Raw genomic sequence first — 144,179 nt, 5'->3', positions numbered from 1 at the left:
ATGGAGTTTTTTTTTTTTTTTTTAATTTATCCTTTATCCATATATTTTTTATTCATCTGTCTAAATCCTGAATAAAAGGAACAATGGAAACAAGTTTTCCACAATCCCATAGTCACATTGTAAAATTATATCTTTATACAATTGTCTTCAAGAATCAAGGCTACTGGAACACAGCAGAACAGGTTCAGGTACTTCCCTCTGGCCACTCCAGTACAGCATGAAACTAAGAAGGAATATCTATATGATGCATAAGAATAACCTCCAGGATAACATCTCGACTCGGTTTGAAATCTCTCAGCCACTGAAACTTTATTTTGTCTCATTTCTCTCTTCTCCCTTTTGGTCAAGAATGTTTTCTCAATCCCTTGATGCTGGGTCCCAGCTCATCCTGGGATTTCTGTCCCATGTTGCCAGGGAGATTTACAACCCTGGGAGTCGTGATCCAACAGAGGGGGGAGAGCAGTGAGTTGCTGTGTTGGCTGAGAGAGACCACATCTGAGAGGGTGACTCTTAGGCCTAATTTTAAGTAGGCTTAGCCTGTCCTTTGCAGGAATGAGTTTCATAAGGATGAACCCCAAGAGCAAAGGCTCAGTCTATTGAATTGGTTGTCTCCACTGATTGCAAGAATGTCAGAAATTCTCAAAATGGGGAAGTTGAATATTTCCTCCTTTCTCCCCAATGCCCCAAGGTGACCTTGCAAATGCTTCTTTATTCACTGTCCAAATCACTCTGGGATATATCTGGGCATCATACTAACCTGGATAAACCAACAAAATTTTGCGCCCTATTCAAGATTCCATGTACTTATGGACAACACACATTCTTGACAACAAAGAAGCCCAATACAATATATTCTAAGTATTTATAACAGAACTAAGCACATATTAAGTTTTATAACAACCTTTGGAGGCCATGAAAAGGAGCCTCTGAGGTCTCTGACTTTGGAGAGGATAATTGAGTAATACACTCTGAAGTTTCTCCTCTTCTGTGGTGATTTGAAGCTGTGTATGCGCCAGAAAAAAAAATGTTCTTAAACTTAAACCATTCCTGTGTGATGAGGTTGCTTCAGTGAAGGTGTGGACAAACCCTGTCAGGGTGGATCTTAATCATGGAGTCATTCGTAAACAGGATGAAATTTAGATGGATGGAGAGAAAGCCAAAGGAAGCAAGAAGCTGAACATCAACAAAACCTGGAAGAGAAGGGAGAGATCAGGAGATGCCACCATATGCTCTGCTATGTGAGAAGCTCAAATCCAAGGATCACCAAGAGCAAGCCTTAGAATGCAGTCTTTGGAAAGAAAGCATTGCCTTGATGATGCCTTGATTTGGATTTTCTCTGGCCTCAAAACCATGCACTAATAAACTCCCATTGTTTAACCTAATCCATTGCATGGTATTTGCTTGAGCATCCAAGGAAACGAACACCCTCCAATGACTTATGTGTGGTAGGAAAACTAAGGCGGTTCTGTTCCTGGGAGATGTGAGAATTCTTTGACAGTGGCTTTGGCTTGGTGACATCCAAATGGCTTTGCCAGAACTTTTCTTTCATCTCTCCAACACAAGGGTCAGACCGTATAATAGTCTGAAAGTTCTCCCGGGCTCCCTTGCACCTTTCCCATTTTCCACACAGGTATTTTCCCTAATGCATCTCTTGCATGTCTTATCCCTTCTTGTCTTGGTGTTTGCTTTTCTGAGAAACTAAAGTAGCAGAACCCTTACATTAGGTACTAATGTTGTGCTAATAGATGAGAAAACCAAGGCATGGAGAGATTAAATGATTTGCTTCAAGTTTTGCCACCAGTTGTGGCAGAACTGGGATTTGTATCCTGCTGCTTAACTGCCATGTTGCTGTTACCTTTTCACAATGGGAAAACTCAGTCTGGATCAATTCAGAAGTGAATCCACTGTTATTTGGCTACTGTAACCCAGATGCCCCAGGGTATGAATAAGGCACAATGAACATCAACCTTCAGTTGCCTTAGGTCTCTCTGAGTAGAGAGACTTACTGGACTCAAAGGGGTAGCTTATAGGTACTCAGGAACCAGTCCATGCTCGCTGATGGCATCTTCCATGTGTGTCAGATATCATCCATATCCTATCTGGCATCTGCATATCCTCCTGCTTCCTCAGGACAACTGCCTCTATTGCACTCTGGAGTCTACAGAGTTCCCGAGGCTCTGAAACACAGCTACAGTCTTGTTGACTTCTTTGTGAATCTGGGAAGAAGACTGTGCTCCTAAGAGAACTGAACAAGTTTTCAGGAGAGGGCTGGGACCAGATGCCTCCTACATCTCCTTTTCTTTCAGATCACTGGATCCAGATGCCTTTGCACAGATGCTGGGTCCCTTTGCTACATGCTAATCATACCCAAGAAGACAATGTCCCTCTGGCCAGAGGATAGCCAATACCGAAGTTTGAAAAGGGCTCAGATGAAACATCTTGCCTCAGCTGGGACATGTCGGGGCTGAAATTCAACCCTGGATCTGTCTTGGTATATGAAACCCTGGTCTTCCTTGTACCAGAGATAGTCAGAAAGGAGGAAAGGAGAGAAACAACTGAAGATAGGGCACACATTTAAGAGTGGTTTTGGGGACAGTGACGCTCTGGGACAAGGAGGGATAATGCATCTCCAGAGCTGTCAGCTCCTGATGGGAGCCGCTCTTCGTGTTGGCAATATACCAGGAGGCTTGTCTGCGCTATGAGGGCTTCTTGGGCAAGGGCCCACCTGACAGCTTGTGGCCTTTGCCCACTTGTCAGGACTCTTTGTCATCCCCAGCATCACTGCTCTTCTAAGCAGTCACCAACCTTCTCTGCCTGGTCCTACTTGACCCAGCACTTTCCCATCTGATAGTGTGTGGCTCCTCCCAAAAGGCCCCCTGTCTTTTCCTTCTTACTTTTCTGTTGACAGAAAAGCCATACCTCTAGGTCATTATACCAGCCCTCCCCACAGCTTGCTCATCTTCTTGCCTCTAGGAGCTTGTAGGTATGGATGTGTACATGTTAAAACACTAATTTAACATAAGCATTTAGACTATACTTTTTGTAAACCTGCTTTGCATTAGCTTTATGTGTTACTATAGCATGAGCCTAGGAGTAATGGAAGTGGCCCAGGTCTCTTTTGGCTTCTTATTTTTTTAATGCAATTTTATTGAAATATATTCACATGCTCTATAATCACTCAAAGTGTACAGGCAATAGCTCACAGTATCATTACATGGTTGTGTTTAATCATCACACAATCAATTTCTGAACATTTTTATTACTACAAAAATACATATAAGAATAAAATAAAAATGAAAAAGAATACCCAAGACATTCCATACCCCTTATACTCCTCTATTATTTATTTATTTTTTTGCCTTTAGTTTTTTACTGATCTGTCCATGCCCTGGTTACAAGGAGTGTTGGTCACAAGGCCCCTTGGTTTCTAAGTGGTCTTCTTCTCATAATGTATGTGAAAAAGAGGTTTAGTATTAGAAAAACTGAAAGAAGTGTCCAGGTGATACATATGGAGGAGAATACGAAAAGAAAATTGAGGGGAAAAGATCAAATATCTAGATGCTATTGCAACAAAAGTCAGATCACAGAAGGGCACAGCAGTTGTGTACAAGAAGGTTGCAAAGAGACTGAGAACAGAACTGTATATGTGAATGGAAATGTCAGACTGGTAGAAATCACTTTGTGATGTCCAGGATGGAACTACAGCAACTGTAAAAGGACAGGGTCATGGAGCTAAAATAAAAAATGGAGATACAGTTTGCAAGAGAGACAATAGGTGAAGGAAGACTTCAATTATGTAAGGCAAAATTGTTGAACCAGGCAATTATTACTACTTCTGTTAGAGGTAAAGATTCCTTGAAAATGCCCATGTTCTGATGACTTTAAAATTATTTCAGTTTCTAAATTGCATGTGCCTAGGAACTCTTTCTTTGTTCCCCAAGGACTCCTGGCTGAATAACCCCAAGGACAAGGAAGAGTGACATTGCAATTGTGATGGTGGGTAAAGAACACCAGCCAGTTCTGCTGGGCCTGTGAAGGGATGACAGAGAGGGGAAGGAGCTCCAGAGGAGGTAATCTTCATTTCCTCTCATGGTCTGTCATCTTGGAATGTGAAGGCCTGGGAAGGAGTGATCATGAAGTCCAGGATGAGAAATTGGGCCATAAGAAGCTGGGGCAAAAGATTCGGGTTTACAGGATACCTCCAGGTAGATTTTGAGAGGTTGGGGTCTGCCTTGGTGTCTTTTTCAGAGTTAGTGGAGATGGAAGATGAATGCCATATGGAATGAGAGCAGGGAGAGGCTGATTGTCAGAGGGTCCAGCGGCCACAGGGAGAGGTAACTCTGGGGTTATGTGAAGTAGAGGGGATGGAGATGGCTTCTGACCCAGGCTTCGTGTACCTCTAGGATTGCTTTTCCCTTATTTTGTCCACAATTAGCGTCCCTCCCTGCTGCTCATCAGGCAAATGTGGTGGTGTTCTCACAGCCTTGCTTGCTTTCTGGGGTTCCAACCACAGCACCTACCTTACATAACTCTTCAACCTGAAACCTTCTTCCTTTGATCTGGGATGAGGCTCTGCCATGCCCCAAAGTACACTGTCCCTCTGCTCTCTCTTCTGCCCCTATCCTTGCACAGTGATCCAACACATTTTCTGATTGTTGGGCAGGAAGAGTCTTGGAGAATATTAATCAAGTTTTTCTTGTGGCTAAACTTTCAAACACTTAAATTCTTTCTTTCTTTCTTTCTTTCTTTATTTTTTATTTTATTTTTTTACATGGGCAGGCACTGGGAATCGAACTCATGTCCTCTGGCATGGCAGGCAAGCATTCTTGCCTGCTGAGCCACTGTGGCCCGCCCTCAAACACTTAAATTCTTTAAAGAAGAGTAAGGAGGGGATTTGAAGAAGGCAGAATTTTCCCTTTTCTTTCCTTCTTTTTTTCGGCATGGGTAAGTACTGGGAATTGAACCCAGGTCTCTGGCATGGCAGGTGAAAACTCTGCCTGCTGAGCCACTGTGGCCCACCCCCTTTCCTTTCCTTCTGATTCTAAAAAGATTTCTTGGAAAGGAGGAAGGAGAGAAAGGGGACAGAGGGTGTGGGTTGGGGTTGCTGAATGTATAGACTTTGCTGGGTCTCAGAGAGTGAGGACCTAGCCCTACCTCCTGGGCAGAGACTTGGAGAGGCTTTAGCACTCATGATAATGTGTAAGATTCAGTAGCAAAGGGGATTAGTGTCTTGCTTGCTAGGTGGAGTTTAAGGAAGGAGCAAGACTCCAGAGTGGGAATGGATCCAAGAAAACAGGGCCATAACCAGCGCTGTAGTGGAGTGGAATAGTGGAGTGTCATAGAAGCAGCAGAGTAAATTCTGGACCCAAGGTGTGGCATGGAAGAAGTTAGGACAGCAGCTGGACCTGAGGGGCAAATCAGGTAGGAATGGGGTGAGGCCACCCATGTGGGTTAGTGGCTGAGGTACAGATGAGAAGGTGGCTGTCTGGTCGGTACTTGCATAGAGGGCAGTGAAGAGTAATGGCCAGTTAAAATTGCACAGAGTTGTAGGCATCAGAATGCCAGGAGATGAAGCATAAACAAAACGGGAGGCTTTGAGACTCCTGCTTTAAGGAGCCCTGGTGTGGGCAGCCCAAAGTGGATGCAGCAGAAAGTGGATGCAGCGCCATCCAGAATGCAGGCACCTTATGCCTTCCTTCTTTACCATTCTCTCATTAGGAAAAAAAATATACAACAAATTGTGGTTTTGATTAAGAAATAAATTTAATCTAGGCAAGTGATCCATCCTCTAAGACTGAGTCAGAAATAAAGAGGAAGTTCATTCTTTAGAGATATTTAGAAATTTAAATACATTTAAAAATAGTCCAGTTTATCAATGCTCCAATTACTGTAGTTGCTCCTACAACTTCAAGTTGTCTCCTATTCAACCAAATGTCAATATTTTATCAGTGGAAATAATCATTTTTTCTTGCTGCATTAATTTTACCCTAGCAATTTCGTTAGTATTTTATTTGTATTTTGAGCCTTCTGAATAGCTGTGGCGGAACTTACCCAGTACATGTTATTTAACCCCAAAATCATTTATTTCCAATGGCCCCCTTGTGCTAACCACAGAATAGAATAACACCTCTTGTATTCTCACGCTCTCCATCCTTCATATGCTGGTAGGCAAAACTGTGTTTGTTATGTGAACATATAACTTAAGGTCCTAATTAGGCACTATGTCAGTTTTCTAGGGCAGCTTACAAAGCACAACAAAGTGCGTGGCTTAAGACAACAGAAATGTTCCCTCTCACTGTTCTGGAGGCTACAAGTCCGAGATCATGGTGTCGTCAGGGACATGCTCCTACTGAAGGCTCTAGGGGAGGCTTTCTTGCTTTTTCTAGCTTCTGGTGACTTCTGGCAATCTTGGCTTGTAGCTGCATCACTCTAATCTTGGACTCCATTGTCATATGAATCTCCTCCCCTGTATTTAACTGTTTGTCTTCTTCTTACAAGGGCACCAGTGATTGGATTTAGGGCTTGTTCTAATCCTGTAGGATCTCATCTTAATCTAACTAATTCCATTGCGAAGATCCAGTTTCCAAAGAAGATGGCACTCTGAGGTTCTGGGTGGACAAATTTTGGGGAGACACTATTCAACCCAGTACAGGTCCCCTGGGAGGTCCAAATCTGTGTATCTAGCTCAGGCACCCTGGCTATTACCACAGGTTACACCGGACCCTGTGTTACACGAGGTCTCAGGCTACTCATCTTTTTTTTTTTTGGGTGCATAAGTAGTTTTAATTTTGTTATGGCAGAGGATTATTTCCATTCTGCATTTGGCAATTCACAAAGTATTTAGTTTGGTTAAGGAAGAGAAGTATTTTTAAACTAGCAACAAATCTATGTTTTAAAGTTACCTAACTGAAAATATTCAGTTAGAAAAAATCTGCCAATGATGTTTTTAAGTCCTCCCCCCACGTCCCTGCCCAATGAATTTTTTTCTATTTATTTTATTTATTAAATGTACCAACATGCAAACACATTTAAAAAAAATTATTAATAAAATCAATCAACATACAATATGAACATTCTTTTTTTATTATCACATAGTTGTATATTCATCATCATGATCATTGCTTAGAACATTTGCATCAATTCATCATCATGATCATTTCTTAGAACATTTGCATCAATTCAGAAAAAGAAATAAAAAGAAAACAGAAAAAAATTCATACATACCATACCCCTTAACCCTCCCTTTCATTGATCACTAGCATTTCAATCTACTAAATTTATTTTAACATTTGTTCCCCCTATTATTTATTTATTTTTAATCGATATGTTTTACGCATCTGTCCATAAGGTGGATAAAAGAAGCATCAGACACAAGGTTTTCACAATCACACAGTCACATTGCGAAAGCTATATTATTACACAATTATCTTCAAGAAACATGGCTACTGGAACACAGTTCTACATTTCAGGTAGTTCCCTCCAGCCTCTCTTTTACACCTTAACTAAAAAGGTGATGTCTATTTAATGCGTAAGAATAACCTCCAGGATAACCTCTCGACTCTGTTTGGAATCTCTGTTAAGACACTTTATTTTGTCTCATTTCTCTCTTCCCACTTTCGGTTGAGAAGGTTTTCTCAATCCCTTGGTGCTGTCATTCTAGGGTTTCTGTCCCACGTTGCCAGGAAGGTCCACACCCCTGGGAGTCATGTCCCACACAGAGAGGGAGAGGACAGTGAGTTTGCTTGCCGTGTTGGCTGAGAAAGAGAGGCCACATCTGAGCATCAAAAGAGGTTCTCTTGGGGGTGACTCTTAGGCCTAATTTTAAGTAGGCTTAGCCTATTCTTTGCAGGGTTAAGTTTCCTATGAACAAACCCCAAGATTGGGGGCTCAGTCAGGCTACACATCTTGACTCAATTTCACTCCTCAAGATGGGAGAGAACTGAGGGGCACATGGGCAATTTATAGGACATTGAAATCAAGGCCACTACTCTTTTTCCATCTAGAAAGAAGAAGAGATAAAGGCATTGGGGTTGGCGTGAGCTCACCTTGAGGTGGGGAGAAGCATGGGACATAGACTGAAGGGGACTTTAGGAGGCTAATAATGTAGCACAGAGAGCTTCCTGGAAAATTATAAAGAGCAAGACTAACATTGTGGGGAGGCTGGAACCCTCAAATCTCACAGAGATAATGGTAGGACCTGGGGGAAGGGCTCCTTAACTTTAGGGAAACTGGACTGTCCCCTCTGGGGCAACAAATAGAGAAAAAGGGTAGTGAGGCTGCATTAAGCCCTTCCTTGGACTAGACCCTTTGCTAGATATTTTCACTTGTAATGTCTCATTTTCTCCTCAGCCCTGATCATAGATATCACCAACCCATTTTATTAATGAGGCAATATGGTCTGAGTTAGTTAAGTAATTTTTAAAGACCAACGCTCTCAGAGCAGGAATTTCCAGCCCTAGTGCAGGCTCAATAGCATGAATGACAGGTGGGGAGAGGCAGGGGAAGACCACATGGACAAGAAAGTGGTGAGATGACCTTGGCGTCCTTCAGGTCTCATGGAAGAGTCTGGAAAGCCAAATTTTGGACCCAATGACTGGCTCCTCAATAATACTTGGAGAGAAGGAGGAGTCTATAGAGCAGGTGTTCCCTTAGCTCAGAGTAGCCAAAGGTAACCAAAGCTAATTGAATGGGACTTCCAGAAAGACTAGGGTTGATGACCTGGGCTCCTTATATCTCAAAAGACTTCTCAACATCATATTTAGGGTCTGTACCTAGTGCTTTCAATTCTCCTCATTAGCCAATAAAGGCTTAAGAGGTATCAGAGAGTTTCAAGTTTTAACTGCTGCAATTGCACCCTCTCTGAATTTGAGCATCCTTAGAAATTCTTCCTCCTATAAGGTTTTAGGTTCTGCCTCACTGGTTCATGCCTCTTCAGGTAAAACACCTGAATGACTTTAGGAAGTAGCTAAATCGAGTGTGATAAATACTCCAAATAATCGGCACCAATGTCAAGTACTCATTATTTTCCCCAGCCTACACCTCTGTCTGCCTGTGCTTTGAGTAACGGTGATACGGTGTCATTCTGCTGCCTCTGATCAACTTGCAGAACTGAGCTTGATAAATATATTGTTGCTAAAAGACATTTTAAATAGAATTTGGCTAGCCACCTTTGGACAGCTCCTGCCAATATTTGATTAAAATGCCAATGAATACATAGGGAAAGATTAAAATGTTCAATAAGGTCACAGACCTTGTCAGAATTGGGGACGGAGGGAAGATTTGCATTTACTACAAGCTAGAGTCATTTCAGAGAAAAACCACTGTGGATTTTGCTTAATGAAACAGAAAAATAGTAAATGACAAAGCAGGAAAAAATATTTGTGGTACATATGACAGATAAAAAGGTTACTATATTCCCTCTATAATGAATTCTTTGTTTATAGTCATCAAATTTATTATTGTCATTATGCTGCAATTTTATGAAGAATTCTTGAGGCTAATCTTTCTTGACATGTAAGAGTTAGCATCAATAACTTAAGTTACTATAAATACTGCTGCTTGGAAGCAGTACAACTGTTTTAGAGTTTTAAGACTAGAGACTTGGACTACATGAGTCTAATTTAGTGTTTCTTAAAATCAGAAGGTTCTTGAGAACATTATGCTGAGTGAGACTAGCCAAAAACTAAAGGACAAATACTGTATGGTCTCACTGATATGAACTGACATTAGTGAATAAACTTAGAATATTTCGTTGGTAACAGAGACTATCAGGAGATAGAAATAGGATAAGATACTGGGTAATTGGAGCTGAAGGGATACAGACTGCGCAACAGGACTGGATACAAAAACTCAGAAATAGACAGCACAATACTACCTAACTGTAATATAATTATGTTAAAACACTGAATGAAGCTGCCTGTGAGAATGATAGAGGGAGGAGGGCTGGGGACATAAATGAAATCAGAAAGAAAGATGTTAAAGATTGAGATGGTATAATCTAGGAATGCCTAGAGTGTATAATAATAGTGAAATGTACAATGTACAAATTTTAAAAATGTTTTGGCATGAGGAAGAACAAAGGAATGTCATTATTGCAGGGTGCTAAAAATAGATGGTAATTAATATTTTAAAATGTCACCTTGTGTGTGAGACTAAAGCAAAAATGTTTATTTGTTACAAAATTTGTATTTTGACTAGTGCATTTTCTATGTAACTTATATAGATAGTTTGATTGAATGCCATAAGTACTTGGAATCTCAGGCAGGACATGAGATTTTGTTGGTTTGTCCAGAGTGATGCCCCGATGAATCCCAGAGTGATTCGATCAGTGAGTGGAAAAGTATTTGCAGAGCCCCATTTGGGAAATGGTGAGAACGGGGAGAAATTCAACTTCCCCAAGTTGAATTCTTGATATTCTCTCAAGCGGTGTGGACAGCCAAAGCTATAGGCTGAGCCCCCAGTCTTGGAGTTTGTTCATATGAAACTTAACCCCACAAAGGATAGGTCAAGTCTACTTAAAATTAGTCCTAAGAGTCACCCCCAAGAGAGCCTCTTTTGCTGCTCAGATGTTGCCTCTTTCTTCAGTCAACATGACGAGCAGTCTCACCACCCTCTCCCTCTCTGCATGGGACATGACTCCCAGGGGTGTTGACCTTCCTGGCAACGTGGGACAGAAATCCTGGAATCAGTTGAGACTCAGCATCAAGGGATTGAGAAAAACCCTAGAATGAGCTGAGAATTAACATCAAGGGATTGAGAGAAACTTCTTGACCAAAAGGGGGAAGAGTGAAATGAGACTTAAGTGTCAATGGCTGAGAGATTCCAAACAGAGTCGAGAGGTTATCCTGGAGGTTATTCTTAGGCATTAAGTAGATATCACCTTGTTGTTCAAGATGTAGTGGAGAGGCTGGAGGGAACTGCCTGAAAATGTAGAGCTGTGTTCCAGTAGCCATGTTTCTCGATGATGATTGAACAATGATATAACTTTCACAATATGACTGTGTGATTGTGAAAGCCTTGTGTCCGATGCTCCTTTTATCTACTGTATCAACAGACGAGTAGAACATATGGAATAAAAATAAATAATAGGGGGAACAAATGTTAAAATAAATTTAGTTTGAAATGCTAGTGATAAATGAAAGCGAGGGGTAAGGGGTATGGTATTTGTAATCTTTTTTTGCGTGTGTTATTGTTTTATTTCTTTTTCTGTTGTGTTTTTATTTCTTTTTCTAAATCAATGCAAATGTTCTAAAACATGATGAATATGCATTAATATGTGATGATATTAAGAATTATTGATTATGTATGTAGAATGGAATATGTTAATGTTTTTGTTAGTTTGTTGTTAATTTTTTAAATTAATACATAATAAAATGCCCAACCTCAATAGAAATTAAGATAGTGAAAAATTTATAGCAATAATGAAATACCATTTCATACTTATCGAATTGACAAAAATGTAAAAACCCAACAATACCAAACATTGGGAAACAAGTGGAGAAATGGAAACCTCATATCCTGCTAATGGGAGCACAAACCACTTTGGGGAGCGATTTGACATTATGTATTAAGATTTGAAATGTTCCTATTCTATGACCCAGGAAATCTACTCTAAGATATATATCTTAGAGAAACGCTATCTGCTTGCACAAGGAGATGTGTATGTTTGTGGCAGCATTGTTTTTGACAGCGAAAAACCAAATCAATCTGAAGCATTTAAATGTCATTAATAGGAGAACAGACTCATGTATCATTGCATACTCGTACAAGGAACACTATGCAGCAGTTACAATGATGAGTAACAGCTTCGTGTCTGCACAGTGACAAACAGTACAGAAAAACTAGTTATGGGCCTTCTAGGTACCAGGTGCTGAGCTAGAGAATTCAACAATGAACAAGACATAACCGCTGCCCTTAAGTCAGTGGCTCTCAAGCTTTATTGTACATCAGCATCACCTGGAGCTATTGTTCGAGCAGACTGCTGAGCCCTCCCCAATAGTTTCTGACTTAGTGCTGGGGTGACGCCTGAGAATTCGAATTTCTAACATGTTCTCGGGTTCTGCTGGTGCTGCTGGTACCCAGGTCATACTTTGCTTTAAGTCATTTAACTCGATTGTGGAAGGACAGCTTTCTTCTATACGAATTTGAAGAACTAAGCATTTTCTTGCCATGGTGGCTGGCCACATCTCTAAAAGCACACATATGCTGTCCACCCCAGGCCCCAGCACATTTCATCTGGATAGGTTCTTCCTTCTGGGCTCTTCAAGAAACGTAATTCCATCATCTTGTGTCTTACCTTGTGGTTTTGTACATTTCCACTCGTTCCATTAAAATTTTAGCTCCCTCGGGGCAAATATACAACCTGTTTGGCGTATACCCTATATAGCCAAATGGGAACAGTAGTTATTTGTGGATGATGGGATTAGAGGAGATGACATTCTTTTTGTTTGACCATATTATCTAACATTTCCATAAGGGACATTCATAATATGAATGAGTGCTGATTATATAAGGACAAATTATATTTCAAAGTAAAATAAATATATACAGCAAGTCATGCCGGAGTCTTTGATAGGAAGGGGATGCTAAGAAGTAGAATACTACTTCTTGCCTTTAAGAGGTATACAATCTTATTTGGAAAAGAGAACATATGTTTGGAAAATGTTAAGACTGGTATTCATGAAACAGTATGCATTGAGAACTAAATGTACAATTGGCAAGGACTTTGGAAGGAAAAAAGTGACAAGGCTGGATTATTTATGATTGCCAAGAGATGGAAACAGTCCAAATGTTCATTAATGGATGAGAGGCTAAACAAGCTGTGGTATATACATACAATGGAATATTATGCAGCTGTAAGACAGAATAAGGTCATGAGCATGTAACAACTTGGATGAAACTTGAGGACATTATGCTGAGTGAAATTAGCCAGAAACAAAAGGACAAATACTGTATGGTCTCACTAATATGAACTAACATTAATGAGTGAACTTTGAGAATTGAAATTAAGAACACAGCTTATCAAGAGATAGAAATAAGGTAGACATTGCACAATTGGTGTGAAGGAATACAGATTTTGCAACAGGACTGATTGTAAAGATTCAGAAATTGATAGCATGAAAATGTAGGTACACTGAAAGATGCTGACTGTGAGTATGATAGAGGGAGAAGGGCTGGGGGCACGTATGAAACTAGAAGGAAAGATAGAGGATAAAGATTGAGATGGTATAATTTAGAGTGGACAATGATAGTGAGTAAATGTACAAATAAAAAAACGTTCTTGCAAGAGGGAGAACAAATGAATGTTTACATTGCAGGGTGTTGAAAATAAATGGTGTGGGGAGGAAGTGCAATCAACGCAAACAAGGGTCTGTAGTCAACAGTAACATTGTAATATGCTTCCAATGAATGTAACAAAGGCATTATGCCAAAACTAAAATGTCAACAGGTGGGGGACATGGGGAAGGGGTATGGACTCTTTGTGGAAGAAAAGGAATTGTCTTCATATAGATTATGGTGGTGAAGGCATGTCTATACAGTTAGGTTGGATTGTATGATGTGTGAATAAAACTGTTTAAAAATGAAAAAAAAAAATCAGAAGGTTCTGAATAGCTGGTTAGGAAGGGAGCCAAGATGCAGGAAAGATATCTGGGCCTCCTTTTCAAGGGCAGCCAATTCTTCAACCATAGGTGCCGAAATATCCACATGGTCTTTATAGTTTCAACCACCAGAAGCCTTTTTTTTTTTTTTAAATTGTTTTTAACATAACAGCTTACAAACACGAACATTCTTACCATATGATCATTCCATTCTTGGTATATAATCAATAAGTCACAATAACATCACATAGTTGTATATTCATCACCATGATCATATCTTAGAATATTTTCATCAATTCAGAAAAAGAAATAAAAAGAAAAAAACTCATACATAGCATACATCTCTCATTGATTGCTAGTATTTCCGTCTACCCAATGTATTTTAGCCTTTGTTTCCCCTATTTTTTTTCTATACCCCTTATCACTCCCTTTCACTGATCACTAGCATTTCAATCTACTAAATTTATTTTAACATTTGGACCCCCTATTCTTTATTTACTTTTAATCCATGTGTTTTACTCATCTGTCCATACTGTAGATAAAAGGAGCATCAGACAGAGGTTTTCACAATCACACAGTCACATTGTGAAAGCTGTATCAATATGCAATCATCTTCAAGAAACATGGCTATTGGAACACAGCTCCACATTTTCACACACTTCCCTCCAGCCTCTCCAAAACACCCTAACTAAAAAGGTGACATCTATATAATGCGTAAGAATAACCTCCAGGATAACCTCTTGACTCTGTTTGAAATCTCTCAGCCATTGACACTTTATTTTGTCTCATTTCTCTCTTCCCCCTTTTGATCTAGGTTTTCTCATTTCCTTGATGCTGAGTCCCAGCTCATTCTAGGATTTCTGTCTCACATTGCCAGGAAGGTTTGCACCCCTTGGAGTCATGTCCCATGCAGAAAGGGGGAGGGCAGTGAGTTTGCTTGTCGTGTTGGCTGAGAGAGAGAGAGAGAGGCCACATCTGAGCAACATAAGAGGTGGGTGGGGGTGGCCCTTAGGTCTAATTTTAAGTAGGCCAGAAGCCCTTTTTTGACTATAGGTAACTTTCCTATCAAATTTATCTGCTGGTACCTTTACATGTAACTCAGTCTGAGAAATGGTACAGTTCAGGTGTTCTTCTATCTCAGATAGCAACTGCGTCTCATTGTACCATATTGGTACAGCCACCATCTTCCTTGAGTCTTGCATTATAACACCCCCTTTCATGGCTGTTACACACATGATACCAACCTTCTCTTTTTCTTTTGCCACTAGGGAAATGGCCAGACCTATTCTTTCAGTTCTTCCTACTCTGCCAATCCGATGAACATAGTTTTGCTTTTCATCAGGCAGAGCGATATTTATAACATAAGGAACATCATGGACATCAATTCCTCTAGCAGCCACATCTGTGCAAATCAAGAATCTTACATCTCCTTTCTTAAATCTTTCTAAGTTTTGCTTCCTCTCATGAGGTTTTCTGACATCATGAAGACAGATACATGAATACTGGTGCCCTTTTTTATCCTCCATCCTGTTGCATAAAATACTGCCCCAAATTATCACGGTCAATTTTAGTTCTACAGAAGATGAGTGCTTAATCCATCTTCTGTTCCTTGATTGCCTGGACAATGTACTCCCCTTTCAGGATTTTAACAGCTTTGGACCACATCTCTGGACTGTTAGCACTGAGTTTTGTGTTATCTTTTGCATGTACTTTATCAGTTCTAATGTGTTTTTTTCCAAGCCTTTCCCAGAGCCTGTCTGTTTTGGGATTCACTGGGATAACAACATGATGTACAGTATCTGGAACAGAATCAAATCAACCCATGTGGGAAAATGCATTATCTTCTCAGACTGTTTCTTTACATCAAAAGAATTCAAGGTAGTAGAGCAAACAAAAACCTGATGTCTTTCCCCATCAGATGTAATCTGAGTAATCTAATGGTGGGTCCTCTTTGTAAAATCAGAATAGCCTTGAGAATAAAGCCCATCAGCTTCATCCAGGGCTAAGTTCAGCTTTCTAGTTGACACCAAACCATCTAGTGTGCCTACAACTGTATCTACTTACACAAAAGAGAAAGCTGATCCTGTGCTGCAACAACTCCAATTATCAGAAGTTCCCTTAATTTAGAATTATTAATACATTTCTTAAACTGCTTGATGTTATTCAAAGCTCGTTTGGATAACTCTTGAGAGGGTTCAACAAAAGAGCTTTTGGAGCATTGGGGAGAAATTTTGTTTGTGCCACCTGTGCTTTACCTGTGTGCTGCAATTTGACAATGTAAGCTTTGGGTGCCTTGGAAAGTGCAACAAACCCATCTTTTGATGGAAACTTAGATTGTTTTTCACCAAAGTTAAATTTTAGTTCAGCATTCTTCAAAACACAGGCAGGAAAGAGAGTTTGGTTCTTCATATGCTAGGGAACTTTAAATGCCAGGCCAAGGTCTTTTCCATTTTGGGAGAACTTGACATGCCCGTTCATCTATTTCTAGGTAACATCCAATGGTATCATGCATGGTGAATTCCTCTCCATAATTATCAAACTGTTTATTATGGGATTTCTTTCCTGTTCCCCCAAGCCAAATTCAAACTTGTCAGTGCCTAGGTCTAAGGAAGTCTCCATGGTAGACCACCCAACTCGGCATAAACCTTGATCATGACAGGATATTTCATAGTAATGTTTCCCTTTCATTAGTCCTTTGGTAGCTTTACACCCATGCCATTCCTTTACTTCTCTGTTTTGATAACAAAGACCATTAGACCCAATTGTGAAAGTAATTGGGTTCATTTGCCATTTGTTGAGCACCAGTTTTGATAGCTGTTTTTCCCTTTTTGCCTTCCTGTTGGTCTTTCAGAGTTTTGTAAACTGTCTGGATAACAGGAATACTGAAAGCACCAATTTTTCTGCTTTCTGTTTCTGAAGCCTCATATGACACATCAGCTCCTCCTAGGATCAAAGGTATAAGTTCGGCCTGGATATCAGTTGGGAGAAGCCAATCCATTTCTTCCTCAGGTTGTGCAATCTCAAGCATAACACCCATCTTAGAGAAGGCCACCATCTTCATCCTTTCTCCATGCTGCTGCTTGCTCCCAGCTGCATGTTCTGGCGGTGCAGTGCGCTTCTGGCCTGCCTATAATGAGTTCTTAAAAATCAATTTTAAAACAGCAAGAGGACCCACTTGGGGGTACAGTGAATGTACTGTGGAAGAGCAAGAGTGGAAGCAAGAAGATGAATGTGGAGTTGTCCAGAAAGAGTCATTATGATGGCGTGGACCAGGGAACAGTGGCAGAAACGGCAAGAGGTGATCTCATTCAGGATATATTGCTAAAAAAGTGCTGGCTGGTACTGGCTGGTGAGTTGGAAATGGAGTGCCAGGGAAAGAGGGGCATCCAAGGTGACTCCAAGGATTTTGGTCAGAGCAGTTGGGAGAATGTACCTGTCTTTTGCTGACACAGCAAAGACTGCAGGGGAGCAGGTTTTGTGATGAGTACTGGGAGATGCATAGTGTATATCCAAGGGGAGTTGTCAGGGAGGGAATTGATATATTCATCTGTATTTCACAGAATTCTGGGCTGGAGAAAACATTTGGAATTTGTCAGAGTAGAGATGATATTTAAAGCTTTGTGACTGAGATATCCGGGGAAGTGGGTTCTGAAAGAATGGAGAAGTGGTCTGAGACCTGACTTTTGGGGCTGTTGATGTTCAGAGGTCTGAGAGGTGTAAGGAGTCAGCAAAGAAGACTGCAGAAGAGCAGCCATTGAAGGTATAGGAGAAGAGAGAGAGAGAGAGAGAGAGAGAGAGAGAGAGAGAGAGAGAGAGAGAGAGAGAGAGAGAGAGGGAGAGAGAGAGGGAGAGGGAGAGAGTATCTTCAATGCAGAGTGGAAAAGATACTTTGAAAAGGAGGGAATGGTCAACTTTGTCAAATTCTGCTGGTTTGTCAAGCAAGGTGAGTCCACTATGGACTATTGGATTTGGCAATGTGGAGTACATTGGTGAAATTGACAAGAGTGAGTCTGTGATGAGAAAAAAGCCTGATGGGAGTGGAATCAAGAGAGAATGGGAGGTGAGGAACTGGAGATAACTTTTTTGAGTATCTAAATGAGATAGATATATGGGACAATAGCTAAAGGAGATGTGGAGTCAAGAGGAGGTTTCTAAAAATAAGAAATATTCTGGCCTGCTTGCATGGGATAGTAGTTAAGTGCAGTTGTCAAATTGTCTAGGTAAGGGTGCCCAGTTGTTCTGTTGCTGTGGACCTAAATCATCAGCATGTGAATTTTATCTATGGCTGATTACATCTGTAGTCCACTAAGGGGAGTGAATTCTCCAATGAGTGACATTTTAATTTGATCAGTTGGAGGCTTAAAAAGGAAGAGTCAGAAGAGAGAAAAAGAACTTAGCACAGTTCAGAGACAACAGACCCAGATATTTGGAGATGCAGAAAGGAATTGCCCAAGGAAAGCCATTTGGACCCTGAAACTGGGAGGGAAGGCCAGCAGATGTCAACATGTGCCTTCCCATGTGACAGGGAAAACCAGAGGGATGCCAGCTATCTTTCCTCTGAAGAACTGTAAATTTATAACTAAATAAATGCCCTTTATAAAAGCCAGTCCATTTCTGGTGTATTGTAGTCTAGCAACATTAGCAAACTAAAATAGATTTTGGTACTAGAAGTGGGGTATTTCTGAGTTTGCAAATACCAAACATGCTAGAATGGTTTTTTAAATGGTAAGGGGAGGATTCTGGAAAAATTGTGAAGAACTTGAAAGAGAAAGCCTAGGTTACTGGTGGAAATATAGATGTGCAGTTTATAATAAAATGCGACAAGAAAGAGATAACCTAAGAACTGAACTTTTGGATACAGAGAGACCAGAGATTGATGGTCTGGACAATTCTGGGATTCTAGAAAGTGAGACCCCAGAGAATAGTGTCACACATGAGGATTTAACCAAATGTGGAACCAGCCAGTCATTACAGGACAAACAAGATTTGGAAATGGAGTTATCCAGAAAGGATTTGTGAAAGCTCCTATTGCCTAATGGCTTAAATACCTGTATGCTGCATGCCAAGTCAAAGTTTTTTTTTTTGAGACCTGAATAAATGGAACCACTGACAGTTTGGACTGGAAAGAACAGAAAATGCATTGATTGAAGGAAGAGTAACCTCAGAGGAAGAATCATGGAAGTTAAGGGTTGAAGTCAAACAAACTTGGGCTGGGAAAGGAGATTCACCTGTGTGTGTGTGTGTGGAGGGGGTGAGTTTGCCCTGGAGGTAGAGGGTGGGCCTTCCATCTTGATGTTCAGGAAGAGTTTCAATGCCCCAGGACTCAGAGAGGGTGGAGCACATTCACTGGGGATTGGGGTGGGGGTGGGGAGCCTGGCTGCCATCCCATTGTTCTGAAGGGGTTGAGTATGTGCCCTGGAAATGGCAGAGAACCCAGGTGCCACATAGATGCTTGGGGAGGGTGAGGCTGAACAAAGGTGGTCTCCCCAATGTTTGCCAATGTTCAAACCCTCATACCAGGGCTTGGAGAGAACAGGGCCACTGAAAAGTCCTTGAAAAGGGTGGGACTGCTGCTTTCTAAAGTCCTGAGGATGAATGACTCTCAGACTTTGAAACATAATGGAGTTTGCCCTGCAGGTTTTTGAAATTGTTTAGGTCTAGTGACCCCTGTTTTCCTTCTAGTTTATCCCTATGGCAATGGGATAATTTATCCTATGACTGTTCCTTCTTTGTATATTGGAAACAGATAACTTAATCTAAGTTCATATAGGTCCACAGTCAGAGGAGAAGTTTGCTTTGGGATAGACCATACCTGTAACTGACTTTGATGAGATTGTGTACTATGTTTGAGTTGCTTGTATTTGTATTGTTAATGAAATATTTTAAAACTTTTTTGATATTGTGATGAAATTAATGTATTTTGTATGTGGAATGATTTAGTGCATTGTATGCTGGAAAGATGAGCATTGTTAGGCAAAAAAATGTCCGATACTGTTTTCTATTTAGAAATTAAGTATGATTTAAGGTAATGTATATGGTTGCAAACTGAGAAGGGGTGGACACTGTAGTAGTTAGGTTCAGGTGTCAACTTGGGCAGGTAATGGTGCCCAGGTGTTCTGTTACTGTGGACTTAAATCATCAGCTTGTGAATTTCAATATCTACAGTTGGCTAAGGGGAGTGCCTTCCGCAATGAGAGAGGCTTGAAAGGAGAAACCAGACGAAAGAGAAACTGTTCAACACAGCCCAGAACAAATCAACTCAGAGTTCAGAGCCAACACAGACCCAGGTGTTTGGAAATGCAGAAAGCAGTTTGAACCCTAAAGCCAGGAGGGAAGGTGAGAGAATGTTGCCATTTGCCTTCCCATATGACAGAGAAAGCCAGAGAGAATCCTCTGCCTTTCCTCTAAAGATCTGTAAATTTGTAGCTAAATAAATCCCCTTTATAAAAGCCAGTTCATTTCTGGTGTATTGCTTTCCAACAGCATTAGCAAACTAAAACACGGAGTGATAGAATTATCAAGCACAAAAAGGAAATTGATTTTGCAGGAGAGCAGGGACAAATGCAAGAGTACAGTCTTGGGAAGGTAAGAGGGAATGAGATCTAGCGCATGAATGGAGAGTTTGACTTTAGATGTGAGCAGGGAAAATCCTTCCCTTATACCAGGAGAAAGCCTTAGTACAAGGCACAGCTGTAGGTAGATGGGAATATGTGGGAATGATAGCCTGGGGGAACTTCTTTCTGGTTCCTTCTGTATTTTCAGTTAAATAGTACTCTTTGAAATGACACTCATACATTTCTGATGGAAGTGTAAATAAGCCTTTTTAAATTAGGCTTCCCAACTTCTCAGCCAGGCATCCCTTGCCCCATAACAGGGCCAACCAGTTATATCAGAGGATTCTTAGAGTTGGCTCTGATGGGATTTCCATCTAACTGGAGCATCACCTCTGCTAGCAAAGCCCATGTTATAGGGTGTTCATAAAGTCACTGCAGTTTGGATTTTTAATATCTTTACTTCCATATAAGGTATAAACAATTTGTGAGATGGAAACCAGAATGAATTTACTCAAGATTTAAGTAAAGTTGCTAATGTTTGGTTTATTCTAATGTTTTTCTTTTATTTTACAAATAATGAGCTCTGCACTAAATTGAGATGGTTATATCCAAGTATATCTAGAATGATGGCAGATATATTGAAAATTGGCACTCCTGTAATCAGCTGTGCTAAGTCTTGAATAAATTTTCTTTTGTTGCATTTTGTAGATTGTTTATACTTTTCTAGAAAAGAATTTCTTTAACATTTAAACTGAAAGGATTTTTTAAAGTGTTACCACATTTGTTCTTATTTTTATCATGATCAACTTTCATTTTCTATTCTGTGAAACATAACATATACACAAAAAATAAGTAAATTTCAAAGCATATCACAACAATTAGTTGTGGAACATATTTCAGAGTTTGGTATGGGTTACAATTTTAGGTTTTTACTTCTAGCTGCTTTAAGATATTGAAGACTAATAGAAATATCATTATAATGATTTAGCAATCATATTCATTTGTTAAACCTACCTTCTCTGCATACCTCCACCGTCACCTTTGATCTTTCTCCCACTTCTTTAATGGTATTTGGGCTATGCCCATTCTAACTTTTTCATGTTGGAAGAGGGGTTGTCGATAATATGGGATAGGAGGTTGGGACTAGTTGATGTTCTGGAGAGGCTGGCCCCTCTGCATTCAGGACTTACCTGGTCCAGGGACCCATCTGGAGGTTGTAGGTTTCTGGAAAGTTACTCTTATGCATGGAATCTTTGTAGAATCTTATATAACACCCTGGATGTTCTTTAGGATTGGCAGGAATGGTTTTGGTTGGGGTTTGGCAAGTTATGGTAGGTAGTAGTGTCTAAATGAAGTTTGCATAAGAGTGACCTCCAGAGTAGCCTCTCAACTCTATTTGAACTCTCTCAGCCACTGACACCTTATTTGTTACAGTTCTTTTCCCCGTTTTGGTCAGGATGGCATTGTTGGTCCCACAGTGCGAGGGCCAGGCTCATCCCTGGGAAACATCTCCCATGCCATCAGGGAGACTTTCACCCCTAGATGTAATGTCCTACGTAGGGGAGAGGGCAATGATTTCACTTGCAGAGTTGGGCTTAGAGAGAGAGAGAGAGAGACCACATCTGAGCAACAAGAGTCCTCCAGAAGTAACTCTTTGGCATACCTAAGCTTCTCCACTATATACATAAGCTTCACAAGAGAAAGCCTTAAGCTCATGGATTTGACCTATTGATTTGGGTGTCCCTAATGTTTGACACAGAATCAGGGGTTCCCCGGCGGTAAAGTTTAATAGTTCCATATTTTTTCTCCCACCCCTCAAGGGAGTTTGCTAATAGCTTTTTTTTTTTTCCCCATGGGCAGGCCCGCCCATAGTTTTTGATTATCTGCTTAATATACTCTGAGATGTATCCAGACATTACATTAAGCTATGCAGAATTAAAGGCCCTCATTCTTATGCTGGGCTCCCTGTGTATGGATTGTTTAAATGATCTATTCAGACAGGTTGGGTGAGTTTATGTGCACAGAAAATTTAGGTTCTGCACAAAGTAAACCTTTCTTCATTTAAACTGCAAAGGATTTTGTGGTTGTCCTGTTCCTCTCTACTTCCTCCCCCTCTAAACCACATTGCCTTCCCTAGAATAAGCATTGCCATCTCCACCTCTTCCCTAATTTGGTATGGGTTTGATGACTTTTTCCTGTGTTTCTTTAACCCAGGTGTTAAGAAACTTCTGTTCCCTTAAAATAACTTATTCTGTGATGCCACTGAACAATTTTTTAATCCCCTTATTGTTCTTATCTTTTCTATCTGCTAACAGGCAACCCTACCACCTCCTCCTAAGAACAGAAGTCTTCTTTCTATTTGCCTCTTGAAGTCAGTAGCTGTACTTTCTGTAATAGCAAAAGCCCACAAGATCCTGCCCCATAAGGCTGGGAAAGTTCAGGTGCTGAGATCAGGGATTGGAATTCCTGGAGTGCCAGCCACATAGTGCCATTTTTCTGAAAAAATAATTTTGTAGTAGCTAGCAAGAGACACCCAAATGCTCAAGTCTAGTGATCCAATAATTTCGCTTATACAATCAGAGATGTGTACAAAGACTTACATTTATCACAGCATTGTTCATAATAGTAAGCAAAATGAAACAAAACTGGGAACAGCCTCCATGTCCATCAGTTGGGGCTTGCCTAAATGAAGCCTATTATGGGCTTTTGCGCAACCATTAAAAACCATGTTTGAGTTTAATACATGGGAAAATATTCATGCTATAGTGCTAAAAATAGATATAAAATTGCATACATTTTATGACTTTAAATCTTAAAAAATATTATCTGCAGAGAATGACACAGTAGAAAACCATCTCTGTGGTAAGCAATGACCTTCTCTGGGAAGTGGAATATTGTGTAATTTTCATTTGTGTACATTTATTTATTTTCCATAGTTTCTATAATGACTGTGCATCTCTATTAATATAAGGATACAAAGAATACAAAGCAAACACAATGAAAACTGAGCAGTCTTAGCTAGTTTCTGAAGAAATGCAAATTAAAATTTGGGTTTTGTTTCTACCTAAATAAATGAATAAATATGGGGTAAAAGTAATTTTCCCACTGGGCATGCAGTGTGGCTGTTTACACTGTCTAAGGTGTGTCAGTGCCTAGCAACATGTCCTCATACAACAGAAATGGAAACAAAATGCCAACATACCCTTTAGGAAACCACTTAGCCCTCCCATGGATAGTGTATGCCTTGAAATCTGGATATCTCTAGATTTGCTAAAGGGCTACTTCTCACACCTGCTTGCAGGTCATACTATTCTTGGGTCACTCCAGATGTGGTTACCAAGTCAATGTTGAAAGTCAGGTTGAAACCAAAATAGTCCCAATGAGCCAGGAGAGTGGAGGGCAGGTAGAGAAGAAAAGAATGCTCCAATTTTGTTATGGTTTTGACAGCACTAATGGGACATATCTAGGGCCAGGTGATAACCAAGGTGGACCTCTTAGAGCCAGGTTGCTGTGCTCTCAGTTGTAGTTGTCAGCCTTGCAGGCTTTGGGGTGAACTCGCTCCTTGGGCTTTCAGGGACAGCATCTCAGAGAGATGAATAAAAAGACCACTAGATCCTGTATACACTCAAAGATACAGTTGTTTATAAATGGTATTAGTTCTTCCCATTACTCAAAAACATATCTTCTCCATCTTTCTTTTTAGGAAGTTTCCTGGGAAGCAGTGTTCTTCCCCAGAAGGTCACATAATAAGCATGGCATAAATCCAGTGAGTAGAGTTATTTGGAAGGAAGTTGACATTTCTCCAAGTCCTGGGGCATCCCCAGAATGCAGCCATCCCTCAACTGTGGCTCCCTCCCATGGAAGCCTCTGTTTACCCACCCAGATCCTGCTGGAGGCTGATGATAGCAACTGCCCTATGGAAATTCTCGAATTCTCTGCTGAAGACTCTGTCCATGCTGTCATATCTTTATTGGAGATACTGGTGTTATAGAATTGCTATCTCCAAAGGCTGCACCTGATACTCTGCACAGTGTGATTTTTCTTAAACTCTGGCTCAGTTATCTCCATGGCAGGAAATGTAGCCAGAAGAAACAGTTGACCAGAAGAAAGGAAATGACACAAATGAAGGTGCTGTAAAAATATTTCTTTGCTAAAACTGGAAACAAGTTAAACGTTGATCAACAGAGTAATGGTGGGTAAATGATGGTACAGGATCTTGCTGGAACATCGTTCATTCATTCTCTTTCATTAAACAAACATAGTGACTGTGAAGGCAGTATCAGAAATACAGCAACAAATCTGATATTACTTCTGCCTTCAGTGAGTGCACAATCTGGCAAAGCCTTTTAAAATGATAATGGCAGAACTACATAGAAAAAGAGCTATTTGGAGTCTAATGTTGAGGATAAAAAGGGCTCTCTGTACATTATGGTTGCAATTCCAAACATGTCTGAGTGTGAACAAGGTCTGGATGGACAAACGCATGAATGAAAATATGGCAGGCTTAGATTATTATGGACACTTTCTTAAGTTTTCTTTTAATTGTTTGTCAAACTCTAAAGTTTTAAACCATCCCAAATGCTTACTGAAAAACAGAAAGTTGCTCCTTTGGCCATGGCTTTCCATATTGGTGGTAGGGTAGATGTTGGGAGCTCTCTCTAAATGGGCAGGGGCTTAGCATGAAGAGATTGGGAGGAGAAGGCAGTCTGGAAAGGTTTGACCAAAGGAGGCTTTCAATCTGTAGATCTAGTTCATTGAATGCCACGGTAGAAATCAATCTCTTCTGAGTCTGGGCTATGTCATATAGCAGAGCCTACTAGCTGCCACCAGTTCCATCATCACCACTGCCTGGGCATGGCGTAACCATGCCAGGCAGGGGAAGAGCTTAAGTCTGGGAACCAGACAAGAGGGTTGAGAACTCTAAGAGATGGTGGATAGATCCTCATGCTTCAAAGGATGCTCCCTATGTGAGCGGTACCATTACCACCATTCTATAGATGAAACTGAAACTCAGTTGGCTTCAAGCTAGTCAGTGGGAAAGTGATGGAGTTAGGACTGGAATCCAGCCCTTTTCATTTTGGGTTCTTTCTATTACTCTCCCTAGGCCTGGAAGTAGGTGGAGATGGATGAGGCTGTCTGAAAGGGACCTGGCTGACTAGGCAAGTGGAGTCTTTTGGGAAAAGAGGAGGCAATAGGGAATCTGTTGGTGGGACCACATGGTGGAAGGTCTCAGGAACCAAGCATTTGAGTTTAGGTATGATGCAGTGGGCACTGGCGAACTCTTGTAGGTTTAGGGTCTGATTAAAAGGAGTTTGATGAAAAGGAAGCTGGTAGTTTGTGCAGGATGGTGTGGTCAGGAGAGACTAGGACCAGGCAAATGATAAAGGTTTGTGAACAACTTCTGTTCTAAGAACAGCACCCACCCCTCCAACTCTTTCTTGGAAATATGTCTTTATCCGCTTCTAATCATGAGATTGGAATGACAGCTGCCTCCTTATATATCCATCCCTGATGATACAATCACCTTGTCCAGGGGTGGGCACCTGATAAAAACTTGGTCAATCAGAGCCAAAAGGGGAATTTTGACCTTAGGATCAGAGAGGGATGGATCTCAGTCCCTTTCTGGTAACAAAGCTGTGATATGTGGGTTGGAGATCTAACACCAGGCAGAAATGTAAAAGTCAGAGAACGGAAATTCTAGCAGGTTTCATCATTCTGAGGGCTCAGCCACTCCCTTGCCCATTCCATAAGATGAAAAACACTCACCACTCCTCTGCAACTAAATTAGTCTGGGCTTAACTTTTGTCATTTGTAAACAAAAAATTCCTGACACTTAAAATAAGAGACAGGTTTATCCCTTATCATTCAAATTTTGAGCACAATGCTCAAAAACATTCTATGGTTGTGTTTGGGGGTATTAGTTTCATCATTTCTTGCATGCAAAAAACCAAACCAAACAAAACAAAACTACCCTTTTTTCGTGTCAGACTCAGGAACTCTGGGCTCTCCGTGGAACCATGGCTTTCAGTATCTCTTCAGAGAAGGATGGAACCATCTCCATCACTTGTGTAGTGAGTGAAATTGCTGCTTAGAATACTCTCCCGCCTGCTCCTTTGTGTTTCAGATGGGGAGAAACTGACATGGACTGGACGACCACACAGCACAGCCAGACATTTTCCATACAGATGGTAAAGGTAATTTCTGAACTTCTCTCCAGCGAATGCATAGATGAGGGGATTGAGGCAACAGTGGCTGAATGCAACTGTCTCAGTCACACTGAGGGCCAACCTCAGATCCCTCTTCATGTCACAACTGGGAAAGAAGTCGTAGAGTTTGAGTGTCTCCAGGAAGATCATAACATTGTAGGGTGTCCAGAAAAGGAAAAACACAATGACCACCAGAAAGATCAGTTTAATGGCTTTAGCTTTCTTGTGGTTCTTGCAGGAAATCAGTGTCCAGATGATTCTGAAATAGCAGTAGCTCATAATGAGCAGGGGTATCAGGAAGCCAAGAAAATTTACTTCCATGTTGCGGAGCACGGGCCATATTTCCTGGAGGACCTCTGGGTAGTCACCAAGACATTCGTTTTCTTTTTGCTTTGTGAACATAAACTGGGGTGCTGCAACCAAAATGGCTGCTGCCCAGACACCGAGGCTGATGGTGACGCCATGCTGCACGGTTCGGTTGTTCATGGAGTTGGCAGCCAAGACAATGGCCAGGTACCTATCAATGCTGATGATGGTGATGAAGAATATACCGCCAAAGAAGCCGATAAAGAAGAAGGCAGTAGTGAGTTTGCATGTGGCATTGTGTAGGCCTTGTTCACTTATCACATAGTGAATCCAGAAGGGTAAGGTGGCTACAAAGAGCAGATCAGATAAGGCCAGGTTCAGGAGGTAAATGTCGGTGATACTCTTGGGCTTCCGGCTGTTAGTGAGGGCAAACACTACCAGCAAATTTCCCACAAGGCCAAAGGCAAAGACAAAGGAGTAGAATATGGGCAGGAAAACCATCCCAAAGTCCACAATGTCCGCCATATCACAGGCTTCAGCAGACTCATCATATTCAAAGTCTTCTAGAATTGATTCAGGAGAGAGGGTGGACATGGTGAGGACCTGGGTCCAAAGGAAAAATGAATAACAGCATTAGTTCTAAGAGGGATACATTTGGAATTCTTTCTAGCTATAGGCAAGCAGACAGAACCAAATATTAATTGGGTATCGACTACATCTCCCAACTTCATGGGTGCCATCTTGTTTAATCCTCACAGCGGTCCTGCGATGATGGCTGTACCAGACTCATTTGATGGAAGATGAAACCAGGTCTCTGAGAGTTTCAGTGACTTGCCCAAAGCCACACAGTCAATGGCTCAACTACATTTGAACCTAGGCCTTTTGAAGCTTAAACCAGATCTTTTCTTCTCCCCCAAAGGAAGCCAGCTTGACCAGCATATGGACGGGGTAGAGAGAACCATGGGTACGGAGTGTTCTAGTCCAAATTTGCCCAAAGCAATTCTCCAATTTCCCCCTCTTCCTTTTTTCCCACCTCCTCCACCCTCTGGCCCTTAATTTCTCCTTCCTGAAGGCAGGACTGGAGAGAAAGGTCTCAGAAACTCCCCAAGCCCTGAGCAGACAATACCCTCATCTTTGCTTTTTGAGAGCCATTTCTCTTCCTTTTCCTTTTGGAATCAATAATCCCTTCTCTTCTCTAACAAGGATCAGACATAGAGTCTTGTATTTGAGGGTGACTAATTCATCATGTTCTGCCCAGGATGTTCCTGGTTTTAGCATGGACACCCTTCAAGTCTCAGGTAAACCAGGATGGTTGTTCATCATCCCAAGGGAAGAGGAGGTTTTCCATTGTCAAGAGCTTTGTAATTATAAAAAGGCTGATTGAGCTAAGATATTGTGCCCAGTTAATCTGTGGCCTGGGTCCTGAGTGGCTAATTAGTCCCATAATTACCAGCTTTGCACTACACATTGGCCTGGTCTTTCCTGCCGTTCTTTTCTCCTGTTTCCTCTTGAGCAGGAATTGAAAGAAAAGACATGTTTGTACTGGTTGGGGAATAAAAAATGTCCTCTTCTCTTTCCAACCAGGACTCACTGATTATGTACCCCAGAGACTTCAAGGGCAGCCCTTTCACAGTGGTGCTGTGGGTGCCTCTTCCACTTCCTTGTGATACCACAGATAGGTCCCTCAGAACCCCCCAGAGCATGCCTCCTGGCTGCCACTGCCTTCCCCCACCCCACCACAACTGAAACCAAGGCTCATGCTTGTTTAATCAAGGGAGTTTTCACACCCCACTGCACCCTTTACATGTTGCTTTTACTGAGACGGTGTGTCAGTTAGGGCCTCTGCAAAGATGGCTGAGTATCCCTCCCATGATGGCAGGGTGAGGTACCCTTCAACCCCCCAAGTAGGGATTTGCTTCTCCTTTCCCAGATACTACTCTGTGCACCAGCCCACTTCTGCATCTCGCCCAGACTCTTCGAGGACCAAGTGGTTCCAGGCTTTCCAACCTGGGCAGTCTCAGGTTGTCATGGAGTTTTCAACCCAGAAAATTGTGGGGAGCTTTCTTTGCTTTAGCCTGGAATTCCCTTTTTTCAGAAAGCAACCTCTCACTGTGACCTTAATCAATAATATTCAAGCTGAAACATATTAAATTGCTGATAATCAACCAGTTTTGAGTAACAAATATGCCAATTTCATTTAGCTCAAGCTGCTACAAAGGGAGACTGAGAATCATTACTTAGTTCATGTAGCTTGTGGTAGAGGCACAGCCTTCCCAGACATGCTGCTGTGTAGGAGGGAAAATAGTAAAGTCCTTGGTGGCTCTAATTTAGGGACCCAGAGATTAGCCACCCTCTCTCTCCCCTCTTCCCTAGTGAAAAGAGTTGGCAAATAGTGACCTCAAGGCCAATAAAAACTACTCTGCACCTATTTGGGCCAATCCTTCAGCCTAGGAACTTCACAATCTAAGATTGTCTTGGGTTTGATTTCCATACTTGGCACTGTGCTTTACACCTGGGAACAGCCTACAAATCTTCAGGCATTTGAGGTCATTGATGAGGGAGAGCAGTGAGATGGGCAGAAAGGGTGTGGGCAGTGGACTTGGGTTCTCCTGCGTTTGAATCCCCCATCTACCTTCTCTGGCCCAGTGACCTTGTGTGAGTGTTGGAACTTCTGAGCCTGACTATCCTCATCTGCATAATGGGGATTCTCAGGCTTGCTCACAGCACTGAATGAGGGGAGTGCTTGAAACAGTGCATCACACTCAGCAGGTGCTTAATAAATGTTGATTTCTTTTCCTGTATTAGGTGAAGAAGCAGAAGCACTTTGGAACTTTGGAATATTCCAAGCTGCCTCACCTCCACCCTGGGTATCATGTTTGGCCTTTAAAGATTTTCATTATTTTTCCCTGAAATAAAAAATGTTTTCTTTTCAGATAATTTTTTTTTTTGGAGGAGGAAGGAAGAATAAATCACTAGTTACTAGACTCTTACTAAGCTGCCAGGGTCATTACTAAACACTTCACAAGCATTGTTATCTATTTACCCCTTTCAGCTGTTCTGAAGGAAAGTCCTACATTTAATTCACTACTCTGCAGAATGGCTTTGACAATATTCATGATGAGAGGAAGGGGAAGGCTGGGGAAAAAGTGCAGAGGTAAGGAGAGCTAGAGATAACGTAGATGGGCAAAAGGGTCCCAGATCCAGCCACTTGCTTAGCTGGGTTCCCTGGCTCAGAAATGCTGCCAGGCATGGGGATGCCCTTCTCTAATTTGCATCAAGTCTCCAAATAAACCAAAGATGACCCTGGATAGGAAGGGTAGGGTGTCCAACAGCAAACCTGGATCCAGCACCCATGGGCGCTGGACTCCATGTGGCAGGAGGCCCACAGGAAGGTCAGTCAGGCACAGCCTCAGCCATGGCAGGATTTGTCACCTTCCCAGGGAAAAGTCCATGTGGACAAAGACTTTGAAAAAGACAGAATGGAAGAAGTGGGTCAATTTATCCTCTGCTGATGAGATGTAATTTTACACAATGTGATGGGAGGGCTGTTTTTGCCAGAATGCAGGCCACATTACTTATTGAAGGCAAGAATGGCTGGTCATGAGGGCATTGGAGTGGTTTGGGACTACACCCTGCCATTCAGAGCTTGCAGACATAGGCTCACTCAGGTGGGGGCTGAGCAGCACTCAGCAGCCCACGTCCAGGGGCTTATGGCTCTGTGTTCCCAGCAAAGACCCTAGAGCTGTCCCAGTCCTCCAAAGAGTCCCTCTGCCTGAGCAATTGCACAGCACTAGGTGTGGTCACTGCTCACCCAGCATGATTTGATCCCCCTGCTGTGAGCAATATCATAGGGTACAGGGCAGGAAGGGAAGATGGGAGAAAGACAGCTCTCAAGCTCCTACATGATTCTGAGGAATTACACTAGTGCTTTAGGGAAGTTTTCGCTCTTAATTGTCACACCACTTCCTACTTTCTAGAAGGGGAAACGGAGGCACAATGAGGTTAAGAGCCCAGTTCCTCACACAGCTACAAGTAGGGGAAGCAGGACTGATGCTAAAAGTCTCCCCCCCCCCCCCCGCCGCTTCCTGCTCCTTTCTCAAAGATGAACCCAAATCCTGGTCTTGAGGGTTGAAGCTGTAGCAGGGGAGAAGAGACAAAGCAGCAGAGTCCCAAGGGTGGTGGATTGCAGTTAAAACCACAGTCTCAGTTTCCAGCTCTACAAAACAACCTCATAGGTTTGTTGAGAGGATGAGCATGGAATAAAATTTAAGTTGGTTATTTGAGGATTTATCTCAGAGACATACTCATAGACATGCTCATGGAAGCATACAGACTGGGAGTCATTCCAGCAAGACTGAAATATAAAAGAATGGGAGAAATGCGAATGCCCATCAAGAGGGGACTGGTCAAATTAATCTGGTTAAGTCTGAAAAAAAGGAATACGAATCATCTGTTTTTAAAAAACAGTAGGTGTGAAGTGATATCTCATTGTCATCTTGATTTGCATTTCCTTATAGCTAATGAAAATGAGCATCTCTTCATGTGTTTTCTTTTTCTTCTTCTTCCTCGTGTGCTTTTTGGCCATCTGTATTTGCTCTTCAGAAAAGTATCTCTATCTCCACAAGAAACAGTCAAAATGGACATTGCCCAAAGATCCCTACCAGTTGGAGAAGGATCAAAAGAGAAGGAGGAGGTATAACAAAAAAGTAGGACTTAGCAATCAAGTATGACTAGTGAATCACTGCATTAATATTCCTTTTAGCTTCCAAAGTTTTGATGCAGTTAGAAGGAAAAATCTGAGATAGTGAATGGTAGCCCATGACAAACTTTGGGTTCTGTTCTATAACTCCTTGTTGAAAAGTGCTTTGAAAATTATTGCTTTTTTTTCTTTGGTTTGCATAATGTTATAGTTTACAATAAAAAAAGTAAAAAAAAAAACAACAACAAGGAAGATCAGGTAAGTGAGAAAAGCTAGGTGAGGCACGGCATATAGAGTATGCAGTCATTGGTGGAAAAGAGTACTGAGAAAGTACTGAGAAGGTGCATGCTTCGTACAGTGTTGAATATCATTTTTTTTTTTTTTGGGTGCGTGGTCCGGGAATCGAACCCGGGTCTCCCGCATGAAAGGCAGGAATTCTAACCACTGAACTACCCATGCACCCAAGTGTTGCATATCTTTGAGGGGACACACTAATTAATGGTGGTGACAGTGATTGTCACTGGAGAACGATTCTGAAGAACGGGGAGAGGGACTTACGTTTCATTTTAAGACTTTGAAATTTTTGACTGTATACATATATTACCTATTTTGAAATTAGAATTTGCTTGATTAATTTGGGATTTCAACAATAAAATTAAAAAAATCATATGAATTAAATGACAAAAGTTAAAATACACAAGTAAATAACCTTGTAAAGTAACCAGCATGTTGTACATGCTTAATAAATGGTAGCTGGCACATAAAGGGATTATCATTTTTACTTTCTGGTCAAGAAGATGCATCTCAGAGAAGGTGAGAAACTTGCTCAAGTCCAGACAGCTGGTGTGGCAGGGCTGCCATGTGGATGCACTTTTTTTCAACTGTGCACTACAGCCCTTCTTCTGGTCCCCTCCTCCAAGGCTGCGAGTTCCTAAAATGAGAGCCATGAACTCCTCATCTCTACAGGCCAGTGTAGGAGCCAAGAGTTAAAACGAGACCTGCAGAATTTGTTGGAAGCAGCTGGCCTCAGGATGGCGGCAGTAAACTGTGGAGATTGTTATGTAGAGCAGTCTGGGAGGAAGAGAATGTTTACCCCAAATGGTTATGTTAAGTATGAAGAACACTGAAAGATAAGAACTTTGCTCCCTCGGGAAATGCCTGCATATCTATTGACATCCTGTGGTATATAACCAGGATCTGATTAAGAATAAAATTGTCTGAAGTCTGTCTGAAGTAAACTCAAGCTTCAGACCCCCTGAGCCCATCTGTGTCTTTCTTTCTTCCTTTCTTTTTTTTCTCATCATTCCTTAATATCCTTTGAGCTCCATTTCAATAGGAAGCAACATTTGGCACCCAATGTGGGGCTCGAAGAAGAAGACTCCATATCAATATTAAGGAACAAAGGAAAAGTCTCATTAGAGGCACATGTGTCCAGCCAATAGAAGAGGACTTGAGTCATATTGGTAAAGTAAACATTTTCCGTGGATCATCAGGGTAACGGGTAATCATAATAGGTGGCTGGAGGAGTATGTGTGTGTGTTAAAGCTACTGGGGTGCCTGTTAAAACATCTGAATTATTAAGCTTATTTGATCTCATTCAAAAGCATTGTTTTTGGTTTCAGCCTTATGACCATAATGTTTTAAATCTTAAGTAATGGAAACTGGTTATGAAGGCTTTGCAGTGAACATAACAAAATGGGGAAAATATTCCTGCTTCTATTTGGTTATTGTGTTCAGTCAGGCAATGAACTACCTGGCTCATGCTTTGTCATAAACTCTAAGTTGTGTTTCTTCTCAATCTCCCACTACCCCTTCTTACCCTGTTTGGACAGTTGCTTGAGCTGGACTCAGCAATTGGTGCCCAAACAGGGATCTAATAAGGGAACTCTTAAAGCATAAAGTGAGGAGACGCTCCAGGGACATCCACTACAAATACTACAGATGGCCCTTTGTGGGTAGAGCAGTGGCCCTTATCTATAGAGAGGTTTGAGGCTCTGCCTCGGTTGATTTGGGAACAGTTTGGAGCAGGATGTTTAGAGGAGTCTCGTGGTTCTTGGAATTCTCCAATATTTATTGCAGGAGGGAGGTCAGGAAAATGGAGAATGTTGACTAATTTGATAAAAGTTGATACTGTGGTTCAGCCTATGGAGTCATTGCAGCCTGGCTTGCCCACACCAGTTGTAATTTCTAAGAACTGCTTTATTATGATAGATTTTAAAAATTGCTTCTTTGCCGTGCTTTTGGCAGAGCAGGATAAAGAAAGATTGGTTTCTGGGCTTGTTCTTGATGGGCTGCCTTTATGTAGGGATTCATGTACACCTGAGTCAGAAAGGATTCAGTGAGAAAGGTGCCATACCAAATGGGGGTCAGTGCTCATTGATGGTTCCTGTGGCAGGTTGGTCCCCAAGGGGGTATGCAGTTTGGGATTGTAGTTCTGACTCAAGGTATTCTGTTAGGTTACCTTTGTTTAGTCTGAATGATTATTCTGTGAGATTTATACCAATGCTACAGGTAAAGTCTTGTGACGGAGAGTGGGAATGGTAGCCCCATCTTCTTTTGTTGGCTCAAATTCTCGACAGGCAGTGGTTTGGAAACTGGCCATGAGTTTAGCTCCTATTCATATTTTAAAAAGAAACATATTTTAAGAACTTTAAAACTAAAAATTCTTGTTAAAAACTATATATTGATAGTTAATGCGTATTTGAAACATTAATTAAAGTATTTTAAGTATTTAACATTATTCTAACAAATTTAATTTTGATGGTAATTATATGTGGTAAAATATTTGTTCAAAGTAATGATTTAAGTATGAAAAATATGAAAGATGTATTTTTATTAATAGGAAAACAGAATAGTTTTATCCTAAAATGAATAACTGTTACTAAATGAGAAAAATATGGGACAAAGCCTAAACTAATATAATAAGTGCTGAGGGTTTGTAAAAATGGAAATTATGGTTAAAATCAAGAAAGATTTAATGAGTCTAAAATGACAATGTTTTCTTGGACTCTTAGGCTGTTTTAATGAAAACATATTAAAAAAATTTGTTTTCTAAATAATTAGTTAAAAAGCAAAAAGTCTGTGTTTTATCAAAATAACATATTAACTTTTATCATGTTGTTATCTGTATAAAAAATACTAATTTTCTCCTGGTATCATTATACTGGCAAAAACTGCTTCTTTCCCTAAACCAGGTGGCTTAATCTATTAATCTAAATACTATTACTATAAATGAATCTATTACTGACTGACTAAATAATATTCAAATCATATAAATACCTAAATTCCTTTAAGCCAAAGTACTTTAATGCTTTGTCCAGTGTTTATATAAACTATACATGTATAAACTAAATTTATCCCAAGATAACCATGGCTTATATTGGAAGCAGATCAGATTTGCGGGTTGAATGCAAGGAAAAAATATACTTGTGGAGTCTTTTTTTGTTCACCTGATGTTGCCATTACATGCAACTGATGTTGCTATCACATGACCTTGGTAAGAAATAGTTAAAATGTACACTCTAGCTGGGAGGACTGGCTATCCCCCCAGAAAGAGGTGTACTTTAATAAAAATATCTAGGTCCCAGGAAGCTCCTCTTGGTCCCTAGCCAGTTCCCAGAGGACCCAACTGGGCCTGGTCATGTAAGCAAATCGGAATTTGGCCACTATTGTGAGAAAATATCATAAAAACTGCATGCAATAAATTTAAAATTAGCAAAAATGCACAACCAATTATAAAGAATCCACATTCCTGCATTCCTTTTCAATCAATCCAATGAATTCAATTTAAAAAATCTGGTCATTTACTATGGGTACACGCCACTATTGGCACTCTGCGTTCATTTTTGCTACCTGCCACTTTAGGGATTCCTAATTATATGTTACAAAACTTGTTTGATATTTTACAAGGAGATTCTGATTTATTAAGCAAAAGGCAATTAACAGCTGCAGCTGAATGAGAGTTACAATTAATTGAACAATGCATTAAAAAAAAGACAGCTTGTTCAAATAAATCTAAAAAAGCCTATTAATTTTATTATTTTCTTTACCTTGCAATCTCCCACAAGCCTATTTTAGCAAGATGGTGTTTTAAAATGGATTTTTTAACCAAACAATTAACAAAAATGTTTAAATACATATTTGCAAAAGATTATTTCTTTACTAGCCAAAGATCACCAAAGATATTGTCAATTAAAAGGTCATGATCCTAACCGCATAGTGTGTGATCTCACAAAGGAAGAGGTTCAAAGTCTATATATTTTCAATAACTCTTGGCTCCTACAGGCCAGTGCTTGACATAGGGCAGAGGTCTGACTCAGAGCAAATGCCATATGTAAAAAGATAAATATTGTATCTGAGGACTTCATTCCATAGCGGTAATGGAGGCCGCACCCTTCTAATTATCCCATTCCCCGAGGAGCTAGCAGAGCACAGAGGTGTCCTCTCTGAATTTGGGCCAGGGGCCCTTGAACTGTTGGAGAGCTTAGTAGGTACCTAGTGTCCTGAATGAGTGAGTGCCTGAAAGGAGTGAGGAGAAAAGAGATGCCTCCACCTTACAATGTGGCGCTCCAGGAGACAAGCATAGGCCCACGTGCCCAGCATCTTAGACAACTGCTTTTCATCTCAACAAACTCTTTCAATATGTGTCTGTTGGATTTATTCAGTAAAGAAACAGACATTGGCATGAGTGATTTCAGCGCTCTCTTCCACACAAATGTCAGGACACAGCTGTTGCCACCACTGCCTGCATCATGGGTGATGCGAGGGTCTTCCTGGCTGGGAAAGGAATTGGTGGTCTGCTTGAGAGCCGGTTCAAACTCTTATGAAAGCCCCCGAGTGTGCGACACTGTTTACATCAGAAATATGACATCATTTAAGCATGATGTCTCCTTCACTGAATGACTTTGTTGAGCTTGATAGCTTCATCAACATATCTTTTTAGGAATGGTATGCCCTGAGCAGACTGGACCTTTTATTTCTGAATCCTCTGTGATGTCCAAAGACTGGTAGATGAGCCTACAGATAGGGCCTCCTGGCTGTAGATTGGGTGTGGTCAGTCCTTGTGGGTGGGCCTCAAGGAAGATCAAAGGCCTGCCAGGGGTTGAATTAACTTTCCCTTTAGACAGGACACTTGTCCCCTAGGACAATAGAAATCGAATAACTTGATGAGATCAGCCTTTGCAGCGTCTACTCTACTTAGCTAAGTTTCTGGATGTAACCCTGAGAAAGGCACTAGTAACTGAGGTTGTATTTTAGACCTTAGGGCAGTAGCCAGCAGAAGAAAAAATCCCCTCTAGGCTATTCTCAGGCCTTCATACCCTCTATTCATTTAAATCAAGGTTTTAGTAAATGGTGTGGAGCTGGGAGAATTTGAACTGAACCTAAAAGTAGAGCTGTGAGTCTGTGTTTGTTTCACACCCAGGTAGAAATTAATTTTGCATGCCCTGCTTTATAAAACTTCACAGCGCTCCTCCACTACGGATCCTGCTCTACTTCCTCCCGCCACTTCCTTTTCTCGTGCTTGCTCTATTTTTTAACATTTTTTTTTGGTCACCATTACCCCTTGTTTCCAATCAGCTTCCCTTTTCTGTACTTCCCTTCTCATTTAGGGGGGCCAAATCCATTTCTTCTTGTATCCTTATTTTCTTGCTTTCCCTTTCTCTTTTGGCCTACATGTTGCTTACTCTTTTTCTTCTTTTTTCTTTTTTTTTTTTTTTTATGCCTTTCACAGGATTCCTGCTGGAACTTTCAAGAGAAACATGCTTATTTTCTGGTATTGTGGGCAGAAAAGGCAGTGCTAGCCTAGCACAGTCAACTGACAATGAGCCTAAGACTGACTGAGCCTGGAGAGAAAAAGCAAATCTGAAAGACAGAGAGAAACTTGGAATCCCAATAATATATTTCAATATATTAACTCACCTTTGGACCCTCCAAATTATATATGCCAGTAAATTCCCTCTCTTAAGTTTCTTTGTTTCTTTTCAAATTGAGTTTCAGTGACTTGCAACTGAAAGAAATCTAACTAAACATTTTCTAAAATTATTTCACTTTTTAAATTCTATCATCCAATGTACTTTTCAGGAGATCCTAATTTCTTTTCATTAAAAAAAATCAGCAAGATAAATATGTCCGTTATATGCAGACGGAAAAGATCTCTTCCGCTTCCCAGTATAGACATCACTTCAATTTAAGATCAATTGAATTCTACATAATTTAAGAATAGTCACTGCACTGGTGGCAAATTCCTCTCTCCCTATTGCTCACAGTAATACCATAATAAATATTTTCAAAATTGTTGCTAAAAAGTACTTAGATGTGTCCTTTTAGTAATAGTATAAAGAAAATTACCTAACCAATGCACAAATTATTTTTCTAAGTGCTTATGAACAATTATCTTTTTTTCTCTCTCTATTATCATTTTATTTCTTTTTCTGTTGCCTTTTTATTTCTTTTTCTAAATCGATGCAAATGCACTATGAACAATTATCTTAATAATCCATTTTGAAAGCTTACATTTGGTCACCTGTCTATAGTTTACAGAGTTCATCTTTTCTCACTTCTTTCAGCGTCCACAGTTGTGCAAAGGTTACAATAGTTTGTAACCAGAGATTTCCTTTGTGATTAATTTAGTCAGAATGATATGCTTACTCTTTTTAAAATTGAGTCTGACTTCTTTTAGTTTTTTACCCTTCTTCATCTCTGTTTATGGTTTTCTAGGCCCTTGGGTGAAGGCTAGGTTGAGATCCAGTGTAATGCCAAAAAAGCTGTGAGGGCTTCATTTATTTTTCCTTTGGACCAAATGAAATTAGAGAGTTGATTGAGCAATACAACGTTTCTCTGTGAGGATGTCATTTCCTGTTCCAGAATATGAAGTTACCCTCAGAAAGCCCCCTGTAAAGAAGAAGAGACCTGCCTTTCCAGGGTACCTGCTAAGGGTGATGTTTCATATGAAAGATTTCATTGAATTCTCTCTACAACCCCGCACAAGAGAAATTATTATCCCCAGTGTACAAATAACAAACAAGTGGCTCCAAGAGATTTGGGTAACTTGTCCAAGGGAGCAATGGAGCCAGGATTTCAATCCACTTGGATCTTCCTCCATAGTACAGTTCATGCTCCTTGAACTGTACTATGCTTTACTTCTTGGAAAGGACACCTGCAGGTTAATGCAGGTTCTCTAGAACTAGAACGGAAAAACAGTCGACACAGGCCCCCTTTAAACAAGCTGGTCCATGATGCTACTCTGAACATTCTTTTCAGGTTCCTCTCCTCTAAACTCAGAACCTAGCTGGCTGATCCTCGATGCCCATTCCCTGGGGGATGAAGGAGGGGAATTATTCACCTCTCTATTCCACTACTGCGCGGTCTTCACAGTCAGACCCTAGAATCTAGAGCTCATCAGTGAAGGTGAAGAGGTTTGGAACAATTTTCTCTGAACAAAAAAGGGCTGAAGGATGGACCTATACCCTGCCGTCAGAAATACGACTGTGACCCAAGGAAGTTCAAGTAGAGTTGAGAAGTCATTCTGGAAGTTACTCTTATACAAGCTTTATCCAGATATTGCAAACTACCACAGAATGCCAAGCCCCAACCAACATTATTCCTGCAAACCCTAGGGAGGTCCCTGGGTTATATCTAAGTCTCTATTATAGTTTTTCTTCATAAGTTTTTTTCAGAAATTTAAGGCCTCCGGGTTGCCCATAGGCCAGATAAGCTCTAAAACCCAGAGGTACCAGTCTGTCCGAGAACATTAACCTGTTTCATTCCTCTACCCCATAAGTTCAACATCCCTTTCTATGATGAGGAACTTAAAATAGTCATTGCCCAAATATCCCTGAAAACTGAGAGAAAGATCAAATGAGAGGGAGGAGGTGTAACTGAGAAATCAGGATTTTACAAACGATTGTGAATACTGACTCATTATAAAGATATTTCTTTTTAGTGTCTAGTGTTTTAGAAATACCTGAAGTTGTTGAACTGTAATCCAGTAGCCTTGATCTTTGATAGTGATTGTATAACTATATTTCAAAAAAAGAAAAAAGAAAGAGTAGTAAATTGATCACAAACCTTAATGCGAGGAAAAATGATCCTTGTCAAAGGCAAAAACTTTCACAAAGAAAACTCAAGGCATTTTATTTTGTTTTCACTTATAGTCTATTAGTAATCATTTGTTGTATACTTATAGTAATTAATTTATGCAAAACTTAAACATAAAAGCATAAATATTTAATAATAGCAAAAAAGAAATACGATTGTGGTTATAAGAACCACATACTTCACCGGAGTCCATGCTATTCCCCATCTCTGCCTCAGTTTCCTAATGTGTGAAATGAATGCATTGGACCAGATCATTTCTAACATGCTATGGTTTCTCAGTGAGAACCAAGCAGAAGAAAGCAATCTTGAGTTCCAGGTCAGTGAAAGAGTGGTATAGGGTAAGCAAAAATGGCTGCCCAGTGGCCTGTCCAAGGGGACACAAAGCCCACCAGGCCCCTGAACCTGAATGCATTCAGATGTAGTTTTATTCTGAGACAGAGAGCTGGATTAATGGATTTCCTGAAGCCTGACAAGTCTTTAGTTTTACCTTGTACTAGATAGGAAGTTTCTTAGATTAGCTGCCAAATTTGCAATCCCAGCTGTTTGGGCTATTAAGTCCTGATGGTTTCCTCATTTACACGGACAACTATTTTTACAGCTGAGAAGTTGCCATTTAAAGTGAGCCTTAAGGTCTGGGAAGAGTCTTCTGGGGTGGACAAAGGTAGATCGGGGAAGGGGCTGAGGGAGGGCTTTGAGGTTAATGGCATGGTGGGTCTGAGCATAGGGAGGTTTCCTGGGGCCAAAGCCAGCAAGAGAAGGAGTTAGGGGATACTCTAGAAACAAAAGGGAGGAGGATGGTGGAGTAGGGAGGAACTGACACACCCCCAGAGCCTTCAGGAAAGCCCAGCTCACTTAGTTTGAGTGGAAGGCTCAAGTAGGAATACAGAGAAAGCCAAAACTGAGAAGGCAGAAGAAGGCTCATAGAAGCGCCTTGAATTCCATGCTAAGGAGGTATAAGGAAAAATTGTGAAAGACTTTGAAATAGACAGGAGAAGAAGAAGGAGGAGGAGGAGGAGGAGAAGAAGGGGAGGAGGAAGAAAATGATACTAGATGGGTCCTGATAGCAAAGCAAATAATTCTTGTTCCTAGAACTGCAGATTGTGTCTGGTGGAGAGACTGCTGATAATTGCCCTATGGATATGGACCAATTTGGAGTTATCTGTAAACTCATCCCAGCTTTCCTGGAAGTATCCTATCCCATGTGGTTGCTTAAGGATTTGGTTTGCTCATCTTCTCCATTGGATAGGATTCCACCGTGTGAATGAATATTCCACAGGATTTTATCAATTCTACTATTAATGGACATGTGCATGGTTGTTAATTTAGGGCTAGTCTGAACATTGTTGCCAAGATCACTTTTGTGCATGTACATCTGCAACACAATGTTGAGCAAAAGAAGCCAGATCAAAAAAGGGACCGATAGTCTGAATCCATGTGTATGAAGGTCAACACCAGGCAAAGATAAAGCATAATGCATAGTGAGGTAGAAAACTACAAGGAAAGGCAAAGAAGCAAGTAAATTACCATAAAGTTCAGGACTGTGATTACCTCTTGGGGATATTTAGGAAGGGACAGGCAGGGAGGCATCTGGGGTGCTGCCAAGGTTCTCTTCCCAGGTCTGGATGATGGGTTTGTGGGAGATCAATTTATAATAAATTGTTAACCTAGACACTGTTCTCTGAATTTATTATATTTCATAATAAAATTACATTTAAGGAAAAGAAGAAAGGACCTGGAAGGATATTTATAGAGATACAATATAAGTTTTGCTCCCCACCAAGGTTTTCAAGTCCTAAATAATTGTACTTTGGCCAAACAAGAAGATGGAGTGGCTGAGATGCCCACCATGGCCAGAGAGCTGGGGGAATCTCACCCGGGTGGCAGTCAGCACATTCTGAGCCCCCAGAGAGGGAGGCAGGATCAAGGTTCAGCAGGACGCCTCAACCTTCCCTTGACCCTTCCAGGCAAAGTGAGTGAAGCAAGAGAGCAACCCCTCAGAATCCCTGGCTGTTGCTGGGAATCACAAATCCCTAGAAAAGTCATCAAGTTGCCTCATTTGACTATGTCCTGTTATGGAAGAGCAGGACTTCCTCTTCCTGGAGAGCTCTTTGGTTATAGGTACTGGCTCTGAACATCTTTGGGGGAAAAGGTTAACCTGCTTAAGATAGGGGTTGCTGAGGATTCTGTTATGGGTCAGAAGTTGGGGCTGGGGAGGGAGCAGCTGGATGTTCTGGATCTCAGGAAGGAAGTTCTTTGAAGCCACAGCTCTGATTTTGGAGGACCATACCTGGATATTGCTGCCTTTACAACCAAAGTGGGGATGGCGCATCTCCTGAGCTGGAACAATGTGGCAAAGGGAATGGAAGTTGGTCCTGAACTGGGTGGGCTCTAACACATCCCTTCCTCTCTTGCTACCACAAACCTGAGACACTCACAACTTCATTCAAAGACAGTTAGTATTCTTAAGGTACCTTAAAGTACTGATTACCAAATATGGGCCTTGCCTTCATTCTTCATGGAAGCTCAACCTGTACCCATTCCCCGGGCTTCAACAATTATCCACTCAGGGCCAATTTCCATTTTAAAAACAGGAAACTGAGGCTTAGCAAGGTACAGTGATGTGCTCAGTTACTAAATGCAGAGCCAAGACTTCATTCCAAAGCCAAGTTGTCTCAGTTGCCACATCTTTGAGCCGGGGAGAGTGATAGTACTGAGAAGACTTGGGATGTGGATTTTATGGAGACTAGCATGTGGCTGGCACATAGTAGGTGCTCCCTTCCCCAGGGGTTAGGAAAGAGCCAGGTCTGTTGGAAAGCAGAAATCAAACTGAATTTGGGCTGAAACTCTTCCCACCCTAAATCCTATTTGAAAATAAAGCCAACCAAAGAAGAAGACAAAGGACGTTTATCTGCCCTGGCCTTCCTGAGCTTATTTCTCTTTTCTAGTGGTCCTGAGCCTAAGTCACTGGCCCGCCCCCAGCCCCAACCTATTTAGTGGTCCTAAAGGCTCAGCTGCTCAGGGACCCTCCCACCTTGCCCTCTCAGGAAACCCAGGTTTCTCCCAAGCAGTCCCCAGGCATGCCTGGAAGTCCTGACTCACTTGGGAAGTTTCCTTCTATGCTTTTCATGCAATTCAATCTTTCTCTTTCCTTTTGGCTAAGTTTTTTCTACCTCAGCAGGTATTCAGGAAACAAAACAAAACAAAACAAAAGAACAGTTTTTTGGGGGGGTGGGTGGATGTAGCTAAAATTTCCTAACCTTTCTCTGGACTCTAGCTGCCTCCGAGAGCAGGCACTATAGAGCCATAAAAGCCTGTGATTGCTGGATACAAGTCTAAACAGTGAGAAATAAAAAGCCCTAGTTAGTCCTCAACTTGGGTCTGCTAATGTATTTCTTACTGTCTTGCACCTGCAATCTGTATTCACTCAGTCTCTTTCTGAAGACATGTTTTCCCATCACAAACCTTCTTAGCCTGTTTATAGCATCACATTTTAAAAGTGAACATCAAACTTGTGAAAGTAATTTATTAAATAAAATAGTTTCCATTATAAATGCAACATGTGTTTTATATGTTGCTTATTATAATGTTATTTTTATAATACGCTTATTATTATAAATGTAGATGGCACAAAAGGAGCATAGAAGAAAAGGAAAAAAAAATACCATCTACAATCCTACCAACTGGAATGAACCACAGCTACCTTTTAGCTTTTTTGGTTCCAGTCTTTATGCATATTTTATATAAATTATAAAAAGTTTTTACAGCTACCTTTTAGCTTTTTTGGTTCCAGTCTTTATGCATATTTTATATAAATTATAAAAAGTAGTGTGGACATCATCTTAAAAACTTTTTACTATTAAATTTTCAGACATGAAAAAGCAAAGGGAACCCCCATGCCCTTCTCACACAGCTTTGGCAACTCATAACTCATGGCCGTTGCATCGATTCCCTACTGGATTTTTTTTTTTTTAATCTGAGATACATAATTTTACCCAATGACACGTAAATATGGGTCTCTAAGAGATGAGAACTCTTATTTATAAAAAGTACAACTTCAATACTATTTTTCACCTTGAATAATTAACAATCATTCCTCAAAATCATCCAGATGTGATTGCATATCATGTTTTTTCAATTAATGTCAAATCACAAGCATTTCTCCATGTCCCCAAAATGTAATTACTGATGCCTCTAATCACATCCTACCACACTGGGTGTATCATAACTGATTTGATCACCCACTGCTTTTTACTCCCCACCACAGGACATTTAGGCTGCAACAACTTCAGGAAAATGTTGTAATGGTGTCTACTTTTGGCAGGTAAGGCAAACCTACATATGACCTACTCTGACCACTGACCGCTGTGCTTCTCCATTCTGTCCCGCCCACAGGTGCTTAAGGGAGACCTTGATCCTACCTCGGGTGGATTGGGGAAGCAAACCTCCAGATGCACCGATCAGCTGTCCTCTCCTTCGCACGCAGACTCTGCCACAGGCAAGTATTTCCCTTTCCCTCTCTCTGAGAGCATCTTTATTTGCATGGTTAGCCAATAGTATCTGGTTTCCTGTGAGGCAGACTATCTTTACATGCTGCTGAGCCCAGACCGTCCAGGCTGGAGGCCAGCTGATGACAAGGGTCTGAATTAATCGGGGGGACCAGAGCCTGGGGACAGAACAAGAGGAGGTTAAGGGGGTCGTGATTTGGGACTGTGTTATTGAAATCCACTTGGGTAGCAGACAGGGGAACAGGTCCTGTGGTCAGAAAAAGCGCACTTCAGATATCATGAGTGGGGTACGTTCAGGCCAGGTCCTCCTTGGACCTTAGCTTTCCTGCCCATAAAAGGGAGCCCATCCTGCACCCCTGACAGCTGATTAAATGAACTGCAGCCCATCTTCTCAAGGTGCGGTCTGGCGAGCTTGGTGCAGGTTATAAATGCAGCACTCAGGCCTGGGCTCAGACAGGGGAAATCTGAATCTGCGTGTTAGTGAAATTAATAGGAATTGTCAGGGGGTTTCAGAAGCAGAAACAAAGTCTCTCCTTTTCAGCTCTGAAAAGAAGGTGAAAATTGGAGTAGCAGAGTAGAAACTTGGAGACCATATAAGAGTAAGTCTAGAAAAATGCCATATATAGCATTTGCTTTAATGTTTACATTTCAACATCATTTGTAGCAATTTCCCAGGTTTTTTTTCCCTAGATTCTTCTCAATAATGGTAAAAAAAAAAAAAAAAAAAAAAATCCCCTTGATACAATAGATAACGACACCTGCCAAAGAACTCCAGGAATATTTTGGATAAAACGTTTTTAGGCATCACTCAACTATTTTCTTTGCAGTAGTAAAAAAATCTGCCCCCCACCCCCCATAGGGCATGTGCTTCCAATAAAGTTGAATTTGCTAATTGAGAATAATGGAAAAGGAATGAATTAATTACAGACTTGAGAGTTATAAAAATATTTCCATTTCAGCCCTTTGAAATAAATAGTTAATTCAAATTAATTGTTCAAATGCCTTTATATTGCTCTCTGGTGTTCTGGAGGGTCTGTTTTAAGAAAGAAATAAGTAATTTATTATTAATACTCATTCCTTACAAACAATGTGTATGATGTCCTTAAAAGAGTTTTTTCCTGTTGTTACTACACAGATGACTCCCTGCTTAATACCAAGGGATAATAAAATATCGGAACACTTGTCCTGGTCATTGATCATCCAGTGCAGACAGGGTAAGTGCGCTTACAGGATAACCTCACATGTGGCGTCAGTGACTGTCAGAGTGACAGATAAATTTCCTGAACTATTGATTCAAGGGGATTTTATTCACTCCAGCAACAACAACAGCAAAAGCTTGTAATTAGTGCAAAGGTGGAGAAATGAATTCAGCACCAGCTGTGCCCTGGTTTGCCCAAATGCTGCAGGCTCTCTTAACCCTAAGGAAACTAACAAAACATAATATTATGAGGGCATATTGTACTTTCTGTGCTATAGTGGATAGTGTTCAAGATAAGACTATAATTGGACCAAAAAAAAAAAAGGTATGATATCCTGGGTTTAGTACAGACAAATTAATTCCTGATAAACTTCCTCAGTTGGATGAACTTGAATCATGTATTTTAGAAACCACAGGCATGCTTTTAAATCCTTTGGAGCCAATGATTTCACCTGACTGACACCTATTTCAAAAGCGTGTTACAAGGTGCAAAGATAGCATTTGACTGTCTAATATCTTCGCATTCAGGATATCTGAAATTCAAGGCTGCTTGGTAACTTTTATTGTTGAAAACTTTGACAGTACGCATTTGTAGCTGTGGCTACAGATGAATGCAGGTGAAGTCAGATTGGAAGGTTTTGCAGGATAATCATTTGTTGAGATAGCAAGAAGCCCTTCTCCTGGTACTTTTATAGATTTCTACTTTTTTATGGTAAGAAAAAAAATCTTGTCAAAATGCACTTAAAATTTCCTTTTCAAAAATGTTAGATGAATGGTCAATTGACTTTATACCTGCACAATATCAGGTCAATTTAACCTATTTTTTCAAGGAGGCTAATAGGTATTTCCTTAAAGACAGTAGTACATCTACAGCCCAAGTTTTTTGGGGGTTCCACGAAGAGGCCAACAATTGTTGAAGTCACACATCCAGCACCATGGCCATGATTCCTGGATTGTGACATCTCAATTTAGGATATGAATTACCAATATGTTGGCATATTCAAAAGCTCATGTTTATGTGTGTATGTGTGTGTAAAGATTATTGTGTTTTTTAAAGTAAAAGACATCTATTATCTGATTCATATGTGAAAATGTACTATTCTTTCCTGGGTTGAATTATTTCTAACCCTCAATACATAGAGGCAGAAATCCTAAAGCTTCATTGCCAACTAAAGCAAGAATGCCCCTTTCTTCAAAAACAAATCACCATTTGCTCCATTATCTGTTAGTTGTTGGTAACCACTGCTGTTATGCATTGCGCTTTTGTACGTTTACTGCGGATCCACCTGACTCATTCGTTCACTTATGCATCAAGTATTTATTGAGCCATTTACTGCATGCCATATTGTGTGCCCAGGGCTGGTTGCTGGGGATATAGAGATGAATTGGGCAGGGTTTCTATGCTTGTCTTTGAGAATCTCTCTTTGGCTTCCACTCTTCCAGGCTGCAAAAAGAGACAGCATGGAGAACTACAAGTAATATGCAGTTATTAGAAGGACACATGATTGGGCTCTCTGGTCTCTATTGGTTGAGCTCTGTCTCCCCCTCCTGGTGTCTCTACCTCTCCCCAGGAGCTCCATAAGGCCAGGAGCCCAGCAGACACAGCATGTCCTAGTGGACAGCTTTAGGCTGCTCCACACCCCTCTGTTCATGGTTTCACCCCAAACACATGACTTTGCTGGAAAAAGCATCTGCAGAAGCTGCATGTCTTGGGAGAGGACAGTGTCAAGGTGAAACTGGCAAGTTAGAATTTTGCAAAGGACCTGTCGAGCCACAACAATTTTGGAGTCATATTGTCTGGTCCAAATCCTTGCCTTGCCACTCTCAAGCTGCGTGGCCTCAGCTAAGGTATGCCTCTAAGCCCGAGTCTCCTTATCATAAAAAATGAAGATGATGTATGGACAGATGAATAAAAAATAAATAAATAAATAAAAAGGATACAAAAATAAGTAATAGAGGGAAAGAATGTGTATAAATTGGGTGGATTAAAATACTGTGGGTCAATGAGAGGCAAGGGTAAGGGACATGGGATGTTTGAGTTCATTTTTTTTTTTCTTTTTCTGGAGTAATGCAAATGTTCTAAAAATGATCACGGTGAAGATACACAACTATGTGATGATACTGTGAGCCATTATACAATATGGTTGGACTGTACATGTATGGCTATTTCTCGGTAAAAATATGTCTTTCTAATGGAGATGATGACCCTCACAAGACAAGGTTGGTGTAAGGGTCAGCAATGACACATATAAAGCACTTCCTATAATGCCTGGGACACTGTGGGCTGAAGGTAATTGATCAATAACTATGCAAAGAAAGAAGGCCCCAAACAGGGTATTAAAGATAATAAAATCTGTGTTCTAGGAATGCAAAGAGAAAGGAGCAATCCTGGTGCATGCATTCACCTGGGGAGGACATGCCAGGAGGAAGGCTCGAGAGGGTGGAAGCCTTACTTACTAGGGGAGCAGCTTGATACAGTCTCCTCCGCCTGGGCTCCCCAGGGCTCTGCTGCAACACAGAGGCCTGTGTCCTCAGAACTCTTCCCTCTCTGTGGTCCTGTGGCCAGCCCAGACCCTCACTTGGCAGGGGTTTCTGAGTGACAGTGACCTATCTATTTTGAAAGGATGTATGTCCCCTAGAAAAGCCATGTTTTAATCAAAATCCCTTTTCATAAAGGTAGAATAATCCCTATTCAATACTGTATGTTTGAAACTGTAATCAGATCATCTCCCTGGATGTGTGTGTGGTTAAGCTGGATTAGATGACGAAATGTCTCCACCCATTTGGGTGGGTCTTGAGATGTTTCTCGAGTCCTATAAAAGAGGAAGTATTTTGGAGAATGAAGGAGATTCGGAGAGAGTAGAGAATGCTGCAGCACCACGAAGCAGAGAGTCCACGAGCCAGTGACCTTTGGAGATGAAGAAGGAAAACGCCTCCCGGGGAGCTTCATGAAATAGGAAGCCAGAAAAGAAAGTTAGCAGATGACGCCTTGCTCTCCCTGTGCCCTTCCAGCCATGAGAGAATCTGTGACTGTGTTCGCCATGTGCCTTCTCACTTGAGAGAGAAACCCTGAACTTCATCGGCCTTCTTGAACCAAGGTACCTGGATGGATGCCTTTGATTGGACATTTCTATTGACTTGTTCTAATTGGGACATTTTCTCGGCCTTAGAACTGTAAACTAGCAACCTATTAAATTCCTCTTTTTGAAAGCCATTCCATTTCTGGTATATTGCATTCCAGCAGCTAGCAAATGAGAATATATGTCAACCCATCAGGCAATCTTTGTTATTGTGAATGGCTTTTAAATTAAAAGAGAAGTTTTTTTTTACTATTCTTAGAAAAATAAAATAAAATCCAAGTTTGAGGTCAGTTAATCAGGGTGTAATTCCTTCTCAAAGCTCAAGGCTGAAAGACCTCAGGAACACCTATGATCAAAGCAGTTAGTTTGCATATAGCTTTAACAGCAACTGAGGACACACATGAACTAAGAAAGGGGCGGTTCCACAAGGTAGTCACCGGCCACACTTTTGAGTGTGAGTTTGAGCACTTGCAATATGACTAAGTTCAATGGAAGTGTGATATAAATGTATTTATAAGGTTTTGAAGACAATATGAAAAAAGAATGTAAACTATCTCATTAATAATTTTTATGTTAATTCCATCTTGAGATTTTAATATTTTTGATGTGCTGGGTTTAACAAAACAGATGATTAAAATTAATTTTTTCTGCCTTTCTTAACTTCTTAAAACATACCTACTAGAAAATTTAAATTGGCTTGCATTCTGTTGCTATTGGACAGCATTGATCTAGAGCCTTTTGTCTTGGTGAATTTGCTTATGACACAGAATGAAAGCCAGACAACACCTGGAGATGTCCCCCTCTCCCCTCCCCTCCCCTCCTCTTCCCTCTCCTCTCCTCCCTCTCCTCTCTCTCCTCCCTACCTTCACTCTAGTAGTTGTTTGTTAGGGGTGAGGTAATAAGGTGTCTCAAACAGGGTGGTTTAGAAAAAAAGGAGTTTACTGTCCCCCAGTTCTAGAGGCTGGATGCCCCACATTTGTAGGTGACAGTAGGGCTGTGTTATCTCTGAAATCTGTAGGGTTCTGGAGGCAGCTTGTCAGCAATTTATGGCACTCTTTGCCTTATGGTGTAACTTAATTTCTGCCTCTGTCATGTGGCTATCTCCTCTCTCTGTCTATCCTTGTCTGTGTCCAAATTTCCCCTCCTTATAAGGACATCAGTAATATTGGATTGGAGACCACCTTAGTTCAGTGTGGCTTCATCTTAACCGATAACATCTTTACAGATCTTTTTTCCAAATAAGATTGCATTCATGAGTTAGGACTTGAGCAAATATCTTTTTTGAGGAACACCATTCAATCCATAACACTTCCCCTCCTCCTCCTTCTCCTCCGCTCCTCCCCTCCCAACTCTACCTGACAGTCTTTGGATGGCAACTCAATTAGTTTCAGAGGCCTCCTGGCCCTCTGTGTTAGGTCCCCCATCCCATCGATTCTCTCAGTCCATTGTATTTTATTTCCCAGAACTTCTATAATCACCTTTTTGTGTGTGGCTATGCATTTCTGTCTTTATTCCCCACATGGGGCAAGGTCTGTGTCTATCTAGTTACTGCTGCATCTGGGAGTCAACATGGTAAACTCACAGCAATGACCTGTCATTGGTGCAGCATGCACAGTTCTGAGAGAAGTTGCTATTTGCCTGGCGCCCACTCTGTACTGGGCATTTATATACCTCAGCATCACTGCCCAAGGCAACTGCCACCAGGTGGGAGCCACTGTTATGCTCATATAATGGAGCAGAACACAGGCCAGGGGAGGAAAGAAACTTGCTTAAATTCGCTCATTTGACAAATACCAGTGAAGGCCTAGAAGCCAGGTCTGAGGTTCCCAGGCCAGTGTGCTTTCCACCTCACCAAGGGGTGGTCCCTGCTTTCAGTTTCCATCTCAGAGGGACCATGGGCCTCCAGGTTAGCTCTGTTCTTTGGGAGTTCTTGTGCTTATCCAGGCCCTTAAATATCAAAGGGTTTGTGCTCATCTTGGTGACCCCACAGCCAGGCCAAGAGGAAAAGTTGACCCTGAGAGCCAGATGGGTGATGGGCACCCAGGCACTGAGAGGACCAGCAGCTGCTGAGCCTCAAGCTTGGGTTCCTATGACACAGAGGAGCAAGACTGGGGAGTGGTTACAGCTTAGAAGGGCTCAGAGGCTGGGCAAGGCCAGGCAAACTCCATAATACAACAGCCCAGTAGATGTCACTCTCCTATCTTTCCAGGCAAGGAATTGGGGGGTCATATGCAGAGATCTGAGCCACCCATCCTCATCTTTCCACTTTCTCTAGGTGAATGAGTCAGTGAGAAGAGTGCTTAGGTGCATAGGACAGGACTGACAGAAAGCAAATTTGATAACTAGGACTGTGACCTAGAGTTGAGAAAGGCAAACACCTGGACTTTAGACAGGACTGGGTGAAAAGCCAATGCCTGACTTAAAAGGAGAGGAGGCTGAAAGGGATGCTCTGAGGAAATATTGAAAAGAATATCTAATTAGTTCACCAAGTAATCTTCTTTCCCTCTTCCTAAAACCCCTCCTCACAAGAGGAAGCCCTCTGCAGACAGAAACTCTCAATCCATGCATCTCTTGGATTTAGTACATCAGTGAGCATGTACTAAATGTTATGCTTTTCTAGACATTTGTCTAGCAGAGAAATATGCAGAGAGGACAGTAATGTTGACTCTTCGAGTTGGCTAAAGACAGTGAAAGTGCAAAAGTAGACAAGAGGTCAGCTGAACACTTTGGAAGGCAGAGGGATCTGGGAAACTGGGAAGACAGGGACTGGGTTGGGAGAGGACAGATGTTGAAAGGTCAGAGGGCTGGGGGAGGTGGGCATGAGGTCCACAGGCTGTGCTTCCCAATGTCCTAGTGAATATCCAAGGCCCCCTTCATGTTCTGGGCAAGGGAGAAGGCAATTGGACAAGGGGCTGAAGACCTTATGCTGTATTGTCTGGACTCGCCACTGGTGGCCTGGATGGAAAACTCCTTGAATCATCTTGAGAGTTCTTTTAATTCAGTTTTTGCTTAGAACCTCCACCCTGGAGGCAGGCTTTGGAGACACCACACTGTGGGTGACTGGGCTGCAAAGAATAACCGCACAGGGGAAGCTGGGCTGGAGAAGCAGCCAGGAGGACTCTTTGAAAGCCCCCACCCCAGCAGATAGCTAGCAGGTAGAACTTCACAGAACTGCTAATTCCTCTCCTGCCTTTATTAGCACCTGCTTTCTTCTGAAACTCCATTTGCTCAGAGTAATTGAACAGTAGGCTTTGGGTTTCAATGGATGGCTTTATCTGGAGTTTCACTGTGAGTGAATGGCACATAATACGTGTGCTCTTCAGAATGAATAAGAGCTGCCCCGTAGGCAGACTGACTATCTGATAATGGTATCTGGCAGCTATTTTAAAACTGCTCTTGAGTCATTCTTTCAGCCCTCTCCACCACTGTGTGTGAGACACTGGCTTCTGAGTGGCTGAAGTCCTGAGTCCTGATATGTTGTGCCTCAGTTTTCTGCTCATCAACGAGAAGGAGAGATCACACCTCTCCAACTCTAAATGGCTAGCATTTTTGCCTCTCTTTAACTGATAACTCAGTTTTGGGAGATTCGTAGAATTGTCTTATAGAAACAGTACAAAGAGCACTGAGCCGGGGGTGAGGAGATCCAGTGCAGAAACTTGAACGCCAGAGATTCAGCCTGTTTTCAGCTCTCGTGGGTGCTTCTGAGAGACAGGTGTATACGTTATATTCCAGGAGGGATGGAAAACTGGGGTCCAAAAAAAAGAGAGAGAAACAAAAAGAGAGAAAAAGAAGCAATTTCCAGGTGATATAGCAACAAGAATGTCTAGAAGCATTCTCCTGGTACAGAACACCAAAGATGCTGGATAATTATTTTGAAACACTTTTTCAAATGAATGGGCTGGCAGAAAGCTAAGGGAAATCCTTGGGGGCCAGAAAGCAAATCCAGAGAGGTGAGGGTGGCTGGAAACTGCATTTTCCTTGGGCCATCTGTGGTCCTGCCAGGCACAGATTCTGGCCTTCAAGGGTCATGCATCTGCCACACGCAGGGGAAACGGCAAAGCCTGGGGCTGGGGAGGGTGGGAATTTTGTCTGAGGCCCACACAAAGCCCCATCCCCACTGAGGGTGAAGAGGATGCCTGGATGGGCCTTCATTCTGGTGAAAAAATAGAGGAAAAGTCTCCCCAAGAATGCCCAACCACAAGCCTGAGTTTATACTGCCTGTGTGGCCAAAGAGCAGTGAAACACAACAAACAAACAAACCAAGTTTAAGCTGGGTCTAGGTTGATGGTACCTTAGAGCATGGCTAAAATAAAGGCAAGTCCTCCCTGGAGGAAAGTGCTTTAAAAGTATTCCTGAATGAATTGCCCTTTGGCAATCAAGGCCCGTCTTAGCTCCTTCCCTAGAAAACAGGGCCCGAGGCAAAAACTTAGATGGTAATGCCATTAATAAAGCTTATTAATAAAAAATAAGAAAGAATTGCATTAAGGCACATCATCATGAAATTTCACTAGGGATAGAGAGAGATATTGGGGGAAGGGAAGAGAAGGAGGGAAAGAGAAAGAAAATGAGAGTGAGAGAGTAAGTGAAGCAGGGAGTAGAATAGGTAGATATGACTTCCAAATATTGAAGAAAAAGAATGCCCCAATTGTAGAAATTAAAGGCTCAAAGGCAATATGGAATGATATCTTTAAAATTCTAAGAGAAAATGACATTCAATTTAAAATTCTTTAACCAGAAAATGATCACCAAGTATAATAAAGACATTTTATTCATGCAAAGAACTAAATAAGACTACATACCATGCGTCCTTTATAGGAAGTTACTACAGGATGTGCTATAGCAAAACAAGAAAGGAAACCAAGAAAGCAGAAGACATGGGATCCAGGACATAGGAGCTACAGCCCAGGAAGGCAGGCATGAATCATATTCCCCCCCAAAATATGTCCAAGTCCTGATTCCTGGTCTTGTGAATTCATTAGTAAATTGTGCACTCATTGGTAAATAGGATCTTTGAAGACCCCATTCGGTTGAGGCCAAGCTGAATTAGGGTGGGTCTTAATCCAATATGACTAGAGTCTTTATAGAAAGGAAATCTAGCCAGAGATAGTTGATTGAGTAGGAGACAGATTGCCAGAGGAAGAGGCTGAATAATGAATTGCCAGCCAACCACCACCAGAACACTACAGATTTCAGAGAAAGCATGGCCAATACTCTGCCAATACTTTGCCAATACTTTGATTTTGGACTTAGAGCTTCTAAAACTGTGATACAGTAAATTCCTGTTGGTTAACCAACAAAGCTGTGATATTTGTTATAGCCGCCCTGGCAAACTAAGACCCACAGAGAAGGGGAATTCAGGCCTAACAACTGTGTTGCTTGGAGAGCAGATTGAGGCAGGAGGAATGAGGGCTAAATGGGGATTATCTGGGGTAACAGAGGAGGGAGGAAGGAGCAGGTAGAATATTGGGAATTCTTAAAAATTATTGAAAGACATTGGACAGAACTAAAGAAATATTGGGGGGAAGTAATGATAGGCAATAGAAGACTAAGCAAATAAAAGGAAAATACCTAATAAAAGACTAAACAAATAAAGGAAAATACCTAATTACAAAAAAGACAAAAAATAGTTTAAGAACTAAAACATAGCCATGGTTTTTATTTTATATTGATAGGTTGAAGGAGGGGGGAAGGGTAAGATAACCAAATTCTCAAACATCTTGTTTTGGTTTGCAAAGCTGCCGGAAGGTGATATACCAGAACTGGAATGGCCATTAAAAAGGGGAATTTAATAAGTTACAACTTTACAATTCTATGCCTATAAAAATGTCCAAACTAAGGCATCCAGGGATAGAAACCTTAATTCAAGCATGGCCGATGGGTCTAGAACACGTCTGTCAGCTGGTAAGCCATATTGCTGGCATCCGCTGGTCCCTTATTCCTGGACTCCATTGCTTTCAGCCTCTGTTCCTGTGGGGGTTCCTCACTTTGCTTTTCCGGGGCTGGCTTTCATCTCTTGGCTGCCCTTGGCTCTCCCCAGGTTCTGGCTTGCTTAACATCTCATGGTGACATTTGTTGGGCTCCAAGCGTCTCCAATCATCTGTGTCTCTGTTTTCCAGGTGTTGACATCTATGTCAGCTCTGGGGTCTGAAGTTTCTGTTGGCTCTCTCTCTGTCAGATCTGTCATTGCTTCAAATGTTTCCCTTTTAAAGGACTCCTGTAAACTAATCAAGATCTACCTTGAAGGGGCAGAGTCAAAGCCTCATCTAATCACAAGGTCACACTCAAAATTGGGTGTGTTGCATTTCTGTGGAGATGATCTAATTAAAAATTTCTAACTTACAGTACTGAATCAGGATTAAAAGAAACAGCTACTCCCACAAATTTGATCAGGAATAAATACACATGGCTTCTCTGGGGTACATAGTGCTTTCAATCATTTCAACAGGAAATCAGTGGACAACACCTAAAGATTATGAATTAAGAAATAGCAGAATCAGCATAATATTTAGAAATTTTGATAGAAAGCAGCAGAGGGAAATAAACAACTAAAAAAATAGCTAAAATTATTGTTGGTGATCTTCTATGAAGAGTAGGACTAGTGTGGGGTTTAAGGAGATGGGACAGCTATATTTTGTTATAAACCTTTAGTAGTATTTAATTTTGCATTTATTATTAGATAAAAAATTAATGATAATTTAAAAAATCTCCTACATATCACTTCTTCCCCAAACCAAGGGGGAAAAATGTAGTAATGTTCACATGTTTCATAGGTCAGATAGCTATTTTTATTTCAGCTCTGCTATTTACTTAGAAAGAAAACTATTTTGGTGTTCTCATTGAACCCTCTGACTCATACCTGGAGATTTGATTCTGTTAGAGTTTGTGGTCTCAGAGAAGTTCAGATGTCTTTCTGTTCATGTGAAGGATCTTGTGATTCTTTCTTCTCTTCTTGGAATTTTCTGGCAGTTATCAGTGCTGGACAGAGTGTGGGAGTAGTGTCAGGGTATGACTACTTGGTAAGAGTGTTAGGGTATAACTTAGTTATAAAGAGGCTGGTTAGGGCAAAGGATCAGATCTATAGCAGGCCCCTAGCATTCCCTGAAATTTAACACTTTCACAGCACTTTGGTACCTATAAAGCCAGGTCTGAGGCTGAACTTGCCACTTAATAGCTCCTGTTACCTTGGATAACTTACTTAAGTGATCTAAGCTCCTATTTCTTCATTAATGGGGAATAATTAATGGGGATAATAACCCCCCCCTTAGAGCTTTTAAAATTCTGATGAATGGAAGTTGAAAATCAGTTCTGATCTTAGAGACATGCAAATAAAATATGCAAAGCCGTAATGTCCATAGTATATAAAGAGTTCTTACAAATCAATAAGAAAAAGGCAACTAAATAGAAAAATGGGCGTAATGTCCATAGCATATAAAGAGTTCTTACACATCAATAAGAAAAAGGCAACTAAATAGAAAAATGGGCAAAGGATATGAACAGGTAAAATATATCAGAAAAAATAGAACAGAATTATTTCTATATGAAAAGATATTTAATCTGAAATATTCAAATAAATGGAAAATAAAACAATAATATAACTGGCTGCTTCTTGTATATAGGAAACTAATCAATATCTGTTCATTCATTCAGTCATTTGAATTAAGCTTTTTTCCCAGTTAATTGTAGATTCACACAAAGTTGTAAGTAATAATACAGAAAGATCTTATGACTCCCTTACACAGTTTCACCCAATAGTAACCTATTGCAAAGCTATAGTACGTTATCACAACTAGAATATTCACACTGACACTCATGATACAGAGCAATTCTATCACTATAAAATTCTGTTATTTTGCTCTTTTAGGTCACCTCACCCCCACTGCCACCTTTCTACTGAACTCCTGGCAACCACTAATCTGCTCTTTATTTCTATAATTTTCTCATTTTGGAAGGTTAAATGTCTGGAGCCATACAATATGTTACTTTCGGGGATTTGACTGCTCTGCTACAGAATTCTTGCCACTCTACAAGCCATCTTTATGCACAGGGTAAGTTCGGATGGCAAACCTTTCGACAAGTGCTCTCGCTCAATTCTCCAGATTGCCACCAGACTGACTGATGCAAAGATACATGCGACCCTGGGAGCACAGGTCAGCTCTACCCCAGGCTGGAGGGAGAGTGTGGGAAAGTCAGAAAGAATGCCACAAGGTGTTCCTACAGTTTTTTACGTTGCCTTTTTCTTGACTTGATGCTTGCCCATTTACTGTAACCCTTTAACTGTTTTCTAGAGCTCTGAAAAAGAACATTCTATTAGTTTTTGCTTGTTGCTTAAAGCTTGTGTGGGAGTGCAGAACCCTGGAGTGTCTCACTCCACCATCTTGGTCTCTTGCTTTCTTTTGATTAATATTTGCATGGTACATCTTTTTCTATCCTTTAACTTTCATTCTTCTTATAGCAAATTATTTGAAGTGAGTTTTCTGTAGACAGCATGGAGTTAGGTCATACTTTCTAGCTTGTTATTTTGACCCCTTATATTTAATGCAATCATCGATATGTTAAGGGTTAAGTTTGCCACTAATCTTTTGGTTTGCTTGTTTCATATATTTTCTTTCTCTGTTTTCTTTTTTCCTGCCTTCATGTAGGTCACCTGAGTATCTTTTAGAATTTCATTTTGATTTATATAGAGAGTTTCTGAGTGTATCTCTTTGTATAAGTTTTTAGTTGTTGTTCTAGATATTACATTATACATGAATCCCATCACAGTCCACTGGTGTCCACATTTTATTGGTTCAAGTGAAGTATAGATTCAAGTGAAGAAGTGAAGATAGGAATGTTATCTCCATTTATGTGTCTCTACTATCTCGCTCTATAATATAATCATCTTAAATATTTCCTTTGCACTCATTTAGAACCACATCAGACAGTGATGTGTTATCATTTTTGATTCAACCATCAAGCATAATTTACAAAACTGAAGAAGAGAAGGAAAAGGTACTGTATTTACTTACATTTTTTACCGAGCTTTTCTTTCTCCCTTTTTGAAGCTCCAAGATTAATTTTTTTTATTATTTCTTTTCTTTTTAGAGACTTTCTTTACTATTTTTTAGGGTTGGCCTGCTGGTGAAAAATTCTTAGTTTCTATTCATCTGAAAATGTCTGGATTTCCTCTTCACTCCTGTGTGATATTTTCCTTGGATATAGAATATTGGGCTGGCCATTCTTTACTTTCAGCCTTTGAAAAATATTTTGGCACTTTTTTGGCTTTCATGGGTTCTAATGAGAACTCTGCTGTCATTCAAAAATTGTGTCCATTATAAGTAAGATGTTTGCTGCATTTGAGATTTTTTCTATGTCTTTGGTTTTCAGAAATTGGTTGATAATGATGTGTCTTGGTTTGATTTCTTTGCTATTATCTTGTTTGGGATTCAATCAGATTCTTGAATCGTTGGTGTATACTTTTGCCAATTCGGTAAGTTTTTAGTTATTAATAATTCATATACTTTTTCAGACCTGCCCTCTCTCTTCTCTCTTTCTCAGATTCTGTTGACACAAATATTAAGTATTTTGTTATAATTTCACATGTTCCTGAGGCTCTGTTGATTTTTTTCAGTATATTTTTTCTGTGTTGCTTAGATTGTGTAATATCTATTGTTCTCTTTTCAAGTTCACATATTTTTTTCCTTTGTCCTCATAATTCTTCTGCTGAACCCGTCCATTGAGAGTTTTATTTTGTTCTATTTTTCAGTTCTAAAATTTCCATTTGGTTCTTCTTTATATATTTTTTGGTTTTCTGAAATTTTCTATTTTTCGTTTGTTTCAAGTGTGTTTGTTATTGCTCACTGAGGCATTTTTATGATGGTTGCTTTAAAATATCAGATAATTCTAGCATCTCCATCTTCTTGACATTGGCATCTGTTCATTGCCTTTAAAAACTTAGAGCCAAATTTTCTTTGTTCTCTGTCGAATGAATGATTTATATTGAAACTTGGGTTTATTTTGGGTATTGTGTTTTAAGACTTTAGATCTTATTTAAATCTTTTGTTTCAGGTGGCTTTCTCTGACAATATCCTGGCAAAGGAGGGGGAACACTGCCTCATTACTGTCAGTTAGGGGTAGAAGTCCGAAGGTTCCTTGCCTAACCACCATTGACATCTGAAGGGAAGAGGGGTTCCACATTACTTTCAGGTGTGGTTGGGAGTTATGGCTCTCTATGAGGCCTTGGATGGGAGGGGCATGAGTGCCTAGTTACTCCTCCACATGTGGTCTCTACTGATGCCATAGGTGTTGACCTAGTTATTGATAAACAATAATTAAACTCCTGACTCTCTACTAGGCTTTCTCTGATACCACCCTTCAGGTGCAAGAAGGGGAGAAGACAAGGGAGGTGGGATGTCTCATTATAGTCTCACATGGGTGAAAGTCTAGACTCTCACATTTGGTCTTTGCCAGAGTGGGTAAATGTTGGGTCACAGTTATTTCCTGTGGTGTTTGGCTGGAATAAAGCCATTAATATCTACACATGCTGTGTGTTGATAAGCTTCCCTTTCCCTGGTCCTTTGGTCAGAGAAATTGAGCTGTTGTCAGGGCTTTTATTGTCTGAATCTCTTGGCATTTCCAGATAGCCAGCTTCTCTCACTGTCATTTCTTTCCTTGGGTTCCAAGTACACGTTTGTTCTATCTTCTATAATGAAGAAAATAGGAATTAAGGATGGTTTTGATTACTGAATCATTATACAGATACTCTTTTTTGCATTGTGGTATATTGGAGTACACAGAGGGAAATACCTGAAATCTCTAAATTGTAGCTGCCTTGATTTCTCATAATGATTGTATAGACTTTATCTTCTGCCCCTATGATTGTAAAAATCTTGTCTAACTAACCTTCATTTGTACACATTTATTGAGTTTTTCAACTCTAGAGTCTTGTAATCACTAAAGAGAGCCCTTAATATTTATTATTGAAGAGTCTTGGGTCAGCCCAGAACTAATCCACCTCAATTCCAAAGTTATCTTGATAACTGAGACTGGATCTAACCAAAATGGGCCCACCTGACATGTGCAGTAGCTTAGACTTTAATCTACAAGTCACCAATACCTCATTATAATACTAAAAGTCATGCCCATTATCATATTAAGGCCACCATTTTCTTACATACATTCTGTGACTAAGCAAGTAATCATCTCCACATGGTCAATAATTAGATCACCTCTAATTACCTCATCTGGATCCACTGAGCCCATTATCCTAAAGTCTGCCCATCTTTTAATTCTATAAAACAATCAGAATTATAGCAGTTTGGGGAGAACAGATACCGGGCTGTTAGGCCATCTGCTCTCCTGCTATGTGCCTAATAGTAAACTTTTTCTCTTCTTGAACCCACGGTGTCTCAGGAATTGGTCATTTGGGTGCATCGAACAAAAGTATCCACTGCCTTTGTCTGGTAACACTTCTTCACTTCCTTTCAGGGTCTTGTTATGTTTATTTTACATATAATATTCAGGATTTTCATTGTACTTAATGGGAGGAGGAGGAAAAGTACATTTACTCCATTTTCCCAGAAACAGAAGTCTAAGTATACTTATATACAAGGAGACTACTCTGCTTAACCATTTTTTGAAAATTGGTAGACAATCCTACAACAAAAAAATGGTTAATAAACAGTGTGTACTTTTCCTGTGCCTGAGAGCCTGGACTATAGGTATGAACTCATCTTACAGGTGAGGAACATGAGTATCAGGTCACACGTTCCCACAGAAAGTAAGTAGCCACGCTGGGAATCCAGATTGAGGACACCCAAAGCAAGCATTTTTAATTCCATCTCTTTCTAATATTTTTAATTATATGAAATATATGAATATATTATATATTTATCATATTTTAATATTATTTATATTTAACTAGAAACATGTTTTTCTAGTTATTCATTTCTTTGGAATCCCCATCTGGATGAAATGCTCTACTTTGGGCCCATCTTCTACAGGTTATTTCATAGAAGGCCATATGAGGGAGAGGGACATATACTGGAATTGACTACCTTGAGCAAGTTACCCAACCTCTTCTCTCACATTCCTCACTTATAAAATGGAAATAATAACTGCCCTGCCTCACAGAAATGTTTTGAGAATGAAATAAATTGGTATTTGCAAAGCTCCAAGAACAATCTCTGGCAAAGTAAATACTAATTAAGCCCTTACTATTATTTTTTCCAGGTCCTTACACAGATGGTTGCCTTTCCTGGAAATGTCCTCTGTAAACACTATTGAAGAGAGTTTTCCACATTTATCTTGTGGAGCAGCCTTCCTTTGACCGCCATGTAGTTCATGTCTTCCTTCCAGTCAGTCCTCTGCTCAAGTATTTCTTCAGAGACTAATCCTTCTTACCCTCTTGGAAATAGTTCCCTCTATGGTCCTTATCTACCTTTGTTTTCCTTCTGGCACTTATTGCTCCTTGACTTTACATAATGTATTTGCTTGCCTGCTTGACTACATTCTGTTTTAGTTTCCTAGGCTGCTTAAAGCAAATACCATGACATAGTTTGACTTGAACAATGGTAGTTCATTGGTTTACAGTTTTGAGGATAGGAAACTGTCTAAATCAAGGCACCACCAAGGCAATGCTTTCTTCCTGAAGACTGACTGCCAGCAATCCTTGGCTCCTTTGCCACATGGCAGCATCTGCTGGTCTGTCCCTTCTCTTCAGGATTTATTACTTTCAGATTCTTGTTTCCATGGTTTTCTTTCTCTTCCTGTATTCATTCCATGTATAAAGGACTCCAATAAAAGAATTAAGACTCATCCTGCTGAAAAAGAGATCAAACTTCAATTAGATATATGAATGAAATAGATCTGGTTAGGACTAAGGTAAATCAGAATTCAGGGTAAAGGGTAGTGTTTGCATATATACATATTTTGTATGCTGTCACATTTCATTCTTTTTCCATGTGAGTATCCCGTTATTGCAGCACCATTTGTGGATTTTTTGTTTGCTTGTTTGTTTGTTTTTTGTTGGTTTCTTTGGGAAGTGCATAAGCCGGGAATCAAACCTGGGTCTCCCGCATGGCAGGTGAGAATTCTACCACTGAACTACCTTCACGCCCCTAATATTGTTTGTATTTTAAAACTTCAACTTTGGTGTGAGACCAAAGGAAGAGATGGTTATTTTGCTCTAAGTTTAAATTTTCTGTCACATACTGTCTAATTTAACCTGATTGGTCAGTTTATTTAAACAACCTAATTCCATGGAAACTTGAATAGGGAATGAGAGCTTGTTATTTCATAAAAGTTAATGTAGTACCTGATATATTCTAGGGTATTTTGTGCATAAAATAGAAACATATTTGCGAAGTCCCCTTGAGGGACTTGGGAAAAATGTGGAAATATTAAACTTTCCCTCCTTGGAATTCCAGATATTCTCTCAAGCATTAGAGACTCCCAATTTGATAAGCTAAGTTCTTGATCTTGACACTCACCCATATGAAACTTATTTATGCAATGGTGAAGCTAAGCCTACTTATAAGTTATCCCCAGGGAATTTCTTCTGTGGCTTAGATGTGGTCTTTCTCTCTCTAGGCCAAACTCTGTAAGTAAGCTCACTACTCTCCCCACTATGTGGGACATAACTCCCAGGGAGTATGTCGCCCTGGCAATGTGGGGTAGGACTCCTGGGAATGAGACTAGCACTGCCATCATGGAATGGAGAAAGTCTTCTTGATGTAAATGGGGAAAAAATAGAACAAAATAAAGCTTCAGAGGTTACAAGATTTCAAATAGTCAAGAGATCATTCTGGAGGTTGTTCTTATACAAGCTTCAATCAGATATTGCAAATTGGCACAATATGCCAGGCCCCAACCAACAGTATTCCTGAAAATCCCAAGAATACCCTGGGTTCTAAGACTTCATAAAACTTTTACATAGTTTATTTTTTCAGGAACTTAAGGTCTCCAGATTGTTTCTAGGTCAGATAAGCCCTGCAACCCAGAGGTACCAGTCTTTCCAAGAACATGAACCAGTTTCATTCTTCTACCTCATCCTTTTCCAGCAGGAAAAAGTTAAAATGGTCATTGCCAAGATATCCCTGAAGACTGAGAGAATGATCAAATGGGGGGGGGGGGAGGTGTAACTGAGAAATTAAGACTTAACAAATGATTATGACAACTAATTCATTGCATAGATATTTCTTTTTAGTTGCTTGTGTATTAGAATAGCCAGAAGGGAATACCTGAAATTGTTGAGCTGAAATCCAGTAGCCTTGATCTTTAATAATGATTTATAACTAAATGTCTTTTATTGTGTTACCATGTGGTTTTTTTGGGGGGGGAAAGTAATTCTTTATTAATTAACATTTACACCAGAATTAGAAATATCAGTAGAAAAATAAAATTTAAATAATTTTCTATTGTATGAAGATTTGATCATTTTTTGACTGTAGCAGTTAGTGAAATAATCTAATACAAAAGTTAAGCTGATTTTAGTCACAATCAGCCTTACGGAGTACACACACAAGAAATGCTGAACACAAAACCTTCTGCATGTGGATAGCTAATGGCACCAGAGCTTCACATTCCAGGAAAGTGTTCCTTAGGGAATGTTGGTTTGCGCTGCAGTGTAATAACTTAAGACCAGAGCAGTCAGAAAGGACATTGAAATCAAAAGCCAACATATAATTTAAAAACCTAAAAGACCAGGAAGGATTTAAAGGTAATTATATGCATGGACTTTTTGTCACTAGTTTAAATATTTCTACTACCAAAAAATAAGTTAATAGCAGACAGTGGAAAGTAGGTTGGAGAAAGAGAGAGACATCTTTCTTTCGGAATAATCATTTATACTTTTGTATATGGACTTTAAGTTTTCACGAAATGCTTTCAACTCAAGATCCTCATATTAAAAAAAAATCATGCAACCAGCTTTTTGGTTGTGGGCTAGTTTCTTCCCCCCTGCATTAAAAAAAAAAGTGGGTGCACAGCTGAGGGAAGGGGTAGATTTCATATGTCTCTAAGAAACTCAGTTGGTCAAAGTTCTCAAAAATTAGCTTTGGTAAAATAAAATGTTCAACACAAATACCAATATTCTTCCCTCTAAACAATCACCCTCATATAATTGCATATTTGAGGCTGGAAATATAAAAAATAATAAAAATGAGGAAGAAGAGACATTCTTTATCATTCAAATAATTTCTCCCTGAAAATGTATTTAAAGCTGCATAGTTCAATCCACATTTATCCACAGGGTAATATGTTTCATATAGTGTGATGGATGAAGCATTTAATAATCTGAAGATACATTTTATATTTGAAGGTTTTAAAAAAAGAGCGGATAATCAAATATATGAAACAGGAGAGAAGAGGGAAACGATACTTTTCAAAATGACTTAATTTCTGTGTCTTGGCTCTAAAAGAAAAATAGCCAAATATTTCAGTCATGGTTCAACAGTAGTTTGGGGAAGGGGCCCACCAACTACAGGCCTACGTGTTTAAATCGTTTGTGAAGTTGTATTCAAAAGCATGTTTTAGGGAAGAACTCTAACAGGAGGCATTCTTTAGTAGAGATGCCCAGAATCCTCTCCCATAATAATGGCTACATTTCCCCAAATTTCTGAAACTGAAGGGGGTACTTTTCCAAATAACAGCTCTTGAACTGAAAAATGGAGTCTTTAAGTATTTGCTCTGAAGAAAGAGTTGAGCATTGGAGAGTAATCTTGTTGGAGAATTTGTCAGGACGTTTGTCTGCAATCCAATTTTACTTACTTTCTACCTAGCCTAAGAATATGTGCATCGCTATAATTTTGATAAATGTTCTAATGGCCATTTTAATGGTCAAAAGAAAAGTAATGAGATCCTTGTGTAATTTTTTTCCTATAATTTTCCATGGTAAGTTGGTTCTCCATGCTATTTTTAATCAGAAGCTAGAGTGTGCATACTGTTTCGGATGGAACAGAATAGATAAGTTCATGGGCACCTGTCCTCCAGCCATGAAAAGTTACTTGCCTTTAAAAACGTTGAATTTAATTACCAAAAACTACTCTGAAAACATAGAAACAATAATAACAACAACATTGATTGTATTCCATACAAAACACTTTAGGTAATAAAAAAATAATATTTTTCATTTTGGAGATCACAGTTTTCAGGCCTTTTAATGAAAAAGAAGGCTAAGCAATAGAAGAAAAATTAAAACAGCTAACATCAGGTTTAAAAATGCTGGCATTTAGTTGTTTTGAAGGGTATAAATTCTCTTGAAGGAAAATGTTAAGGGCAGACTGGAGCATATTTGAAAATTAAACTTTAGGCACCCTCTGGGCATTGACAACCAATATTGCAAAAATACTACAAAAGTGAGAAGAGATGTCAGTAGGTAACCACCTTAAGATTGAGAAATCACTAACCACTAACTCTAGTTTAAGCTGCATTTCTTCAACATCCAAAGAGGCATTAATAAACCAATGTCACTAAGAAAAACTATAAGAGAATGTTTAAAGTATCTTCTTATCGTGCCTCAAATGTCTAAAGAGCAGCCTAACTAATTTGGCTTCAAGTTTTCAACTCAAGCCAAACAGTATATTTCCAATTAAACCAAATAAAATTAATAAAATGAAAGTGATAGGAAAAATTGATACACTTTAGATTTTTTTTCTTTTATAGTATTTCGCCGAATTTGTTCTCACAGCTACACTTAACCACAATCCAGTTGGCATGCACTGTCTTGAAAATGTAGCCGAAGAAGAGTTTACCTATATTTTAATTGAGACTAAATCAACTAAGATTTTCCTAGAGTATGCCATACTAAAAAATCTACCAATATTTTCCCTTGTTTCTCTGAAATATGCAACACTGCATTTTCTCACAGAATATGATAAAAATACAGAGTCAGAGACACCAACTCAGCAGCTCTGTTGACCTGGCTCAGGTCAGGGGCACCTATAAAGCCTCTCAAGTTAAGTTTTTACAACAAGGAAAGCCAAGAAACTTGTTTTGCTTGGATTGAAGACAACAGGAGTCCAAAAAGATCTTCAATTTCTGGAACTTTAAACTGAAGAAAGAGCTGAGATGTCATCCTTTCAAGTGCCTGCTCACCCATGTTGCTTCCTTCTAAAGAACTAGGAAAACACTACATTCCGGAATATATCGTGTTTGAGGATTCAAAACCTTAGGTTCACTTATTAAATCTTCTCAATATCACAATATAAGGCTATACGCTATAGAGTAGCTAAAATCCACGAAAAGGAAACCTGCACTACACAAAATGTCTGTCCAGTGCCCAAGGTGAGGGTTTTGAATGGAATCATTTCCTTTCTTGCTGCTCGATAAACTCCGGCAATTGCTGCACCCTATTTGTGAGGTCCGAGGGTGAAGAGGGCCAGTAATCCAGCAGGGACATGAAAGGAGACAGAGGACTCCAGTGCCCACAGGAACACACCATACCACATCCCTGGGAAGGAGCAGGGAGAAGTGGAGTTAGGGCACAGGGTCCCGTTGCCGACGCGCGGCACCAGCTTCTGGCTGAGGACCTGCTGCACAGCCGGGCTGAGCCCCCGCTGCCGCCGCTCCCTTCGAGCTCCATCCCGCCACCTTTCACCGCCAAGAGGTGAGAGGACAGCGCCCGATGAGCTGCAGGGCCCACTCTGCACCCCGCACCTCCGCCGCCTCAGCGTCACCTTCAGCCGGGGCCCTCTGACAGTGCGGTTTTAAAAACCTGGGGACTGACACTCACTTTATCCACAGTATGAGTAGAAGAGTAATGACATAAAGGAGTGCATGAAAAAAAAAAAAATCGGTCGGGAATACGGGGAAAAATACCCCTACATGAACTATGGAAAATAGTTATACTTTAATAATCTTTCATCAATTGTAGCTGGAACTACAGTTAAAAATAGTAGAGTTACAAACAAGTTATCATCGATTGTAACAAATTTTCTACACCAATGGAAGTGTTGGTGGTGGGGTGGTGTTTGGGAAGCCTGTATTTTATGCATGATTATTCTGTAGACCTGCAAGTTCTTTAATAAAAATTAATTAATTAAAAAAAAAACCCACCCTAGGTGGCCTAAGGGTACAATGACTGAGGAATGAAAGCGGGAACTATGGTGTATACATGGAATGGACTACTGAGCAGGGGCAAGAAGGAATGAGGTTGTGAGACATGCAACTAAGTGTATGAACATTAAGGACTATATGTTGAATGAAATGTCAGGAGCAAAAAGACAAATATTATCATGCCTCAATCATATGGACTAACTAGAATATAAAAACTGGGTGAACTGAAGTCGAGATTGTCAGGTGACCCTGTAAAGGGTCTGTGTCGTGCTACTTTCCTTTTTATGGATTTTAGCTACTCTATAGTATATAGCGTTATACTGTGATATTGAGAAGAATCCTGTGAACCACCTCAATGCTAGATTAGGTGGGCTGATAGATGATAAGCAGAGATTGAGAAGGGTCTTGGTTTGGGTCCCCAAGTAGCAGAGTCTGAGTCAAGGACTGGGGTATAGGTCATTTATTTGGGAGGTGTGAGAAGGAATGAGGAAGTGAGACAGGGAAGAGAAGGAAGCAGGTACCGGGTGTTACCCAGTGGCTTCTGCTCTGAGCACCTGGGGCTTAATCCCACTGCCAGTGGTCTGAGACCTGCAGCCCGTAGACCCTCTCTGCTCCCTGCTTGAGGAGGGAGGGCAACACAGTGAGTGGGGAGAAGAAATGGAAGAACAGAGAGGGGAAATAGGGAGGGAGACAGCCCCTCTCTTTTGTCTCAGTGCAGTTTTCTCGGTTCGAAGAAGGTCTAAGCCCGGAAGGGGGAAGTGCTGAACACTGGACTTTTTTAATACATAAGAAAAAAAAAAGGCTTTTAACACCGGATTGTGACTCAAAATGATATGAGATCTGACTGAGAAGTCCTAAGTGTAGGGGAGAATGAGTCGATACAGCAGATCTGAAGGGGCAGCAGCATACATTGCTAGTGGGAATGTAAAATGGCGCACCGGCTGTGGAAGACAGTTTGGCAGTTCCTCGGACCATTAAACATAGAATTACCGCATGATCTGGCAATTCTACTCCTCCGTATATACCCCAAAGAATTGAAAGCAGATATTTGCACACCACTGTTCATCACAGCATCATTCACAATAGTCAAAAAGTGGAAGCAACCCACGTGTCTGTCAATGGATGAATGGGTAAACAAAATATGGTATATTTATTCACTGGAATATGAGTCGACTTAAAAAAGAAGTGAAAGGCTGGTACATGCAACAACATGGAAGAACCTTGAAGACATCGGTTGAGTGAAATAAGCCAGAAACAAGGGATAAATTTTGTATGATTCCTCTTATATGAAATAATCAGAAAAAGCAAATTCATAGAGAGAAGGCTGAGTAGTGATTGCCAGGTGTGTGGGAGAAGGGAATGGGGACTTACTGTTAAATGAGTGTGAGTTTTGGCTTAGTATTACAAAAATAGTCTAGAAAATAGTGAGAAAATTGCACAGTATTGTCAATCTGCTTAATGTCAAAGAATTGTCCACTTGAAGTGATTAAAATTATTTTTATGCTATGTGTATTTACCACAATTAAGAATAAATAAATAAATAGAAGAGTCATTTTCTGCTGGAACTCTACTGGGTTCATTCATTCATTAAGCCTATGTCCATGGTTCTAACTTCACCCATAATAAAGCTCATGCTATTTTTAAGTTCTATATGTATTTTGAAAATTTGTCTAGAACCTGAAAGAGTTAGGGTATGACTGACTGGCTCCCACCAAATCCCCAGAAGCCAGTGAGGGCCCTTCTTCTGTGTTCTGATGTTATTTCCCAAGCAGAGGGAATGGAAGGGCTGAGAGCTGAGCAGCTGCCCTGATCATGCTGGCTACAGTCTTTCCCCCTCTGAGAGGCCCCCGAAGTTGAGATATAGTTGCTGAAGCCAAGACAGTAAGCTCTAAGAACAAGAATATTAATAGTAAAGCTGGAACTGGCATTCGGCCAGGGTGCAAGGGTACTGCTATCTCTGCTGCTTATGGCCAGTATGAGTTATTAAATAGCCTGAACATTGTCTCTGAGCAGTACACGGGCTTCACCCACTTGCTTGGTGATGACTTGATGATGGGCACCAAGGGATTCTTCTAACAGAGGCAATAGAAGGAAGGACTATGCTAGCCCAGAGCTTCACACAATTTAACACATGCACATATCCTGCAAGGATCTTGTTAAAATGCAGCTTCTGATTCATCAAGGGTGGGGCCCAAGATTCGGTATTGCTAACAGCCTCCTCTGTGATGCCAACACTGTGGTCTGCAGACTACGTTTTGGGTAGCAAAGATTTAGAGCAGTGGTTCTCAACCTTAGAGTCACATGGGGGAACTGAAAAAACAAAATTGACAGAGTCAGATTTCATCGATCTGGATGGGGAGGCTAACACTGCTATTTTTAAAAGCCACCCTTAGCCAAGAATCTATAAATTGCTAAATTGAGAAGCACTGATTTAGAATGTGTAAGACTAGTAGATATTATTTATTTATAGAAGATAAAAATGTGGCTGTAGCGCTAATAAATGCACAGGCAAAGTATTATGCTCAGTCTATTTCTCTTTGCACGGGTTTGAGAAAGGCCCATCTGCCCTCCTGTGCTTCCTGCCAATGCGTAGATACCTGCTGATGCAAATGCCCTTCCATCCTAACCACCACCTGCTGCAAGTGCCTCTACACCACAAAGACTAGACCTGGCCCCACTGAATGGATTGTGCTTGCTGTAAACTGTCTGTGCAGAAAGAAGGGAGGAGGGAGTATATATGTGCAAGAGACATCTATGCATCTGTGGTGGAAACTCTGAACACATCTACGGAAAATGCCCCTTGATCTCTGATGAAGCCTTCCTCCCTCAAGTCTCACAGCTAAAAATAATTTTTTTTCATGTGACATAGTAACAGCAATACTTTGAGGCCAGTTACTCTGAATAGTCCTTAAATACTTTGTTTACCCAAAGACAGAAAGAGTCCTAAGACCACCACAGGTACAGGTCGGAAATGGCTTGCCCAACTTCAGGCACAAGGAGTCCAACCCCTTAAATGGGAGGCCTCTGCCTAACACCACATCCAAGCCCGGCTTATTAGCAGGCTGTGAAATGTAATGGAAAGAATGCAGAACATGAGGCTGGGGTGAGTGGAGGTGGGGGTGGAGAGTCCCGTATGACTTTGGTTTGGTTGCTTAAACTCTCTGAGCCGGGGTTGTCTGAAATGTAAAATGAAGTAAAAAAGATGGTGGCCAGACATTTGCTGGGCATATTCTTTTGTGTGATATACCACATAAGAACCTTTATAGCTTTCATTTGATTAAATATCATTTGCTAAGGTTAAATTAATTAACATATAGTTAACAAAATCATAAGTGATTAACAAATATTTGTTCACGTTTTAACACAACTCCCCAGGTGCTGGTGATTGCTTAAACTCCTTCCTACATGACTCCCCAGCCTACCTAAATGGACTCCCCCAGGTTATGTGATGGCCAGTATGGAGTAAGTTGGGGGTCAGCTCTGCCAGGAATTCCCAGTGTGACTTGGGCAAGTCACTTAAACTCTTTCCCTCTGGTGGTCCACTCTGCTGCCTACTCAAGAACAAGCAGAACCTGAAGACCCAGGGCCTGGGAGGTGGGAAGGCCCTCAAATGCTGGTTCATGTGGCTTTGCAGGGTCCCTGCTTTGATTTCAGACAAAAGGGTCCTGAGTTCACTTGCCCCATACCACCATCTTCCCTTTCAAGTACATCTCACCCACTCCAGGCATTGCTGGGCTATGTTCAGAGCTCTCTGTGGAGCTACCAGGCCTTCAAAGAAAATATGAAACTGACAGTGTGGTAGTTAGGTTCAGGTGTCAACTTGGCCAGGTGAAGGTGCCTCGTGGACATGAACCAATGGTATGTGAAGTTCACCTGTCGCTGATTACAGCTGCGGTTGGCTAGGGGGAGTGCTTGCTGCAATGAATGATGTTTGATTTAATTGTCTAGATGCTTAAATGAAAGAGCTCAATATAGCATGGCCCAAGCAGCTCAGCATAGCTCATCTCAGCACTCACAATTCAGACCAGGCCTTTGGAAATGCAGAAAGGAATCAACCCAGGGAAAGCTGTTGGAATCCAGAAGCCTGGACAGTAGGCCAGCAGAGATTGCCCTGTGCCTTCCTGTGTAAGAAAGAATTTCAGATGAACGTTAGCTGCCTTTCCTCTGAAGAACTATACATTTTTAACTGAATAAATACCCTTTTATTAAAAGCCAATCCACCTCGAGTGTGTTGCATTCTGGTAGCTTTGGCAGACTAGAACAGACAGGAAGAGGGTTCTCTGGGTTTGGACAGTACATGGTGTGTGTATTTTCTCACTCTCCTGCAGGAATTCCTGTCCTCTGCAGAGATTGTCCCCCATCCCATTAGCTCTGGAAGTCAGTGCACACTCAGGCAAATTCGTTGGCTACCACTGAGCATCCTTGTTTTACTCTCTTCTCTTTTTCCCCAGGGACCCCTCTATTAGTGCTGGCATGTCCTCCTTGTCAAAGCTAATACCTCTGATGGACTCAGCTGCCAGATTTGCTGGATGTGGCCATATGTTCGGTTGTCAAATGATGGGGATACATGTGATTCCATATATATATATCCAGTTTATTGAATAAGCCTTGGAACACCCAATTTCCCCCCCAATGGCAACAATCCATTGCATTTTTAAGGAGTGTCAAAACTTCCCAAGAACTTTCATACATATTATCTCATCTAATGCATGACATCCTCAGAGAGGGTCTAGCTCCATTTTACGGATGAAGATCCTAACTCCTCAAAATGTGATTCATAGACTAGCAGCACTGGCTTCACCTGGGAACTTGACAGACATGCTGAATCTTAGGTCTCCAGAACTGCTGGATTTAGATCTTCAGTTTAACAAGATTCCCAGGTGATTTGTGAGCACATTAAAATTTGTGAAGCCTGAGACTAAAACTCAGAAAGGTTCAGTGAATCTCCATGGGTTCCAGAGTGACATAGTGGCTCAGTGGGATGACTCCCAGAGGAAAGCTTTTCTCACAACGATGCTTTACTCTCTGCCCCAAGGTCTGCCCAATCTCAAGGTTGGCTTTCAGATCACCTCCCTATCATCACCCCAAAGCAATGCAGTGTATGAAGACCCAAGTGTATGAAAGGTAACTGTTCTAATTTGCTAGCTGCCAGAATGCAACACATCAGAGACAGATTGGCTTTCAATAAAAGGGGATTTATTTAGTTAACATATAGTTCTTCAGAGGAAAGGCAGCTGACTTTCACCTGAGGTTCTTTCTTACATGGGAAGGCATAAGGCGATCTCTTCTGGCCTTCTTCCAGGCCTCTGAGTTCCAACAACTTTCCCCAGGGTGATTCCTTTCTGTATCTCCAAAGGCCTGGGCTGAGCTGCGAGTGCTGAGATGAGGTATGCTGAGCTGCTTGGCTATGCTACGTTGAGTGCTCTCATTTAAGTACCAGCCAATTAAAGCAAACATCATTCACTGCAGTAGGCATGTCTCCTAGCTGACTGCAGATGTAACCAGCAATAGATGAGGTTCACATGCCATTGGCTTATGTCCACAGCAATAGCACTAGGCACCTTCACCTAGCCAAGTTGACACCTGAATCTAACTACCACAGTAACACACTTCTGTGCAAAAGCTAAGATAGAAATTTATGTTGATTCTGAGAATGAGGAAAACAAAGGTGGAAAGAGAGAGAGAGAGATTAAGGGGAGAGAGGAAGAAGGAAGAGTGCCAGGACCTTGTGTAACGTGGTACAGTGAAGTTTCTAAATTCTTGATGGGATGGATTACTTTTTGTTCTATATATTTTTTCTAAGTGAGTGGGCTGTTTTACACAAAGTGTAGGTTTGGGGTGACACAGTAATGCCCGAAACAGACTTATACTACAGGGTGAGAGGCCTCAGTAGACCCTGGGACTGCACGGTTACTGGAACAATGGCCAGATTGTGTCTGGTTCTTCTTGGAATCCCCACACCCCCAAAATATTCCTTGTACAAATGAGTGAATGAATGAGAGCTGAAGAAGTCCATAGATATTATCTGCTTCAATCCTCTCTCTTATCATTTTGATCTGTTTGTTCGTTGTGTATTCTAAAGTTTTTAATAATAAGATAAGTTAAATATTACATCACGAAAATATAAATGTACAGTTAAAAAATAACAGTGTACCTACCATCCAAATTAAAAAGAACATCACATGAATATGCAACTATGTGATGTTATTAAGAATTACTGATTGTACATGTAGATTGGAATGATTTCTAATTGTTTTGTTAATTCTTTTTTTAATTAATAATAAAAAAAAAGAACATCACAGCACCTTCAAAACCTTCTGTGTGCCCCTTCCCAGTCTTACTCTTTTCTCACAACCCCATCCAGAGCTTGTAGTAAGACTTCCTGTTCTTTTCTGTAGAATTTTACTGTCTATGTATGTATCCTTGAACAATATTGCTAAGCTTTGCCCATTTTGAACTTTATATAAATGGAACCATACTGCATGTATTGTGTTGTGTCTTGCTTCATTAGCATAACATTATATTGTGAGATTCATCCTTGGTGAGTCTAGTTGCCATTATATACATTTTCACTGCTACTTATCCCATTGCATAATGATATCCCCATTATTGTTGATGGACAATTGGGTTGTTTCTGGAACTTTGCTATTATGAACAGTGCTGCTGTGTGTTATGTTGCATATAGCTCCTGGGGCACAAGGCAAGATTTGCCATCAGGTGAACATCATGGAATTGCAGGTCCCAGAGGATACACACATTCACCTTTGCCGGATAAGCCGAACTCTTTCCCAGAGAGATTCGACTAACCTATGCTTCCACCAGCACTGGAGAAGAGTCCCCACAGCCACAAAGCCTTACTGACACTTGGTCCTATTCCATTTAAAGTTTTCAAAATCTGACGAGTGTGAAATAGCAACTCATTATGCTTTTAATTTTAACAGTCCTGACTGCTGATCAGCTTAAGTACCTTTTCCTATGTCTCTTGGCCACCTGCATTTTCCTTTGTGTAAAGAGCCTATTCTAGTCTTTTATCTGTTTTTAAATGGAGCTGCCTTTCTTTCTTAGAGATTTTGTAATGTGTTGAAAATATTTTCCCTCAAATTTTTGGCTTTTTTTTCCCTTTCCTTTCCATATGATGCCTTTCATTTTAACATATCTGACTTTTTCCATGCTTTTCTTAAAGATAAGTGTTTTTGTTGGTGTGTCTTATTTACAATATGGTCCTTAATATCTTTTAAGAGTTTTATGGGTTTTCCTCTCATGTTTACATTTTTAAACTATTTGGAAAAATATTTTTTTGCTGGTGTGAGTAGGGGGCTAAAGTATTTTTTTTTCATATGGATAATAAACTGAACCAGCAATTGTTGAAAATTTTCCCCTTTTCTCACTGAGCTGCAATGCCAACTTAGCCATAAAACAAATTTCCACCTATGAGTAGGTCTATTTCTGGATTCTATCAGTTCTACATGCCATTCTCAGTGTAAAACCATGTGGTCTTGATCACCACAGCTTTATAAAATTATTTACATCTAGTTTGGTGAGACCCCACATTGTTCTTCTTTAGCAGTGTCTTGATTGTTATAGGCATTTGCATTTCTAAATAAATTTTAGAACTAGCTCAATCAATTACAGGAAAGCCTCGTGGGGATTTTTAAAAAATTTTATTGAATCCCTAAATCAGTGTGGGTGAGAACTGATATCTTTACCAAATTTAGTCTTCTAAAACATAAGCACAATATGTTGTTGTACTTATTTAGATAATCTTTAATGTTTTTTAATAAGGTTTTATAATTTTCTCTATAAGGGTCCTCGCTCAGCTTTTGCTAAATGTATATATAGATACTTCATATTTATTGAGTTATAAAATAATTCCTTTTTAATAAAATTGCACTTTATTATTATTTCATTTTATTTTTTAGGGGGTGCATGGTCTAGGAATCGAACCCAGGTCTCCCATGTGGAAGGCAAGCATTGCACTACTGAGCCACCATACACCCATAAAATTACACTGTATAGCTCTTGTTACTGACGTATGGAAGTGTTTGGATTTGTGTATTATCAACATTTCATTCAGAAATTTTGTTAAATTCTCTTACTACCTTTAATATTTTATCTGTAGATTCTTTTGGGTTTTTATATTTGTACATCTATATTTGCAGATTCATTTTTTCCATATCATCTGTAAATAACGACATTTTCATTTCTTCTTTTCCAGTCCTTGTGCCATTTTTTTCTTGATTCACTATGCCAGTTAGCATCGTCAGTACCAGGAAGAAGTGGCAATAGAGTGGGTGTATATTTCAAAGAAAACTTCCAACATTTCCACATTAATAAGTAACTGCTATAACTTTTTGTAGTTACATTTTCAAGTTAAATTTCTATCTTTAAGAATTTTTTCATGGAGAGATGTTGAAGTTTTCTCTTGAAAATTCTAATTTGCAATATACATGTAGAAAATGCTTATATAATAAGTGCATACATTTTCACAAACCAAACCCATCTGTATGACCAACACTCAGATCAAGAGACAGAATCCCCCTTTGCCTCCATCTTATCACCCCACAAATATAACCAATCTCCTGACTTCTAATACTGTAGGTTAGTTTTATCTGTTTTGTTTTAGTCCTTTGCCTAAATGAAATTATATAGTTTTTGTGTCTGGCTTCTTTTATCCAACATTATGTTCGTGGGATTCATCCATATATATTATTTCGTTTAATTGTAGAGCCATTCATTCTCATTGTTACAGTATATTCCATTGTGTTAATTTATCAGAATTTATCTATTCTAATATTAGTGGGCATTTGGATAGTTTCCAGTAGTTTATAATGAATAGTGCTGCAATGAATATATTATAGTAAGACTCTGTTTTAGTTTGCTAAAGCTACTGAAATGCAATATACCCGAACTGGGTTGGTTTTTACAATGGAGATTTATTAACTGACAGATTACAGTTCTGAGGCTGTAAAAAATGTCCAAATCAAGGCATCAACAGATGTTGCTTTCTTCCCGAAGACTGGCTACCGGCAATCCTGGACTTCTCTGTCACATGGCAAAGCACATGGTGGTGTCTGCTGGTCTCTCCCTTCTCTCCTGGGTTTCTTTGCTTTCAGCTTCTGACTGCTCCTACTGTGGCTTTCATTCTCAGTTTTTGTGTCTTTCTCTCACTTCTGTTTGTTTCTCTGAATTTCAATCTCTTATAAAGGACTTCAGCTAGAGGATGAGGACCCACTTGGGGCATGCCTCAGCTGAAATAACCTAATCAAAAGGTCCTACCCATAATAGGTCTACACCCACAGAAGTGGATTAGCTTTAAGAACTTGATCTTCTTGGATTCATAAAGCCTCCAAATCATCACAGTATCTTTGGCGAAGTCTATATATTTGTGTTGGGTATATACCTTAGAGTAGATTGATGAGCCATAGAATATGCATATATTCTACTTTAGTAGAAAATGCCAAACAATTTTTCAATGTGGTTTTATATCAATTTGCACTTCAACTAGTAGAGCAGGAGAGTTTCATTTGCTCCACATACATGTTGAATTTTATCAGTTTTCCTGCATTTATTGAGCTGGTCATGTGATCATTTGATGTTTCTCTATTAACCTCTTAATTTAGTGAATTATGCTCATGAATTTTTCTAACAAAAACCCACCCATTCATTCCTAGAATAATCCAGCTTGGTCTAGATGTACATTTTTGCACATTTCTTGATTCAGCGTGCTGCTATTTTGTCTTCAACAGTGAGATCAACCTGTAATTTTCTTTTCGGTAATGATTGTAGCTTTGGTCCCCCTCCATCTCTAACAATCTTTGACTCCCAGATTATCCAGTAGAGTTCTGAAAACTGCAGATTTGACTTCCTTCTTATTTACATGACTGTTACTTTGTTTAAATGTTCCCCAGGCAGAGGAACGAAACAGTTCCTCTATTAATCCTCCAATCCTGTCACCTTGGTAACAGGTGCATGTATGCTAAAGCCCCCAAATTAAATGAGATCTCACAAGACCACAAGGAACAGATGGAAAGCAAGATTGCAGGAGCAGAGGAAATGAGCCACCACATTCATGAACCTGAGGCCCACTCTATGGTTTTGACACCTGATGTCTCCAAAATGCTTCTACTTTGTTGCTGGGAGCACCTCTCTTTGGTGCTGGTGCATGATGATAAGTTCCTGGACCACAAGTCCCAATGTCCCCCACCCCTCCCTAGTTGCACCAAAGAAGACAAACCACAATTTTTTTCCCACACAGGAAATTGGTGCAGGTAAGAATTCATGCCTCAAGACAATATGTATCCTGAGCTACAGATCTTTCTTAGAGTAGCTTCTTTGAGAGAACAACACCTGAGAGTTAGATGAGGAGTGGGATATTTACATGATCTCAAAGAATCTCCCCACAAATGGTTTTTAAAATACAATGGGAAAAATGATAAATTTACTTTTGACATGCATCTTAACCAAACGGTTAAAGTAATTTTCACCAACATTGGGATTAATTTACATCATGTGCCCTCTGAGAAGGACAGGTCACTTTTTTGGTGTTTCTGCCAAACATGTTTAACCTGGGCCTAATCACAAAGAAACATTGGGCAAGCCAAAACTGAGGGCTATTTTACAAAATAACTGGCCTGTATTCTTAAAAAACGGTCAATGTCTTGAAAGGCAAAGAAGGAATAAGGCAGTTTCAAATTAAAGGTGAAAAAAAGGATGTGACAATGAAATGTAATGTATGATCTTGCATTGGATCCTCGACCAGGAAAAGAAAACGTTGTCATAAAGAAGATTACCAGGACAATTGGGGGAGTGGTAAAATAGGTATCATCCTAGTATTATGGAATCAATGCTAAATTTCTTGATTTTGACAATGCTACATAGGATACAGAAGGAAACATCCTTGCTCTTAGGTGGCTCACACTGAAGTATTTAGGGATTAAGGGACAGGATGCCTACAACCTTTCTCAAATGATTCAGAAAAAAACTATGCCTATGTCATGTATATACAGTGAGAGAGAGAATGGTAGAGCAAGTTTGGCAAAATGTTAACATTGGATAAATCTGGGAAAAGGATACACCAAAAAGCTTTCTATATTCTTGCAACTTTTCTGGACATTTCAAAACAATAAATTATAAAGAGGACTTGCATTTCTTGCCAAGAGGAAGTCACAGAGATAAAATGATAAAGGTCCTGTTTGTGGGTAGAACTATAAAGCAGAGTTACTAACACATACTTAGTTCCCAGTCTCTTGAGAGATCACTTATCTTCTTCACAACCTCTGGGGCATCTTTTATAAATTAGAATAATGAGGCTTAGAGAGAACAAATAAATCACCCAAGATCATCCCACAAGTAAGCAATAGGTCTGGCTGTAATCCAGGTCTGTGCAGCTCCACAAATTCAGTTAACCTCAATTCTCTGACCGTGTGACAATGACTGACCAGAAGAGAAGGTGGCAATTTATGCCCTTTTTTGTTGTGAGCTATTGGGTGTTAATTCAACCTGCATTTTCTGAGCCCCACCTCATGCTAGGCACTGCACTGGTGTAGTGGGTGGTGATAAAGAAAAGAAGAGCGAGATGTGATTAGAGTCTCGTAGGGAAGACAGACCGAGGACACTCAGTTGGGCATGGACAAGATCTACAATGAGAAACGAGAGTTTCTGGCAGCGCCGATGAGAAAGAAGTTGACGCTGTCCTGGCGGCTTTAGGTAGCTTTGAGGACGTGCCTCTGTTTTTGTTTGTTTGTTCGTTTGGTTTTTTTCACACTGTTTTTAGTGAGAAACGGAATATATAAGAGGACAATGACCGGAAAACCTCTGACACATTGTCAGTAGAAACCAGACCACTCTGGCCCACTACCTGCAACTATTGGTCCGGGAAGTTGACCACTGGCTACAACAAACAACTCAAGAAGTCAAGCTACAATCCCTGTAATGATCGATCCAAAATAGCTAGGACTTCACCAATAACTGACAATTTACCTAACTTTTGCCCCCACTTCCAATTTAGAACCAACAAGAGAAAGATTGGACTATACTCCAATCCCATAAGGTGCCCTACTTTTAGTTAATCTTCCTCAAGTTTCCCTTTGCCAACAGCCTTCAGAGCACACCTTTTTTTCCACTATAAAGCTTTCCCACTCCTCTGCCTGCCTTTGAGTCACTGCTGAACACGAGTGATAGTGGTTGACTCCCTTTCTATAATAAGCTCTGATAATAGCTTTTTAAATTCTCATTCGGGTGTTCTTCACTTATTCCACACTGGGGAGGATGGATGGCAGAAAGAGAAGGGGAACAGGTGCCCATGTGGATGTTATATCCAGGATCAGAGCCAGTTCTATCTCTTAGGAGCCGTGTGGACTTTGAGAAAGTCATCTGAAGGACCTGCAGGGTTGTTCTGAGGATTGGAGTTAGTGTAGATGAAATGCAGAAGTAACTGGCTCAGGGTCTTGCTTCAAAACTGTGGCCCTGGGGGGGAGGGATCCTGGGGTAGCTAAAAGAAGACAGAGTGTGATCGGGATCATATGGATGTTACTATGTCCTCTGAATATTAGGGAAACCAAGACAGAGATGTTCCTAGCCTTGCTCCAAAAACAGACATTCTGAACCAAGTTAAAATCAGAATAAAAAGTAGGAATAAAATAGTATCTTACAAACCCCTTTCATAAATAGGGAACAAAGATGAATATCATCAGGAGAGAAAAGGAGAAGCATCTTGACACTCTGCCTTAATTAACACTTAACATGGGTGTGTTTTTCCTGGGGCAGGATGGAAATCCTCCTAAGTTTCTCTTAAGAGTTGTTCATGTGTCCCAGGGTATTAGAAGGACACCAGCTTTGCCAGACGTCTTCTTCTCTAGAGCCCTAGCTCAGGGGATGGATGGAATCAATAGATTAGATGTTACCTACAGGTTCAGAGATGCAGAGGTGGTCACCCTAAGGCAACATGGTTTGAGCACAGTTTCACCGAGGTGGAAATGCAGAGTGCCCTGAGGGTTATTATGTGATCCTGGAGCAGACTCAGCCTCAGATCCCTGAAGTTTAAGAGAGAAGTCCAGGACACTTTCATTAACCCACTGGGGGCCAAATATACAAGCAATGGCACAAGAGGGGCCTTCATAAGGTGAAGATTATCATTATTATGGTTAATAATGAGAGACTCAGACCCCTCTTGTCCATAACTTCTTGTCATGAAGATAATTCTTGCTCTGTGAGTCACTGAGAGAGATTTCCAAGTTTATATTAGTGAATAATCTACATATAATCAATAGTTTCATTCACAAAATAGAAATTTCTCAATGGATTTGTCTATGAAAGCCATTTTCTATTTTTAAAAAAGTATTATTTAAAAGACAATGTCATAGTGCTGAGTGAAGTTAGCCAGACACAAAAGGAAAGATACTGTATGATTCCACTTTTATGACCAAGATAAAAGTATAATCAGAGGCTTATAATACAGAATATAGGGGACTTAGAGATACATAGAAACTAGAGATGGGTGAACAGTTAGCTAATGAGGCTGAACTCCATCGTAAGGGAATAGATACAAGTGAAGGTGGCTCTCTAGTGGGTCTGTAAGTAATATTACCATACTGAAGATGAACAAGATTGAAAGCGGTTGTATAGACCTACGTGTCCAACTGACTCACACTAGAAATATGAATTAGCTCTCGTAAGAATTACTTCGAAGATATGATTCTTGTATAAAGAGTGTTTAAGTCCAGGATACAGGGGGAAAACTGCTATTGCATGTTTACGAGCTATGTTCAAAAGGAAACCATTTGCACTACCACAGCAACAGCAGAGGTAAACAATGGGGCAAGGGATAAGAGTTATGAGGAGGTTTAGATTTCCTATTTGGTGAGGGTGTGATTATTGGTTTTTGTTCTCTTGGGAACAATGAAATTATCTAAAATTGAGAATGTTAATGGACTGTGGACCTTGGGCCTTCTACATGATGCCTAATGAATGCAGGTGGCTGAAGGATGCACTGATGGAGAAGTAGAATGGCGAATGATGGTGTATACTCATGAACGAAGGCTGTGCTGTTACAAAAAGGAACAATGATGGGAGGCAAGCAACGATGTGAATGAACATGTGGGACATTTGGTGAGACAAAATAAGCCAGAAACAAAAGAATAAGAACGGTATGGTCACCTTTAGAAAATGCTTATAAGAAAACAGGGGCCTACATTGTAAACTTTGAGAGCAGACACATTAAGTCCGAAGTGGTGATTATTATTTCTGGATTTTGAGCGGCTGTTATATATATATAACCTCATATTTAGAGATAAGAAGAAAGCTGAACAGGTTGGGATTAAAGTAATTCAGAACATAGGGGTAAGGAAGACAGTGTCTTTATTTTAGAACCATACATACTCTTTGAGACCAATGGAGAAAGATTTATTTGTTCTGAACTGAAATTTTCTGTAGTTCATAATCTAACTCAACCTATCTGTATAGCTCATTTGAACAATTGAAACACAGGGAGCACAGAATAAGAAAGAGGTCCTTTAATCCTATATGGATTATTGTAATGCCTGGATACATCCTACAGTATATTAAGCAAATAATCAAAAAGTATTGGCAAAGTCCCCTGAGGGATGGGAGAAAAATATGGAACTATTAAACCTTAACATCAGGGAATCTCCCTGATACTGTGTCAAACTTTAGGGACACCCAAATCAATAGGCCATGCCCTCGATCATGAGGCTTACTCTTGTGAAGCTTATTGTGGGTAGCGGAGAAGTTTAGACTACCTATAAGCATATCTAAGAGTTACTTCTGGAGGACCTCTTTTGTTGTTGAGATGTGACCTCAGTCTCTCTAAGCCCAACTCTGCAAGTGAAATCATTGCCCTCCCCCTACATGGGACATGACATCCAGGGTGAAAGTCTCCCTGGCAATGTGAGAGATGACTCCCATGAATGAATCCAAACCTGGCACCATGGGATCAACAATTCCATCCTGACCAAAAGGGGGAAAAGAAGTGTAATTAATAAAGTATCAGTGGCAGAATGAGTTCAAATAGAGTCGAGAGGCTACTCTGGAGGTTGCGCTTATACAAGCTTCAGTTAGACCTTGTTACCTATCATAACCTGCTAACCCCCAACCAGGACCATTCCAGCTAATCCTAAAGAACACCTAGGGGGATATATAAGATTCCACAAGGGTTCCATGGACTAGAGAAACCTTCAACCTCCAGATGGGTCCCTGATCCAGATAAGTCCTGACACCTAGCCCAGCCTCTCCAGAACATCATCAGATAGTTTCATCTCCCTACCCCATATTAGTGGCAGACCCTTCCAATATGAAAAATTTAGAATCACCATAGCCCAAACACCCCTTAAAGAAAGGGATGGAAAGATCAAAGGTGATGGTGGAGTTATACACAGAAAATAGGATTTAACAAATGAATATGAACATTGAATAATTAAATTGATATCTTTTAGTCTCCAGTATTTTAAAGCAACTAGAAGTAAAAACTTAAAATTGTGAAATTGTAACCCATGTCAAAGTCTGAAATACATTCTACAACTAATTGTGGTGCTGTGCTTGGAGATTTATAGCTTTTTTTGTATATGTAGTTTTTTTTTTTTTAACCAAAAAAGAAGGAAGTCAATTGTAATGATAAAAAAATATTTAAGCCCTCTAGCCTCCTATATTCTGGAACAACTAGAAGGAAAAATCTGAGAAGATCGTATAGTAGCCCATGACAAACTCAGATCTGTCCTGTAACTACTTGTTGAAGAGTGCTTTGAAAACTATTACTTTTTTCTTTCTTTGCTTTGTATATATGTTACACTATACAATAAAAAAAAAGTTAAAAAAAAATTCATGCAATATAGTAGCCCATGACAAACTCTGGGATCTGTTCTGTAACTACTTGTTGAAGAGTACTTAAGAAAACACTTTCTTTGATTTGTATATATGTTATAATATACAATTAAAAAAAGTTAAAAAAAAAAGACAATGTTACCATTAAATAAACCTTTAAGAATGAAAAGGAAAAAATATACAACTTTTTAAATTTCTGCATATTTTATTGGGGTTCTGACTACATGCAAATATGTTTTGGCATAGAGACAATCATATTTAAAAAATTTTTTTTCTGGTTTTCCAATTATTTTCTTAATGCTATTTTTTCTTTTCATGATTCATTATTCTTCAGAGAGTGATCACCTCTTGGGAACGCTGTGATGAAAAGTCCCTTGACTGCTATGGGAGACTAAGCTTCTTAAGGGAAGAATAATGTAATTTCATCTTTTATCCCATCTAATGATACCATTAGAATAGGCTGGGAATATTCTAGGCATTCAATATGTGTTTGTAGCCCTGAAAAATAATGGGTGTTAGTAAAATTTGGGATTAAAGACCCATCAAAAGGCCCAGAGATCTAATCAGTTCTTCTTGCAACGTTACAAAAATTTCCTGAAAATACAACTAAAGATATACATATTATGCTATTAACCCCACATTTCTCCATAATCAACTCTTCAAGAAAATATTGTGGTTGCCCTTCTGATCGTATGAACAAAGACAACTTTTCTGACTAATCTTATATAGGAATTAAGTAGCTGTTAGTAAGAAAAAAATGTATTGCAGCTTTTTAAAAAAATTAATGTGGGGAATTAAAATTATATAAATGACAAAAACTTTTCTGATAAAACTGTTTTACTATTAATAACACATATTTTATTAAACTCAAGCTTCCATCTACCATTTTTTGTTAAGCAAATGCTTTTTATCCTGCAAATCTTTTGGGGAACTTATAGTTGGAAAATATAGAAAACCGAAAGGAATTCTTCTTAGTCTTCTCCACAACCTTTCTTACAGTTATCCTATGAGAATGTAGCAATACAGTGTAATGCAAAAAAGAACTTCCGACTGTTCTTCAGAAGACCTGAGTTCTGACTTTGGCTCTGTCCTCAACTTGGTGATTTGGGCTATTCGTTTCACCTCTCTGGACTTAAATCTTCCCGTCTGTAAAGAAAGAGTTCGGCTAGATGACTCTAGGCCATTTTCAGCCCTAAAACTCTATGGCAAGTATCTGCGACCGTAGTAATTTACATATTTATACTGAGAGTTGTTTGAACAAGGTATTTTCCTTCCTTCTTGTTGGGAGTAGGAGGTAGGATATGCTGTTATTTATTTTCTATAAAATGGAGAATTGGCATCCTCTTGCGACATAACTGCCTCAGAGGTCATTATCAGATCTTAAAGCAAGAGAGTTAGCCTCCTCAGTCAGAGGAGATGAGGCTGCTTCTGATGGCAAAAGTGGCTAAGTTTCTATTAGGCCTGTAGTAAGGTAGACACAGGACAGAACACCACTTTTTGTTACACCCTTGAAGGTTCTTCTCTGTCTGGCCAACCACTTGGCTCATGTTTTCAAGATTAGTGTTCCTCAGAGTTCATGTCCAAGAATTTGCCAAAGTTTGTTAATTTCTCTTCCCCGTATAAGTAGGGAAAGAGAAATAATATAAGTATAGACCTTTTAAATAAGTGAATTATAAAGTATTTAAGAAGGTGCTAGTGGTAGAAAAACAGAAAAATTTCAAAATTTCAAAATCAGAAAAAGGACTCATTGAGAAGTTGGCATTTAGCAAAAATTAAAGGAAGTAAGGGAGAGACCCATGTGAGTATCTGGGGAAGAGCACTTTGGGCTGAGGGCTTCACCAGTGCCAAGGCCCTCAGGTGGAGTACCTAGTGTGTTTGTGGGCCAGTTTGAATCTGTGGTGGAACTCAGACAAGCCATGTCCTTTAATCTTCATTCAGTATTGCTGTCTGGGAGCTTTTTGATTGTTCCCAAGGAGATGGAACTCAACCGATTGTGGGTATTAACTTTTGGTTAGAACAAAATGTGACTCCACCCATTCCAGGTGGGTCTTGATTAGTTTACTGGAATCCTTTAAAAGAGGAAGCATTTGTTGAAAGTTCCTTTTGTAGAGTCATGAGAAAACCACAGCAGAGTCGAGTAGAGCCACGGCAGACCCACGAGGCCGAGAGCTGACGCCACCAGAGAACTTTGGAGATGTAGAAGGAATAGGACCCGGGGGGAGCATCATGAAACAAGAAGCCAGGAGAGAACGCTAGCAGACATCACCATGTTCTCCATGTGCCTTTGCAGTTGAGAGAGAAACCCTGAATTTTATCGACCTTTCTTGAGTGAAGGTAACATCTTGTTGGTGCCTTAGTTTGGACGTTATCATAGACTTGCTTTAATTGGGACATTTTCAAGGCCTTAGAACTGTAAACTAGTAACTTATTAAATTCCCCCTTTTAAAAAGCCATTCCTTTTCTGGTATTTTGCATTCTAGCAGCTGGCAAACTAGGACAGTGGGGCATCAAGGAGTGAGTAAAGGGAAGGAAGATTAGAAATGCACTTATTCAAAACATGTGGAGGACTCACATTATAATATTCTAGTAGGCTGTTTTCTCCCTTCTTTTCTGTTTTTGAGGGCGTGCTGACTCTGAACAGACTTACAGCTGGGAACTGATGATGGCTTAAGACTCTCTTTTGTAGGCTCAAGTCAGGCCTCTTTTTACCAGGCAAACATTTTTGGATATACAAATCAACTAAGACACTGCTTATCTGTTCTCATGAATCCTGTGATTAAATAAATTAGCCAGCAATATTGGCCAAATATGTTACTTCTCAATACATTATTCATATGCCTACCCTACAGTCTGTTGTAATAGCTACAGCAGGTAACTGTACAGCCAATCCAGGATCTGTCTGTCCCTTTTAAGTCAGGGATCTCAGTTTGATGATAGTCAATCCCCAGCACAGCATTTTTTAAAAAACTTTTTAATTAATTTTTTAATTTTTAAAAAAATATGACAAGAAAGAAACACAAGCATTCGTAACATATGATCATTCCATTCTACATATATAATCAGTAATTCACAATATCATCACATAATTGCATATTCATCATCATGATCATTTCTTAGAACATACGCATCAATTCAGAAAAAGAAATAAAAAGACAACAGAAAAAGAAATAAAACGAAAACAGAAAAAAAAATTATACATACCATACCCCTTACCCCTCCCTTTCATTGATCACTGGCATTTCAAACTAAATTTATTTTAACATTTGTTCCCCTTATTATTTATTTTTATTCCATATGTTCTACTCGTCTGTTGACAAGTTATAAAAGGAGCATCAGACACAAGGTTTTCACAATCACACAGTCACATTACCAACACAGCACTTTCTAAATATTTTGGAACATCCTTTGCCAATATTATTTTTCATTCTTTGGCGAAGACAGTCCTCCTGACCATTTGAGGGAAATGGTGAAGTTGATTTAGATGGGATGTCCCAAAGATCCAATCCAGCATGTCTGTCCTGATGAATTAAAATTCTTTCTTCTACCTCTGTTAAGAGATTTTTGGTTATTCAGTGTCATTCTACAGGGACCAACAATGGTCCATGTTTGTTTTAGCTAACTCAACTAACGGTTAGAACTTGAGCTGGACACAAAACTTGTATCTGATAAAAGTAGACATATCAATAACTTTATTTCCAAAGAGGGTCACATTTTGAGTTACTGGGGGTTAGGATTTCAACATATTTTTTTTAGGGGACACAGTTCAACTTAAAGTAGTCTGTTCTCTGGACCCCCAATACTTATGTCCTTTGTATGTACAAAAATACATTATCTCAATCCCAAGACCCCTAAAAGTTTAAATCTATTCTAGCATCAACTATTAGGTCAAATGTCATCTAAATATAATCAACTCAAAAAGTTCCAAATATCATCTTATAAATCACCTACATTAGGTATGGGTGAGATTCTTGGTATGATCCATTAATAGGGAATACTTGGGCCACCCATCCCATTCTCAAAATTCCAGCTATGCTCTTTTGGCATATCCCACCAAACCACAGAAAGTGCTTGGGCAGAATATCCTTGAACTGCAAAAATTAGAGACTACAACCCCAAACTCATAATATATGGATATAGAGCCTCCCTAAAAAATAAAATTAAGATTAAAGCATATATGCCCACATCACAAAAGTTGGCAGTACACACTCCACTTGAAATGACACAAAATATTGAGGTGTCCAAAGTTTTGCACCTCAAAACCACAAAATGCCTAGATACAGCAGACCAGTTGCTATGTCCCCTAAAGAGAGCACCCTAAGCTCTGGAATGTTGCCTGGTTGTTAGAGCAATCATGTTAAGACAGCTACTACAGATATTCAACACTACATGCTCCTACTTCTGCTTGATTATTTACATCATTGATTAGGGTGCTATTTGTTTTGTGGTTTGTTTGGTCATTACTGAAACTGCTCATGGGATTTTCCTAAATTTTTGGAGACTAGATGAAGTGAAAGACAATGGATTTAAATTAAGACCGTCCCAAAGACTTGGGAATTGTTTCAATAATAGAAGTTGTGAATGTAATTAAGAAAACATTTTAAATTTGTCTTCTCTTGGAGGTATTTCTTCTGTAACTCATGAATAACTGTAAACAGGAGGAGAAAACATGGATCTTGAGGCTTTCCATGACTTTGACTTTTCCAGTTTGGTTTCTGCTACCTTCCTCTAGAGTACAGGGATCTCTGCTGTATCCCAAAGGTGAGGAACTAAGGCTTCTCTTCTTTAACTACAGCACTGTCTCACCATCTGGAAAGCCAAGATGTATTAGGTTGAATAATGTCAACTGAAAGATATGAAGTCCTAATCAGGAACTTGTAAATATCACCTTATTTGGAGAAGGAATCTTTGAAGATGTAATAAAGTTAAGACACTCGAGATGAGATTATCTGGGTGGGCAAGTGTCTACATGCGATAGAGGCAGCTTCAGTCAACCAAGGTAGTAGCATAAGATGCTCCAGGGTGCCATTCCCCACAGAATATTTGAATAACTAGCAAAAACTGATAGAGTCATTTTCCTTAAAACTCTAGACAACAGTTAAAGGCTTGCAGTAACCGGGTGAGTGCCAAATCAAGAATCTGCAGCTTTAAATATGGAAAGAAAAGTTTTCCCCCGTACCTTCCCCAGTGCAGTGTGAAGCCAGTCTATGCTCCCATCATGGGTCCCTGGCCCTATTCTAGAGGCAACAGAGTAACCCTATGCACATTCTAGAGTCTCTATATGCTGGTGTCAATCTATCAGGCAGCAATATGCAGAGAGTTAAAAGCAGTGCAAGAAACAAGTAAGTCAAAGCAGTCTGGGGAAAGATTATATACTTTAAGTCATACAATAGAGCACCAAGAAGGGGGAGAAACTATTTAATAGGGAGTAGAAAGGCCATTTGAATTCTGTCAACAGAGAAATTCCTAAGCCTGCAAGAAAGCACAAGCATAGGACGAGACATGGCCTTAAAAAAAAAAAAGGAAAACTCAGAGAGGACTGTGCACATCATATTTGCCTCAGGTTGATGTTCTTTATAGGAGGGCTGAACTCTGAGGGAGACTACCAGCCAAGGCAGAGCTAATTTGCAAGGACTATGAAAGGTGTTTTTTGCATTGCTTTGTGTTATTTTGCTTCTGGCACTCAAGGAAATCTCTGACATATTATGGACACAAACTTAAGGAGGACAGCTCAGGGACTAAATCCCATAGTTAACACTTTAAAATATTAATATGTACAGTGTTCAACAAAATATTACAGGACAAATAAAGGAAAAGGAAATGATAGCCCATTCAAAGGAAAATGATATAAATTCATAACCCATCAATGAAGAAAACAAGAGTTTGGACATACCAGACAAAGATTTAAAAAATTATTCTCATTCTGCTCAAAGAGATAAAGTAAGACACAGAACATTTTTAATTCTTCCAAAGAGAAAAGAGAAAAGTCAAACACAGAGAATAACCTAAATGATAGCAGAAAAATAATGAATGATCAATATGAGAATTTCAATAAAGTGATAGAAAATTTAAAGAACCAAACAGAAATACTGGAGTTGAAGATAACAATAACTGAAATGAAAAATTCCCTTGGGTGTTTCAACAAAAATGGGCAGAAGAAAGAATCAGTGAACTCAAGATAATTTAAGTGATTCAGGCTGAGGAGCAGAAAAGACAAAGAATTTTTTAACACAAACAGAGCCCAACACATTTGTGGGAAACCATCAAATGCACAAATAATCACATTATGGAAGTCCCAGAAGGAGAAGAGAGAGAGGGACAGAAAGAATAGTCAAATAAATAATGTCAGAAAACATCACAAAATTTAACCAAAGACATGATCATGCACATTCAAGAATCCCAAGGAACTCCAAACAGGATACACTCAAAGAGAACCATGCCCAGAAACATAGCAGTCAACCTATACAATGCCAAGGATAAGGAGAGAGTTCTGAAAGCTGAAATAGCAAAGCAACTTATGTATAACAAAGTACTGATAAGATTGAGCTCTGATTTCTCACTAGAAACAATGGAAGCAAGAAGGCAGTGGGAAGAAATATTTAAAATGCTGAAAGAAAATAATTGCCAAGCAAGAATTTCATGCCCAGTGATACTGTCTTCCAAAATTAAGACAGAGATTAAGACATTTCCAAATAATCAAAACTAGAGAAAATTTGTCACCACTAGTCTTATCCTATAAGCAATGCTGAAGGGAGTTTTTCAAACTGAAAGGAAAGGATATCAGGCAGCGGAATGTACTGCCACAAAGAGACAAATATGTCCAGTAAAGGCAGCTATATGGGTAATTATAAAAGCCATATTGTATTGTATTTTTTGGTATGTAACATCCCTTTTTACTTCTTGAAGGTTTTAAAGTACAAATACATAAAAAGTAATGATGGAAGCACATGGGCATTGATTCTATAAATCATGTCTACTTTATGAAACCCCATATAAATTTGAGGTACTAGAAGCCACAAGGAACTTCCATGACTGAGAAAATACATGGCTGCTGTGCTGGGAAGATGATGCCCACTGACTCCACGTGGAAAAGATATGTAAGCTTGCATTTGAGACCCTCCCAGACCTCACCCTTTGTGTCTCTTCTTTTGACTTCTTCTTCTGAGTATCTTTTTAGTATAATAAAACTAGAATTGTAAAAAAAAAAAAAGTAATGAAGGATCCAGGATTTGGGGCATATAATGAACAAACATATAATTTGTAACAAGTACAACAAAAAGGTGGAGTAATGGAGGGGTATAGAAGCAGCGTATGTATATGCTATTGAAGTTAAGTTAGTATCAAATACAAATGTGATTGTTTTATATATATATATATTTAGGATGTTAAACTTAAAAGCTCCGTGGTAATCACAAAGAAGATATATGAAAAAAGCCTAGAGAAAGAAATGAGAAAGGACTAAAATTGTATGGCTAGAAAAAGTCAAATAAATATGAAAGTAGGTATTACTGGGAGAATTGAAGGAAAATCAAGTTATGAGTTAAAAGGCCAAAATGACAGAAGAAAGTCCTGCATTATCAGTAGTGACTTCAAATGTAGATGGATTAAACTCTCCAGTCAAAGGCAGAGATTAGCAGAATGAATTGAAAAAACTTGAGCCCTCTATATGCTGTTCACAAGAGACACACCACAAATTCCAAGATATACGAAGGTTTGAAGTGAAAGGATGGATAAAATATACCATATACTTTGGTTTGTTAATACTGCTGGAACACAATATACCAGACATGGAATGGCTTTTAAAAAGGAAGTATATTAAGTTACAAGTTCACAGTTCTAAGTCCATAAAAAATGTCTAAGTTGTGCCAGTGTGAAAGTATTATGGACCCCAGAAAAGCCATGTTTTAATCCTAATCGAATTTGTGGAGGGCAGATGTTTCTTTTAACCCTAATTCAACATGGTGGAGCAGAAACTTTTGATTAGATTATCTCCACAGAGTTTTGGGATGCCAAATTGTTTTGTGACCTATTAATTAGATGAGGATGTGACTCCACCCATTCAAGGTGGATCTTGATTAGCTTAGTGGAATCCCTTAAAAGAGGAAACATTTTGGAGAATGTTCAGAGCTGACAGAGAGAGCTGACATAAATGTTTGGCAATCTAGACAGAAATATTCTGGGTGCTAAGCAAGGAGTCACAGAAATAGCCAGAACCTGAAGAGAAGTTCTGGCCTTGGCAGATGCTAAGCTAAGAGATGAAACCTAGGGTTTTGTCCCAGAGCAGCTAAGTGAATGCCCACAGATGCTTAGAGAGGAAATCACTGGCATCAGAAGCTATTTGAAACCAGAAGCCAAAGACCCCAGATGATGCCAGCCACATGCCTTCCTAGATGACAGAGGTGTTTGGATCCATCAGCTTTTCTTGAATTAAGGTGTGTTTTCCTGGATGCCTTAGTTTGGACATTTTTATTGGCTTAGAACTGTAAACTTGCAACTTATTAAATTCCCTTTTTAAAAGCCTTTCCATTTATGGTATATTGCACTCCAGGGGCTTAACAAACTAATAATAAGGCATTCAAGGAAAGGAAAGAACTTTCTTCACTCAAGAAAGGCCACTGGGTCTGAAACACCTCTATCAGCTGGTATCTGCTGGTCCTTTGGTTTCTAGTTTCAAACAGCTTCCTTGGGGACATTTTCTTTCTGCATCTCTAAATGTCTCTGCTCACCTCTAAAGCAACTGTTCTCCAAGCAACTGTATCTGAGTTTTCTCCAAAATATTCCCCCTTTAAAAAAATCTCTGGTCAACTAATCAAGACCCACCTTGAATGTCTGGAAATTACATCTACAGCTCATCAAAAGGCTACACCCACAATTGGGCATGCCACATCTCCTTGGAGATAATCTAATCAAAGTTCATGTCAATAATTGAGTGTATCACTCTCCATGGAAAATATCTAATCAAAGGTTTCCACCCTAAATAATAGGTCTGGCCGCACAGGATTTAATCAGGATTAAAACATGGCTTTTATGGAGTACATAAGAATGTCAAACCAGCACACCATGCAAATTGTAAACAAAAGAGAGCTAAGATAATTACACCAATATCAGATAAAATAGGCTTTAAGTAAAAAACTGTTACAAGAAGAGGGTCACCATATATTGTTCATTAAACAAGAACATATAACAATTATAAATATATATGCACCTAATGGCAGAGCCTCAAAATATGTGAACCAAATATTGATAGATTTGAAGAGAGAAATAGACAGCTCTACATTAATAGTAGGAGACCCCAAAACACCACTTCCTATAATAGATAACACATCTAGAGAGAGGATGAATAAGGAAATAGAGGACATAAATAATACTATAAACCAACTAAACCTAAAAGACGTTTAAGAACATTTCACTGAACAGAATATGGATACTTCTCTACTGCATATGTGTATTCTTCAGGACAGACCATGTGTTAGGTCACAAAATTAATCACAATGTTCTCAAAAATATTTAAATCATACAATGTATCTTCTCCAACTATAATGAAATGAAGCTAGTAATCAATAACAGAAGGAGAACTGGAAAATTCACAAGCATGGAATTAAGCAACATACTCTTAAACAATCAATGAGGCAAGAACAAATTACAAAAGAAATTAAGAAATAATTTGAGATGATTGAAAATAAAAGCAAACATAGCAAAATTTATGGATGCAGCAAAGGCAATGTTGAGTGGGAATTTTAAAGCTCTAAATGCTTACATTATAGAAGAAGAAAGATCTCAAAATAGAGACCTGGAGGATGTCAAAACTGGGGGATCCAGAAAAGAAAAGCAAGCTAAACATAAAATGTGCAGAAGGAAGGAAAATAACAAAGATTTCAGTGAAAATAAATTAAATAGAGAATAAAAAACAATAGGGAGAATCAATGAAACCAAAAGTCAGTCTTTGAAAAGATCAATAAAATCAACAAATTTTTAGCTAGACTGAGAAAGACAAAAAAAGAGAGGACAAAGATAACTAAAATAAGAAATAAAAAGGGAACATTACTACCAAACCCACAGAAATAAAAAGGATCATAACTGGAGACTATGAACAACTGTATGTCAATAAATTAGATAAGTAGCTGAAATGGACAAATTCCCTAGAAACACACTAATCATCCATACTGACTCAAGAAGAAATAGAAGATCTCAACAGTCCAATAACTAGTAAAGATATTGAATCAGTAATGAAAAACCTCTGAACAAAAAAAGCTCAGGATCAGATGGCTTCATTGGTGAAATTTACAATACATTCTGATAAGAATTAACACCAAATCCTGCTCAAACGCTTCCAAAATATTGAAGAGAATGGACCACTCTCTAATTCATTCTTTGAGGCAAACATCACCCTCATACCAAATACAGATAAAGATGCCTCAAGAAAAAAAATTTTTTAGAGCAATACCGCTTATGGATATACATAGAAAAACCCTCAACAAAATAAAGACAAACTGAATACAATGACACATTAAAAGAATTATATACCACAACCAAGTGGATTTTATCCCATGTATGCAAGGATGGTCCAATATAAAAAAAATCAATTAATATAATACACCACATTAACAAAACAAAGGGAAAAATCACATGGTCATTTCAATTGACACAGAAAAGCATCTTGCAAAATTCAGCATCCTTTCTTGATAAAAACATTTAGAAAAGTAGGAATAAAAGGAAACATCCTCAATGTGAAAAGGACATATATGAAAAACCCACCACTAACATCATACTTAATGGTGAAAGACTAAAATCTTTCCCTGTAAGATCAGGAACAAGACAAGGATGCCCACTCTCATTACTGTAAATCAACATTGTACTGGAAATTCTAGCCAGAGCAATTAGACAAGAGAAAGAAACAAAAGGCACCCAAATTGGAAAAGAATAACTAAAGCTTTTTCCCTATTTGTAGATCACATACTCTTATATATAGAAAATCCTGGAAAATCCACAACAAAGCTACTAGAGATAATAAACAAGTTCAGCAAAGTGACAGGGTACAAGATCAACATGCAAAAATCAGTATTGTTTCTATATACTAACAATGAGCCATCTGAAAAGGAAATCAAGAAAAAAATCCACTTATATTAGCAACTAAAAGAATCAAATATAGAAATGATCTTAACCAAGGATGTAAGGGACTTGCACACAGAAAACTACAAAACATTGCCGAAAGAAATCAAAGAAGACCTAATTAAATGGAAGCACATTCCAAATTCATGAATTGGAAGGCTAAATATTGTCAAGATGTCCATTCTACTCAAAATAACTTACATATGTAGGTAGCATAGAAGCTTAGACTACCTATAGGCATATGCAAAAGATGGAGGACCTTGTGCCAGTTTGAAGTTGTTACGTACCCCAGAAAAGCCATGTCTTTTTTCCTGATCCAATCTTGTGGAGGTAACCATGTTTCTTTAAGTCCTGATCCAATTTTGTGGGATTTTTCCACTGAGATGTGACACACCCAATTGTGAGTGTGACTATTTGATTAGCTAGAGATATGACTCCACCCATTCAAGGTGGGTCTTGATTAGTTTGCTGCAGTCCTTCAAAAGTGGAAACATTTTGGAGAAAGCTCAGAGCTGTCAAAGATGCTTGGAAAACAGTTGCTTCAGAGCTGACAGAGATGCTTGGAGTGCCTACAGAGAGAGCAAATGCCTAGACAGGGATGTTGGACCCAGCAGGTGTCACCATGTGCCTTCCCATGAGATGTTGAGCAAGCCAGAACCCAGAGTTGTGTCTCAGGAAAGCTAAGTGGAGGCCCACAGATGCTTAAAGAGAAAAGTACTGGTATCAGAAACTAGAAGCAATGGAACTTGGAACAAGGACCAGCAGACCCCAGCCATGTGCCTTTCCAGCTGACAGAGGTGTTCCAGACCCATCAGCCTTTCTTGAATCAAGGTGTCTTTCCCTGGATGCCTTACTTTGGACATTTCTATGGCCTTAGAACTGTAAACTTGTAGTGTAATAAATTCTTTTTTTAAAAACCATTCCATTTCTGGTATATTGCATTCCAGAGCTTTAGCAAATGAAAACAGACCCCTACCTCACACCATATATGAAAACCAACTCCAAATGGATCAGAGTCTAAAAATAAGAACTAACATTATATAAAACTCCTAGAAGAGAACATAGGGAAGCATCTTCAGGATTTCATGTCAGGCAATGGCTTCCACCCAAAGTGCAAGCATCAAAAGAAAAAAACAGATTAAAAAAAAAAAGAAAATAGCACTTCATAAAAATTCAAGGCTTTTATGCTTCAAAGGACTTCATCATGAATGTAAAACAACAACCTCCAGATTGGGAGAAAATATCTGGAAACTATATATCTGATAAGAATTTTATATCCAGAATATAAAATGAAATCCCCTAACTCAACAACCAAAAGACAAACAACCCAATTTAAAAATGGGCAAAAGACTTAAATAGACATTTCTGCAAAGAAGATAGACAAATGGTCAAAAAAGCATCCAAAGATGTTTAATATCATTAGCCATTTGGAAAATGCAAACCAAACCACAATGAGATACCATTTCATCCATGAGAATGGCTACTATTAAAAACTAAACAGGGGAGCTGGGTTTGATTCCTGGAGCCTGCACATGTGAAAAAACAAACAAACAAAAACCAGACTTGTACAAATATTTGCACATGACTCTTCATATAGCATTATTCACCACTGCCAAAAGATGGAAGCAACCCAGATATCCATTAACCAATGAATCAATAAACAAAGTGTGGTATATAATACAACAGAATATTACTCAGCCCTTAAAAGGAAAGAATTCCTGATTCATATGACAAGATGGATGAACCCTGAAGACATCTTGTTGCATGAAATGAACCAGACAGAAAAGCACAAATATTGTATAATCTCACTGTTATGAAATAATTGGAATAAGTAAACTAACAGAGTCAAAACCTAGACTACAGATTACCAGAGGCACAGGTGAGAGTAGGGAAACGAGAGTTAATGTTTAATTGACCCTAAACTTGTTTGGGGTAATGCAAGTGCTTTGGTAATAGATGGTGGTGATGTTTGTGCAATACTGTGAATGTAATTAACAGCATTGAGTTATGTATTTTAAAGGAGGAAATTTTAAGTAGTCTATAATGCTACTAGAATAAAAATTGAAAAAATCAAAACATAGGAATGTTCAACACAAACAGTGAACCCCTAATGTCAATATGGACTTTAATTAATAGTAAAATTATTAGAATATTCTTTCATCAATTGTAACAAAGGCACCAGACTAATGCAAAGCATTAATAAGGGAGTTATATGTGAGTTTTGATATTCTACACGATTTTGTGTTAACCTATAACTTCTCTAATTAAAAAAAAAAGATAGGGGAGAGGGATATTTCATACAGAAACACAGAGGAGGAGGTGATGTGAAGACAGAGGCAGAGATTGGAGTGTTTTGTAGCCAGCAACACAGACTGCCAGGGGAACCACTGGGAACTGGTAGAGGTAAGGAAGGATTCTCCCCAAGAGTCACTGAAGGGAACATGACCTTTTGGATACCTCCAAAACATTCAGAGAATACATTTCTAATGTTTTAAGCAACCAAGTTTGTGGTAATTTTTGATAGCAGCCTCAGGAAACTATTGTACAGGGCCAGAGCAGGTAGCACCCAGTCCTACAGGGGCCAACACCAGCCCTAGGATATGCCCCAAGCACCAGAAAAAGAGGCTCTTTGCAGCTTGTGAATGCTTCTTCAGTCCATTCCTATACTTGTCTCTGCCTTGCATCTGACCTAGCCTCATCCTTCAATGTTGGCTGTGTAGTCCTTTTCTACAGTGCCTTACCTAACTCCCGTGTCTTCTTGTATCACTCCCACTTGAGTCATTTACTGAGAAGCTGCAGTGTGCCAATTATGGGGGAGTAGGAGCTAAAAGAATTTTAAGGAACTCTCAATAAAGATTCTTAAGATAAAAATTGGCCCCAGAATCCCCTGCTCTAGTCAAGTTTCTTTCTAAAACTAGCCGTCAACAAGTGGTCCAGTTTTGTTGAATTGAGGAAATGTGAATCCCACTACCACTGACTTCCCCATGTCATCCATCAATTATTTTGTATGGAGCACTGCATCTATGCCAGGTGCAGTGCCCTCATTCTATACCAACCTGGAAATTGAGTTTGGGGAATTACAAATTGAGTTTAGTCTCTTGGAGCCCTGGGACGGGTCAAGGCTGACTCATCCCCCATTGCCCTTGAGACAGGTATCATAGTTTCCACCACCATGACATGGGTCAACAGTATCTGGGAGCTCCAAGTCGCACCATCATCTCACCACTGATCTTTGCTTGTCACATACAGAATTCTCATTAAGGTTTAGGGTTTTCCCCAAACTACGTCAGTACATGAATGATGATGTTGAGGGTAGCTATGTAGGCATGAACTCAGGCCATAGCAGATATGTCCAAGATGTGGAACTGTTAGGCAAAATGGATTGGATTCTCAGGGATCATGAAGCAAGAACTAAGAGAAATAGGTGATCATTCTGCAATTGTGTCTAAAGAAAGGATTTGAAGCATAACAATGAAATAGGTTTCATCTGTTCATGGGAAGCACTCTTCCCTCCCCATGTCATGTTTCCACGAGGAACTTCCACAACTCATAGTGGTTGGGGAAAGGCAGTAGGGGAGGGAACACTTATGATTCCTCTCTACCCCTCGCTTGCTTCTCCTCATAGGAGGAGGACAGATGTCTATGATTGGCAGGTTGGGAAGACTTTGTCATTATCATCCATTAGACCAGGTGAACAAGGTCTGTGACCTTCCTGGGATAGCCTAAATCTCACAGTAAAGGTGCTTGTGTCCACAGATTCTTGTGGTAAGTTGAACAAGTGAGTCTGCTCTTCTTAGGCACAGTTGGGTCTTTGCCCTTGTTATGGAATGAGGTAGGACACATCCTCCATGAAAATTTCTGTCCTTTGCATTACGGGCTTTGTCTTAACCATCAGAAATAAGCTATGTGCTCATCAGTTCACAGTTCTGTCTGTGAGATGCCTGTTACCTGTCACTGTATAGAAGAAAGCACTGGAAGATTAAGTTAGTGAGGTGATTGTTCTAGCCAATGCAGATAAAATGCAATACTTTGGTTGTTGGATTTTTTTTCCATGTAAAATTGTACATTTCAAATAACTGAATGTTTGAGTAGGAGCCATGGTATAGTTAAGCACTCTACTAAGCTTCCAGCTTTTCAGAGCCTTCCAAATGGTTTCTATTGCAAATCATACTATACTGTAACTTTGTAGATAACCTTTCTTTCCCACCTGTAATTTGAATTATTACCTTTGGTTAGATTTCCAAAAGTTGTTCCCAAGTTCTTCCAGGATGCTTCATATGTTCTTCTTAGACTCCCACATTTTACTTCACCCGAGCCCCCATGTTCCTTTGCACAAATGCTGTGTTGCAGAGTGGATGTAGTAAGCAGGCTTTGCTGGTTGTTTTGGTAGTTCTCCTGTTATCTCCTGTTTTCAGCATGTTCTTTGACTCTCTTGGGTTCTATATTAGCATATCCTTTTTGGTCTATTTTTTCCCAAATTATTATATCCTGAGGAATGGTGATGATCCCCCCCTGCCTAAACTCCAGATTGGGGGTGAAAAGATAGATGGGGTCAATCCAATAATGAGGCTAAGCAGGTAGAGCTTCTATTGACTAAAGGCCCATTCTGTACTCTATCCTTATACTGGTATCTCCGTTTTTCCCTCACAAATTGTCCTGAAAGAAGCTATAATCCTCATTTTACATACCAGGAAGCTAACAAGGGAGAATAATGAGCTGTGAACCTGATTGCATTCCAAAATAAAACAGCAGTTGTGTTTACAATCTTAATTGCTTTCATGCTTTCCCATACTTTATTTTTCCCCAAACTCCCCTAATTCTAAGGGGCTCTCTTCTGACACCCCCAAAAATGTGTTTGATCATGTAAGCTGTCCTGCCTCCAAATCTTGTTACAAATCCTTGTATCAGTTAGTTTTTTTCCTACAATAATGCTGTATAACGAACAATGACAAAGCTCAGTTTTATTCAATCAAATAAGCATTTATTGCTCATGCATTTGCCTAGTCAGCCAGGCAGCCCCTTTGATCTTAGATGGGTACACTCACTTAGCTGGAGTCAGCTGGCTGTTTGGCTAGGATGACTGAGGCAACTTGGCTTTGCTCCATGTGTCTGTCATCCTCCAGTGGACTAGCTCAGGCATATGATCAGGACAATGCAATAACAAATATTTCCAACTGAGCAAGTGCCTTTCAAGTTCGTACTTGCATCATGCTTGCCAACATCCCATTGCCCAAAGTCACACGGCTGAGCCTGAAGTTAGAGAGGGAGAGCACTACAAAATTACAGAGCAAAATGGGGGATACAGGGAAGGGTAAAGCAGTGGAACAGGAAGCAGAGGATTAGATATAAGAAGGTTCTGGAACTTCCACAGCTCCCTTTCAACAATTCTGAGGACTCATATTCACTCAGAATCTCTAAGGGCTCACTTTGTGAAATTCTCTGGATCATATGTTCATTTTTGACACAACATGCACTGAGACCCAAGGGCACTCCCATTCGCCAAGTTTAAGATTATGATATTAAGAGTATGGGTGCTAGAGTTCATCAGTCTTGGATTTGAAGTCTAGTCTTTGGTTTACTTATGGAGTCACCATCAGCAAGTCTACAAACTTCTCGATGCTTCAGTTTCCTCAAACAAAAATGATAATAATTCCCATGCAAGTTTTTTGTAAGAACTGACTGAAATGAGGTATATAAAGGAACTGGGACATAAAAGCCACTCAATAAATAGAAGTTAGTCTCAATTATTGTAGTTATACCAGAAACCCAATGTAAGGTAGCTGAAATCTAAAAGGGGGGAAACTTAATGAGTCATGCAACTATTATTTCTAGAGGTGTACTGACGTTAGGCATATCTGGATCAAAGAGCACAAACAATGTCATCAGGATTTTATAATATCTCCATTTCTCAGCTATAAATTACTTACATTTACCTTCATCATTCAAACAGTTTCCTTCCATGTAGAGAGCAAGATATAGATTTTCTGAAACAGTCATGGTAAACCAGGAGATGAAATATTCCAATTGACCAGACCTGAGTTATAGGCCTCCCTTTTTTTCCAAAAAAAAATATTGTTATTGAGTAATCTTCACACCCATACAGTTTATCCATAGTATACAATCAGTGGCTCATACTGTCATCACATAGTTGTGTATTCATCATCATGATCTTTTAGAACATTGGAATCACTCCAGGAAAAGAAATAAAAAGAAAGAAACTCATACATTCCATACCCCTTACCCCTCCCTCTCATTGGCCACTAGTATTTCAATGTACCCAATTTGATTTTTTGCCCCTTATCCTCTCTATTATTTATTTATTTATTCCTGTTTTTTACTCATCTCTCCATATCCTGGATCATCACTCACAAGGCTTTCACAATCATGGTCACATTGTAAAAGCTATATAGTTCTACAATGGACTTCAAGAATCAAGTCTACTGGAATATAGTTTAATAGTTTCAGGCACTTCCCTCCAGCTACTCCAATGCACCACAAATCAAAAAAGGATATCTATATAATGCATAAGAAGAACCTCCAGGATAATCTCTTGATTCTGAAATCTCTCAGCCACTGAAACTTTATGTTGTCTCATTTCTCTTCCCCGTTTTGGTCAAGAAGACTTTCTCTGTTCCTTGATGCTGGGTCCCAGCTCAGCCTGGGAGTCATGTCCCATGTTGCCAGGGAGATTTACACCCCTGGGAGCCATGTCCCACTTAGGGGGAAGGGTGGTGAGTTCACCTGCCAAGTTGGCTTAAAGTGAGACTTGGGTCTCCTGTTAATGGGGTGTGTATGTGTGTTTATAGCAATGTGACTGGCAGCCCAACCAGTACTATATGGAATGAGAGTGGTGTGACTCTTCCCTATCTGCTTGACAGATACACCCAACATGGCCATTACATTATTATTCTGCTGCATTTGGATGAGAAAAGGGATTTTTTAAAAGGATTATGGTATTTGCAATGCGCAACATATGAATAATGAAATCATCCTAATAGAAGTTATTGTCACTGTCACTATAATTCAAATATATACGTATATATACATACACACATTTGTCCATGCTACATGCCATGAAGGAAAGCCAGTCCAGGTAAAAATCATATAACTTCATGGGGAGTCACTGCAGCTTTCAGGATTTTTTAAAGTCTTTTTAACTGCAGGATGCAGTTGTAGACCCACCCCTATAATGTCACACACCACAGATAGATAGATAACAAGAAACCTACAGAGGAGCTTCTGTTCACTGAACTGCCCACACACATAAAGGTGCAGACCCTGAGAAAAAGGAGTTAGCCACATTGAAAACTCCAGGACAAAGGCTCTAATTAAGGTAAGTCTTAAAAATAATCTTGAGGAAAAAGGAGTAGGCAAGGGCACTAATGTTTTGCGGGGAGAGACAAGGGAAGGCAAATATTTCAGACGTCTAGCAAAGAACTAAATTTCTTCTGTGATCTTTACATGTCCCCAGAGTCCACAAACTTTGCATGTGTCTTTAGTGGCTGCCCATGGCTCTGGTGAAGAGGAGCAAGCCATGCCATTTCCTCTGCAGAGTGCTAGGAGGGAGTCGAAGCTCCCACAAGAGAGGGAAGGCAGCTTTCTTAAGAAACCATGCCTCAATTGCCAGGCATCTGAGGGTATCCGTCCTTATGCTGGGTACAATGCCTCTATCAGACAACTAAAAAGCACATGGGCATTGTTTGCCAGGCAGGGAGGAAGCTGGCAAGCAAACATTCATCCCTGACCAGACACTATTTGAATGATCTCACTTAATTCTCACCAAACCCTGAAAGGCATTTAGAAGCCCTTTTCACAGAGGAGGAATCTGAAGCGGTATTTAAAAAACGAACCCCATTTTACGGCATTCTTAAATGATAAATCTAGAAATTGGAAGTGAGGTGGCCTAGACTCCAAAAAATTGGAGATTTTTTTACTCTACCCACAAAATATGGAAATGCAGAAAATAACAAGACAGGTGTGATTTCAAGCTGTCTATCCCTTCAGCTGCTCTGTGATTTGGGCCTGGGAACTGAAACACTGAGTTTCAGATATAATCTTAACTCCAGAAACAGAGAGCAGATTTTAGTGTCTGCCTCACAGGGTTTCATGAGGAATAAATGAGGTACTGTACTGAAAACACCTGGCCCACATTCATAAGTGGTAGATATTGCCAATATTTTCCATGGACTTAGCTAGTAAAAGAGGAAGGAGGAAGCCAGCGAAGATAATGGGTCAAAGATTTCCTCTTACTCTAGAATATTAGGAGAGGGGACCAGAAGGGAGGTGAACTGAAAATTGTTTGGTTTTGCTATAGTTGCTTTATTGCACATTTCTCCATCTATTCATGACTTTATCAATTACTTATTATTTTTGGAGTATTTCAAAGTAATTTGCAGGTATCAGTATGATTAACCCTGAAGATACTTCAGTGTACATGTTTTGGGTTTGTAAAAGTTGCCAAATTGCAATATACCAAATATGGATTGGCTTTTACAAGGGGGGTTAATTAAGTTACAAATTTACAGTTCTAAGGCCATGAAAATGTCTAAATTAAGGCATCCAGAGAACGATACCTTGACTCTGGAGAAAGGCCGATAGCACCTAGGGTTCCTCTGTCACGTGGGAAAGCATATGGCAATGTCTGCTGGCCCTTCTCTAAAATGTCTCTGAGATCCTGTGGGTCTTTGTTTCTCCTGGAGAGTTTCTCTCTAAACTCTCTCTCTATCTCAGTGTGCTCTCTTAAAGCAAGGGGATTGAGACCTACCTTGAATGGGCAGGGTCACATATCCATGGAAACAACCTAATCAAAAGTTCCCACCCAATAATAGGTGTGCCCTACAAGACTGGATTAAAAGAACATAGGCTTTTCTGGGGTACATAACAGATTCAAACCAGCACACATGTCATCAACTAAAATTACATATTTTTTTATAGTTTTTTGCAGGAATTTTTGGTAAAATTTATATATAACAATATGCACCAATATTATGTACCATGTGGTGAGTTTTGACAAATTCATTTGTCTCATAACAAGACTCCCTTGAAGACATGGATGACAACCATCTCCTTGAAAGTTTCTTCATAACCACTTTTAGATTGATCCCTGATCAGTCATCTTCCTAAGGCAATAAGATTTGTGATTTTTTTCCACCATGGATATGTTCTTCCTGTTTTAGAGCTTTCATATGAATGTGTCATGTAAAAAAGGGGTTGTCAAACTATGGCCCATGTGACAAATCAGGTCTGTGACCTGTATTTGTATACCTGATAAATGCAAATTGACTTTTATATTTTTTAATGTAATTTATTTTTATTAAAGAAGTTGTACATTTATAGAAAAGTCATGCAGAAAACACAAAGTTCACATATAGTCCTCCCCCATTATTAACAACTAATATTAATGTGGTAACTTTGTTCCAATTGATAGAAGAATTGTATCAACTATACTATACTATTTACTATATTCCATGGCTTACATTAGGGTTCACTGTGTTGGATAGTCCTATGGTTCTTTTTTTAAAGTTTTTCGTCTAGTAATGTATATACAACTTAAAATTTCTCCTTTTAATCCTTTGGAAATTTAATGCATGTTTACTACATTCACAATGTTGTGGTACCACCACCACCATCCATTGCAAAAACATTTCCATCACCCCAAACAGAAATTCTGTACCAACTGAGCATGAACTCCCATTTCCCTACTGCCAGCCCAGACCCTGGTAACCAGTATTCTACTTTCTGACTTTATGAAAAAAAAAGTTTCATAACTCATATGGATGACGTTATACAATATACAACCTTTTGTGAATGGCTTATTGTACTTAAAATGATGGCTTCAGGGTTTATCCATCTTTTTGGGTGGATACAATCCATCCATCAATTGTATTAGAGCTTCATTCCTTTCTAAAGCAAAATAAAGTTTCATTGTATGTAGATACCACATTTTGTTTATCCATTCATCTGTTGATGGACACTTGGGTTGTTTCCTTCTTATGGCAATTGTGAATAATATTGCAAAGAACATCAGTGTGCAAATACCTGTTTCAGTCCCTGATCTCAATTCCTTTGGATGTATGTCTCAAAGTGGGATTGGTGGGTCATGCAACAATTGTAAATCTAATTTTTTTAGGAACTGCCAAACTGTCTTTCACAATGGCTGCACCATTTTACATTCTCTCCAACAGTGAACAAGTGTTCCTATTTCTCCACATCCTCTTCAACACTTGGATTTTCTGTTTTTTGAAGAATAGCAATTTTAGTGGGTGTGAAATGGTCTCTCATTGTAGTTTTGATTTGTATTTCTCTAGTGGCTTAAGCATCTCTTCATGTGCCTTTGGCTATTTGCAAGTCTATCCAGACCATTTGCCCATTTTTTAATTTGGTTGTTTATCTTCTTCTTGTCAATTTTTGGGTTTCTTTTTATATTCTGAATATTAAAGCCTTATCAGATATATGGTTTCCAAATATTTTGTCTCATTCTGTAGGTTGCCATTTTATTTTCATGATGCACAAAATTTTAAATTTTGATAAGGACCCATTTTCCTATTTATTCTTTTTTTGTTTGTTCTGGGGTTTAAAGTAAAAAAACCATTGCCTAACACAATGTCCAGAAGATGTTCTTCTATGTTTTCTTCTAGGAGCTTTATAGTTTTGTTTCTTATATTTAGGGCTTTGATTCATTTTGAGTTTTATATGGTGTGAGGTAGGGGTCCTCCTTCATTATTCTGCATATGGGTATCCAGTTTTCCCAGCAACATTTGTTGAAAAGACTATTCTTTCCCAATTGAATACACTTGGTATTCTTGTCAAAAATCAATTTGCAAAATGTTTTTATATAGATTATGGAGGCAAAGACATGTCTCTTTACTTAGGTTGGATTGTATGATGTGTGAATAAAACTGTTTAAAAATGGAAAGAAAGAAATAAGGAGAGAGAAAATGTGGAGAAAGAGATGTACCTACTCACTGTTGGTAGGGAAGCTGAGAGGTGCAGCCCCCCTGGAGAGCAGTGGCGGTTCCACAAGACACTAGGGATGGGGTTGCCATATGATCTGCACCCCCATTGCTAGATATATACCTGGAAGAACTGAGAGTGGGGACACAAAAGGATATTTGCACACTGGTGCTTGCTTATGATGGCAGTGTTCATGATTTGCAATGAATGGAGGTGGCCTAAGGGTCCAATGACTGAGAGAAGGAAGGGGGAACTGTGGTGTATACATACAATGGACTACTGAGTGGCTGCAAAAAGTAATGAAGTTGTGAGGCATACCTACATAGGTGAAGGAAACTTAAGGACAATTTGTTGAATGAAATGGTAGAAACAAAAAGACAAATATTATCATGCCTCACGCATACAGACTAACTGTAATGTACAAACTTGGAGAATTGAAGTTAACAGCATGGGTTATCAGGTTGGGGGCTATTGTAAGGGTTCCTAGATTGTAAGCTCTTACACAAGTTACATATATTTAGGAATTGTAACTGTTATTTCTAAATTCTGAGATACTAAGCTATTTGGGTACAATCTGGTCATGCCCTGAAACTTTGGGTATGCATGTGACAGCTGAGACTCAGAGTTAGAGCACTGAAGCTATGAAAGTTAGCACTACCCCACACAACATGGTTAAAAAAGTTGAAAGAATTATCAGACTTTGAGTAGAGTTATGAATGAAGATGATTTGGATAGGACTAAGGTAAATCAGAATATAGGGTAAAGGATGTCATCCATATTTTAAAACTTCAACTTCTGTGTGAGACCAAGGAAAAGGATGTCTTTTTGATGCAAAATTTATATTTTGGGTAGTATATTATCTAATTTAACTTGTATGATCAGTTTACTTGGACATGATAATTACATGGAATCTTGAGTATGGCATGAGATCCTGTTGGTTTGTCCAGGTTACTGTGATGCCCTGATATATCCCAGAGTAATTTGGGCAGAGAATAAAAGAGTATGTACAAAGTCCTTTTGGGGGCCTGGGGAGAAAGGAGAAAATATTTAACTTCCCCATCTGGAGAAATTCTGATGTTCTTGCAAGCAGTGGGGACAATCAATTCAGTAGGCTGAGCCCTTGATCTAGGGTTCACCCCTATGAAATTTATTTCTGCAGAGGAGAAGCTAAGCTTACTTATAATTATGCCTTAAAGTCACCCCCAGAAAACCTCTTTTGTTGCTTACGTGTGGCCTTTCTCTCTAAGCCAGCTCAGCAGGTCAACTCACTGCCCTCCCTCCTACATGACACACGACTCCCAGGGGTGTAAATCTCCCTGACAGGACTCCCAGAATGAGCCAGAGTCTGACATCACAGGATTGAGAAGTCTGTTTTGACCAAAAAGGGGAAGAGAGGAATGAGACAAAATAAAGTTTCAGTGGTTGAGAGGATTTCAAACAGAGTTTGAAATCTGTTTTCAGTTCCTTCCTATTTCTTTCTGTATTTTTTTCCACAAATTTGCTTTGTGGTTACCATAGGGCTTATGTTTAAAATTCTAATTCTAGAATAATAACATTTTATTTAAAACCAACTTAACTTCAATAGCATATATACATATATGCTATACACACACACACACACTCTCTCTCTGTTTCTGTAAGCCCACATTTTTGTTGTACTTGTTACAAATTATTTTTATATATCATTTGTCTAAAACTATAGTTTCATCATTGCTTTGTATGCATTTACCTTTTAGAACCTGTAAGAAGTAAAAAGTAGAGTTACATGCCAAAAATACAATACAATAATACTGGCATTTATAGTTACCCATATGGTTAACTTTACTGGATGTCTTAATTTCTTTATGTCACTTCAATGTACTGTCTATTGTCCTTTCCTTTCAGTCTGAAAAACTCCACTCAGCATTGCTTGTAGGGCAGGTCTAATAGTGATCAATTCCCTACTTTGTTTATCTTGGAATGTGTTAATCTCTCCAAAATTTTAAAAAGACATTCTTTTTCAGATATAAATTCCTTTGTTAGCAATTGTTTTCTTTTAGCAATTTAAATATGTTGTCCCACTGCCTTCATACTCCATGACTCCTGATGATAGGTTGAGATAAATTGAGACAATTTTATTGGATTTTCGACACATAACACATTGCTTTTCTCTTGAAGATTTCTAACTCTCTCCTTGTCTTTTGTATTGGATTTGTGGCATCGTTTTCTTTGAGTTTATCCTGTTTGGAGTTCATTTGGATTCTTGAATGTGTATATTTATATCCTTTGTTAAATTTGGGAAGTTTTCTGCCATTATTCCTTTAAATATTCCTTCTGCCTCTTTCTATCCTAGGTAAACAAGGATATTTGGTCACGCCATTATGGGGTGCATATGTGGTATGGCACAAGGCACTCGTAATGCCATATTAGTGCTTGGGATAAGAGAACTTTGAATTCTCTGAATGTAAAGCAAACAAATGTCTTAGGAAAATAAAAGCTCTGAAATACAATTGCACTATATTTGTATATCAATTTGCGAAGAGTTGTCATGTTTTAAACATTGAGTCTTCCTTTCCATGAATATAATAGATCTTTCCTTTTATACTTTTTATGTCCTTCAACAAAGTTTTGACATTTTTCTCAGGTTTTCTACTAATAATCATAGTAATTTTTTTGCTATTATTGTTGGTATCATTTTTTTTCTATTGAATTTTAGATTGTTTAATGCTTGTTCATAGGAAATCAGAAGAGTGAGCTAATTTTGTGAGTACATGTGGCTGTATCTTTAAAACAACATGTGGGGAGAAGAAAAGCAAGACAAGAATGATAGATAAAATACGATACCATTTATAGTTGTTAAAAGGGGACACAAAACAATGCTATATACTGTTCATGGATACATATAAGTATGTAAAATTACAGGGGAAGCTAGAACAATACATACTAAGTTGATCTTAATAGTTACTTCAGAGTGGGATGGGACTGAGTTGTATAGTTAGAGGGAACTTTAGTTTTACCTTTTTGCATTAAAAAAATATAATTTGCAAATAATTCTGCCTAGTTGTCTTAGTTTGCAAGCTTTGGAATGCAATATATCAGAACTGGAACAATTTTTCAAAATGGGAATTTAGTAAGTTACAACTTTACAGTTTTAAGTCTACAAAAATGTTCAAACTGACGCATCCAGATAAAGATACCTAACTCAAGGAAGGCTGACGAGTCAGAAACACCTCTGTCAGCTGGATAGTCACATGGCTGGCATCTGCTGGTCCCTTGCTCCTGGGCTCTTTTGCTTTCGGCCTCTGTTCCTGTGGAGGGTCCTCACTTTGCTTCTCCGGGGCTGCTTTCCTCTCTCGGCTTCCCTTGGCTCTCTCCTGGTTCTGGCTTGCTTAACATCTCATGGTGATGTCTGCTGGGCATCAAATATGTACAAGTATCCATGTCTCTGTTCTCCGAGTGTTGGCCTCTGTGTCAGCTCTGTCATTCCTGACTCTCCCTTTTAAGTTTTCTTTGTGCTTTTTGGCTTTTATCGTTCCCCTTCCTCCCATTCTTTTTTTGGTTCAAATTTGATCAGTTCTGGCCATAAATGCTTTCCACTTATAAGATTTCTATTTAAAACACACAGTGAAGTATAGAAAATGTTAGGTAGTTTTGTACCTTCCAATAAGATTGTTTTGCCACATTTGCTTTAGACAGTTCTTAAAAAAAAACATTACAGACAGGGGTGTTTCTCTCATATACCCCTCTCTGGGCTCATTCCTTTCCTTCCCTCCCAGATGTAATGACTAGTCCTTACGTGGCTTTTGTTATTCCCATGTGAGCTTTTATACTTTTTCTGAAAATATTAATCTGTAAATAATATATAGTACTCTTCAATATGTTTTAGTTATGTACATGGTATCATATTGTATATATCCTTTTTTGTATATATCCTTTTGTAGTTGTTTTTTCCCCTCAAAATTATCTTTTGAGTTATAGCCATGTTTGTATGATAGATGATTGGATAATTCATTAATTTTAAGTGCAGAATACATTTCATTGCATGTATATACTACAATGCATTTGTGCATTCTCCTATCAATGACCTTCTAAATTGTTTCCAGTTTTTCCTTATTACACACAATGTCATTTGTTTATACAATGCTTGGAGCACAAAAACAAACAAACAGGGCGGGCCGCGGTGGCTCAGCGGGCAAAGTGCTTGCCTGCTATGCCGGAGGACCTCGGTTCGATTCCCGGCCCCAGCCCATGTAACAAAAACGGAGAAACAGAATACAATAAAAACAAGAAAATGTTTAAAAATGTTTCCCTTTCTTCCTTCCTTCCTTCCTTCTATCCTTCCTTCCTTCTCTCTGTCTTTCCTTTAAAAAAAAAAAAAAAAAAAAAAAAACAAACAAACAAAGATGTGGAACACTTCACAAATTTGCATGTCATCCTTGCACAGGGGCCATGCTGACCTTCTCTGTATCATTCCAATTTTAGTATACGTGCTGCCAAAGTGAACATGCTCCCATTCTTCTTAATAAAGTATCTTAAAGCAATAAGTCTCACTTTTGTGCCTCTCACCAGGTCCTCCTGCCTCAATGGATCATACACTGGAGCCCAATGTGACAGCAGTAAGTGACTTCTACTATCCTGATGTCTTCTCAAGCCCTTGTGATGGGGAACTTATTCAAAGAGAAAACAGCTGGTCTCTTGCTGTCTTTTACTGCCTCCTGTTTGCATTTGGCCTTTTGGGAAACAGCCTTGTCATCCTGGTCCTTATCACCTGCAAGAAGCTGCAGAGCATCACGGATGTCTATCTCTTGAACCTGGCCCTGTCTGACCTGCTTTTTGTCTTCTCCTTCCCCTTTCAGACCCACTATCATCTGGACCAGTGGGTGTTTGGGACTGTCATGTGCAAGGTGGTCTCTGGCTTTTATTACATTGGGTTTTTCAGCAGCATGTTCTTCATCACTCTCATGAGTATAGACAGGTACCTGGCTATTGTCCATGCTGTGTATGCCATGAAGATAAGGACAGCCAGAATGGGCATAGCCCTGAGCCTTGCAGTCTGGCTGACTGCCATCATAGCCACCAGTCCATTGCTAGTCTTTTACCAAGTGGCCTCTGAAGACGGCATTCTGCAGTGTTATTCCTTTTACAATCACCAGACATTGAAGTGGCAGATCTTCACGCACTTTGAAATAAATATCTTAGGCCTCTTGATCCCATTCACCATCCTCATTTTCTGCTACATCAGCATCCTGCTCCAGCTGAAGAGATGCCAAAACCACAACAAGACCAAGGCCATCAGGCTGGTGCTTATTGTAGTCATCGTGTCTCTAATCTTCTGGGTCCCATTCAACGTTGTTCTCTTCCTCACGTCCCTGCACAACATGCACGTCTTGGATGGATGTCTCATGAACCAGCGGCTGATTTATGCCACCCATGTCACAGAAACTATTTCCTTCACTCACTGCTGTGTGAACCCTCTTATCTACGCTTTCATGGGTGAGAAGTTCAAGAAACACCTCTCAGAAATATTTCAGAAAACTGGCGGTTACATCCTCCTCTGCCCAGGGAGACGAATCTCCAAGGAGGGCGGGGAAAGGTCGTCATCCTTCCATCAACATTTCTCCCGTTCCTCCAGCATAGACTACATTTTATGAGAAGGGTGCCTCAAGGCAGGGCACTGGCCTCATCACCACTCCTTATGCTGGAGTCTGAAGCTACGTGAAGAGAAACTCTCAGAACTTAGGTTACAGATACAACACAACAGTGCAGTTTTAAATTGTTCATTGCTGGTGTTTAGAAAACCAGTTAAAAGAATGAGCTAAATTGATGAGTATCATGTGAATGTATCTCTAAAACAACAAGCTCGGGGAAGAAAAGAAATATACAAAATAGCATGTAATTAATTCCTACTACTGAAAATTAATCCTCTCTGGAAATATTCCATTTTGGATACCTTTTGTGTGATGGGAGTTAGGGGGAGCATTGTGGCAGTGGCAGGCACAATAAACAAAGTAAACAAAAAACAGACAATGTTCCAAAAAAGAACAGGACAAAATAATTTATGACTTCTAATACAAACAGTTTGCACGTGTCAATTCACTTAATCCTCATAATAACCCCAGGAGTTAGGCACTATTACAGTTGAAAAAACTGAGCCACACAAAAGTGAAGCAGTTTGCCCAGGTTTACATTGTAAGAAGCAGAACTGGGAGGGGAGTCCAATTTGAGTCCAAAACTTGTGCATGTCACTGCTGTGCTAAGCTACCTCTCTGCTTAGGGTGGGTTGGGAAATCTCGAAGCCTGGGCTTACATCACTTATTACTATTTTTTAATTTTTCTTAAAAGACTTTCAAAGGAAACTTAAGGGGTAGATACCTATACTCCCACCACTCTAATAAAATACTGGTTCTCCCCCACCCTTTTTTTTCCAGCTAATTTCATATAGCAACAGGTATGGCAATTAAAAATCACCCTTTACCTCAGACAGCATCACTGGATAGCTTCTATCTTGCTATAACTGACTGTGTGACCTTGGGTAAGTCACTTTACTTCTCTCTTTTCCCAAATTAGGGGGAGGAATTAAAATTTTCGGAGACATTTTCCAAGTTCTAAATTCCATAATTTCATAAATGTTATTGCACTTACAGATAAATAACTCAAAGGCACATGAAGTAACATGGTCCTGATCCCTAATCCAAATTCAGAAAACTGTAACAGGTTCTGGGAGGTCAGACCAAGGAAAGAATTTGAGATTACACAACCTCCCCTCTGGGAAGGACTGTCACTCTGGAAATTTCTCCTACCTGAGGCACATCAATTTGGTTGGAAGTGAGCACGTCACCCAAGACAGTCAATCTATTGGTTTATGAGGTGACTTGATGGGAAATTCTGCCCAGGGGCATCAGACTATTCAGGGTTGGCACTGACAAAATAAGATTTTCTCTTTTGGGGAAAGAGGGAGTCTCAAGTAGTGGTAGAAGCATGTAGAAGACCCCTGACATCCTAGAAGTTTTCCTCATGACCCTTCCAGTTAATTCTCCCCTAAGAAGTAACTGTTATTTTGACATATAGCACCATAGATTTGTTTTTCCTGTTTTTGAAATATATATATAAATTCAATAAAGCTGTCTTGTGGGGCTGAGTTTTTTTAGTTGTCATGTCCTTCATTCATCATGTCTGTGAGATCCATCCATGTTATTGCTTGTGGAAGTAGTTCGTTAATTTTTATTGCTGTATAGTGTTCCACTGTATGAATATATGAAAACTCTTTGGTCCATTTTACAATTTATTTATCACTTGGGTTGTTTTCCATTTTGAGGTATCATAAATAGAACTTCTGTAAATATTTTTATATATCTCTTGGTGGGGCAAAGTATTCATTTCTTTTAGAGATATATCACAGGATGGAATCACTGGGTCATAGCATTTAAGTGTGCTGACATTTATTAGGTATTGCCTAACTGTTTTCCAAAATGGATGTACCAATTCACACTCCCATCAACAATGTTGAAAATTCTGACTCTTCTACATCCTTCTCAAAGGTTGATGTCAGTCTTTTAAATTTTGTCATTCTGGAAGGTATGTACTGGTATCTCATTGTGATTGTAATTTGCCGTGATTTGATGAATAATGATGTGGAGTACCTTTTAAAATTTTTATTGGTCATGTAGCTCTCTTCTTTTGGGAAGTGCCTGTTTAAGTGTTTTGCGTATTTTTATTAGATTGTATTTTTCTTATTACTTTTTAGGAATTTAAAAATATATCCTTGATAGGTACCCTTTGTTAAATATCTGTAGTATTGCAAATATATTTTCCCAGTTTGTGGATTGTCTTTTCACTTTATTGATGGGGCTTATTGATGCTTAGAAGTTTTATAATTTGTCAAACTTTTCTTTTGTAAAAAGGATAGTGATTTTTGTGTACTGTTAGAAAAACTTTGCTTGTACCAAGGTATTGAAGATATTCACATATGATTTACTTTATATGCTTGTTTGTTTTACTTTTTCCCATTTAAATATACGATTCAATTAAAGAAAAAATTTTGAATGGCGAGAGGTAGAGGTCAAGCTTATTTTATTCCTTACACATATTCAACTGAAAAGACCACCCTTTGTCCACTGAATTGTTGAGACAAATTTGTTATAAATCAGATGAGTCTATTTCTAGACTCTCTATTCCATTTCCTTTATCTATTTCTAACTGCCTTTCCTTGGACCAATATCACCTGTCTTGCTTTCTGTAGCTATATAGTAACTCTTAATATCTGTAAATCTAATCCCTCCAAATTTGTTCTTCTACACGATTGTCATGGCCAAGCTATATCTCTGAATTTCTTTATAAATTTTAGAATCCGTTTTTCAATTTCTACAAGAAAAACCTGCTGGGTGTTTTCCCACCCCATAAAATTGCATTGGATATCTAAATCAATTTAGAGAGAATGTCAATTCTCCCTAAATAGTCCACAGTCTACAGATTCCAGTCCACAACATCGTGTATTTCTATGTTTGTTTTCTTTAATTTCAACAGTATTTTGTATTATTCAGAGTTGAGGTCTTGTATATCTTTTGTTGTATCAATGCTATTAAGAACAGTACGAAAAATATCTCAATAGTTTGTTTCTGGTATACAGAAATAAATTGATTTTTGTATATTAACTTTGTTAAAATCACCTATTAATAATGGTGATTTTCATACAACAACAGTTAAAGAAATTGCAAAAGAAATCAGGCTTCAGTTAGAGAGAGAACTAAGTCAATTGGGTCTGGATTAAGGTAAATTAGAATACAGGGGTAAGGAGGACATTGTGTTTTAGAACTTCACCTACTCTATGAGGAAGAGAGGTTTGTTTTATCCAAAACCTAAATTTACTGTAGCACATAATCTAACTCAACCTGTCTGAATAGATCATTCAAACAACCCAAAACACATGGAGCCCAGAATAGGAATGAGGGCTTGTAATTCTGTATAGCTTAATATACTACCTGGATACATCCCAGAATATGTTGAACAGATCATTTAAATATATTGGCAAAGGCCCTTTGGGAGAAAAAATATGGAACTATTAAACTTTACACCCAGGAAAACCCCTGACACTGTCTCAAACTTTAGGGACTCCCAAGTCAATAGGCCAAGCCCTTGATCTTGAGGCTTGTTCTCATGAAGCTTATTTACATAGCAGAGAAGCTAAGCCTACCTATAGTTATGCCTAAGAGTTACTTCCAGAGGACTTCTTTTGTTGCTCATATGTGGCCTCTCTTCAAGTCCAACTCTGCAACTAAAATAATTACCTTCCCCCTTTATGTGGGACATGACATCCAGGGGTGAAAGTCTCCCTGGCAATGTGGGAGATGACTCCCAGGGATGAGCCTGGCCCTGGCACAATGGGATTGACAGTGCCTTCCTGACCAAAAGGAGGAAAAGAATTGCAGCAAATAAGGTATCAGTGGCTGAGAGAGTCCAAAGTGGAGAGGCTACTCTAGAGACTACTCTTCTTCAAGCTTCAGCTAGCTATTGCTATTTATCATGGTTTGCCAAACCTCAACCAAAACTATTCCTGCCAAATCTAAAGAATCTCTATCTGAGATTCTACAAAGGTTCCATACAGTATAATTAATTTCCAGAAGCCTACAAACTCCAGATAGGTTCCTAGGCCAGACAAGTCCTGCAACCCAGAGAGGCCAGCCTCTCCGGAACATCTAGCCAGTTCCACCCCACATCCCATATTACTGACCCCTTTTCCAACATGAAAATGTTAGAACAGGCATAGCCCAAATACCCCTAAAGATTGGGAGAAAGATCAAAGAAGAAGGTGGAGTTATAACAGAGAAGACAGGATTTAACAAATGAGTAGGACAGCAGAATCATATTACTATTTCTTTTGCTGTCCAATGTCTTGGAACAGCTAGAAGGAAAAACCTAAAATTGTGGAATTGTAACACATATCAAACTCTGGAATCTGTTCTATAACTAATTGTGGTATGCTTTGAAATATTTTGGGTTTTTTTGTACATATATTATTTTTCACAATAATAAAAAATACAAATAATAATGGTGGTTTTTAGAATATTTTGGATTTTCTGTACATACAATGTCATCTGTGACTGCTGACAGCTTTACTTCATACTTTTGTACCTATATATCTTTATTTATTTCTCTTGCCTTGTTCCACTGGCTAGAACCTCCAGTTCAACGTTGAAAAGAACTGGTGATAGTGGACATCTTTGACTTGTTCCCGGAGTAAGAGAGAAAGTGTTGATCTTGCACTATTAAGTATAATGTTAGCTGTAGGATATTTTGAAGATGAGCTTATCAGGTTAAAGAGTTTCCTTCTATTAATTTTCTGAGTCTTTATCTTATACAAATATTAAAATTTTCAAATGTTTTTCCTTTATCTATTGCGTTGATCATATAGTTTTCTTCCATTATGCTGTTAATTTGGTGAACTATATTGATAGATTTCCTTATCCGAAGTCAAACTAGATTTTTCCTGAAAAAAATGACTTCTCAGTCATGACCATTTTATTAAATAACTGGATTCTCTAAGGACTGTCATATCTGTGTTCCTGAGAGACATTGTCCTGAAATTTTCCTTTCTTGTAATGTCCTGCTCAGGTTTGGCCTCCTAAAATGTGTTAGGAAATGCTTTCTATTTCTTTTTTATTATTATTAATTAAAGAAAAAAAGAAATTAACACAACATTTAGAAATCATTCCATTCTACATATGCAATCAGTAATTCTTAACATCATCACATAGATGCATGATCATCATTTCTTAGTACATTTGCATCGGTTTAGGAAAAGAACTAGCAAAACAACAGAAAAAGATATAGAATGTTAATATAGAGAAAAAAATAAAAATAATAATAATAGTAAAAAAAAGACACAAACAAACAAACAAACAGGCAAACAAAAAAAAAACCTATAGCTCAGATGCAGCTTCATTCAGTGTTTTAACATGATTACTTTACAATTAGGTATTATTGTGCTGTCCATTTTCGAGTTTTTGTATCTAGTCCTGTTGCACAGTCTGTATCCCTTCAGCTCCAATTACCCATTACCTTACCCTGTTTCTAAGTCCTGTTGGTCTCTGTTACCAATGACATATTCCAAGTTTATTCTCGAATGTCGGTTCACATCAGTGGGACCATACAGTATTTGTCCTTTAGTTTTTGGCTAGACTCACTCAGCATAATGTTCTCTAGGTCCATCCATGTTATTACATGCTCCATAAGTTTATTCAGTCTTAAAGATGCATAATATTCCATCGTATGTGTATACCACAGTTTGTTTAGCCACTCGTCTGTTGATGGACATTTTGCCTGTTTCCATCTCTTTGCAATTGTAAATAACGCTGCTATAAACATTGGTGTGCAAATGTCCATTTGTGTCTTTGCCCTTAAGTCCTTTGAGTAGATACCCAGCAATGGTATTGCTGGGTCGTATGGTAATTCTATATTCAGCTTTTTGAGGAACCGCCAAACTGCCTTCCACAGTGGTTGCACCATTTGACATTCCCACCAACAGTGGATAAGTGTGCCTCTCTCTCCGCATCCTCTCCAGCACTTGTCATTTTCTGTTTTGTTGATAATGGCCATTCTGGTGGGTGTGAGATGATATCTCATTGTGGTTTTGATTTGCATTTCTCTAATGGCCAGGGACATTGAGCATCTCTTCATGTGCCTTTTGGCCATTTGTATTTCCTCTTCTGAGAGGTGTCTGTTGAAGTCTTTTTCCCATTTTGTAATTGGGTTGGCTGTCTTTTTGTTGTTGAGTTGGACAATCTCTTTATAAATTCTGGATACTAGACCTTTATCTGATATGTCATTTCCAAATATTGTCTCCCATTGTGTAGGCTGTCTTTCTACTTTCTTGATGAAGTTCTTTGATGCACAAAAGTGTTTAATTTTGAGGAGCTCCCATTTATTTATTTATTTCTTCAGTGCTCTTGCTTTAGGTTTAAGGTCCATAAAACCGCCTCCAATTGTAAGTTTCATAAGATATCTCCCTATATTTTCCTCTAACTGTTTTATGGTCTTAGACCTAATGTTTAGATCTTTGATCCATTTTGAGTTAACTTTTGTATAGGGTGTGAGATATGGGTCTTCTTTCTTTCTTTTGCATATGGATATCCAATTCTCTAGGCACCATTTATTGAAGAGAATGTTCTGTCCCAGGTGAGTTGGCTTGACCGCCTTATCAAAGATCAAATGTCCATAGATGAGAGGGTCTATATCTGAGCACTCTATTCGATTCCATTGGTCAATATATCTATCTTTATGCCAATACCATGCTGTTTTGACCACTGTGGCTTCATAATATGCCTTAAAGTCTGGCAGTGTGAGACCTCCAGCTTCGTTTTTTTTCCTCAAGATACTTTTAGCAATTCGGGGCACCCTGCCCTTCCAGATAAATTTGCTTATTGGTTTTTCTATTTCTGAAAAATAAGTTGTTGGGATTTTTATTGGTATTGCATTGAATCTGTAAATCAATTTAGGTAGTATTGACATCTTAACTATATTTAGTCTTCCAATCCATGAACACGGTATGCCCTTCCATCTATTTAGGTCTTCTGTGATTTCTTTTAACAGTTTTTTGTAGTTTTCTTTTATAGGTTTTTTGTCTCTTTAGTTAAATTTATTCCTAGGTATTTTATTCTTTTAGTTGCAATTGTAAATGGGATTCGTTTCTTGATTTCCCCCTCAGCTTGTTCATTACTAGTGTATAGAAATGCTACAGATTTTTGAATGTTGATCTTGTAACCTGCTACTTTGCTGTACTCATTTATTAGCTCTAGTAGTTTTGTTGTGGATTTTTCCGGGTTTTCGACGTATAGTATCATATCGTCTGCAAACAGTGATAGTTTTACTTCTTCCTTTCCAATTTTGATGCCTTGTATTTCTTTTTCTTGTCTAATTGCTCTGGCTAGAACCTCCAACACAATGTTGAATAATAGTGGTGATAGTGGACATCCTTGTCTTGTTCCTGATCTTAGGGGGAAAGTTTTCAATTTTTCCCCATTGAGGATGATATTAGCTGTGGGTTTTTCATATATTCCCTCTATCATTTTAAGGAAGTTCCCTTGTATTCCTATCTTTTGAAGTGTTTTCAACAGGAAAGGATGTTGAATCTTGTCAAATGCCTTCTCTGCATCAATTGAGATGATCATGTGATTTTTCTGCTTTGATTTGTTGATATGGTGTATTACATTAATTGATTTTCTTATGTTGAACCATCCTTGCATACCTGGGATGAATCCTACTTGGTCATGATGTATAATTCTTTTAATGTGTTGTTGGAGACGATTTGCTAGAATTTTATTGAGGATTTTTGCATCTGTATTCATTAGAGAGATTGGTCTGTAGTTTTCTTTTTTTGTAATATCTTTGCCTGGTTTTGGTATGAGGGTGATGTTGGCTTCATAGAATGAATTAGGTAGTTTTCCCTCCACTTCGATTTTTTTGAAGAGTTTGAAGAGAATTGGTACTAATTCTTTCTGGAACGTTTGGTAGAATTCACATGTGAAGCCATCTGGTCCTGGACTTTTCTTTTTAGGAAGCTTTTGAATGACTAATTCAATTTCTTTACTTGTGATTGGTTTGTTGAGGTCATCTATGTCTTCTTGAGTCAAAGTTGGTTGTTCATGTCTTTCCAGGAACCCGTCCATTTCCTCTAAATTGTTGTATTTATTAGTGTAAAGTTGTTCATAGTATCCTGTTATTACCTCCTTTATTTCTGTGAGGTCAGTAGTTATGTCTCCTCTTCCATTTCTGATCTTATTTATTTGCATCCTCTCTCTTCTTCTTTTTGTCAATCTTGCTAAGGGCCCATCAATCTTATTGATTTTCTCATAGAACCAACTTCTGGCCTTATTGATTTTCTCTATTGTTTTCATGTTTTCAATTTCATTTATTTCTGCTCTAATCTTTGTTATTTCTTTCCTTTTGCTTGCTTTGGGGTTAGTTTGCTGTTCTTTCTCCAGTCTTCCAAGTGGACAGTTAATTCCTGAATTTTTGCCTTTTCTTCTTTTCTGATATAGGCATTTAGGGCAATAAATTTCCCTCTTAGCACTGCCTTTGCTGCATCCCATAGGTTTTGATATGTTGTGTTTTCGTTTTCATTCACCTCGAGGTATTTACTAATTTCTCTTGCAATTTCTTCTTTTACCCACTCGTTATTTAAGAGTGTGTTGTTGAGCCTCCATGTATTTGTGAATTTTCTGGCACTCCGTCTATTATTGATTTCCAACTTCATTCCTTTATGATCCGAGAAAGTGTTGTGTATGATTTCAATCTTTTTAAATTTGTTAAGACTTCCTTTGTGACCCAGCATATGGTTTATCTTTGAGAATGATCCATGAGCACTTGAGAAAAAGGTGTATCCTGCTGTTGTGGGATGTAATGTCCTATAAATGTCTGATAAGTCTAGCTCATTTATAGTAATATTCAGATTCTCTATTTCTTTATTGATCCTCTGTCTAGATGTTCTGTCCATTGATGAGAGTGGTGAATTGAAGTCTCCAACTATTATGGTATATGTGTCTATTTCCCTTTTCAGTGTTTGCAGTGTATTCCTCACGTATTTTGGGGCATTCTGGTTCGGTGCATAAATATTTATGATTGTTATGTCTTCTTGTTTAATTGTTCCTTTTATTAGTATACAGTGTCCTTCTTTGTCTCTTTTAACTGTTTTACATTTGAAGTCTAATTTGTTGGATATTAGTATAGCCACTCCTGCTCTTTTCTGGTTGTTATTTGCATGAAATATCTTTTCCCAACCTTTCACTTTCAACCTATGTTTATCTTTGGGTCTAAGATGTGTTTCCTGTAGACAGCATATAGAAGGATTCTGTTTTTTAATCCATTCTGCCAGTCTATGTCTTTTGATTGGGGAATTCAGTCCATTAACATTTAGTGTTATTACTGTTTGGATATATTTTCCTCTACCATTTTGCCTTTTGTATTATATATATCATATCTGATTTTCCTTCTTTCTACACTCTTCTCCATACCTCTCTCTTCTGTCTTTTCGTATCTGACTCTAGTGCTCCCTTTAGTATTTCTTGCAGAGCTGGTCTCTTGGTCACAAATTCTCTCAGTGACTTTTTGTCTGAGAATGTTTTAATTTCTCCCTCATTTTTGAAGGACAATTTTGCTGGATATAGGAGTCTTGGTTGGCAGTTTTTCTCTTTCAGTAATTTAAATATATCATCCCACTGTCTTCTAGCTTCCATGGTTTCTGCTGAGAAATCAACACATAGTCTTATTGGGTTTCCCTTGTATGTGATGGATTGTTTTTCTCTTGCTGCTTTCAAGATCCTCTCTTTCTCTTTGACCTCTGACATTCTAACTAGTAAGTGTCTTGGAGAACGCCTATTTGTGTCTAATCTCTTTGGGGTGCGCTGTACTTCTTGGATCTGTAAATTTAGGTCTTTCATAAGAGTTGGGAAATTTTCAGTGATAATTTCTTCCATTAGTTTTTCTCCTCCTTTTCCCTTCTCTTCTCCTTCTGGGACACCCACAACACGTATATTTGTGCACTTCATATTGTCCTTCAGTTCCCTGATCCCCTGTTCAAATTTTTCCATTCTTTTCCCTAAAGTTCCTGTTTCCTTTTGGAATTCAGATGTTCCATCCTCCAATTCACTAATTCTATCTTCTTTCTCTTTAAATCTACCATTGTAGGTATCCATTGTTTTTTCCATCTTTTCTACTTTGTCCTTCACTCCCATAAGTTCTCTGATTTGTTTTTTTTTTTTTTTAAAGGAAAGACAGAGAGAAGGAAGGAAGGATAGAAAGAAGGAAGGAAGGAAGAAAGGGAAACATTTCCAAACATTTTCTTGCTTTATTGTATTTTGTTTTTCCGTTTTTTGTTACATGGGCTGGGGCCGGGAATCGAACCGAGGTCCTCCGGCATAGCAGGCAAGCACTTTGCCCGCTGAGCCACCGCGGCCCACCCCTCTGATTTGTTTTTTCAGATTTTCTATTTCTTCTTTTTGTTCAGCCCATGTCTTCTTCATGTCCTCCCTCAATTTATCGATTTGGTTTTTGAAGAGGTTTTCCATTTCTGTTCGTATATTCAGCATTAGTTGTCTCAGCTTCTGTATCTCATTTGAACTGTTGGTTTGTTCCTTTGACTGGGCCATATTTTCAATTTTCTGAGCGTGATCCATTATCTTCTGCTGGCGTCTGGGCATTTAATCAGATTTCCCTGGGTGTCAGATTTCCCTTTCAACCCCGCAGGTTGAAAGATTATTCTGTGAAATCTCTGGGCTCTATTTTTCTTATCCTGCCCAGTAGGTGGCGCTCGTGGTGCTCATCTGTCTGCGGGTCCCACCAGTAAAAGATGCTGTGGCTCCTTTAACTTTGGAAAACTCTCGCTGTGGGGGGGGGTCACCAGCCGAAGCGGCTTGGGGGAGTGCCAATCCGAATCTCCCAGCCGGCCCAGGGATCCGCACGCGGGGAAGGTCGCCGGCCTCCGCGGCTTGGGGGAGCGTCTGTCCAAATTTCCCAGCCGGCCCGGGGTGCCAACCGTGGTGGGGGGGCTCCAGCCGCCACGGTTTGGGGGTGTGTCTATCCACCGTTCCCAGCCAGACCAGGAAGCCACATGTTTGGAAGGGACCCCGGTCGCCATTCTCCGCGGCTTGGGGATCTCCGATCCAATTCTCCCAGCTGGTCCGGGGGGCTGCGCATGGGGGGGGCGGTGCCAGCCACCGCAGCTTGAGGGGACCACCTGTCCAATTCTCCTAGCCGGCCCAGGAAGGAGGGAGGGAGGGACTCTGGCCGCCTGCCACCCCGGCCCAGGGAAGCCCGCGTCCCTCGGTGATCTCACCGGAGCGGGTTCTCCCAGCCAGTCAGCCGTCCCAGAATGGGGTACTCTGTCTTCTTGGTCTCTGTTGTGGCTCCGGGAGCTGTTTTGTATCGTTTCTACCTCTCTAGTAGCTGTTCTGGAGGAGGAACTGAGACCCGTGCGTCTTACTAAGCCGCCATCTTCTCCGGAAGTCCGCTTTCGATTTCTTGATGCTCTGAAAGAGTGTGTGTAAAAAAATTGGTATTTTTCCTCATTAAACATTTAGTAGAATTCACTAGCAAAGTCAACTGGGCCAGGGGTTTCTCTGTAGGAAGATTTTTAACTATTCATTATATTTCTATAATAAATATAGATTATTTAGATTTTCTACTTTTCTTGTCTCAGTTCTGTAAAATTTTGATTTTTAAAAAGAATTTTCTTGCTTTATTTACTTGCCAAATATATTATCATAAAATTGTTCATAATATTTTCTTTAATCTTTTAAATGCAAGACTACCTAAAGTAATGCCCCTTTTTTTGTTTCAGACATTGGTAATCCGTGTTTTTTCCCTCTTTTGTTCTTGATCTGTCTTGTAGGGTTGATCCATTTTATGATTCTTTACAAAGAACCAGGCTTCAGTTTTGTTGATTTTCTGCTCTTATCTTTTCATTGATTTCTGCTCCTATCTTTATCATATCTGATTTATTTGAATTTAATTTAGTGCTTTTTCACCCCTAGCTTCTTGAAGTGGAATCTTGGATCACTGATGAGTGTCAACTTTCATTCTTTCATTAAATGTGCATTTAAAGCTATAAATGTTCCTCTAACCACTGCCTTGGTTGCATTCTATAATATTATATATTTTTAGTTAAATTTTTTTTCTATTTTCCATTATGATATCTTCTTTGAATCATGAGTTATTTAGGAATTGACTTTTTAAATTTCCATACATTTGGAGATTTCTAATTATCTTTGTGCTTTAATTTCTAGTTTGACTCCACTGTTCTGAAAGACAAAATATGTATTGTTTTTGAAATTTGCTAAAAACTATTTTATGACCCAGCATATATTTTATTTTTGGTAAATGTTCAAGTACACTTAATAAAAAAACATATTCTACAGTTGTTGGGTAGAGTTGATTAATTGGATTGTTCAATCTTCTATATTCTTGCTGATTTTTTTCTGTTTATTTATTCTATCATTTACTGAGGGAGGTGTAATACAGTCTCTAACTGTGATTGTGGGTTTGTCTAATTTTTCTTTTAATTTTATTAAGTTTTCAACATAATTTGAACCTATGTTTTTAAGTATATATAAATATAGGATTGTTCTGTCTTTGTATGGAACCGACTCTTTCAATGTTGTAAAATATGTCTTTTTTTTTGTCTTAAAGTCTACAATCCCTAGTATTAATATAGTCACACTAGCTTTCTTCTGATTAGTATATATTTTGTGCATCTCTTTCTATTCTTTTACTTTAAACCAAACTCTCCGTATATTTAGTGTGCTTCTTGTAAACAGCATTTAATTGAGGTGTTTTCTTTGTCCAGTCTATAAATCTTTGTAATTTAATCAAGTGTTTAATCCTTTTAGAGTTAATATAAATATCTGAAGCAATAGTACAAAAGACAGGATGGAGTGAAGAGAGAGTAAATGCAGTTTAACATGTGTAATCTTCTTGCATTTTTTAAGAAGTGTCAAGAGCCTTAACTTAAGGTTTACTGCAGTAAGAGATGACTTCTGAAATTTCAAGAGTAACCATAAAAAATATTACAAGAATATATAACTAAAAAGCTAATTGGGGGGATGGATAGTGTGACGGTGGCTCAGTGGCAGAATTCTTGCCTTCCATGCCGGAGAACCAGTTCACTTCCTGGTGCCTGTCCATGGGGGGAAAGAAAAAGTTAATGGGGAAAAGGAATTAAAATAATTGTTGATATGTCCAAAGGTATAACAAATAGCAAGATGATAGAATTAAATCCAACCAGGTCCATAATAGAGATACTTATCCAAAGCTCTGAAACCATTGTGTTGCTAAGGCAACCTTGAAACTTCTATATCCCCTTTTATGTGAGAAGAAATTATCCCTGACTTTCACTCTTGGTAATGCTGGATTAAGTAAGTCAGATAAACCCTCCCACTGAGGAAAATTAGAAAATCTGAACAGAAATTTAAAACATATATGTATCTTCCTGTTGAAAGTTAATGAATAATCATAAGATCTGGGAAAATACATAAACGTATTTGGGTCAGCTTTTTTCTGGGAGGCATTTGCCAATTTTGGGAGAGGATTCTGCAAGACTGAGTAGCTGAGTAGCACTATTAACTGGTTTAAAAGAGTAGGGAGAGTGAAGTTGGATTCTAGGACCTTCCAAAGAGGATTCTGATAAATATCCTCCACTTAGGGTTGAAATCCTGCAGGCTATACCTTAAAATTACGAATGAACCAGAAAGAGGCCAGCACTTGGAGGCACCTGAACCTAGCTTCAGTTATCTCAATCCCTAGAAATTAATTTGAGCAAACCTGGTTTCTATTACACAATCACCAGCAGTCCCCAGGAACCTGATAGAATCACACCAATCCCCTCTGGAGGAAGATAATATTCTACACCTCAGTCATTTCCACCAACAGTTTTTCAAATGTTTTTGGAATATTTTTATTGTGTGTTTGGTACACAATAAAAGTAACTAAGAGATGACATCATCGGTCCAACTTCCGGGTCAAGATGGTGGCTTAACAACGTGCGCATTTTAGTTCGTCCTCCAGAACAACTACTAAATAACCAGAAACAGTACAGAACAGCTCCCGGAGCCACGATAGTGACCAGACACACAGCGTACCCCAGTATGGACCAGCTGGACTGGCGGCGAGCACCCCCCAGAACCATGAGGGGCCAGCGCCCCTCCCTCACAGGCCACTTCCCAGAGGGGAAAGAAAAGGACTTTACCAGCAGCAGGGACTGGGCACAATCAAACGCCAATTGTGGAACTAATTAACAAATTCTGACTCCTAAAATTAGGCCCCCAGCTTAGGTGAACCTGATCAAAGCAGAGGTTGCTCATTTTTGCCCTGGTGCCAAGGGGGCAGGACTGACAGAAAAAGGGGGAAAAAAAAAAGAAGGAAACAGAGGTTTTTGTGGCTGTGTATCTACAAAGGCTTGACTGCCTCTGGATACAGCGGCAGCACTTTTCAGGCTGCAACTGCCCCAGGCATAGGCAGAAGTGAGCTCTTTTGGGGGCTTATCTGGAGCTTGTGCCTTCCCCAGGGGAGGGGTGAAGGCCCACGCAGGTGGAATCCCTCCATCAAGGAATTCAGACACCAGAGCTTGGTAATTTGGAGCCATTAAAACCAGCCTACAACCTCTCCTCTGTCTCCACCACACCCTCAGCAGGGAGAGTCTGCCAAAGTTAAAGGTACCGCATCATCTAATGCTGGTGGGACCTGCAGTCAGACAAGTGTCACATACTGGGCAGGATAAGAGAAACAGAATCCAGAGACTTCACAGGAAAGTCTCTCAACCTGCTGGGTCTCATCCTCAAGGAAAACAGACACAGGTGACTCTTTCCTCCTGATAAGAGGCCAGCTTGGTCTGGGAAAATCTGGCTGGGGTCTATAATACCTAAGTAGACCCTCCTAAGTGTGTGTGTGGGAAAGGCACCACACAAGCAGGGCAAGAAACAAGAAAACAAGAACTGAAAAATTCTCCTCTGTTAAACAAAACTTAAGCCAAAGGTCCAGAAAAAGCTGAACTGAATGTCAAAGAACAGATAGACAACAAATTCATCCAGCAAGAAAACCCTAGATAAAAGAAGTGAAAGCAATCTCCAGAATAAACTAATTAAGGTAATTAAATGCCTAGACGCCAGCAAAAAATGACAAATCACACTAGGAAAATTGAAGATATGGCCCAGTCAAAGGAACAAACCAACAATTCAAATGACATACAGGAGCTGAAACAATTAATTCAGAATATACGAACAGACATGGAAAACCTCATCAAAAACCAAATCAGTGAATTGAGGGAGCATATAAAGAAGGCAAGGAAAGAACAAAAAGAAGAAACTGAAAGTCTGAAAAAACAAATCACAGAACTTATGGGAATGAAAGACACAGTAGAAGAGATGAAAAAAACAATGGAAACCTACAATGGTAGATTTCGAGAGACAGAACATAGGTTTTCAAAACTGGAGGATGGAACATCTGAAATCAGACAAGAAACAGAAACTATAGGAAAAAAATGGAAAAATATGAGCAGGGACTCAGGGAATTGAAAGACAATATGAAGCACATGAATATACATGTTGTGGGTGTCCCAGAAGGAGAAGAGAAGGGAAAAGGAGGAGAAAAACTAATGGAGGAAATTATCACTGAAAATTTCCCAACTCTTATGAAAGACTTAAAATTACAGATCCAAGAAGTGCAGTGTACCCCAAAGAGAATAGATCCAAATAGACATACTCCAAGACATTTAATAATCAGAATGTCAGAGGTCAAAGAGAAAGAGAGGATCTTGAAAGCAGCAAGAGAAAAGCAATCCATCACATACAAGGGAAGCCCAATAAGACTATGCGCAGATCTCTCAGCAGAAACCATGGAGGCGAGAAGACAGTGGGATAATATATTTAAATTATTAAAAGAGAAAAACTGCCAACCAAGAATTCTATATCCAGAAAAATTGTCCTTCAAAAATGAGGGAGAAATTAAAACATTTTCAGACAAAAAATCACTGAGAGAATTTGTGACCAAGAGACCAGCTCTGCAAGAAATACTAAAGGGAACACTAGAGACAGATATGAAGATAGAAGAGAGAGGTGTGGAGAAGAGTGTAGAAAGGAAGACTATGAGTAAAGGTAAAAAGGAAAATTAGATATGACATATAAAATCCAGAAGGCAAAATAGGAGAAGAAAGTACTACCCATGCAGTAATAACACTGAATGTTAATGGATTAAACTCTCCAATCAAAAGACATAGTTTTGCAGAATGGATTAAAAAACAGGACCCATCTATATGCTGTCTCTACTCAAAGGACACAAGGCCAAGGACACAAATGGACATTTACACACCAATGTTTATAGCAGCATTATTAACAATTACCAAGAGATGGAAACAGCCAAAATGTCCATCAACAGACAGTTGACTAAACAAACTGTGACATTTACATAAAATGGAATATTATGCAGCTGTAAGACAGAATAAAGTTACAAAGTATGTAACAACATGGATGGACCTTAAGGACATTATGCTGAGTGTGATTAGCCAGAAACAAAAGGACAAATACTGTATGGTCTCACTGATATGAGCTGACATTAGTGAATTAACTTGGAATATTTCCTTGGTAACAGAGACCATCAGGAGATAGAAATAGGGTAAGATATTGGGTAATTGGAGCTGAAGGGATACAGATTGTGCAACAGGACTGAATATAAAAACTCATAAATGGACAGCACAATATTACCTAACTGTAATACAATTATGTTAAAACACTGAATGAAGCTGCACATGAGAATGATAGAGGGAGGAGGGCTGGGGCATAAATGAAATCAGAAAGAAAGATAGATGATAAAGATTGAGATGGTGTAATCTAGGAATGCCTAGAGTGTATAATGATAGTGACTAAATGTACAAATTTAAAAAATGTTTTTGCATGAAGAAGAACAAAAGAATGTCATTACTGCAGTGTGCTGAAAATAGATGGTCCTTAATATTTTAAAATTTCAACTAATGTGTGAGACTAAAGATTTGTACTAAATGTTTATTTGGTACAAATCTATACTTTGACTAGTGCATCTCCTAATACAACTTATGTAGATAGTTGATTGAACACCTTAAGTACATGGAACTCTGTATAGGACATGAGATTTTGTTGGTTTGTCCAGGTGATGCCCTGATGAATCCCAGAGTGATTTGATCAGTGAGTGGAAAAGTACTTGCAAAGTCCCCTTCAGGGAATGGTGAGAATGGGGGAAAACTCAACTTCCCCAAGTTGAATTCTTGATATTCTCACAAGCAGTGTGGACAACCAAAGCTATAGGCTGAGCCCCCAGTCCTGGGGTTTGTTCATACGAAACTTAACCCCACAGGGGATAGGTCAAGCCTACTTAAAATTAAGCCTAGCAGTCACCCCCAAGAGAACCTATTTTGTTGCTCAGATGTGGCCTCTCTCTCCAGTCAACACAGCAAGCAGACTCACCACCCTCCCCCTGTCTACGTGGGACATGACTACCAGGGGTGTGGATCTTCCTGGCAGTGTGGGACAGAAATCCCAGAATTTGCTGAGATTCAGCATCAAGGGATTGAGAAAAATCCTAGAATGAGCTGAAACCCAGCATCAAGGGATTGAGAAAACCTTCTCGACCAAAAGGGGGAAGAGTGAAATGAGACAAAGTGTCAATGGCTGAGAGATTCCAAACAGAGTTGAGAGGTTATCCTGGAGGTTATTCTTATGCATTAAGTAGATATCACCTTGTTATCCAAGATGTAATGGAGAGGCTGAAGGGAACTGCCTGAAAATGTAGAGCTGTGTTCCAGTAGCCATGTTTCTTGACGATGATTGTATAATGATATAGCTTTCACAATGTGACTGTGTGATTGTGAAAACCTTGTGTCTGATGCTCCTTTTATCTACCTTGTCAACAGATGAGAGGAACATACGGAATAAAAATAAACAAAAGGGGGAATAAATGTTAAAATAGATTTAGTTTGAAATTAGTGATCAATGAAAGGGATCAGTAAGGGGTATGGCCTGTAAAAAAATTTTTTTTTTCTGTTTGTTATATTTTTCTGTTGTCTTTTTATTTCTTTTTCTGAATTGATGCTAATGTTCTGGGAAATGATCATGATGATAAATATGCAACTATTTGATGATATTGTGAATTGCTGAGTATATGTGTTGGGAATGTTTGTTTCTTGTAATTTTTTTTAATTAATAAAACTTAAAAAAATTTAAAAAAAGAGATGACATCATAAACAAGAAAGACTAATAGGAAGAGACAATAGAATTGGATCTATAGGAACTCCAGAAATGGAGTTATGAAACATAGATTTTAAAATCATCATGCTCATTGTAAGGTATGCAACTGGATCAATGAAACTTAAGGATAGTATGTTGAATAAAATGTCAGAAACAAAAAGGCAAATATTATCATACTTCACTCATATGAATTAACTATAATACACAAACTTAGAGTACTGAAGTTGAGAGCATGGGTTATCAGGTTGGGGCTGATTGTAAAGGGTCCTAGATTGTAAGCTCTTATAGCAGTCACATATATTCAGGAATTGTAACTGTTATTTCTAAATTCTGAGATACTGAGTTATTTGGGTATAACCTGGTTGTATGGGTATGTATGTGACAGATGAGACTCAGAGTTAGAGCACTGAAGCTATGAAAGTCAGCATTATCCCATGCAGGAACTGTTAAAAAAGCTGAAAAAGTGATCAGACTTCATCTAGAGATATGAATGAAGTTGATCTGGAAGGGACTAAAGTACATCAGAATACTGGGTAAAGGATGTTATGGCGCATATTTTCAAACTTCAACCTTTGGGTAAGATCAAAGGGAGAGAGGTTTACATGGTGCAAAATTTATATTTTTGGTAACACATTATCTAATTTAACTTGTATGGTCAGTTTAACTGAACACCATAATTACAAGGAATCTTGAATAGGGTGTGAGATCTTGTTGGTTTGTACAGGTTAGTATGATGCCCCACTATTTCCCTGAGTAATTTGGGCAGATAATAAAAAAGTACTTGCAAAGTTGCCTTTGGGGGACTGGAAAGAAAGGAGGAAATATTAAACTTCCCCATCTGGGGAATTTCTGATGTTCTTGCAAGCAGTGGGGACAGGCAGTTCAATGGGCTGGGCCCTCAATCTTGGGGCTTTCTCCATGAGCTTATTCCTGCAAAGGATAGGCTAAGCCTAATAATTTCTGCAAAGAATAGGCTAAGTCTAATAACTTCTGCAAAGGATAGGCCTAAGAGTCACCACCAGAGAGCCTCTTTCATTGCTCAGATGTGGCCTATCCCTCTAAGCCAACTTGGCAGGTGAACCCCCTGCCCTCTGCCCTATGTGGGACATGACTCTCAGGGGTGTGAATTTCCCTGGCAATGTGAGACCTGACTCCTGGGGATGAGCTGGGACCTGGGATCATCGGAATGAAAAAACCTTTTTGAACAAAAAGGAGAAGTGAGAAATGAGACAAAATAAAATCTTGGTGGCTGAGAGATTTCAGAGTCAGGAGGTTATTTTGGAGGTTATTCTTACACATTATATAGATATCCCTTTTTGGTTTATGGTGTATTGGCGTGGCTAGAGAGAAGTACCTGAAACTGTTGAACTGTGTTCCAGTAGTCTTGTTTCTTGAAGATGACTGTATAACTATATAGCTTTTACAATGTGACTGCGTGATTGTGAAAACCTTGTGTCTGATGCTCCTTTTATCCAGGGTATGGACAGATGAGTTAAAAAAAAAAGATTAAAGAATGCATAAATAATAGGAGGATATAAAGGATAAAAATTGGGTGGATCGAAATACTGTTGGTCAGATGTAATGGAGAGGCTAGAGGGAACTGCTTGAAAATGTAGAGCTGTGTTCCAGTAGCCATGTTTCTTGAGGATGATTGTATAATGATTTAGCTTTCACAATGTAACTGTGTGATTGCGAAAACCTTGTGTCTGATGCTCCTTTTATCTACCTTGTCAACAGATGAGTAGAACATATGGAATAAAAATAGATAATAGGGGGGACAAATGTTAAAATAAATTTAGTTTGAAATGCTAGTGATCAATGAAAGGGAGGGGTAAAGGGTATGGTATGTAAAATCTTTTTTTCTGTTTTCACTTTATTTTTCTGTTGTCTTTTTATTTCTTTTTCTGAATTGATGCAAATGTTCTGGGAAATGATCATGATGATAAATATGCAACTATGTGATGAGATTGTGAATTGCTAAGTGTATGTGTAGAGCGGAATGAGCATGTGCTGGGAATGTTTGTGTTTTTTTCTTGTAATTTTTTTTAATGAATAAAAAATCAAAAAATAAAAGAAAAAAGAAATATTGTTGGTCAATGAGAGGGAGGGGTATTAGGGTTTGATGAGTTTTTTTTCTTTCTTTTTCTGGAGTGATACAAATGCTCTGAAAATGATCACGGTGAAAAATACACAGCTATGTGAGCCACTGAATGTATAATATGTTGGACTGTATGTGTGTGGATATTTCTCAATAAAAATATTTTTTAAAAATCAGACCAAAAAACCCTGACTATAGTAATAATGAATGCAGCTTGGATTATATTAATCTACATATCAACACAGTCTTCTTGTATAAATTTTAACATTTTTTAATGGAGAAAGGAGTCTAGTAAAGCAAAGAGGCCTAGTGACCACGAGAGTCAAACTGAGGCCAGAGTGACTTTTCAGAGCCGAGGTGAAGTTCAAAGCTCACAGAAAATGTGATTTGTGTGTATGTGCTTATTTTTACTGTCCATTTTCCTTTAAAACTCTCCATTTCTTAGTTTTATATTGGCCCACTGCTGATAACTAGTCCCTAAAGTGTGAAAGCTTCTCCCTGGAAATTGATGTAAATGGCAAAAAAGGAATCATCATGCTCACTATGTTTACTTACCTAAAAGGAAAGCCTGAGAATTTTGGCAGAGAATTGTAAATTATAGTTTAAAAAGGACATTTCATATTTGAAAAAGAACTAAATAGACATTTTTATAACTAAAAAATACAATAATTAAAATTAAGAACTCTATGGATGAGTTTTCTTAGAGATTAAGCCCAACTGAAGAGAGAATTAGTGATTGGGGAGATAGGCAAGAAGAAAATATCAAGAATAAAATGTGGAGCTGGATCAACAAAAAGAAAAAAAATAATGGAAAGAGTGAGACAGCTAGAACATAAAGTAATGGGGTCTAACATATGTTTTTAAGAATCTGAGGAGAGGAGAGAAACAATGTGGCAGAAGCAATATGTGAAGATGTAATGGTTCAGAATGTTCCAAAAGTGAGGTAGGCCATCAAGAGACAAGTTCAAGGAGTCCCACAATCCCAAATGGGATTTTAAAAAGCCACAGCTAGGCATATCAGGAACTGATGAAAATCAAAAACAAACAGAAAATCCCCAAAAGCATCCCCATTAAAAAAAAGAAAGAAAGAAAGCTTATCTTCAAAGTAACAACAGTTAAACTGAAAGCAAACCTCAACAGAAGCAATGAAAGTCAGAAGACCAAGGGATGATATCATTAGAAAGTGAAAAGAAAATAACTGCCAAACTAGAGTTTGATACTCAGTTAAGATATACTTTAGGAATCATGGAGACATAAAACATTTCATAATTTATTTTTTAATGTGAAGTGTCAAAACAATGAAATAAAGCTTCTAGACAATAATATAAAAGAAGATCTTCACGACTTTGGTGTAAGGAAAGATGTCTTAAACAGGATTCAAAACAAAACTTAAGTGAAATTTTCCCACATTAAAATTAAGAGGTTCTATTAATTAAAAGAAAAATGTGGATGCTACAACGTGCCACCCATATCAATCCCTTAGGAATGAAGGATTTATTGCTCCATTGCTGGGAGAGTCACCAACAGACATCGCTCAGCTCTTGGCCTCCTTGCAGATTACCTCATCTGTCCCCTTCACAGGATGACTTGTGATGATGGACATGAGATTATAAAACCCTGGCCTCCTCATCCCAGCCTTTGAAGAGTAGATTCAGTTGCAGCTCAACTTCCTCCTTTGCTCAATCCTTCTTCCTCCCCTTTCCTGCCTTTCCACAGGTGTCAATCCCAAACATTCTCAAATTTCCTGCACCATATTCTACATGCTCAGAATCTGCATCTTAGGAAATCTAACCTGCCACAGACATTGTTCAGAGTGGAAGGACAGCCCTGTAATGGGAGAAGAATTTTGTAACACAATTACCTGACAATGCACTGTCGAGAACTGTGAAGGGTCTGAAATTTTACCCTTATTGCAAACTATTAAGTTAGCCTGACACAGTTTTGTGGGTGCTGGCAAAACATATAAGACTCTGGTCAGAGACAAAGGACTATTACCCTCAGCCCAGCAGGGATCATGAGCTTTATGCTTTCATCAGTTCCCCTTGACTCACAACCCCAAAAGAGTAATGTGGTTTGACCTGGGTAGATATTGTGTATGTGATGGGTGTGCATCACAGCTGAGGAATCTCTATCTTATGAAATCCCCAAATTTTTAAGAGACTGCTAGCAAATTTCTTAATCTTTGCCCCAGAGGAAGAAATTACCTCTATTATCCTGAAAGCAAACAAATATGCCCTTGAAAGGGAGACACTACTATATGAGGATTTTTGCTATGCAAAGAACCATTAAAGGATAATCTGGAATAAAAGCTGCCAATGCATTTGCTCAGAAGATATGGATAAATGGATGCACACATATTTAAACTATAAAAAGACCTTCCACACATGAATAAGAAAAAGACACAATCAGTAGAAAGACGGCCAAGGAATATCCACAGACATTTAATAAAATAAAATATCTAAAATGCCCCCCAAACAAATGAAAGCATGCTCAACTTCATTAGTAACCAGAGAACCATAAATTAAAGTCATGACAAAATATCTCTACAAACCCAACAGAATGGTTCAAATTAAAAACAGTGACAATACCAAGTTTTGGAAAGGATATGGCATGAGGGGAACTTTTATAAACTATTAGTAAACGTAATGATCCAACAACTTTAGAAAACTATTTGGCATTACCTACAAAAGATACGTGCAATTTTTGACTGAAAGAAGCTCTGTGGAGAGAAAAGCAGGTCATTTTGGAGCCCATCTTTTTAGTCCTTCCCGGTGTCATTTGACTATCCCACCAAGTCAGGTAAAGGCAGAGTGAGTTGCTCTCTGTATCAGATACTTCTTATAACCTACTTCCAATTCTCCCCACATCACCTGTTGTTCCAGGCAATGCTGAAGTAGCCAGTGCCAAGCAACCTCTTTCAAGAAGACACAATCTGACAGCACCTCCCTGAGGGCCTTTTGTGTAGAACTGCAGGAACCAGCTCCACACCTACACAGGCAACAGTCCAGAAGTATGGGCTAGTTAACCCATAAGGCAGCTCTTGGCCAAAAAAGGATGGGAGGTTAAAGCATCCTCTTTTCTACCCTAGTTGGATGGTTCCAAGATGCATTTCATAACACTTCTCAGAGGTACTGTGAAATCAAACAACCAGTCCCCAGTAGCAGCAGTCAATTTAATTGAGCATTCTGAACCTGGATATACTTCCTTCCCTGTTTCACTTGGCCATCTCACCCCCTTGCTCCCTGGAATCAGTTCCCCTTGATTCACAAATCTCAAAAAGTGATGTGGTGTGGACTGGGTGGATATTGTACATGCAGGGGCTGTGCATCAGAGGTGCATGGGCAGCCTGGCTTTCTCATGTCCTTGTCAAGAATTGTGCAGAGTTGAGATTTTATCCTGCTTGCAGGCTAGCAAGTGAGCTTGCCACCATTTCAAGGATGCTAGCAGAAGACATGAGACTACTGGGTCAAAAATGGTAGACTTTATTACTCACAGCACAGCAGGAAACACGAGCTTAATATTGCATCAGTTCACCTGGGGCAGCATGGAGGTGGGACTAGGTATTGCACATTCTGTGTGTTTGGATTACAACTGAGGAAACCCAAGTTTAGGAAAACCCAGTCTTTTAGAGGGGCTTCTAGCTAAACTTCTCAGTCTTTGTCTTAGGAGATATCATCCTTATTATCCTGACAACAAACTAATTTGCCCTCTGCCCTGAAGGGAGATACTGTATCTTTTATAGAAAGAGGCTGGAAAGATTATCCAGAAAAAAACCTGCCATTGCCTCTGTTGGCTAGATGCACAGAAATGCAAGAGAAATGTGGAAAACTGTATCCAACAACATTCTCCCCTCACTTTCTACACAATTTTTTTTTTCTGTGCATACCACGCTTCACTCACCCTGACCAATCTGACTGGCAGAAGCTAGGACCCAAATTATTCAACTTGTCTCATATAGCATATAATTAATGTTACTATCTGAGACTCCAATCTGTAGTATTGAATTCAACTCAACTAATTGAACAAATTCACAAACCATTAGGGCCTCCCTTAGAAATCCAGGAGACCTTCTCCTCAATATTTTGTATTGACCTTTTCATTTGCCCCAAAACATTAATCCAGGTACATCAGCTTCCACCTGGGCCTGAAAAGCAGTCTGTGGTTCTTGCATCCATAACAACCCTGACCAATGAGGCTGACCTAATGCCTTTTGGGGCCAAGATGCTGTTGTTGATTAATTCAGCTAAAATCAGAGACAAATTTCAAAAGAACTTTTGGAGCTAATGACTCATATCATGGAGATAACTGCCTGCAATGTGCACATAAATAATGAGTCATTCATTATTTCTCTGGGAAGCCAAAATAACCAAGAGTAGCCGCATTTTGGAGAGAAATTCACAGTCACCTGGAATTTACATGATATATTGGTAGTGTTTCCTAAAACAATTGATGGTGTTTTAAGGCCACCCCTAGTTCCTAGTCATTGTGATTTCATGAAGGAGATGAGTTAGTGCCTGGCTTCCAAATAGGAAGCACAGTCCTTACTGACCCTGGGAAGAAAGTATTGCTTAAAATCATTTTGGTCCCCCCAGTGGGATCTACGTCTATCGGGAACACACGTGACCTCTGGCTGACTGCTACAACTCAAGGTTCCCAGTTCAGTTCCCGTAACTAAATCTCATCCTTGTTTGTGGAGAGATTGCCTAAGGATAGTCAGTGCAGCTGTTCCGTCTGTCCATCTCATCAGTCTAGTGCCATTTGTCTATCTGACAGATGAACTGAGTTATGGCTATGGGCCTGGGTATGGAGTAGATATCCAGAGGTATGGGCCAGCATTTTGTATGGGAGGTACAGGAGTAGAAGCCCTCTCCTACTGTTTCTGTGCTCAGGACCAGATGTGTAGGCCTGGTCCTAGGACAGGATGATAAATGTGGGCTGACTCCCTTCCTGGGTTCATCCCACAGCAGATAATCTGCCAGCACATTCCTTCCCATATTGCCCCGAGCACATCTAACCATTCCCAAACTGATTGTAAACGTTTTGTGGCCTGTGACCCACCCCCACTGCAGAGTCTGTTCCCAGTGGGAAGGAAACTCCCTCTTTCCACTATGGCACAAGAGGGGTGCATAGATCAGATCTTCTCCCTGCATCAGCTGCAGATTGAGACCTGCTGGCCATGGGGGACCAACACTCAGTAGTGAAGCTGATCTTGCTTTGTCTCTTCTCTGTGTGAGTAAATGTTCCATCCAGTGCTTGTGTGAGCCACACTTTGCTGGCAACCCTGACACCTGCAAGCCAGGGGGTGAGTTGGGACCCGAGGACTGCTATTCCTGGTGGCAAGCATTACTATGATCTTGATATCCTCCATGCAGTGAGACCACTCCCCTGGAGGTGGGAATACGTGTCCCTCTTTCTGAGCCATAGTTTGGCACAGCGAGCTGGGTGCCAGCAGTCCTACACCTTCCATGTGGGAGACCCTGGTTCAATTCCTGGACCATGCACCCAAAAAGAAAAAAGTAATGGAGGCTCAGATTACCAGCAGGTCTTTGGCATTAAGGAAATGTTTATTCCATGAATGAATGCATGCATATTTTTACTAACGCTTAAAATGACTGGTTTATTTAGATATCAGGGAAAAGAAGTAGTCCTTGCATGGGATATATATTCTCTCTCTCTCTCTCTTTCTGGTCCTCAGTCAACCATTTTCCTCCACTTCTCCAGGATCCTCTGACCACCTCTGTTTCCTTGTCCCTCTTTGCCCCAGCAGAGAGCAATCTCTAGATTGGAGGAATCATTCCTACCTCCCAGTTTCTTTAAGACCCTCTGTATATATCATGGAATCCCCTTCCCCCATGGATTTAAACTCGTATAAAACAAAAATCGGAAAGATTAGTGGGTTCTTTCTGTTTTTCTGCCCTGCAACGTGCTTCCCCATGAGACAACGGGCCAGAGCAGCTTTCCTGCTTGAAAGAGGGAAATATAAGAGGAAACACCAGGACAAGAAGGCATTGTGAACACAGTTATTTCAGAGCATTCTTCTGTTACACCTTGTTTTCAGAGTGCTCCAGGACATAACTCTTGCCCACTTTCTCATATTCATCTCTTTTCTCTCACCTTCCTCTATCTTCCACAAAATGATTTTCTTATTGATCTAGGGTATACCTGCCCTGTCTCTTCTCTGGGTTTTAAATGATGTAATTTCAGCTACCTGAAAAGCGCCCACTTTCGAACTTGTCTTCCCCAGTCTGATAATTCCTAAAACGGTCTCAAGGTCCCACCTCTTCTAAAAAGCCCTACCTGAACATTTCAACTTAGAGCCATCTTCCGATCCTGAAACAACAGAGGAGCGTTTAAGAGCCTGTCCAACTCCCCGCTTTGCCCCTTCTGTCATGACTGAAGACAAAGTGTTCAACTTCGGAGGCTCCAATTTTCCATATCTGTAAAATGGTTTGATAATAACAGCTACTTCTGAGAAAACCCAGGGAAAGCTTGGCACTTAGCTAGTGGCTGCCACCTAGTGGGCCCTCCATAAATGTTTCCTTGGGGCTGGTCTACATATTTCCCACCAGAACCCAGACCCAGTGGGTCTCCCAGCTTTTACTCCACCCCCCTTCAAACAGCCAGGTATCAGATGTGGGCCTAAGCCTGTCAACACCTACCCCTCACTGCCCACTGCACTTAGAATAAAACCAAACTCCTAAACACGCAGCAACACAGATGGGCATCCATCCCTCATTATATATCCCTCATACTATCCCTCATTATGCTGAGGGAAAGAAGCCAGACTCAAAATGCTACACCCTATGTGTTTCTATTTGCATGACATCCTTGCAAAGGCAAAACCATAGGGTCAGAGAACAAGTGGTTGTGGTGGCAATTTTGTGACTGCATGTGTTGGTCAAAACTCAAACAACTGTACACTTAAATGGGTGGATTTTCCTGTATGTAAATTACCTATCTTAATAAAAGTGCACCCCTTCCGAAACACACAAACACACAAACTAAAACTCTGTCATAGCCTGGGAAGCCCTGCAGAGACGGGCCACCCACTTCACCTCCTCTCACCCCTCTCCTCCGTTTGCCTGGAACATCCCAGCCATTCTGGCCTGACTTAAATTCTCAGAGCTGCATCTCAATTATTTATTCAAATCATTCTTTCTCTCAGTTTTCATCTTTCACTTTTTTCCATAAATTCCAGTCACATGGATGTCAGCACCTCTACCTCTCTTATCCATATCTTGTAAATGTCTTTTGCTTTCTATGTCTTTATTGGAGAGTTCCTCCATCTGCTCTCACAATTTTCTAAACTTTCTTTTTCAGCTGTATTTAATTTATTGTGCTATTTATTTCAGCCACCACATTATAATATATGGCTGTATAAATATATAAATATTGTGATATATACCTATATAAGAGATTGTGCTTTTTATTTCAACTATTGTATTTTTCACAATGGCAGAATGAGACAATCAATACTTGAAATGATGAGGACAGGAGGAATATAGAGAAGGAGACAGAGGGACACAAATTTTTAGGTACCTACTTTGAGTTAGACACTTAACCAGAATTTACTTATTTAATCTTGAAAGAATCCTTCAAGATAATTGTTGTTATCCCAGGAGGCTGCCTAAACAAAAATCCCAGGAGAATGTCTCCAAGGCCGTGGGCTGTCTGCCCTACCTCTTGCATTGGTAACAAGCCCACCATCTTGCCCACATGTGTCCTGTGCTCCTCAGCTCGGCCACCTGGCTGCCTGGCCTGGTGCAGGCCATGCCCTGGAAGACACTGCTCTCGGAGGAACTGGCTCCCTGGGCCCCTGGCAGCCAGCACCGTGAGAACAGCCACCACGCTGGACACGGCAGCTCAATGGCTGGTGAAAGGACTGGGGAGGGGTCCCTCTACCCTCTAGTCAGGATGATCGCCTGCCAGGACTCTGTTCTGTCTGACCCTAGCAAGAGCCACTTTGAGCACACTTTTAACACTTGTAAAACAAGAAGCACCTCTGGATCTTGAACCATACCAGGCTTTCCTGAGGGGAAATTGCAAGGGACGCATTGGAAAATTTGTCCTGTTTTGGTGAGGGATGGTGGTGATGGTAGCACAACATTGTGGATATAATTAACACCACTGAATTACATATTTGAATGTGTTTAAAAGGGGAAATTTTAGGTTGCATAAATGTTACTGGAATTTAAATTTAAAAAAACCCAGACTCCAAATCATGGACTCTAGTTAATATGAAGCTAACATCACCATAATACCAAAGCCAGACAAAGATACTACAAGAAAATAAAATTACAGACCAATTTCTTTAATAAATATAGACATAAAAAACTCAATAAAATACTTGCAAATCGAATCCAGCAGCACATTAAAAGAATTATACACCATGACCAAGTGGGTTTTATTCCAGATATTCAAGGGTGGTTCAACAACAACAACAAAAATCAAGTAACGTAATACACCATGTCAATAAATCAAAAGGGAAAAACAGCACGATCATCTTGATAGATACAGAAGGCATTTGACAAAATTCAGCATCCTTTCTTGATGAAAACATTTCAAGCAACAGGAATAGGAGGAAACTTCTAATCTAGATGGTAAGCTGCAGAAATGTGATATACAAGAACTAGAACAGCTTTTAAAAAGTAGAATTTAATAAGTTAAAAGTTTACAGTTCTAAGACAATGAAAATGCCCAAATTAAGACACCAACAAGAAGTGACCTTAATTCAAGGAATTAAGTGGGTTAGGAACATATTTGTCAGCTGGATGGTCTTGTGGCTGGCATCTGTCTCTCCAGGCTCTGGCTTGCTTAATATCTCATGGCAACATCTGCTGGATTCCGAGCATCTCCAAACATCCATGTCTCTATTGTCCACATATCCACATCTGTGTCAGCTCTGCTGTGAAGTTTCGGTCAGCTCTGAGGCTTCTGTTATTTCTCTGTTTCTGTCAGCTCTGTTGGTTCATTTTTGTCTTTTCTGGCTCTCTCCCCAAAATATTTCCTCTTTTAAAGTATTCCAGTAAGCCAATCAAGACCCACCTGGAATGGGCGGAGCCACACCTCCATCTAATCAAAGTTAATACCCACAACAGGGTGTGTCACATCTCCCTGGAGAAGCTCTAATCAAAAGATTCCAACCTACAATATTGAATCATGATTGAAAGAAAGGGCTGCTCCTACAAGACTGGATCAAGATTAAAACATGGCTTTTCTGGGATATATATAATAGATTCAAACCAGCGCACTTCCTGAATGTGATAAAGGGAATATATGAAAAGGCTGCAGCTAGCATTATACTCAATGGGGAAAAACTGAAAGCTTTCCCTCTAAAATCAGGAACAAGACAAGGATGCCCACTGTCACCAATGTTATTCAACATTGTGCTGGAAGTTCTAGCTAGAGCAAGTCAACAAGAAAAAGAAATAAAAGGCATCCAAATTGGAAAGGAAGAAATAAAACTTTTATTGTTTGCAGATGACATGATTCTATATATAGAAAATCCTCAATAATCTATAGCATAGCTACTAGAGCTAATAAAGAAGTACAGCAAAGTGGCAGGATACAAGATCAATAAGCAAAAATCTGTACTGTTTCTGTATACTAACAATGAGCTATCTGAGCAGAAATCAAGAAAAAAATTCCATTTGTAACAGCAATCAAAAGAATCAAATATGAAGTATAGAACATAAAAGACATATACACAGAAAACTACAAAAAACATTGCTAAAAGAAATCAAGGGACATACCACGTTCAGGGATTGGAAGACTAAATATAATTAAGATGTCAAGTCTACCCAAATTGATTTATAGATTTAATGCAATACCAGTTAAAATCCCAACAACTTACTTTGCAGAAATAGAAAACCAACAATCAAATTTATTTGGAAGGGGACGATTCCCTGAGTAGCTAAAAATAGTTTGAGAAAGAACAATGAAATGTGAGGTCTCACACAACCTGACTTAAGGTACAATGGTCAAAACAGCATGGTGCCAGCATAAAGATAGTTATACTAACCAATGTAATTGAGTTGAATGTTCAGAAATGGACCCCCTCATCTATGGACAATTAATCTTTGATAAGGCGGTCAAGCCAACTCCAATGGGATAGAGCAGCCTCTTCAATAAATGCTGTTTGGAGAACTGCATATCCACATCTAAAAGAATGAAAGAGGATTCCTCTCACGCATATTATACAAAACTTAACTCAAAATGGATCAAACACCTAACATTAGAGCCAAGACCATAAAACTTTTAGAAGAAAATGTAGGGAAGTGTCTTAAAAATATAGTGGCAGGGCTGAGCCCCCAGTCTTGGGGTTTGTTCATATAAAACTTAACCCCACAGGGGATAGGTCAAGCCTACTTAAAATAAGGCCTAAGAGTCACCCCCAAGAGAGCCTCTTGTTGCTCAGATGTGGTCTCTCTCTCCAGTCAACACAACAAGCAAACTCACCACCCTCCCCCTGTCTACGTGGGACATGACTCCCAGGGGTGAGACCTTCCTGGCAATGTGGGACAGAAATCCTAGAATGAACTGAGACCCAGCATCAAGGGATTGAGAAAACCTTCTTGGCCAAAAGGGAGAAGAGTGAAATGAGACAAAGTGTCAATGGCTGAGAGATTCCAAACAGAGTTGAGAGGTTATCCTGAAGGTTATTCTTACACATTAAGTAGATACCACCTTATTGTTCAAGATGTAGTGGAGAGGCTGGAGGGAACTGCCTGAAAATGTAGAGCTGTGTTTCAGTAGCCATGTTCCTTGAAGATGATTGAGTAATGATACAGCTTTCACAATGTGATTGTGTGATTGTGAAAACCTTGTGTCTGATGCTCCTTTTATCTACCATATCAACAGACAAGTAGAACATGTGGAATAAAAATAAATAATAGGGGGAATTAATATTAAAATAAATTTAGTTTGAAATGCTAATGATCAATGAAAGGGAGAGGTAAGGGGTATGGTATGCATATATATATTTTTTTCTGTTTTTGTTTTATTTCTTTTTCTGTTGTCTTTTTATTTCTTTTTCTGAATTGGTGCAAATGTTCTAAGAAATTATCATGATGATGAATATGCAACTATGTGATGATATTGTGAATGTTTGCGTTTATTTGGTGTTTTTTTGTATTTAAAAAATAAATTTAAAAAAGTGAAAACAAATTTTAATTAAAAAAAGAAGTACAATTATAATAACGTTGTCTCATCAATTGTAACAAATGTACCACCCTAATACAAGGTGTTAATGATGGGGGGCGTATGGGAACTCTGGGTTTTCTGCATGATTTTCTGTAAACCTTCAACTTCTTTAATAAGAAAGAAACAGAGAGAGAGAGAGAGAGAGAGAAGGGAGGGAGGGTGGAAGGGAGGGAAGGAGAGAGGAAGGAAGGGAGGGAGGGAAAAAAGATCCATGGTGAGGAGTTCAGGGCCATCTGTTCCTCACAGGCTGGGGCTTAGGGTGTCCACTGTGGTTCCTAGTTGTTGTTGGTTGCTCCAGACGCCCCTGTCTGCAAAGCATTTTGAGATTGACCCAGATGTCCCATGTACGTGGTTACCACAACCAAAAGTGCATCTGGAAGCCCTAATAATAAAATGCATTTGTGATTACTAACCCATGATTGCTAATGTCCCTTCTAGTTCCACTGCTCCTTGAAGCTTTGCCTGTGGCAGGGAGGGGGGAGGACATGGAATGGCTCTGGCTGCTGTCATGTTCTCTCTGCCCTTAAAGGGACAAAGACAGGCTCTGACTGGGTAATTCATAGGCTCAGCCCGATGCTCACTACTAGCCTCTGTTAAAATGTTGTATTGGCAGATCTCAGCTGGAAGTCATGTTGCAGAGACATCTCAGATGGTTGATGGGACACTGACCTGCAGTGCCCCCTTTTCCAAGCCTGGCTGGCCAGCCCTGGCCACTCAATTCAGCCTCAATGCCTGAGATTGACCCAGCCCATCAACATTAGAGTCCTCATCCATTACCAGGCACCAGTCGAGGCTGGTCACAGAGTTCCAGAATGAGAGAGCCGTATGTTGTCCAGTTCAGTTCTGTTCTTTGATAGATGAGGAAACTGGGGCCACAAGGAACACAAGGTGACCAGCCCAAGGCCACCTCAGCAGTTGGGAGACCTAAGACATGGAGCCAGGACCCCTGGCCCTTAGAAGATTCTCATTTTTATTCTCGGCTATATTGTGCTCAGAGTGATCTGTGGTGGCGCTCCCAGACCGAGATCCTAGGAGACTTAGCAACAACACCTGGAGGCCCCTCCACTCTTCCTGGCCCTGGGGCAACCCTGCAGTCTTTGCTGAACATTTCTGATATGGAAAAGATGAGTTGCCAATTTTCAGAGTGATCAGAATCAGTGAAGGAAAACCTGAGTGGTGGCAACTCAAGGGAAAGTAATAGTTACATTTTAATGAGGGCTTTCCTGGACAAAACAAAAAAGAGAAAAAAACGTAAAGCTAACTGTGAATAAATTAAGTTATAGTAAGCAGGGTCCATTGGCTGTCACTCCTTTCATACTTTCACAACATGAGTAATTGTACTATTTCTCACTACAAAAAGATTTGAGTTTGGTCTTTGTTTACCATGACAAGCGCTAGGAAAGAATTCTTTGGGATCGAATTAGCAAAAAGGAGACATCATCTGCTGAATTGAGATGAAACTAGCATCCTAGATCCCTTGCTCTGGGCCAGGTACTGAGCCAGGTACATTCACATATCATTACCTCACACAGTCCTCACAGCAACCTACAGTGTGGATGCGTTATTCTCACTATACTGATTTGAAAGTTGATGCTCAACGTGACCAAGTGACAAGCAGCAGCACATGCAGCATATTAATGGGAACAGGTTTTGGAGACAGGGTTCAACTGCCACCCTACAATTCACTAGTCACAAAAGAAGATTCCTCCTTGCAGAAGGAAAGTAAGGATTGGACATCATTTCTGGGTGTTGGTTTTTTTTCCCCCTCTTAATAGCCTGTCTACCCATATAATCGACAGCCCCTTCCAACATGAAAAAGCTAGAATAAGCATTGCCCAAATACCCCTAAAGAGTGGGAGAAAGATCAAAGGATGGTGGAGTTATACAGAAAAAGTCAGGTTTAACAAATGAGTATGAGTCTGAATCATTATATTAATATTTCTTTTAGTCTCTGGTATCTTAGAGCAGCTAGAAGTAAAAACCTTAAATTGTGGAATTGTAACCCATACCAAAGTCTGAAATCTGTTCTACAACTAATTGTTGCAGTATGCTTTGAAATGTATTGCTTTTTTGTATATATGTTATTTTTCACAAAAAAGAAAAGAAAAGTTGATTGTGATAATAAATGCACAGCTATATGATGATATTGTGAACCATTGACTGTATACTTTGGATGATAGTGGTATATGAATATATAATATATACCAATAAAATCCTGTCTGTCTAGAAATAATTTAAGAATCTATTATTTCTCTCCTTCTGTAGAGGTTGGGAAGTGTATATGCAGGGAACTCTGAGTAAGCCTAGTTAAATGAGCTAGAAAATGCAGAAACCACACCAAAAACAGGATGGACTGATCAGCACCATTGAATACAGACAATAGTCAGGTAGAGGGTACAAGAAAGTGTTGCCCTTTCATATAAGTGATAAATTATATGAAATTTCTGGGAGGGGAACTGGCTATCTAGACTCTATGCTCTCCTCTGTGTGCTGCAAGAGGCAGTTTCTGGTTGTGCTTTCTGATAATAATGGATGATAATGAGGCACAATGAACTAAATAGTCACCAAAAATGAGCTGTCTTAGAAGGAAAACCTGAAAGATGGGGTGAGCCAGGGAAGGGAGGCATTGCAGGCTGAGAAGGAAAGAGGCAGGAAAAAGAATGTCTGAATTGTGTATCAGCCAGATTCCCAGGGGTCATTGAGGTTGCAATGGATTACATGGTCCTGTGTCATTTTCCTGCTTAGAACTCTTCAGGAGGAAACTCAAATTCTTGAACATGGCTTGCCTGGCCCTCCTCCCTTGCCTCTCATCCGAACTGCAATATTTTTCCACTTCTACAGTTCTGGAAACCTGACATGTTCTCTTTTACCTCTGGGATTTGTACATGCTCTGCTGGTGCAACAGGTACATCTATTAAATAAATACATACATCAATGAACCGAATTGGAATTGTACTGGGCACAGCTTACTGCCTCTT

General features: G+C 39.5%; 2 protein-coding genes, 1 non-coding gene and 2 pseudogenes across 10 annotated transcripts; 1 reads left to right on the top strand and 4 right to left on the bottom strand.

Moving 5' to 3' along the window:
* Positions 1-13,593: 13,593 nt before the first annotated feature.
* LOC143657971 (ATP-dependent RNA helicase DDX1-like) lies at positions 13,594-16,653 on the bottom strand (annotated as a pseudogene).
* A 7,586-nt stretch (positions 16,654-24,239) lies between these two features.
* On the bottom strand, positions 24,240-43,966 carry CX3CR1 (C-X3-C motif chemokine receptor 1). The gene is made up of 2 exons (XM_077129757.1): positions 43,879-43,966; positions 24,240-27,267 (listed from the first exon to the last, which is right to left on the bottom strand). The coding sequence occupies exon 2, from the start codon at positions 27,256-27,258 to the stop codon at positions 26,188-26,190; it is 1,071 nt and encodes a 356-aa protein (XP_076985872.1). The 5' UTR covers positions 27,259-27,267; positions 43,879-43,966; the 3' UTR covers positions 24,240-26,187.
* Positions 29,933-114,525, top strand: CCR8 (C-C motif chemokine receptor 8). Of its 8 annotated transcripts, XR_013162848.1 has the most exons (7): positions 29,935-32,831; positions 43,853-43,955; positions 44,507-44,564; positions 45,101-45,179; positions 46,607-47,011; positions 56,193-56,288; positions 57,150-57,824. XR_013162848.1 is itself a non-coding variant. In XM_077129754.1 (5 exons), the coding sequence occupies exons 4-5, from the start codon at positions 45,101-45,103 to the stop codon at positions 109,794-109,796; spliced, it is 1,161 nt and encodes a 386-aa protein (XP_076985869.1). In that variant the 5' UTR covers positions 29,933-32,831; positions 43,853-43,955; positions 44,507-44,564; the 3' UTR covers positions 109,797-114,525. The 8 variants fall into 8 exon arrangements, 4 of the variants coding, with proteins under 4 accessions (XP_076985869.1, XP_076985868.1, XP_076985870.1 ...); XR_013162847.1 differs by having other exon boundaries at positions 29,938-32,831; positions 56,193-57,824; XM_077129754.1 differs by lacking the exons at positions 46,607-47,011; positions 56,193-56,288; positions 57,150-57,824 and adding an exon at positions 108,715-114,525 and having other exon boundaries at positions 29,933-32,831.
* On the bottom strand, positions 65,405-65,800 carry LOC143657404 (transmembrane protein 170A pseudogene; annotated as a pseudogene).
* Positions 108,545-108,649, bottom strand: LOC143658107 (U6 spliceosomal RNA). Its single transcript, XR_013163131.1, has one exon. It is a non-coding gene; the product is annotated as a U6 spliceosomal RNA (small nuclear RNA).
* Positions 114,526-144,179: the final 29,654 nt, after the last annotated feature.

The sequence above is a fragment of the Tamandua tetradactyla genome, chromosome 15 (genome assembly GCF_023851605.1).
Source record: "Tamandua tetradactyla isolate mTamTet1 chromosome 15, mTamTet1.pri, whole genome shotgun sequence".
Taxonomy (NCBI): domain Eukaryota; kingdom Metazoa; phylum Chordata; class Mammalia; order Pilosa; family Myrmecophagidae; genus Tamandua; species Tamandua tetradactyla.
This window is presented reverse-complemented; position numbering and strand designations above follow the sequence as displayed.

Excerpts from the sequence above, each read along its gene's own strand:
- CCR8 (XM_077129753.1), top strand. The coding sequence starts at position 45,101 with ATGACTCCCTGCTTAATACCAAGGGATAATAAAATATCGGAACACTTG. Across the intron at positions 45,180-108,714 it reads GATCATCCAGTGCAGACAGG|GTCCTCCTGCCTCAATGGAT; the intron begins GTAAGTGCGCTT and ends GCCTCTCACCAG.
- CX3CR1 (XM_077129757.1), bottom strand. The coding sequence starts at position 27,258 with ATGTCCACCCTCTCTCCTGAATCAATTCTAGAAGACTTTGAATATGAT.